This window comes from Zophobas morio, unplaced genomic scaffold (genome assembly GCF_036711695.1).
Source record: "Zophobas morio isolate AGI-343-1 ecotype UQ-CSIRO unplaced genomic scaffold, CSIRO_AGI_Zmor_V1 ptg000014l, whole genome shotgun sequence".
NCBI lineage: Eukaryota > Metazoa > Arthropoda > Insecta > Coleoptera > Tenebrionidae > Zophobas > Zophobas morio.
The window spans coordinates 12,989,329-13,100,392 of record NW_026972119.1 but is presented as its reverse complement, the minus strand read 5'-3'; the positions used below and the strand labels follow the sequence as shown (position 1 = coordinate 13,100,392).

The window sequence follows — 111,064 nt, the reverse complement described above, 5'->3', positions numbered from 1 at the left end:
TTATTATGTTGAGTAAGATTGTTGAAACTTATGAAGTCATATAAAGGCAAAGACGAACCGGACATGTTATCATTATGTATAAACTGCTCTACATACTGTGGTATGTTAAAATCACCAATAATAATGACATTTTTATCTAATGTACACTGACTCTCTATATACCCAAATAACTCGTGGTAAATGTCAACATTTGCAGCAGGTGTTATATATACTGCAATAATGTATAACGTAAATGACGCTGTCATAACTTTTACACCAAGAAGGTCAGCATTTAATACTGGCGATAAGAGCTGCATATTTCTAGATTGATATTCACTTTTAACGGCTATAATTATACCACGACCTCTGCCAGTACTATTTACTCGATAGATTTGATAGTTAGAATTGAAGTATTCACTAGAGGCAACATCTTCTTTCAGCCATGTTTCCGTCAACACAATCACATCAAAGTCACATGAGCACATATTCAGGTAAAATTCAGTAACTTTAGTGTTTAATCCTCTGACATTTTGGTAATTAATCAGGCAAAAATCATTATGGGTTACAGTTTGTTGGAATTCAATTAGTTTTTTCTTACAGTGATGTTATCTTGATTTTGAACAACTATTTTAGGAATACCATGAAGATATGCAAGCTTAAGATTACTTTCACCATTTTCTTTACGTTGTCGTAATATTAGTGATTAATTTAATTCTCTAAATTTCACCCTTTGAGTAATCAATATGTAACATGTGATTCTAGTTGTCGACGGTAAACTAATTAGAATTACTTATGAATGACCCTACAGTCCGTAAGTAGTGAACTCATAGTTTAGCATTCAAGCAATACAATAACCGATTTTTTTCGTACTGTATGTGATATTTTTTATCAAAACGCAGTCGAGGTCAAAAACACGCCTTGTATGAAAAAAAAAAAAAACAAGAAAAAATGTCTGATATTGCGACGGTGACGGTTGTGGTTTCGCCGATATTTTATGGGGGTCGTGGCATACTTCGGCGCCGCGCCTTGGATCCACCACTGCCGCCAAGGACGTCTGACCGATCTTAATGATGAAGTCGCTTGGGGGTGGCGCGTTCTACGGGGGCGGTTGCTCGAGTGCCAGCTCTTCGGGAAGGAATCACCTCGGGGTGCACTAAGCCGGAGAAATGGATCTTCAGAGTCTCATAAGAGGCCGCGACAGAAAAAATAATACTCGGGTTAATAGTTAAACGGTAAACAGTCTTTATTCCTTACTAGACTATAACGGTTATGATAAAACTTATTAGATACAAAAAACACAAAAAAGAAATAGAATCCCTAGCGAAGGTCCTCGCTATTCGGGGCTTCTTCGGAGCCTGGGGAGGCGGCATCGGTGAAACACCAATAACGAACCACAAAGGTAGGACCACATTTTGCACACTCTAGACAAGAAATAAAAAAACTTGTTTCACTACAACTTGTCGCCTGAGAACTTGTTTGATCTACAGACCAGAGCGCGCTCAGGCCAATGTCGACTCTAAGCGTTCAGAACCGATTTGGTTGGTTTGGACTATAATTTCTGCGGGAAATAGTTGTTTGGTCGGTTTTTATAACGACTAAGTGAATATTTTTGGTACAGATTTAGATGATTTTACATATTTTGTTTAACTAAGAATTAATTCTTTATTTGTGTTTTATACTAGCAAAACGTCTTAAACTAAGAATATTGTTGAAATAGTAATAACCCAATGGATTTTTTTCGGGAAAATGTTTTGGAAACACTTGTGTTCTATTTTGTATGAATTTTTAAATGTTTTTAGTGACAATTTTTGTGGTTGTTTTCGATACACTGTATGATATTGACAGTGAGAAAAAAAATGAAAAATTAAAATAATCGAAAATTCCAAAACTCGAAAAATCTAATAATCGAAAAAACGAAACTTTAAAAAATAGTAAAACTGAAACTTTGAAAAATCGAAATATCGAAGAACTGAAAATCGAAAAATGAAACATCAGAAAATCGAAAAAATGTAAAATTCAAAAATCTAAAATTTAAAAACCGAATAACGAAAAATCGAGAAATCGAAACTCCCAAATTTAAAAAATCGGATAACTGAAAAATCGAAACATCGAAAAACCGAGAAATCGAATAATCAAAAGATCAAGAAATCGTGGAGTCGAAATGTCGAACAATTGAGAAACCGAAATAGGCCAAAATCGAAAAATCCAAAAGTTAAAAATTGAACAATTTATAATTGGGAAATTGGCAATCAAAATATCGAAAAATCCAAATCTCAATAAATCGAAAAATCAAAAAACTTAAAAATTTAAAAAATCGAAAAACTGAGAGATTGAAAGATCAATAGAACGAGAAATCGAAAAGTGATGAATTCGAAAAATCGAAAAATAGAGAAATCGACAAAAAGTTAAAAGTTGAAAAATTGGAAAAGCAGAAAAATCAAAAAACGAAAAAATGGAAACCGAAATAGGCCAAAATAAAATATTGAAAAACTGATAAATTGAAAACCTGAACAATCAAATCTCGATAAATCGGGAATGAAAAATTAACAAATCGAAAAATTGAAAACAGAACATCTAAAACCAGGAAGTCGAAAAATCTAAAGATTAAGAAATATTGAAAAATTAAAATATCAAAAGATTGAAAATTCTAAAATTTAAAAATCCAAAAATTGAAAATTCGAAAAAGTAAAAAGGCAGACACATCGAAAAAATCCAGAAGTCAAAAGTAGAAGAGCCGAAGAATTGAAATGTTGAAAAATCCTAAAACTGAAATATCTAAAAACTGAAAAATCGAAAAATCAAAAAAGTGAAGTCGAAAAATAGAAACCTTAAAAAATCGAAAAATTGAAAAATCAAAACCCTGAAACATCAAAAAATTAAAGAATTGAAGAACAGGAAAATCGAAACACTCGAAGGTCAGGAAATGGGAAAATCAAAACATCGATTAATTGAAAAATCGAAAAATGGAGAGTTTATGAAACTCAAATTTCAAAAATTAAAAAATCGCAAATTTGACAAAATGACAACTGAAAAACAGAAAATCTAAAACCGGGAATTCGAAAAATCAAAAGATTAAGAAATCGAAACAGTTGAAAAATTCGAAAACTTGAAAAATTCAAATATCGAAGAATTGAACTGAAAAATCGAGAAATCGAAAAATCTAAAATTTTAAAAATTAAAAAATCTAAACTTTAAAAACCGAAAAAGTAAAATAATCGACACATCGAAAAATTCAGGAGTCAAAAATCGAAAACTCGAAGACTCGAAATATTGAAAAATCCCAAAACTGAGATATCGAAAAACTGAAAAATGAAAGAAAAACTGAAAATCTAATAACCTGAAAAATCCGAAAACTGAAATATCCAAAAACAGAGAACCTAAAATGTCGAAAAATTGAGCAATCGAAAAATCCAAAAAGTGAAGTCGAAAAATCGAAGCCTTAAAAAAACTAAAAAATGAAAAATCGAAAAATTAAAGAACTGAAGAACAAGAATATCGAAACCCTCGAAAGTCAAGAAATGAGAAAATCAAAACATCGATTAATTGTAAAATCGAAAAATTGGCAATTAATAAATGCCAAATTTGAAAAATTGAAAAATCAAAAATTTGAAGAAACGACAATTGAAAAACAGAAAATCGAAAAAGTCGAAAAGTCGATTAGATTAAAAAACCAAAACATTTGAAAAATTCGAAAACATGAAAAACGGAAATATCGAATAACTGAAATGAAAAATCGAGAAATCGAAAAATCTAAAATTTTAAATATTGAAAAATTAAAATATCAAAAACCTGAAAAATCTAAACTTTAAAAATCGAAAAAGTAAAAAGTCGACACATCGAAAAATCCAGAAGTCAAAAATGGAAAAGTCGAAGAACAGAAATATTGAAAAATCCCAAAACTGAAATATCGAAAAACTGATAAATGAAAGAAAAACTGAAAAATCCCGAAACTGAAATATCCAAAAACTGAAAAATTAAAAAATTGAGAAATCGAAAAATCAAAAAAGTGAAGTTGAAAAATCGAAACCTGAAAAAATAGAAAAATTGAAAAACCAAAAAACCTGAAAAATCAATCAATTGAAAAATCGACAAATAAAGAGTTATAAAAGTCAAAAATTGAAAAGTCAAAAACTGAAAAATCGAAATATTTAAAAATCGTAAAATTGAAGAGAAAAACTAAAAATCAAGGAATTGAAAAATTGAGAAATTGTAAAATCCAAAAATTGAATAGTAAATTGATACACGTTATCCTTGATAAAATGTCGATGACTAAATTTCGTTACTCACTTGAAACATACGCATAGCATGATCCTTTACCTGTACTTTAACGGTCCACACATATATTAACTTTTTGGGTTTATCATTAAAGATTAAATTTTATGATTTTTCTGAGAAATTGTATTTTTTGACTGTACTTTATAGGCGAGGGAAGTTCTGTCGAAACAACCTTCGACCTTTTTTTCACAGAATTCTATTTAAAATAGACCGTAAATATTTTAAATCTTTTGTAAAATAGTGCAAAATAACTTTTTGCCCGGCGCATCCACCATTTTCTACTTAAATATTAAATACATTAATTCAACCAACAATTATATTATGATACGAGAACTACAGTACATAATATATAAAATAAGCTAAAATATATTCAAAAGCTTGAGTTTTTAGTTTTTGAAGAGGCAAATTGTTACATTTTTAATTATAATATCATTTTTGAGATCGTTCGTTAATTTATGACATCATTAACACTTAAACATGAGTTCTGTGGTGTATTTTATATGTGAAAATTTTGACTTTATATTTTTAGGATTTGATTGTATTGCAAGTTGGTGTGGGATAGCAAATACCCTTTATAAAATAATTGCTTATAAATTTAGTTGAACTTTACATTCTCAAAGTCAACTTTTTGTGAAATTTTAATACTATTCGAGAACTTTCCGTAAATCTACAGAAGAATACTTTATCCTTTGCGCATTTTTATTAGTAACTTTACTTTATGAAGCTCCCACGTCTGAAGACTGCACAAAACTCTTACCATTTAAAGTTCCAGCAGACATCGAGTGTGGAAAACGTGTTTAAGTAATAAAACTTTTACCGTTTTAAAAATCTTCTCTATTGTCGTTAAGCGTCACTGTGACGTTTCCTAGTTTTGATTGATCTTTCTTTGACCTTAAAAATTCAACTTCGCGAACAAAACAAGAATTTTTATCGCACTGTGAGAATAAAGTTAGTAAAAGCTCGACATACTGAAATCGTCTAGAGATTATTCACTCATTAAAGTCGTATACTTACTTATATAAATTAATTTCATATTTTTTTGACACAGTGTATGTTTTTCCCATTTCACTTATGAAATCCCAAATGAAGAATAATTAAGCAAACTGCAACAAAAATAATTAACTTCGTGCTCTCAACATTTGAAATTGATGACTTTTAAAACTTTAGCTTTAATTACCACGAGATATGTAAATGGCAGTTAGACCGGAGTTGAAATTAATTGGGCCTGAAATATGTGAACATTTTCAGGTAAGTATGCAATAATTTATAATAGACCTACGGGCCCTTTATTGTGATCCCATCCGACATCAGTACTCGGTTCCGACCCTTATAACACAATAAACCGAAAGTAATTTGCATTACACTCCGAAAAGACTGACACTTTATGCCTACCACATCGTACACGCTCAGCCACAAACAGATATTCTTGGTTGAAATTACACATAAAATAGTTAAGTTTGGGTTTACGTTGAGCAAAACGTGACGATACCTGTACATCCTGCCTTAATTATAGGTTGTAAACCCTGATTATTATCAACAAACTTATAACTTGGAAGTTTCTTGAATGTGTTCTCGCTGAAAGGACAAAACGAGCAACTTAGACTATTACACACCAACAGAAGGCGAATTATTAGATTCTAATTTCTAATGGAGAAGTACAAGTTTGACGTGTCTATTGACACTCCAAATACAGCACGAAAATAACAATCTCGGTTGCAAAAAATCGTGTGGGCCGCCTAGCGTGATCTGGAAAATCGTAAAAACGCACAAAAGCAGAAAATAAAACCTTTCTGAGAATCATGAAATTCGTCCTAATTGCTGCTATTGTAGGTCCTTTTTCTTAATTCCTTTTTCACCCAGCCGGACGGTAATATACAACAGCAATCTAAGTTTCTTTTCTACTGCTCACTTTCGCAGTGATTTTTAGTGTTTGCACAAGGATTGGCGTCGCACTGAAAAAATCAAGGATTTTAAAGTTGAGAACATGTACAAAAACAAACCATCCATAATACTTTTTGTTTTCTGCCTTCCGAACTGCTGATCTCTTCTTTATTTGTATTACTACTTCTCTAAAATTAATGGCTTTCAGTCTTCGTCAATACACACAATTAATCATCGATTGTAAGTAAACACAAGACTTGAAATCGCAAGAAGGTCGCATGAAATTGGAAAAGTTTAACAAAAGATAAATTGAAACAAAGAATGAATAGCAACTTTTGTTTTAATTAAGAGATATAAGCCTTTTTCATCATCTTACTGAATAACTGATATTGTAGAGTATTGAGTTTTTTTTTAATTAAATATGAACAATGTTTGAAATGACGTATTGATCAGAGTTCAAAGTTTAATAAAAACTTACTGAACGAAAATAAATATTTCAGCAAGCATTCTATTGACATGTCAATTAGCCGCTGAAATGTTTCATGAAAATATTGTATTGTAATATTTTTTCGCATTTTCTGTAATTTTAAAATTCCACAAAAGTTAAATTTGATATTAATACATCAAATATGGACCTGGTTGCTTTGGACTTTGGACGGTTAATTAATGTAGCGTATAATGCACACTCATGTATCTAGTAACAGTTGGTTACCAACCTAACAAAACCAAAATTAGTAAACTATGAACTATGTCTTTTTCTGTATAATAAAGCTGAATTTTAATGGTACTGCAACACAATACACCTTTATTGATTTATATATAAAATATCGCTGTACAATTTTTTAAAATAACGATTTTTTTGTATATACAGGCTGACTGCGAAATACATGCAAAAAAAAAATGGGCAATAGCTCACAATATGATTATGTCACTGGCAAAAATTCACGGTCCTAAGTGGTAGCAGTGTCTAGAAAAAATTATTTGAAATTAAATGTAAATTGTTATACGCGCCGCTGGTAATGTTTCGTGACCTACATAATTACTGCAATGAATGGGTAGGGGACTCGGAGTAAAACCAGAAAAGTAACTTTATCAGGCACTTTTTTAATCGCAACGTGAAAAACACGAAAAGGGCCAGTCATTATCGAGCGGTCGTTGAAATCGGTGTATGGTCCAGTTTTCCAATGCAGAGTGTGTCGATATGGTGGTACAACATCTCCGAGATCATGTTACCTTCAACCTCAAATTTACGATCGTGGTCGTGATGGGGCAGAAAGGAGAATTTGGATTTTCGCAGTTTGTAGTGCATCCTACATTAAAAGAACACGGCCACATCCATACCATGTTGACAAAGTGCACGGTTTAGAGTCCACTGATTGTCCACGTTGTGTAACTCACTTTTTGTCCGATGGAACTCCACATAGTCGTCAACAAGTACGATTTCAAGAGACGGTTTTCGAGAAAGGTGTATTGGTTGGATGAAACAATTCGTTTGTGGAAATCAACAGTGTCCAGAAATAATCGAAGAGCTTCAACAAGTGAAAGTGGCAGCCGCTACTCCGGTGTTTTTTTGCCTATCAACAAACCTCTTGCGACGCTCTGACGCCTGTATTGCTAGTCAAGAACAACATTTTCAACATTTCTTGTAAAAAGGTAGTAGCATTCTAAGTTGCTCTTATTTCTGTTCCAATAAACAATGTAAAATCGTTGTGACAAGGACCAAACATCCGTCAGAATCAAAATTACCAAAAAACTTTCACAGTGACCTTTAACGATGAATGAGTAAATGAATGAACGAATGATAAGCAGCAAAAAGTCGGTTTTACTTTTAATTGAAACTGAAAGTGTTTGAGTCGTTTTTAGTCGAACGTTTTTCCAACTCTGTTTACAAGGTGGCTCAGTGCCTTCGTGTCGAGGGTGGTTCATGGGGGTTTTGCCCCATTCGATTTTTAATTTGTTTTTTCTATATTTCGGCTCTACTAGGGTGGGGGATGCCGTGGTTAAAATATTTGCACATATTTCGCAGTCACCCTGTACCTACTTACTCGCATTGTTAATAAATTTAAAAAATTTCAGTAACTTGAAAACGTTGCATTTGAATTTCAAAAATAAAATATATTTGTGTAGACTAAGAAAAAGCCAATGAAAATATCTAAAAGATAAACAGGGTGATTCATTTAAAAATTAAGTTATATATGTATATGTATGTTATAAATATAAATATATATCTAAAATGTCCAAAATATGATGAGCCTATACTTGTGATTTATGATTCTATTCATATTTTTTGGATTTGCTTATAAAGGAAGACCGAAAAAAATTACTGAATTGTGAATTTATTTTATTGATTTAGTCAGGAACTGAAAAACCGAAACAACTTTTGACCAATTTTTTGTTCCTGTAAGAGTATATACCGGGTCTCCCAGTTTACCGGTTCCTCTTTAATATATCACTCATTCCAAAAGAAGTGTGAAATTTGAAACAGTTTATTAGCACATAGGAATCTACAAATTAGATATAATATTAGCTTTACATCGGCTTTGGTGTTTCCGCAAATGAAATCAACTTTATATTTTCAAATACAAACATGTATGTTTTAAGTGTGCTAAATACAATGTTTTTATATTTTCAGTGGTGCTTTAAATTATCTTAGATATTTGAAAACAAAAAATTTTGAAAGTTAGTAGGGTCCATCTGGAAAACGACTACTTTTATGTGTTCTCGACATTTCATGTCTCCTATAATATCAAAATCTCCGAAACTACCGGATTGATTGTTGTCAAATTTTATATGTATGTTAGGAATTTCGTGCACATGGTAAAACTTCGACCAAAATTTTCTAATCATCCGCCATCAACAATTTAATGACGTCACCTCAAATTTTTTCACAGTAAAAGCTACCTAAATGTTATAATATAACAAACTCCTGTCCTTGTGATTTATGAATGCTCTTTGACATTTTGTAGTAATACAAGATGACAGTTAATTTATTAGCTCAAGTGGTTAAAGCGCGTGCTAAAAACCTGAAGATCAAAGGTTCGATCCCTACTTGGACGACTTTAATGGTATTTATATTTTTTATAAAAAAAACCGCATTTCTTTGATATTTCAAAAGAGGGGTAAGTTCTGTCTAATAATATAATACCACGTTTTTTGTCATTGATCTTGCGCTTCGTATTTTGTTTACTAAAATTATTAAAATATATACAAAATTATTTTTATCTACGAGTATATCCAGTGTTTGTAAAGCGTAACACACAACTTAGTTTTTTTTTTAATGAAACAGTTACCCTATATATTTTTACATATTCTCTCTAGCCTTTTCCTAGTTTATAACTACAGTTGATTTTTGAAATTCCGATGCTACTTTGCCACGTTATTTCATCTGCTCGGATTTTACAACAAATAAGTGACAATGAATGCTCCCGAATGACAAAATATACATTTCAAAGTGTATTATCAAATCGTAAAACGCTCACCAAAATTTGTCATTCCATCCCCACCAACAATGAAATGACGTAATTTCCAAATTTTACAATAGTTAATACTACTTAAATTTTATATTCTCCTTTTATGATTTATGAATGCGTGCTCACTTTTTACCTGTGGGATTAAGATTTTTGAAAAAAAAACAACATTGTACAACTTATGGTTATTGGAAGCATGTTAAATCGTTTTATCTGTTCATGTCCCACAGAAATTGATGATTTCATCATATAAGTCGACTAAATGTTATTTAAATGTTAAAAAGTAGCATAGTCCTGAACTTGTGGTTTATGAATACGCGTTGAATTTTTATCCTCGATGTTGGGATTTCTCGGTTTTTCGATTTTTCGATTTTTTACCTTTAGATTTCCCAATTTTTTAATATTTCAATTTTGGGCTTTTTCAAATTTTTCATTCTTCAAATTTTCGATTTCTCGATTTTTTTATTTTTCGATTTCTCAATTTACCGACGTTGCAGTTTTACGATCCCTCAATTTTTCTTCTCTCCAAGTTTACGATTTTGAAATATTTCGATTTTTCAATTTTTCGCAATTTTGACGTGTACAGATTTTCAGTTTTTCAATTTTTCGGTGTTTTAATTTTTCAACTTTTAAAATTCTGGATTTTTCGTTTTCTCGAGCTTTCAATTCTTCTATATTTCGATTTTCCAATTTTTCGAATTTTTAAATTTTCGATTTTTCAAATTTTTTATGTCTCGATTTATCGAAATTCGTACATTTCAATGTATTGTTGTTCTGTTTTTCGATTTATCAAATTTTCAATTTTTAACTTTTCGATTTTTTGATTTCTCGGTTTTTTGATTTTTTACTTTTCGCTTTTTCTATTTTTCGATTTTTCAATTTTTTATATTTTGCAGTTTCGATTTCTTCATTTTTCAATTTTTCCATATTTTAATTTTTCAATGTTTTAGATTTAAGGTTTTTCGATTTACCAATTTTTCAATTTTTAACTTTTCGATTTTTCCACTTTGGCCTATTTCGGTTTCTCAATTTTTCCACTTCTTGACTTTTCGATTTCTCGATGTCTGAGGTTTTGAATTTTTCGATGTTTCGACTTTTCGATTGTTTTTCGATTTCTAAATTTTATGTAGGTATCCGAATTTGTTTTTTTTTATGTTTGGATTTGTAGATTTTTCAATTTTTCGATATTTTAATTTTTCATTGTTTTAAATTTCAGATTTTTCGATTTTTCAATTCCTCAATATCTCTATTATTTAATTTTTCGATTTTTCAATTTTACGGTCTTACACTTTTTTGCAATGTTGGTTTTTTGATTTTTAAATTAAACTTTTCGATTTTCACATTTCTCGATTTTTCAAATTTTCGAAACTTTCATTTTTGAATTTTTAAAATTCTGGGTTTTTCGAATTCTCGAGTTTTTAGTTTTTCCATATTTCAATTTTTTTATTTTCCGAATTCTTAAATTTTCGATATCCAATTTTTCTTTTTTAAAATTTTTCGAATTTTCAATTTTTTCATTTTTCGTTCCAATGCTTTGATTGTTCAATTTATTGTCAATTTTTCAATTTTTAAATTTTCGATTTTTTGATTTTGGCCTATTTCGGTTTCTTAGTTTTTCGATTTTTCAATTTTTTGATTTTTTATTTTTTGGCTTTTCGATTTTTCGTTTATCCAATTTTTCGATGTTTCGATTGTTCAATTATTCGATGTTTTAATTTTTCAATTTTTAAAATTGCTGATTCTTTGATAATGCACCTTTTTTATTTTTCAATTTTTCGCAATTTTGACGTTTATAAATTTTCAGTTTTTCAATTTTTCAATTTTTCAGTTTTTTAAACGTTAGATTTCTCAATTTTACAATTTTTCGATGTTTAAATTATTATTCAACTTTTAAAATTCTGGATTTTTCCTTTTTTCGAGCTTTCAATTCTCCAATTTTCGGAATTTTTAAATTTTCAATTTTTCAAATTTTTGATGTGTGGATTTTCGAAATTCGGACATTTCAATGTTTTGTTGTTCAATTTTCAAATTTTTAACTTTTCGATTTTTTGATTTTTCGGTTTTTGATTTTTTTACTTTTCGCCTTTTCGATTTTTCATTTTTTTTAAATTTTGGAGTTTCAATTTCTCGATTTTTGATTTTTCAATGTTTTAAATTCTGGATTCCAATTTTCCAAATTTTTTAATTATCCATTTCTCAAATTTTTGATGTCTCGATTTATGGGGATTCGAACATTTCAATGTTTTATTGTTCAATTTCTCGATTTATAATTTTCCAATTTGCAACTTTTCGATTTTTCGATTTTGGCCTATTTCGATTTTTTAGTTTTTCGACTTCTCGAATTTTCGGCTCCTCTAGTTTCGATTCCTCCATATCTCAGTTTTTGAGTTTTTCAACGTTTCGATTTGTTGATTTTTTACTTTTCGCTTTTTCGATTTTTCAATTTTTCAATTTTTCAAATTTTCAAATTTTTGATGTCTCGATTTATAGAAAATCGAATTTATTATTTTTCGCTTTTTCGATTTTTCAATTTTTCAATTTTTCAAATTTTTGATGTCTCGGTTTATCGAAATTCGGACATTTCAATGTTTTGTTGTTCAATTTTTCAATTTTTAACTTTCCGATTTTTCGATTTCTCGGTTTTTTAACTTTTTACTTTTCGCCTTTTCGATTTTTCGATTTTTCAATTTTTTTAATTTTGGACTTTCGATTTCTCGATTTTTCAATTTTTCGATATTTCAATTACTCAAAAAAAATCCAATTTTTCAATTTTTAACTTTTCGATTTTTCCACTTTGGCCTATTTCGGTTTTTCAATTTTTCGACTTCTCGACTTACCGACTCTAGTTCTCGATCTAAGGTTTTGAATTTTTCGATGTTTCAATTTTTCGATTTCTCGGTTTTTCGATTTTTAAATTTTATGTAGGTATCCAAATTTGTGTTTTTGGATGTTTGGATTTCTCGATTTTTCAATTCTTCAATATTTCTATTTTTCAATTTTACGGTCTTACAATTTTTTATGTTTTGATTTTTTGCCATCTTGGTTTTTCGATTTTTAAAGTATATTTCAACTTTTCAATTTTGCGATTTCTCGAATTTTTAGTTCGTCCATATTTCACTTTTTTAATTTTCCGAATTCCTAAATTTTTTATTTTTTGATTTTGCCCTGTTTCGGTTTCTCAGTTTTTCGATATTTGGACTTCTCAACTTTTTGACTCCTTGATTTCACGATCTTCTTATTTTTCGATTTCTTGGTTTTATAATTTTTTTACTTTTCGGCTTTTCGATATTTCGATTTTCCAATTTTTCGATTTTTCAATTCTTCAATATTTCTATTTTACAATTTTTCGATTTCTCAATTTTACAGTCTTATGATTTTTTTACGTTTTGATTTTTTCAATTTATAAATTTCTCAATTTTTCAACTTTTCGATACTTAAATTTTTGAATTTTTAAAATTCTGGACTTTGCGATTTCTCGAGTTTTCAGTTAGTCTTCTGTATTTCAAAGTTTTTAATTTTCCGAATTCTTGAATTTTCGATTTTCCAATTTTTCTTTTTTAAAACTTCGAATTTTAAATTTTTTCATTTCCCGATTTATCTAGATTCGAACGGTCCGGTCCAATGTTTAATTGTTCAATTTATTGATTTGTCAATTTTTTTGATTTTGGCCTATTTCGGTTTCTCAATTTTTCGATATTTCGACTCCTCAACTTTTCGACTCCTCCATTTCTCGATCCTCTTATTTTTCGATTTCTCAGTTTTTCGATTTTTTACTTCTCGGTTTTTCGATTTTTCGATGTTTCAATTTTTCGGTTATCCGATTTTTCAATTGTTTAAATTTTGTAATTTCGATTTCTTGATTTTTCAATTATTCGATATTTTAAGTTTTCAATTTTTAAAATTTTTGATTCTTCGATAATTCAACTTTTCTATTTTTCAGCAGTTGCGATGCTGCTGTAAGTTTTCCCAATGCTAATAATCATAGAATGTATGGAAAATAACTACAAAAATCGTCACTAATAATATGTAAAAATGAATACAAAGTAGAACACAATACATATTTATAAAACGTTAAAATAACTGCACCTTCCTGAAAAAAATCTATTGCATGATTACTGTTCCACTAGTACTGCTAATCTAGGACGTTTTGCTAGTATCAAACACACTTAAAGAAGTAATTTTTAGTTAAACAAAAAAATAGTTGCATGTAACCACGCAGAAATTCAGAACGGTTAGAGTCGACATTCGCCTGAGCGCGCTCTGGTCTGTAGATCACACAAGTTCTCAGGCGATGAAATATCATATTTACCATTTTTTGTGAACCCTTCTTTGGCAAAAAAAGTCAACAAAATTGGGGTAATTTGATCTTTCTGTATATTTTTAAATATTGAGAACTACCTCAATTTACGATTTAGGTTTTTGACTTTTCTTTATATCTCTAAGAAAAATTAGTGAGATGTAGAGAACCGCACACTTAGGGGCTTACCGTGTATAAATTATATTATAAATATTACTTCTTATTAAGAAAAAATAATAATAAAATAACAGTCCATACCCAAATTTATTTTAATTTTCTCAAATTCAGCTGCATGCTATACATCTGTTTCGAGTGAGTTTTCCATACTAAAATTTTGTTATTACGTCATCAACATTTTACCAATGACAAATAAATAATTAAAAGTTAAAATCAACACTTAATAATACACGCACCACATTTTATTAAAGAGAAATAACAATCTACCTTATAAAACCTGAAGGTATGTAGTTTTTCTCCCAACTTCAAGAAGTCTGTGTAGGTCGCTCAATTTCGTAGAAATACTGTACCTTTCTCAGTTTCTAGTTCGTTTTTTGTACAATTAATAAACAGCGCGCTTCAGTAGAAAGTCACATAGTAACAGAAAATTAGTGTGTAAAAACGTTTCTAACATCCTGTAACGATTTAACCAAACTAAAAATCCTAACTCGAATCGTTCCTTATTTGTGGAAGAAACAAATTAGAACACCATTACTAAATAATTACTATTTAATGTTGCCTGTAAAAGTCTTATGCTGTTAATTAACTTTAAGCGTGGGTTCTATACCAACGGCTGAACATTCTTTAAATTTAAACAAGTTAATAATTCATCATGGTAACAATGTTTCGACAGAAAAAACTCAATTTACGTTTTAAAAGATGTGTAATTAATTATTTATCAAACTGGCCGTGAGTTTTAAAAATTTAAAGTAACTAGCAACGCATTGTTATAGCAATAAATTAACGCAAACACCATGATAAATTAAAGCCACGTAAATAAAGATTTAGCATTCATGATGAAAACCCAAATAAGTTTATTTATTTCATTTACTAATTAATTAATTTTGCGTTAAACAATTTCCTGTTATTTCCACCCGGTTTGAAAGTGTTTCATGTGGCACATTATTTGCAGATATTAATTTTATAAATTATAATATAAGATTCACAATTCATTTTAACGTCAATAACTATTGAAATCTACATATAAAGAATTTAATAACCAGTATACTGAAAAGCTCTCCAAGCGACTTATCACGTAATCAGCTCAGGAATAGCGACTTTCATTTCAATCAAATAACAGTTGAACGTAATATCCAGTGAAGTTTTTTATGAAGAATTTTAACTTCACGAATATTGGAAAAGCACTTGCTGCTGGATTACCAACTTGCTGACCTCCTGATCCAAAAAATTAAACATTTCTGTCTCTAACAGCTAGCACGCGGATTGTACAAAAAGTTAAAAAAGCTCAGCGTGTCACACTAAAAACTAATGGTCTAAAACGCTTAATCTGTGTAAAGGAGCAAAGAAGAATCGAAAATGGGGTGGCTGTTTATCCGTGTCAACGGATACGAAGAAAGTTGGTCATGGCGAAACGAAACTGTTAAATTTAATTTGCCCTAACCGCTCGGGTAATTACATTATAAAGTAATTTGCTCAAATCTTCCGCAAGGACTTTAGAAAGACAAATGATAAAGTTATTAGATTAAAACGTTCATATTTAAATGCTTATCGCATCTAAACACGCAAAAATGTATATAACCGTTGCACGGGATTAGTTTTGTGCAAACACACGCTGTTTCAATTTAGTACACCAAATTTGAGTGTAAAAACCAGGGTGTAATTACTTAAGCTGCTGATCCGGGATTTCATTGACGCTTCAAGTGACAATCGCTAATCAAAACATTGGCTGGGGTTACTTAGACATAACTTCTCTGGCCCTTGAAGTACAGTCCAATAAGTCCCTTTTTTTTAAAGAAAAAGCTCGACATTTTTCCATAACCTTTATATTACCATAAAGTTATTTCGCAATTTGGTCTTTTTCCAAAAATTTAGATGTGTCGGGTAAAACTTCGGGCGAATTCATAAACCACAACTACAAGCGTATTTTTATAAAATTTAAATGGCGTTTACTACAAAGAATTTTGAGGAGACGTCATCAAAGTGTTGATAGATAAATTTTTAGATATTCTAGTTTTAATTTTTTTACTTTTCGCTTTTTCAATTTTTTTATTTTCGATTGTTTGATTTCTCGATTTTTCGATTTCTCGAGTTTTCGATTTTTTGATATTTCGATTTTGTGATTTTTCAATTTTCGATTTTTCGAATTTCAATTTTTTTATTTTTCGATTAATGATTTTTCAAATTTTTGATTTTCCGAATTTTTGATTTTTTAATTTTTCGAATTTTCGATTTTTGATTTTCCAATTCCCGATTTTTCGAATTTCAAAATTTTAATTTTTTGATTTTGAATTTTCGAATTTTCGATCATCCGCCTTCCTTATTTTTCAATATTTCGAATTTTCGATTATTTTATAATCGAATTTTCATTTTTTTTTTTTCGATATTTCAAATTTCCATTTTCGATTTTTCTATTTACAGTTTTTTAATTTTCGATTTTTCGAACATTTGATTCACACAATTTTCAATTTTCCCATTTTTCTATTTTTAATTTCTCGACTTTTGATTTTTCGATATCTCGAGTTTTAAATTTTTAGATTTCTTGATTTTTCGAGTTCTCGAGTTTTCGATTGTTGGATTTTGCGAATTTTGATTTTTCAATTTTCTATTTTCGATTTTCCAATTACTATCGATTTTGCAAATTCCAATTTTTCATATTCCGATTAGTGATTTCACGATTTTTCGATATTTCAAATTTCAATTTTCGATTTTTCGATTTTCAATTTTTTAATGTTCGATTTTCGATTTTTCGAATATTTCATTCATCGAATTTTCGATTTTCCCATTTTCCTATTTTTATTTTTTCTACTTTTGAATTTTGTTTTTCCAAATTTTCGATTGTGCAATTTTTCGTTATTCGAATTTTCAGATTTCCACTTCTCGTTTTTTCAATTTTTCGATATTTTGATTTTCAATCTTCGATTTTCCAATTCTCGGCTTTTCGAATTTCGATTGTTTGAGTTTTCGATATCTCGAGTTTTAAATTTTTGGATTTCTCGATTTTTCGAATTCCGAGTTTTCGATTGTTGGATTTCGCGAATTTTGATTTTTCAATTTTCCAATTATAGATTTTTCGAATTCTAATTTTTTTATATTTCGATTAATGATTTTTCGAATTTTCGAGTTTCCCAATTTTCGATTTTTCAATTTTTCGAATTTTCCATTTTCCGATATTCGAATTTTCTATTTTTTTGCTCTCGGATTTTTCTATTTCCCGATTTTGACTTTCCGATTTTTGATATTTCAAATTTCAATTTTCGATTTTTCGATTTTCAATTTTTTAATGTTCGATTTTCGATTTTTGAATATTTCATTCATCGAATTTTCCATGTTTCCATTTTTCTATGTTTAATTTCTCTACTTTTGAATTTTGATTTTCCAAATTTTCTATTGTGCGATTTTTCGTTATTCGAATTTTCAGCTTTCCACTTCCCGTTTTTTCGATTTTTTGATATTTTGATTTTCAATCTTCGATTTTCCAATTCTCGGTTTTTCGAATTTCGATTTTTTGAGTTTACGATTTTGGATTTTCGAATTTTCAATTATTCGACTTCTCGATTCTTCATTATTTCGAATTTTCGACTTTTCCAAAGGCGAGTTTTCATTTTTTTTTTCTTTCTGATTTTTCTATTTCTCGACTGTTCAATTTTTCGATCTTTGAACTTTCGATATTTCGATATTTCAAATTTTAATTTTCCAAGTTTCTATTTTCAATTTTTAATTTCCCAATTTTTGATTTTTCGTTAATCGAATTTTGACTTTAAAAATTTTCGATTTTGCGATTTTCCGTTATTCGAATTTTCAACTTTTTCACTTCTCGATTTTTCCATTTTTCAATATTTTGATTTTCAATTTTTGATTTTTGAATTTTCAATTTTTCGAATTTTCGATATTTAAAATTTCAGTTTTTTCTTCCACAATTTTCTATTTTCGACTATTCGAATTTCCGGTTGTTTTATTTTTCGAGTTTTCAATTTCTCGATTTTCCATTTTTCGGTTTTTCAGTACTTGACTTGTCGAATTTTCGGCTTTCCATTCTTCAATTTCTAGATCCGGTTTACAGAAGCTCAATTAAGTATTTGTTTGAGATCAAATTTTTAACACGGCGTTAAAGTACCACGTGACGGACTCTGCACCAGTCGCTAAATGTCCTTAGACATTTAAATTAGATTGTTTTATTTTTTTATTTTTTAAGTGTCTCGAAGATTGAAATCTGAAATCTTCGATTTTTCGACATTCCGATTTTTTGAATTTTAGATTTTTGTATTTCTCGATTTTAAATTTTTACGACTTTCCATTTTCGATTATCCGAATTTTTAATTATTTTACTTTTCGATTTTTCGATTTCTCGAATTTTCCATTTCCCGATTTTTCGAGTTTTAGATTTTTTAATTTTTCGATTTTTCGATTTCAATTATTTGATTTTTCGATTTTTCCAGTTTTCGATTTTCGACTATTCGAATTTTCAATTATTTTACTTTTCAATTTTTCCATTTCTCAAATTCTTTCCCATTTTTCGATTTTCTAGTTTTTCGATTCCGAATTTTCAATTTTTCGATATTCGAATTTTCACTCTTTTTACTTTTCGAGTTTTCGATTTCTTGATTTTTCAATTTTTCAATTTTTATAATTTTTGGATTTTCGAATTTTGTAATATTTCGATTTTCTTTTTTTTTTATTTTTCGATTTTCAATTGATGACCACTTTCATGTTTTCTAAACGTTTCATGCAAGTCAAATAAATAGAAAATAAAAAACCTACTTCTGTATTTGTGGTTCGTGAATCCGTTTTAATTTTTTATTCCAAGCATCCAGATTTTCGCAAAAAAATAATCCATACATTAACCAAATAGCTCAGTTACTTAGACTATTGTGCTAAGGACCTTCATGGGTTAATTTTTTTTCTTACATTGTGACTAACATTATCTATATTTTTGAACATCTAGACGTTATCATAAGAAAATAAAATTTTACAAATTCAAATTTTATCATTTTTCAAAAAAACTGGACCTTATCAAATCGAATATCAAAGCCATTGATATTTTATAGTAAAAAACAGTATAATTAAAATTACGGATTTACTCAACCCAGTAATATACTTATTCGTTAAACTATCTGTTTCTAACTATAAGTACAAATAAATAAATCCAACTGTTTAGAAAAAACAATATACATAATACAATTTAGTCACCCGCCACTGCCTTTGATTCGAACGCATTATGTTACGAAAACACTCTGTTGACTTGTTTATTTATGATCTAGCGTGGAGTGTTTCTAGTGAGTTTTCCTATATTAGAAAATGTTCCAATGTAACTATTATTATTTCTCGCGTGTAATTCGCTAAATATTTAATTTTGCGTATAAATACTTCTTTACTTACCTGTTTATGTTGTTTTTTACAGTTCTTTGAGTCCCCCATTAAAGATTTTTTGAATTTTAGATTCTTGTATTTTTCGATTTCTCGAGTTTCCGTTTTTTTTTTCGATTTTTCCAAGTTTCAATTTTCGACTATTCGAATTTTCAACTGTTTCACTTTTTGAGTTTTCGATTTCTCGATGCTTTTATTTTTCACTTTTCAATGTTTGGATGTTCGATTCGCGTTTCGATTTTTCGTTTATTCGGTTTCTCGACTTTTCGATTTTTTGATTTTACGTTTTTTCATTGTTCGAATTCCCAACTTTTTTATTTCTCGATTTTTCGATATTTCAATATATCGAATTTTGAAGTTTCGATATATCGATTGTTTAATTTTCAATTTTTCGCTTTTAAGTTTAGTATTTGTGCATTTTAGATTTTTCGAATTTTCGATTTCTAATTTTCGATTTTCCAATTATCGATTTTACCAATTTCCGATTTTTCGAATTTCAATTTTTTTGAATTTTCGGTTTTCAACTATTCGAATTTTGAATTGTTTTACTTTTCGATTTTTCGATTTCTCAAATACTTTTCTATGTTTCGACTTTTCAATTGTTTAATTTTCGATTTTCGATTTTTCGAATATTTGATTCATCGAATTTTCTATTTTTCTATTTTTAATTTTTCGCCTATTGTCTTTAGAATTTTGATTTTTCAAATTTTCGAATTTGCGATTTTTCGTTATTCAAATTTTCTACTTTTTCACTTCTAGATTTTTCAATATTTCGATTTTCAATCTTCGATTTTGCAATTCTCGATTTTTCGATAATCGATTCTTCATTATTTCTCAATTTTTCAATTTTTCGATCTTCTGACTTTCGATATTCCGATATTTCAAATTTCAATTTTCGATTCTTCTATTTTCAATTTTTAATCTCTCGATTTTTGATTTTTCGATATCTCGATTTTTCATTATTGATTTTAAAAATGTTCGATTTTACGATTTTCCGTTATTCGAATTTTCAACTTTTTCACTTCTCGATTTTTCCATTTTTAATATTTCGATTTTCAGTTTTTGATTTTTGAATTTTCAATTTTTCGAATTTTCGATATTTCAAATTTCAATTTCTTGATTTTTGCATTTTCAATTCTTCCACAATTTTCTATTTTCGACTGTTCGAATTTCCGGTTGTTTTATTTTTCGATTTTTCGGTTTTTCAGTACTTGATTTTTCGAATGTTCGACTTTCCATTGTTCAATTTCTAGATCCGGTTTACAGAAGCTCGATTAAGTATTTGTTTGCGTATATATAAATTTTTAACACGGCGTTAAAGTACCACATGACCGACTCTGCGCCAGTCGCTAAATGCCCTTAGACATTTAAATTAGTTTGCTTTTATTTTTTCGATTTTTCAGTGTCTCGAATATTGAATTCTCAAATCTTCGATTTCTCGACGTTCCGATTTTTTGAATTTTAGATTTTTGTATTTCTCGATTTTAAATTTTACCAACTTTCCATTGTCGATTATTCGAATTTTTAATTATTTTACTTTTCGATTTCTCGATTTCTCGAATTTTCCATTTCCCGATTTTTCGAGTGAGTTTTGGATTTTTTGATTTTTCGATTTTTCATTATTCGAATCCCAGCTTTTTTATTTCTCGATTTTTAGATATTTCGATATATCGAATTTCAATATTTTTATTTTTCGAATTTCAATTGTTTTACTTTTCAATTTTTCCATTTCTCAAATTCTTTCCCATTTTTCGATTTTCTAGTTTTTCGATTCCGTATTTTCAATTTTTCAATTTTTATACTTATCGATTTTCGAATTTTGTAATATTTCGATTTTCTTTTTTTTTATTTTTCAAGTTTCAATTGACTACTTTCATGTTTTCTAAACGTTTCATGCAAGCCAAATAAATACAAAATAAAAAATCTACTCCTGTATTTGTGGTTCATGAATTCGTTTTAATTTTTTACACCAAGCATCCAGATTTTCGCAAAAAAATAATCCAAACTGTACAACAAACATAAAGAGGAACGCAAAACATCGGCCGAATAGCTTGATTACTTAAACTATTGTGCAAAGGACCTTCATGGATTAATTTTTTTTCTTACACTGTGAGTAATATTATCTATATTTTTTAACATCTAGAGGTTATCATAAGAAAATAAAATTTTCCAAATTCAAATTTCATCATTTTTCAAAAAAAACTGAACCTTATCAAATCGAAAATCAAAGCCGTTGGTATTTTATAGTAAAAAACAGTAATTAAAATTACGGATTTACTTAACCCAGTAATATACTTATTCGTGAAACTATTTGTTTCTAAATATAAGTACATATAAATAAATCCAACTATTTAGAAAAAACAATATACATAATACACTTTAATCACCCGCCATTGCGTTTGATTCGAACGCATTATGTTACGAAAACACTCTGTTGACTTGTTTATTTATGATCTAGCGTGGTGTGTTTCTAGTGAATTTTCCTATTAGAAAATGTTCCAATGTAACTGTTATTACTTCTCGCGTGTAATTCGCTAAATATTTAATTTTGCGTATAAATACTTCCTTACTTACCTGTTTATGTTGTTCTTTACAGTTTTTTGGGTCCCCCATTAAAGAACGTCAAAATTAAAAAGGGGCAAACGTTTCCAGATGATAATGAAATTTTAACTTAGAAGCAGACAAACATCACAACATAGAATAAAGATATGAAACTGAGAAAATCAAACTTAAAGAAATAGAAAGAGAAAGAAAAGAACTCCTACACAAGATTATTTTGTTAATATTGTTCTTAGTGGGGACAGCAATCGTCGGTTTTACACTTCTGGGTTATCTTACGAATTCGTCGTAAAGTTGAACAATGACTTACTAAGATCTGGTTTTTCTCATATATAATAAAACTGAGTATGAATATAAAAAATACATTAGAAGCAACTGAATATCAAGGGAATCTGAAGCAGTCTTCTTTAAATTTCTCTCGCTGGTGCACTTTATGCCATTTCAACGAAAGTTCACTGAATTTAAGATTAGCTAAACGCATCGGTTTCGCTGTTCTCCTTATTAATGTACTATTTATGTTAATATGATAATATACAGCACAAGAAACCATACGTCAACCAAGAGAGAAAACTTCGACCGTGTAACACTTCGTAGCAGCAAACACTCCAAAACTTTATCAAGTTCATGAAATCCAATATTTCCAGCTGCTCACATTTGAATTAAAACAAGCTGCCAACAATAAAATTCAAATATTCCGGTAGTCGAGCAAAAACATTTGCTTACAACTAATTTATCAAAGGAGAATGCAAATGACAACGTCAAGGCCCCATTCTTGCAGAAATTAGATTAACTAACGAATTAAGACGAATCCTTTATTGTGAATAATGTGACTCGTTAAGCGATTCGCGTCGTTAAAAAGTTGGTAGGTAAATGTTGAAAAATTCCAGCGAATTTTTCCAGAAGATGGGATTTTTTTGCACCGATGAACTCGTTACGCCGACTAAACAAACGAATGTTTTCGAAACCCAGAAAGAATAAAATAAATAAATATGCCTCCGACGGTACATATAGTATCCATTGTGCAATAAAATAACCCGTAAAACTTATTGCTTCTATTTCGTGTACACTCTAGCAGCAATAAATCCATGATCCACTGAAAACACATAAAGGGGTGGCGACTAGCTCGAGTAATTTTCCTGCTTCGATTACACTATAATTACTAAAAACAAACTGGTTGAATAGATCGCCTCTTCAAACCTCTAGTTACATGAATTACAAATACACGAATTAGTTTCATGTAAATTCACATAAATATGTTCCTCATCAATGTTAATGAAATTGCGTAACAACGAACAACCAAGCCTAATTTCCAATTATTCTGTCTACCAATACCAGCGGAAACTATTTATTAAGTCTTCTCGGTTACGCAGTTGATGATCTGTAATAACGGTTTATTAACTAATTCTGCGGAACTAATTTGATGGAAACTGGATCACATGTGAAGAAACACCATAATTTCCGGAAGAATTTTTATTGCACAGTTTTACAGCTTCGAATTTTTCATTAAATACTGGGCCAAAAATTTCGCTTGCTGCTGACCAGATTCGAAAGCGCCATGGATAGTCGAATAATGTGAAGGATGCGTCGCCTCACCAGCTATTAGTATTCGTGGTTTACCATCAATAAATATGGGCTCTGAAAGTTTATGCATTCCTGAGCCCGATCGGTCGCAAGCCGGAGTGATGTGGCTATATCCTCCTAAGACCCAGGGATTTGAACACCACCTCGTTCTAAGGAAAACATAAGTCTCGATAAATGGATAACACACATCTTGGGAATACTATTTATAGAAAATCTCGGTGATTCGGTGAAGGGAAAAGAAGGATAAGGTGGAATTCTTCAGCGGTGAAAGTTACATTTTTTATAAATAGGTATAGACAGTCGACTTGTAAATGTCGGATCAATATCATATTGTCTTTGGTTTTTTTTGGAAAAACAATAATTTTAATTTATATATTTTAAAAACTTAATTTTCAAATTGAACATTTCAAAAATCTTGCTCTAAAACCCTTATGAAATATTTGACCTTTTTTGGATTAAATATTTATTACGACATTAATGCCTTGTCGCTATATAATTTAGAAATTTTCATATAAATTTTGACTTCACGCTGTCTTTTGTAGCGCACATAAAAGATATCATCAACATTTGCTTGAAAAATGTGGAAAACGGAGCTTAAAAATGGAATTCTCATTCTTTATCTCAACAATGGAATCCAAATTTTACAATAGTTAATGTTATTCAAATTTTATAAAATAACGTACCCCTCTACATTTGATTTATGAATTCGTGTTAAGCTTTTATCTTAGGCATTTAGATTTTTGGAAAACAAATCAAAATTATGCAGTTTCACTTAAAATTGCAAAACCGAATGCTTTGAAATCTTGCAAACGCTTTAAGGTCCTCGGAAACATGGTAAATCGTTAATCAAAATTTATCTGCTCATGTCCCTCAGGAATTGATTATCCCATCTTACAATTTTGTCAAATCAATGTTATTTAAATGTTAAAAGTAACATGGTCCTGAACTTCTGGTAGACATCAAGATTTTTGGAAAACTAAATCAAAATTTTAGATATAGCAATTTTTACATTCTTCAAATTTTCGATCTCTGGAATTCTTCATTTTTCGATTTCTCAGTTTTCCGAAGTTTCAGTTACATGATTTTTCAGTTTTTCGGGTATTTTTTTTTATTTTTCAATTTTTCAATTTTTCAAATTTTAACGTTTCTAAATTTTCAATTATTTGATTTCTCAGTGTCTCGATTAACCGATTTTTTGATTTTCCCATTCTCAATTTCTCGATTTTTCAATGTGTCGATTTTTCAGTTTTTCAATTCTTCAATTATTTTTTTGATTTTTCAATTTTTGGATTGTTTGATTTCAATTTTTCGCTTCTTCCATTTTTCAATATTTCATTTCTTCAATTTTCGATTTTTCAATTTTTCTTTTAAATTTTAGAAATTTCAATTTTTCGTTTTTTTGATGTTTCGATTTCTCGATCTTTCGATTTTTCGACTTCTCGGTTTTAGATCTTTGGGTTTTTAAATTCTTTGATTTTTCAATTTTTCAATTCCTCGATTTATCGGGATTTCTGTTTCGGATGTTAAATTTTTCGATTTTTCGAATTTCCAACTTATCGATTTCTCAATTTTTTTTAGTTTCAAAATTTATATTTTTTCAATTTTTAACGTGTCGATTTTTCGATTTCGGCTTAGTTCGCTTGATTTCTACGGTTTTAGATTTTCCCACTTCTCAGTTTTTAAATTTTTCGATCTTTTGATCTTTGGATATTTCGTTGTTTCAGTTTTTGAATTTTTTGATGTTTTAATTCCCCGATTTCTCAATTTTTCGATAATTCAATTTTGGCTTGTTCAATTTTTCGTCAATTTTTCAACTATATTCAACATTTCAGTTTTAGGATTTTTCAATATTTCAATTATTCAATTTTTCAACTTCTTGACTTTTCATTTTGTGACTTCTCGTCTATTTTTTACTGTTTCGATTTTTTGATGTTTCGATTTTTGAATATTTATATTTTTCAACTTTTAAAATTTTTGATTTTTCGACTTCCCGATTTTTCAATTTTTCGTTTCTTTGATACTTCAATTTTTCGAATTTTCATATTTTAAATTTTTCAGTTTTTAATGTCTCCATTTCTTGTTCTTTTGATTTTTCGACTTCTCGGTTTTAAATTTTTCGGTTTTTAAATTTTTAGATTTGTCAATTTTACAATTTCTTGATTTATCAAACTTTCGATGTTTCGATTGTTCAATTTTTCTATTTTTCGATTTATCGATTTTTTTTATATAAAATTTTTGAATTTTTCAATTTTTAACGTGTCGATTTTTCGATTTTGGCCTCTTTCTATTGATTTCTCAATTTTCAGATTTTTCAACTTGTCGGTTTTTTGATTTCTCGATCTTTTTATCTTTCTGAATTTTTTAATTTTATCAATTTTTCGATTTTTCAACATTTATATTTTTCAATTTTTGGCATCTTTAATTTTTGGATATTTTGATTTTTTTATTGTTTGTGGTTTCGATTGATCGATCTTTCGATTTTTCAATTTTGGTCTATTTCGATTGATTTCTCAAATTTTAGATTTTTCGATATCTCGGTTTTTTGATTTCTCGATTTTTAGGATTTTTCGATTTTCAGCTTATCGATTTTTCAATTTTCCGATTTTTCAATTTCTCATCATTTCAGTTTTGAAATTTTTCAGTTACTCCATTTTTCAGTGTTTCCATTCTTCAATTTTCAGATTTTTCATTTTTTTAAATTTTTTTTCGATTTTTAAATTATAGATTTTTGAATTTTTCAGTTTTTCAATTTTTTGATGTTTCGATTTCTTGACATCTCAGTTATTCGATTTTAAAATTTTTCGATTTTTCTACATATAAATTTTTGGGAACTTCAATTTTTGGAATCTTGTATGTTTAGATATTTTAATTTTTTCATTTCTTGTTTTTTCGATTGATCGATTTTCCAATTTTTCGATTTTGGCCTATTTCAACTGATTTCTCAGTTTTTAGATTTTCCGATTTCTCGGTTTTTTAATTTCTCGATGTTTCAATTTTTGAATTTTTTGATCTTTCTATTTTTCGATTTTTTGATTTTCAGCTTTTCGATTTTTCGATTTGCCAACTTTTCATCATTTCAGTTTTGAATTTTTTCAGTTACTCGATTTTTCAGTGTTTCCATTCTTCAATTTTCAGATTTTTAAATTTTTTTAAATTTCGAATTTTCGATTTCTCCATTTTTTTGTTTACTGATTTTTCGACTTTTAAATTATAGATTTTTGAATTTTTCAATTTATCGATTTTTTCATGTTTCGATTTCTCAATTTTTCAATGTTTCCATTTTACGATTTTTTGATGTTTCGACTTCCTGACATCTGAATTATTTGATTTTAAAATTTTTCGACCATTCCATTTTTCAACATTTAAATTTTGGGAAATTTTCAGGAATTGGATATTTCAATTTTTTGATATTTGTTTCGATTGCTCGATATTTGGATTTTTGGATTTTGGGATATTTCGATTGATTTCCCAATTTTTAGATTTTTCGTCTTCTCGATTTTTTGATTTCTCGACCTTTTGATGCTTCGATTTCTCGATGTTTCAATTTTCGAATTTTTTGATATTTCTATTTTTCGATTTCTCGGTTTTTCAATTTTTCGGGTTTTTCGATTTTTAGCTTTTCGATTCTTCAATTGTCCGATTTTTGGCCAATTTTTCATCATTGAATTTTTGAAATTTTTCAGTTTATCGATTTTTCAGTGTTTCTATTCTTCAATTTACCGATTTTTCCTGACATCTCAGTAATTTGATTTTAAAATTTTTCGACTTTTAGATTTTAAGAACTTTTCAGGAATCTTCAATTTTTGGATATTTTAATTTTTTGATTTTTTGTTTTGATTGCTCGATCTTTTGATTTTTGGATTTTGGCCTATTTCCATTTATTTCTCAATTTTTAGATTTTTCAACTTCTCGATTTTTTTATTTCTCGATCTTTTGATTTCTCGGTTTTTCAATTCTTCGGGTTTTTCGATTTTCAGCTTTTCGATTCTTCACTTGTCCGATTTTTGGCCAATTTTTCATCATTGAATTTTTGAAATTTTTCAGTTTCTCGATTTTTCAGTGTTTCTATTCTTCAATTTACCGATTTTTCAACTTTTGCGTTTTTTTAAATTTTTAATTCTCGATTTCTCAGTTTTCCGATTTTTCAACTTTTCGATTTTTTGATGTTTCAATTTGACGATTTTTCAATTTTTCGAATTTACAGTTTTTGATGTTTCGATTTCTTGACATCTAGACCATTCGATTTTAAAATTTTTCGACTGTTCAATTCTTCAATATTTAAATTTTGGGAACTTTTCAATTTTTGGATCTTCAATTTTTGGACCTTCAATTTTTGGATATTTTAATTTTTGGTTTTTCTATGGTTTCGATTGCTGGATCCTTCGATTTTTCGATTTTGCGCTATTTCGACTGATTTCTCAATTTTTATGTTTTTGGACTTCTCGGTTTTTTGATTTCTCGATGTTTCAATTTTTGAATTTTTTGATGTGTAGATTTTTCGATTTCTCGGTTTTTCGATTTTTTGGTTTTTCGATTTTCAGCTTTTCGATTTTTCATTTCAGTTTTGGAATTTTTCAGTTCCTCAATTTTTCCATGTTTCCATTCTTCAATTTTCCGATTTTTAAATTATAGATTTTGAATTTTTGAATTTTTCAATTTTTTGATATTTCGATTTCTCGTTTTTCAAGTTGTCAATTTTACGATTTTTTGATGTTTCGATTTCTTGACATCTCATTCGACTTTTAAATTTTTCGACTATTCGACTTTTGAACATTCAACTTATGGGAACTTTTCTCTTTTTGGATATTCTAATTTTTTAATTTTTTGTTGTTTCGATTGTTCGATTTTTCGATTTTTCAGCTTTTCGGATTTCGATTTTTCAATTCTCCCCTTTTTAAAATACGTGATTTTTCAATTTTTCGTTTTTCTATTGTTCAATCTCTCGATATTTTAGATTTTTGAGATTTTTGATTTTTCCAAAAATATTTTTTCCGTTGGTTGTCTGCTTCAAATATATTTCATGTTGTCCGCACTTATACGGGCCGCGTCCCCTTCCACTTCAGGGCGAGGGAAGTTCTGCCGAAATAACCTTCGATCAATTTTTTTTCTATTACTAATAATTAATAAGAAATCGAGGAGCGTGTGCTCAGTGAATCACCCTGTATTTTTTTAATTATTTAAATAATTCATTTTTGAGACATAAAATCAGGAGGAGGAAAATTCTTATTACAATGCAATACCAGATTTTCCAAAATCAACTTGATCTAGATTTTTTTAAAGTCAACCTGTATAATAATTACGTACTGTAATACCCCAAAACCCAGCTCAAATCACATTCTCCTGACCCAACACAAAACCGTGGCTCGTTAAAAATTCAGAACCACACAGAAAACAATTTAAAAATATATTGAGGTTTACAAAATTTCAATATCTCTATTCCAATTACATGTCGATCTGTCAGATGTACTAGTACATAAAGAAAAAAACCCTGTTTTCTTGATACATTTTTTCTTTCCAAGGTAGGCGTTCTTTCCAAACTAAAGCCATTTTTTTGTCATAATTTAGAAACTTTCGTCTCCTATTTTTCATAAACAACAAAGTAGTATTTAATATTTAACTAATAAACTAAACTTTTAAATTTTAGTTTTCAAAATTAATATTGTTAACAGTAAGTTCAACAAATTTAAAGATTTAACCAGCACTTTCTTTAAAATCATGACTTGATTAATTGCTCGAAATCGACACTCGACATTCACTCACCTAAAAATTCCAGCCCTAAATAGCTTCGCTCGTGACGAATTAATTAAACTCAACTAAAAATCTAATATCCTATCCAGCGCTGAAAACCGCCCTAGCGTTCTCTTTTTATTCCCGAATCGGGATAAAGTTCTTTCAAACCGAGTTTCAGCAGCTGAAAATATGTATCGCGAACTTACCTGACAACTTTGATGGGATTTGGAATAGTTCTGTCGGAAATGAATCTCCTCAATAAGTTTGTGCAGTGAATTCCAACATCTTCATCACTTAAATTCTCCATAACTTTAACTCCTTCGCCGCCAACCCAACCCACCAAAACATTTCGTCCGTGCACAACTGGATCAAAACCTGTAATATATTTAACCCAACTACTTTCATCATCTAAGTGGGAATTCCGCCCCCAAACGAACTGAAACCCCTCTTCGCTCCACCACTTGTGGTCAAACACCAAGAATATTTTCCCGATTCCGTAGAAGCCCAAATCGGTGATGCTTTGACTATGTTCGGCCGGCAACGGAGGGGTGATTTTTAGGCGCTTTAGGACCCCTAGAGAAGGGGTGATAATCATGTAGTCGCAGGTTATTGTAGTGCCGTTATCACATATTATCCTATTAGTGTCGAAGGTCGAGCTGGCGCGCTGGATTGCAGCAACAGGTGTTGACAGGAAGAGGGAATTTTTCGGTAAACTATCCACTAATACTGCTACTAAATCATCAAACCCACATTTAAGATTCATATGTGCCTTATCATCTATGCAGATGTACTGTCCCCAACCTTTAGCCGATAACTGGTTTAGATCCCGGCAGGAATTATCGATAATCTGGAACCGTACATGCCAATCGAACAGGTCCTGCTTAATATTTTTGACGTCGTCTGAGTCCTGACACTCCTGCAAATACTGGGCGAATCTCGCTTCCATGTATTCTCCCACGGAATTGGGGTAATCTGACGCCCGGAGGAACTCTTCGCATTCTGCGAGTATCCGCCCGACCTCGAAGTCCACTCTCTTGACGATATCACCATCGATAACTTCTCCGTTGTCTCTAATGTATAGTCCTAATCCTTCCTCGGAAGTGACTTCGGACAGGAGGTCGTGCTCCCGAGCCAGTTCGTACAGAGGATTGTCTCTGCCGTGAATCCACTGAGCGCCTAATTCGAGGATGTTATCGTCCAACTTCAAGGTGTGTATGCGCCCCCCGGGCTTATTCTGGGCTTCTATTAGCGCGAAATCGGAACATCCGAGCTTGAGCAGAGTGGTGGCGGCTCCTAAGCCAGCCATTCCTGCGCCTATAATAGCCACTTTACGATGAATTAACTTGGCAGATCTACAACAATACGGAATTGAGTTGAGTAGATTTTCGGAGATGCGGCGGTTGCTTACTTGCTTGATTAAGGAGAAGGATCAGGCAATTCGCTAGACAACATCGACATAGAGATTTAATTAAGTCGAATACATGCGATGCAGTTATTCAAATGTAAGAGCTATAAGAGCAGGAGAAATTCGGACTAAAAATATTAGTGGTTCGGGCGCACTCCAACTAATTGTAAGTGCATCTACCACATGCAAGTGTAGCGGCCACTCGAAGTGAAATCTAAACTACAGTACCGATAATGCAATCTAACCCACTCCGATTTTGTTTGTGCAATTAGGAGCAAAGATCAAAGTAAATTACGCCATTGTACAAGCTCAAATTGTGTTCGAAGTTTCCTTTTTTGTCTCTACACACTAATTAGCAGCGTATCTAAATAGTCAAATTAAAATTTTCGCAGAAGTAAAAATAAACCAAAGTGTACTAGGTATGCTTTCGAAAGTAATAAAATAAATCCGCTGCAAGCTTCAAAAGAAACAACATATTGTTCTTTGCATGTTCAGAAACAACTAAAGCAAAATATTCATCTGCGGTGAATATCATTTAGTAATTAGTTCTCTTTGATTCAAGGTGCAGTAACTAGGTCGGCATATTTAACATCGTACAATTTATGATTCAGAACTGATCTTTATACAGGCATTTCGCCAGTTCGATTGAAAAACTTTTCCATTAAAGTTATTAAAATAGGTCACGATATTGTTTTTCCTTGTTTAACGAACGTAAATGCACGGTGTTTTAATCATAGTTCATAATTCGTGGCTTTGGACTCATTAAACACGGACGAAGATGCGCTCGGGATCATTAGTCACGTCTTGAGTGTGTTCGGCACTTTTCGTGTTCATTAAACACGGCTTGGCTAAAAACTATCTGAAATCGAGCTACTTTTGACAGTGCGCAAGCTAGGGACTAAGAAAGGTATCTAACAAGGTGTGGACCTCTATATTAATAGTGAAATAACGATGGCTGACAGAGGAATACAGCCAATCATAAGGAACGAACCCGAAATCTTAAGAATAAGGCGCTATTTGCTGCTCTAAATGCAACCTGAGCTGAAATTAGTAAAAGGGATAGACAATTGGGGGACATTTTTCTATTGGCGAAATAAATCTTTACTTATTTATTTATTTAGAATTATTTAAATTTTGTATTATGCAAACTGTTGCTCTGTGTACTGAATTATATAAACAATGACACATCAGTGAAGTAAATTTCTGTATTCAATAAAAAAAGACAAATTTTACTAAATGGGGCACTTTCAAAAATGATGTACTAATATACAATATTATTGATTATTATTATTATTATTAGGTTTTTATTAAGAAAAAATAACTAGATATTTAATATTTTTCTCTTGTTCTGTTGGTAGATAAACATACTTTTTATAAATATATTTTTAAACTTTTTATTGGCAGAAATTCTTTTATGTTTCTTCTTTGTATCTACGCAACTTATTAGAACAATCACTAATAAACTATTTGTTAAAGAAAGATCTATGAAGTAAATGTCACAAGTTACTACCGCACACAAAAATATTGTCGGTGCTCAGCAGCGAGGTATTTGACTGCTCCGCCTCCTCACTGCGGGTTTCCATAATCCCTAAACACTTACATAGATAGAATAAAGTGGACAAGGATCAAAATTTCCTGGTTTGATTATAAAAAATTTTGAATTCGAACTTATTTTGGCAAATGACATATCCTCTGAGAAAATAAGGGGGCGAGTGGGCGGGGCTAGTACCTGCTAAGATAACAGTAATTTTGGCAAATGAGATATCTTCCAAGAAAAGAGAGGGTGGGTGGGCGGGGCTAGTACTTGGTAAGATAAAACTTATTTCGGCAAATGACAAATTCTCTCATAAAAAATACGGGGCAGGTGGGCGGTCCTAGTACTTGTTACTATTTTAAACCAAACAGTAGTGAGATTTTTTTAACAGTGATGAATCTTTATTTAATATAGGTATTTATGTACCAAGGCCGTAAAGAGGAACTTTTTCGGTCGATCTGAACTTTGAACAATCTTGAACAATAATTTAACATTAATATTTAATAAACTTTGTTTCGTAGGTACGCAGATATTTACTTTTTTTGAGGTTAGAAAACTGTTGTTTTTCTTGTTGAATCAAAATCCTGAAGGATTTGACATAAAATCGGAAGTCTACTTTGCCTTTTAATTAAGAAAATTTATAAGAAAGACCATTTTGTGACAAACATTTGAGCACCAACCTCATCTCACTTCATAAATGTTTAAAATATTCGATCCCTCTTGCTTCAGTAGTCTTTGTAATTGTGACAAGTAGATATCTCATCTTATTGTTAAGGTAATTTGGTAGGATATAAGAAGAATTCCGCTGGCTAAAGGTGCTAAATGTAAACACAAGGATTTCGAAAAGGGGTAAGATGTGAGACTTCGGTGCAAAAAAGTAACACTTTATGGCAGCAAATCGAGTCGTAAAGTAGCTCTTTTTATATTGGTCGCCTAAAATACTATATTACTAACCAAGGTTGTGAAGCGAAGCACTCTATACCGACCGCAAATTAGAACCCGAGACGCACAGCGCGCACAACCGTGGTTAATATACTATTTTTTCACTAGTAGAAACCGTAAGACAATAAATTGAAAAAAATAAACCTGCAATTTTTTGTCGCAAAATGATTTTGTTTTGAATTCTAATCGAACTTAACCTAAATCTTCAACGCAAAGAAAACCGTTTACACTTGTTGCTGAATTAATATTTTATCTTCCACCGTCTACCAACCACCATGCGTATGCTCAAGTAATGTAGCACACATTTATTCATTTTTTAAGAAATAATCACATCAGGTATTTCATACATACCCTCAATCTTCTTTTTTAACCTTGGTAGCAAAAGTTGAACTTTACTACCTCTAAACAAGTCGACAATTGCATGTTTCATGGATACTAGTGAAAAAAATTTATTACGGGTAGTAGTATTTTTTTATTAACTGACAATATGGAAATGACACAGGACGAAACTTATGAATGAAATGTATAAAAATTAACATAACGTTTATGTATGTGCAAATAGTAAAACATGGTTCCGGTTACTTTATGGTTTTTTATGCTGTTTTTTTTTTATTTTCGTGATTTAATATTTATTTCATATTAGTTCTTGAAAACGTTTTAAGATCATCTTAAGCAAAGTAAAAGGATAATCAAAATTTATTCATTTATCCCCTCCCAAAAAATTAATGACTAATCAGAAAATAAGTTTTACACAAATTTTGTAGAAAAACTTACACCTGCACTTGTAGTTTATAAATCCGTGTAGAGTTCTTACCCAATTACATTCAAATTTGGAAAAAAATCTAAAATTGCATAAAAATATTTGTACTCCTGCAATTGTGATTTGTGAGTTTGTGTTCAGTCTTTATCCTTGATATCCAGATTGTTGGAAAAAAAAAATAAAAACTATAGCAACATTTTACGATTTAACTATGAAATTGCAAAACCGTATGCTCTGGAATCATTTACCTTCGATCAATTCTTTTATATTAGAAATTTTCGTTTTTCCTTTTCTTAGATTTCAAATTTTCCATATCAAAATTTTCCATTTTTCGATTTTTTATTTTTTCCTTTCCCCAATTTTTCAAGTTCGTGATTTTTGTTTCTCATATTCTCGATTTTTTTATTTTCATTTTCTCGATTTCATATCACAATTTTTTGTTTTTACAATTTCTTTATTTTTTCAATGTGTTTTTCGATTTTATAATTTTAAAATTTTAAAAATCGAAAATTCGAATAATTTAAAATTGAAAACTGGTGAAATTCTTTCTTCAGAGCCAATGAGATTGGATGATAAAAACGGAATAACGGAATAAGGGTGGGTGGGAGGGGCCCCTTTTTACTTTGTTTTAAATCTTAGATTCTAGCGCTTGTTAAAATAGAATTCAATTCACATTTTACAGTAAATAAAATAAGTCAGTGAAATGGAGACAAGAGGTGGGCGAAGCTGAGTTTGAGTTTGGGTTTTTCTAAAAAGTTTTATAACCAAGCAGTAGTCAGTAACCCCACCCACCGACCCCCTCTTCATTCCAGTGACTATTCTTAATATTATTCAATTTTAGATTGGCAAACACTAGCCCCGCCCACCCGCCCTCTATTTTCTTAGAGGGTATGTGATTTGCCAAAATTAGTTTTATCTTAGCATGTACAATGAATTTGTAGTAATAGTAAGATGTACATTCTTAATTTTACCCTGAACTAGAAACAAATCTACCAGTTTCTAATATAATAATAGACACAATAAGATTCAGTCCTCCCGACGATTTGGATAAAAGCGAATTCGTAGTCATAAATTAGAAAAATCAGTAGAGAACGCTAATAATTATTAGTTTAGGGTAGGCTGTCGGCCTTTTCAGAAAGGTTTTTGCCTGTCTGTTCGGTCCGCAAGTTTCAATATCGTGGCGCTTCTAGCACCCTGAACTAACCACTCAAACCCTGTTGAATTCAAACCCATTTTTTTCAACAATTGTTCGTTTTTGATAAAAACTCCGCCAATGACTGTATCATTAATTTTTCACTAATACTCCTGTTAAAATCATTCGACGTATTTTCAATTAATTTATGGAATATTTTGATTTTAATAAAGATGTTACTGTTTAAATAAATTGTATTACTTTTGGAAATCCTGGATTTTTAGCTGAAATTGGTATCATGATATTTTGAATAATTACCGGTTAGTTGACAAATTATTGACATTTTTACTTTCCAAAATGTATCCAAAATATAACCTCAATTTATTGCATGTCACGCCTGACGTATCATGGTACAAGCATGGCCGACTAGTATAAAGATTATGGCCTGTTCAAGGGTACCATACGTGCTGCCATCTATTAATAATTCAAAAACGGCAAAAGAATTATTAACACTTTTTGTACCATGTGACGTTTCTGTTACATAGTTACCGCTGTTATGCCAACATAAACGCAAGAAAAGTTCACATTTTTGTTTAAAAAGTACTGCCAATAGACTCAGTCATTTCTGATCACACGGTATGAGAGGGGCCTTTAAAACACGTTACTTTGTCAGTGTGAGGATTTTCAAAACGATTCCATGCTGTTTAACACACAAAAAAAGAAGAAAAAACAGAAAACAATGGTGCTTTTTTACGATATTTCTCTGTCATACTTTTTTGGTTGGTTGAACTATTTTCAGGCACTTCGAACATGAAAACAACTGCAGTTTGATATATAATACACCTATATTAATATTATTTTATCATAGAAAAAAGGAAAAAATTACTATACATACTCTAGCGAGGAAAAATGATTAAAGTAGCCTATAAAAGGATAGTAAATAATAAATTGAAAAGCTCGAATGGAATAAGAAAGACGAACTTGGCAATGAATATTATGTAATAAATAAAGGGAATTCGGAGAATAGGAATAAAACAAATACTGAAGGAAAGAACGGAAGAAAGTACTAAAACTAATACTCCTACGAGGCCAACAAAGGAAACATAGATAAACGAGAAAGAAGACAGAATTGCAGAAGAAAAAAACGACACAACAATCATTAAAGAAAATCGAAATGAAAAACGTAACACATGGAAAATGGGGTAATGGAATGTACACGGAATAAACGGAATGGTAGAAGAACTATGGGAAGAATTTGAAAAGAATAAACTCCAACTGCTGAGAATAACAGACACAAAAAAGAAAAGGAAAGGAAGAAACCAAAAGAGCGGAAGCTGGAGTGGATGGAAGATCTCGTGAAAGTGTGAAAAATTACTATCTGTGCGACTGAAACGTAACTAAAGATGAATTCTGGGAGACTATACAAGGAAAAAGGGGCCAAAGGAATATTACAAAGATACTTTTAATGGAGGTCCCAACTGAGCCGGCAAAGCAAACGGACGTGTGCGTAGGAGTTCGTGTGCGAAAATTCACACCAGTGACAATACAGGCAATATTAAAAGGAAACCACCATTAGTGGCAATAATTTATATAGCGAAGCGATAGGGGAGAAAAAAACGAGGAATCAGCACAGATATCGGATAAACGTAAACACGGATAGGAGAATAACCTTCGAAGAGACGATCTGGGTTATATCCTTCCGCCGTGAAGGAGGTCAAAGACAAAGAGGTAATGAGTAGTAGAGGGACAGAAAGAAAGAAAAGGGATAGAGAAGTAGAGTCGCCGAAAGAGAACGAGCAGGTCTTCCAAAGAAACAAAATAACAGTAAGATCACCTTTGCAATCGAGAGAGAAGGAAAATCAAGAGATGGAGGAGGTCAAGAAGATGATCAGCGAACTTGCGACACAAATCAAAGATGATATGAGAGAAAGTAATAAACAATTATTGAACGAAAGGAATGCACAGCTTAAAGAAGAGCTTAAAACAATAAGAGAAGAATTAAAGCAAGCAAGAGGTCAACTACAGGAACAAAATCAAGAAATTAGTGATAAGTATGAAGAATGGAAGAGAGCTAAGGAAGAAATGGGAAAGAGAGTGGGTGAAGTAGAAAGTCAACTAGATCGAATAGAGAGAGAAAAGAGAAGAAATAAAGTAGTGATGATGGGATTGGAAATAGAAACAGGAGAGCAGAAGCAGATAATTGGAAAGGTGACAACATTTTTAGAAGAGAAAGTCAAAGTAGAGAGTAAAGTTAAAAGCGCGTGAAAAATTGCAGAGAAAGTTTATGTAGTGGAATTCGAAAACAGAGAAGAAAAAATAAATGTAATGAAAAACAAGGGTTATCAATTTACATAAATGATGATCCAACGAAAACGAAAAGAAAAATTCAAAACAAGATAAAAGAAGAGGCAACAAAAAAGGAATAAAGGATGCAGATAGGGATCTCGGAAAAAGGGAAGCTGGTACAAAATTAGGAGAAAAAGGGGTGAAGGCACTGTTTTGGAATGTCCAAGGGTTGCGAAAAAAGGAAAAGGAGTTCTGGGACTACGTGGGAAAATTTGATTGTTGTTTGTTGTTGTTGTTGTTGCTGTTGCTGCTGTTGTCTTTTGCTCGGAAGCTTCGAGTCACCTTGATGTTGTGGGGCTAGTAGAGACTTGGGTACAAAGAGAAAACTGGGAGAAATTGGAAGAGACACTACCACAAGAATATGTGTGGGACTGTCAAGGGGCGACAAAGAAAATAAAAAGGGGAGAGCAAGCGGGGGAATAGTAATGGGAATTCGAAAAGAAATGCAAGAATTGAAAAAGGGAAGTAATAATAAAAACGGACTAATGAAGAAAGTAATACAGCTGGATAACAATCGATGGGAAATAATAACCGTTTATAACAAGAAAATGGAGGAAACCAAGATAAACATAGAAAAGGAAACAAAAGAAAAAGGAGATGAAAAAATACTTATAGAGGGGATTTTAACGCAAGATTGGGCGATAAGGGGACAAGAATAATAGATAAAGAAAAGGGAGAAAAAAGAGGATCAAAAGATAAAGCAAATAACAAAGGAGGGAAAATATTGTGGCAGATAATAGAAGAAATAGGATGGGAAATTTTGAATGGAAACAAGGAAGGAGATGAAGAAGGAGAATGGACGTACGTAGGGGCGAGGGGAGAATCAATTATAGACTATGGGATTGTCAACGAAGAGGCGTGGGAAGAAATAGAGAGTTTTAAAGTGGGGGAAAGGGTAGAATCAGACCACATGCCTCTAGAAATAAAAATCAAAGGAAAAGAGCAAGAGTACGAAAAACAAGAGAGAAGAAATGAAAGAAAAGAATTAGAAAAAAGAATATGGGATGAAAAGGGAATTCAAAGATACAGAAGTACACTAGAAAAAAAGAAATTCGAAGTAAAAGAAGATATAGAAGCTATTCTGGTGGAACTGGGCAACCTAATTGTAGAAGTTACGAAAAAAAGAAAGATATACATATGGCAAGGGAGGAATAATGGATGGAACGGAGAATGTAGTGAGTTGAAGAGAAAAGCAAGGGAAAAATTAACAAAATGGAAGAATAACAAGGGAAGGAAAGAAGAGTACCTAAAAGCAAGAGAGAATTATAGGAGAAAATGGGAAGAAAGAAAAAGAGAAAAACGAGAAGAAGAAGAGAAGACAATAAAGTCCCTGAAAACAGAAGACCAAATATGGAGATATATAAACAAGGAACGGAGAAGGAAGACTGAAGTCAGCGGGAAAATCAAAATACATGAATGGAAAACACACTTTATGGAATTATTGGGAGGTTGTGAGGAAAAATGCTGCAAAATAAATAAAGGAATCACAACGACGAAAAAAATGTCGAGACGTTCGGAAATAAAATATGAAATAGGAAGACAGATTGAAAGACTGAAAAGAGGAAAGCCACCAGGAGGGGATGGAATCCAGAGCGAAGCGTGGATGTTCGGGACAGAAGGAGTGAAAGAAAAGATATGGGAAGTGGTAATTGAGTTTGGAAGGGCAAAGGGTTTCCTCGGCAGTGGAGAGAAGGCATAATAATCCCATTATTTAAAAAGGGGCAAAAAAGTGATGTGAAGAACTACCGAGGGATTTCTTTGCTCAATACGGCGTACAAGATATATGCAATGATACTCGATGAGAGGTTACGAAAGGAGATGCAAGCAAGGGGTATGTTACCAGACGGTCAGGCAGGGTTTAGGAAAGGAAGAGGTACTATGGACAATGTGTACATTCGGCGGCATTTAGTGGGAAGAGAAATATGGAAAGAGGGTGGACAAATGTATGCATTGTTCATAGATTTCAAAGCAGCGTTTGATAGCGTGAATAGAGAGAAAATCTGGGAGTATTTGAGGAGAAAGGGAGTAGATGCATACTTGGTAACGAAAATGGAACAAATATATGAACAAACAGTAAATACGGTGAGAGTGAATGGAATAGAGAGTGAGAGTTTTTATACAAATAGAGGAGTGAGACAAGGATGCCCACTCAGCCCCGCATTGTTTGCAGCTTATCTAGGAGATATAGATGAAATGTTCAGAAAAGCACAGACAGGAGGGGTGGTAGTCGGCAAAGAGAAAGTGTGGTCGTTGGCGTATGCAGATGATTTGGTGATTGTGGCAAAGAAAAGAGAAGAAATGAAAGCAATGATTAAAAGTTTGGAGAAGTATGTAAAAAAAAGGAATTGGAAGTGAATGTGGAAAAAAAAAATGATGGTGTTTAGGAAGAAAGTAAGAAAGTAAGAAAGGAGAAGGAAGAGTGGGCATGGAGAGGGAAGAACATTGAAGAGGTGAAAGAATTCCAGTACTTAGGATATACATTAATGAGCAATAACTCAGATAGAGCGCATATTCAAGAAATGGTCCAAAAAGCGAACAAAGTGATAAGAATAGTATGGGGAATAGGAGAGAGAAAATTTGGATATGATTATAAGAGAAGAATGATGATGTTTGATAGTTTGATCAAAAGTGTATTTATGTACGGAGCTGAGATTTGGGGATGGAGGGAATATGAAGAAATAAAGAGTGTGCAAGAAAAATACTTGAAATGGACATTGGGATTGGAAAAGTATACGCCGGGGTATATAGTGAGAGAAGAAACAAAAAGGGAGCAAATGAGAGTGGAAGCAGGTAAAAGGGCGGTTGGATTTGAAGAGAAGTTCAGTGAGAGAGGTGATTGCAAGATATTGCAAGAATGTTGGAAAGAAATAAGAAAGGAAAGGGGAAAACATGTTTGGAACGAAAGGGACAAGTATTATGAAGGAAAGGGATATGCATGTGAAGAAATAGAGAGAAGAAGAGAAATGGGAAGGAGTATGAAAGAAGAACTGAGTGTAAAAGATAAGGATATAGATAAGCAAGAACGTAGAGCGAGAATATCGGAATCTAGATATAATGCAGACTATAGAAAAATAGTAAAGGATGAAGTACCAAAGTACACAGAGAGAGAGTATAAAAGAGAAAAGAATGATGGCGAGATTGAGGTGTGGAAATGAAGAGAAAGAGAATAATTTTTGGATGGATGAAACTGACAGAAGGTGTAGGATATGTTGGAGAGAGGGAGAAACAATAGAGCATATGCTGGAAGGATGTGAAGGATTGAGAGAATCGCAGAAAAGCAGGGAAGAAGTGCTAAACGAGGATGGAAGAGGACTGGACTGGATGAAAGAAGTATGGAAGATAAGGGAACTATGGCAAGGGGTGGGCAAGCAGAAAGAATAGAATATTTATGATATAACACTCGAATTTTTATTTTATTTTATTTGATTTATTTTTATTGTTATTGATTTATCTGGCGTAGATTAAGTTAATTTGTACCCCTACTGGGAATATTATTAAGCCTGTAAGGCAAATAATAAATTACTACTACTACTTTTAATGGAAAGAAAGAAGAAACAAACGAAAATGAAAATGAATATAGTTACCGAAACAACCATAACGGAAGTGGAAGAGACTTTAAAACAACTGAAGAACGCGAAAGTGGCGTCACTACCATCATTTTGGAAACAATAAAACCTCGAAGTACGCTGTAATACCCAAAAATTAGTTCAAATACCCACCAACACTAAATCCAAAAAGACGAACTGCACAACAGAAACACTTATTTCAAACCGGCGTGTGCTCGCCTAGCAACATTGTATTCAATCACTGATAGTGATATTTTTGACTTTAAAGCAGCTGGCGTTTTGCTTAATAATTGTAAATTCATATGCATAAAACCTTCTCGAAATAATGATCTAAACTACATCGAAATTAAGTTTGTTCGTAAAATTCAGGACAGAAATCGAAGTAAATTACGCCATTGTGGAAGCTGAAATTGTATTCGCAGTTTTCTTTTTCATCTCTCCAAACTAATTAACAGCATATCAAACCAGTACAATTAAAATTCTCGCAAAAGCACAAAGTAAAAATAAACTAATATGTACTATGTAACACGATGTATTTGCTGCAAGCTCCAATGTAGAATTCATACAATTATATTCTTTGCGTGTTCATAACAACAACTATGATGAGCGTTATTTTTATAATTAGTTTGTTGTTGCTTCCAACTAAAGCAAATTAGGTCGCCCAAAAAAAAATTACCTTTAAACATTAAAAACAGATGACAGTATTCAGCATAAAACGTAACAACCACATAACTTAACTGTAATTACGAAAAAAAAGAACAAAGGGATTGTGGGATATGTAGTTGACAAACCCTCAACTACGCACTGACAAACGTCTCTCGTGATCACGAAATTTTACTTCCAATTTTCTAGAGTTTCTCCCATTCTCAACCGAATTCGACACAAAAAGCACACAGATGTCAAGAAAAGTCTTTGAGTTTTACGTTTGGCAACAAATCAATTTATTATTTGTTTAGTGTATTATTCATAGTTATGAAAATGCGTTAGTCGTGTTAGAAATAGCAAACCAAAATATTTACATGTGACCACAAGCTTCATGCAACACCTAGAGTTAAAACAGTCAACAATACCGTCACAAACTCACTTGTAAATATTTATAATTCGATTTGCTTCTCGGAATCCAGTCTCAATAGCCCCATGAACAGTGGAGTAATATTTAGAATGAGTAGCTTCTCCCGCAAACAGCAAAACGATGTTGTTTTTACTATTAATGACAGGATCAGCTAAATCTTCATTCGAAATTTTGTTTGTTTCTGTTTCTAGAGACATATATGAGTAGGCACCACGAAAATGGGGATTGTTTTTCCAGTTAAACCTACAAAAACATTTGTGAAGATGTTTCTTGGAGAAAAAAGGAAACAATAACCTCAACATTCCATTCGGTGGGGTGATATCAAACGTTTTCCCGACAAACTTGCGTAAAAGATGCATACATCCGTCCATTACTAAATCATCAGATAGCATTTCGACTTTTTCAACCATTTCGCCAACCAGCCATCCCACAAGAACATTAGGCTGGTCATCGATTACATAGAAACCATAGATATCTTCCAGCCATAACCGTCCATGGCTCACAGGTCCATGAGCAAAGTCTTTTAAGATCTGTTGCCTGTCGTCTTTGTTCCAGACAAAGCTAAATCCTTTCGAATCGGCGGGCCACCATGCACTTGGAAATTTTAAAAGAATTTTGTGTATATTTCCAAATGCCATGTATTTAATAGCTGTTTGTTTTTGATCAGGTAAAGGTGGCACAAAATTGTGTAACATATGTTTTAGAACCCCTAGAGACACAGTCACTATCAATTGGTCACAGGTATACGAAGAACCGTCAGAGCATTCGACGGTAACGTCATTCCCCGAATCCCACACTATTTTGGTTACCTCTTTACGGAAAAGTATTTTCTCTTTAACCGGAAGTTCTCTAACAGGATTAGGAATCTTTTTCTAAAAGATGGAGATTATACCCACTTTGAATTACGAAAGATTGTCCTAGTACAGTTAAAATATCAAAAATAGTTGTATAGCCTTTACTCTTCCAGTGAAGATATAAATCACCTTCACACTCCTGGTAGCGATACGGCCCTGTAGTAGACACGGAAAACCAGTCTTGTGCAGCTTCCAAGCCCATCCAAGCCTTATGAAACCACTCTAATAACAACTCAGAGACTTCCTCCGCGCGCGGTTTCTTTGATAAGATCTCGCTAACGTTCCTCGTGTACCTACATAAATAAAGCTCATTCACCACACATGTTGAATTTTCAAAAATCAATTCACAACTCTTACTCGTGAATAAAATAGTGTCCAAATGTCCCTCCGAATTTCGAAGCATGGTCTTCATTCTCGAAAACACTATTGGCTAATGCACAGAAGTCATCGGTAAGGGATTTGTCCAGAACTTCACCATTTGATGAGTAAAACGTGAAATCTTTGTAGTTGTTGACCGATGAACCCAAAAGGTCTAAATTTTTGGTCATCTTGTAAACAATGTTGTCTTTTTCGCCGTGACACCATTGTGCTCCTAGATCTACCGTACGACCATCGAATTCCACGGAGTTAATGCGGCCACCAATCCGATTTTCGGCCTCTAATATTATTACATCGTTAACTCCATTTTCTACGAGAACAGAAGCAGCAGCTATACCGGCAGCACCCGCCCCTATAATTATCACTTTAGGGCTAGCCGACATGTGGAATAATGTTCTGGTCGCTGATCTGAAACTATTAGTGAACTGGTGTAGATAACTACGTTTGTTGTTGACCGGTTATCAGTTGAAACTCACTATCTAATGATAACGTTAATTCGATAAAGCACTACATCGACTCGAAACTAAACGGACACGAGTGAGAAAGCAATATTTACTGTAGTTTTTTGTTCGTCAGACATAATTTTTGACAACTACAAGAAGACAGGTGTTAACAACAAATTTTAACCTACCTGCCTTGCTTGCTTCCAAATTAAAATTTTGCAGTCTTGACACGTGACCTTCCACATTTAAATGCAGCGTTGGTGCATCTTCAATCAAAAAATTGTCTAGCATAAAAAAAACATTTGAAGATAAACGTAAAGTGAAAAAAGATTCCGTGCCGTTTAACTTTAAATAAGAATGAATACGCAACAAACGTTTGTAAATTCCGAACCCAGCGTTTCCATTGGTTAGAAAACATGTACCTTGGGACCAGACAGGACTTTGGTATTGTTCATACAACTCTCATCTCTTCGACGATTCTAATGTAATAAAATATTAAAACTATTCTGTTAATATAAATCCAGTTTTTGTAAAACAACAGCAGTGTCATAAAAAAATGATAAAAACACTGTGTTTAGCTAGAAGTGTGTCTGTTTGTCTATAAACAGACTCCTGTACTAAAATTAAAAAATAATATTTACCCAGTTCCACTCAACAATATCTTATTACTCTTCCTTTGAAACAAATAAACTTGAGTAACCATAAAAACCATACAAAACCGAATTATCTTGATCCGTTCCTCCTAGTACAATTTATATTTTCTCAAGATTATTTCTACGATTGTAAACGAAAATAGACCTTGCTTTTTTATGTTCATACGCATTAAAAAATTTTAATCTGAACTTTAAAATACATGCAGTTCGCTTATCTTTATAGGCTGACCTTTCAGTAATTCATACCAAATTAATTACTGGTGGACAAACTCGACAGTTCTGACCCATGTGTAAAATTATAGCTTCAAAGTCCTTGGTCAAGTATACAATATTCAAATTTTCTGAAACTAATTTAAATTTCTAACCTAAGTAGGCTTCGGAATAAAGTCATGCCAATTTTCAGCATGTTCACTTTTTACTTCTCGAGCGTAAGCGAAGAGGTTTTGTAATCGAATCTATCGGGCGACTTGCTACTTTCACATTTTCTCGACGTTCCATTATCCCAAGAATACAAAAAAGTGGTCTCCCATTTCCGTCTGTTGTTGTCTGTGTCGTTTTTTATTAAACAGATAATCTCCGAAATTGCTCGACCGATTGTAACCAAATTTTGTATGTGTATTAGGAATGTTATGCAGATGATAAAACACTAACCAAAATTTGGATAATCATCCCGACCAACAATACTTTTTACTTCTCGAGCGTAAGCGAAAAAGTATTGTAATCGAATCCATCGGGCGACTTGCTACTTTCACATTGTCTCGACGTTCCATTATCCCAAGAATACAAAAAAGTGGTCTCCCATTTCCGTCTGTTGTTGTCTGTGTCGTTTTTTATTAAACAGATAATCTCCGAAATTGCTCGATCGATTGTAACCAAATTTTGTATGTGTATTAGGAATATTATGCAGATGATAAAACACTAACCAAAATTTGGATAATCATCCCGACCAACAATTTGATGACGTCCGCTCATTATATGTATTGCGTAATTGACATTATCTAAATTTTATGAAATAATATACTCCTGTATTTGTGGTTTACGAATCTACCTTGACTTTTTTTAATATGTAACAGTAAACAGTCAAAAGTACACATATATTCAAACTTTGAAAAAACATGTTTTATCGTTGGTTATCTGTTTCAAATATATTTCGTATTGACCGCACTCATGAGGGTATTATTTATGCCACTGGTTTACTTTATAGAAGTGATCACAAAATAAAGATCGCAAAGTCAAATTTTACAAAGATTACAAATATAAAGAATCGCATATTATATAAGTATTACGTTGTTAAAGTAAACCAGCTTGATAATACCTTTACTTGTAATTGCAACGCCCTGTAATATAAGTAATAATAATAATATATATAATACTAGTTCTTGCTAAGTTAAGACTGATTTTGGCAAATGACATATCCTCTAAGAAAATAAGGGGCGGGTGGGCGGGGCTAGCACTTACTCAGATGGACTGGTTTTGGCAATGACATATCCTTTAAGAAAATAAAGGGCGGGGGCTAGTACCTGTTAAATGAGACTAATTTTGGCAAATGAACCCTACTCGTTATTGTCCCTGAAAAGTTGAATTTTTTATTGTTTAAAAAAGGTGAATTCTGAAAATATTTGTAATTATCTGCTGAAATTGGGCACACTTTGGCAATTTAAACGTGCTTTTTTAAAAATCAAACATTTATTCCAAACAACTTTTCCTGCAAATTTTTGTGAAAATAAAGCTGAAAAAAGAAATTTAAAATGCGAGCGCAGCGAGCACATTTAGGTGTAAGTTAAAAAATTATTAATTAGTATCCCTGAAAAGATAAATTATTAAGAACGATTAAAAATGTGACTTTAAAGATTGCTGACCGTTCATTGGTAGATGTTTTTAAGACACTTGTGGTGTTTTGAAAAAAAAATTAATCAAGAGAATCGTTAAACAAATATAACTAATTATTGCTGTTTTTCTAATCGGAAATAGGCGAATTTTCGACCGACGCTAACACGTGGTGTAAATTTGATTTATTATGTGTAAATTCACAGTTCATGTTAGGATTTTAATCGTTACTGGTTCTAACACAACTTAACAATCATGAGATTGTTCACTTAGTCAAAACTCATCCTTTGTTTATCAAGTTATAAATAAGATTTGTCGATACTTATACTTAAGTGTTACATTATAACACTTCTAAATTCCTCACAAGATTACTAATAGTTCATTTACGGCAGTTTAATTAACCTAACGTTGTCCCACTCTAGGAAAAGAGACCGTGGAAAGTGCGGTAGAATTCATAATATCATGAACTGAGGGACGGAAGGATTAATTTTTTTCCCCTTAGGCAGTTATCATCTGGACATCATCGACACGTATTTCTTCTCTCCAAGCTAATTGTTTTAAGTAAGCAGTCACTTGGATCAAGGCATAATTCAACATAATGTAAATTATTTGTTTAAATCGTTAATAAAGTGGGCCATAATTTAACATAATGTAAATTATTTATTTGAATCGTTGATAAAGTGTGGCATAATTTAATATCATGTAAATTATTTGTTTGAATCGTTAATAAAGCGTGGCAAATATTAACCTCATGTAATTTTGTTACCTTTGCAATTTTTCATCTCATGTAATTTTTCTCTGCCTCACAATTCTACCCTCAGTAATTTTCTTTGCTGTATAATTTAAATTGAACGTAAATTTTCATTCTCTGCAGTTCCTAACCTCACGTAATTTTTTTGTGTCTGCACAAAATGGACTTCACACCAGATCTTTTTTGTTTTTATAAATCTTTGCTTGTTTTTTTTCCACATAAATATTGCGACGAAATTCCGGATGGGACGGGACGGACGGTCCGGTGACGGTCCGGAATCTCGCCGATAACGTATGGGGTGGCGGCGTACTTGAGTGCCAAGCTTTGGGTCGACTAGTATCGCTGATATCAGAAACACGTCTGGTCGACCAAGCTTATGCGGCTACCTTCACGCCGCCGGGGGTGGCGCCTTCGGTCAGGAGCGACGGTCGCTCGGGCGCCAGCTCCCTCTCCGGGGGAGGGAGCGCCGGGGTGCTCTAAAGCCGGAGACACGGAATTCAGGTGATGAGCCGCCGCGAAAACTCGAAAATAAGAAATAAAACGGCGAGGATGTGTTATAACAAAAATAGGGTTTATTCCCTGCCACCAGCTACACGTTCTAAAATAATAAAACTTACGGCTAAACAACTTAAATAACTACAGACAAATAAATAAAAATAATTAAATGCCCGGCACGGTCGTTCCTCCTGGGCGGCGACTTCCTTCAGGCCGGGCTCCTCGTGGCTCTGGGGGCGGCGACCTTGAACCTGGAAATCGCGCGAAGACGGTACGGCGACCCGGGAGGGGAGCGCGGTGACGGTAACGACGCGTGCACGACGGTGTCGACTTTCGACGGTGACAAAAAAAACGCGGTGACGGTGACACGGTTTTTCGCTCGGGGGTGGCGATTCCAAAACCGGTACTAAGACGGGCAGACGACCCAAAAAGGTACTTACGGTGGGTCGGAGGGTCAACTGCAGGCTTCTCAAACGAAACTTCTTAAAAACACCCAAAATCACTCAAACAGCCCCAGCACTTCTGCACTCTCTGGAGTTTCAGGTAAGAGTCCTCTTCCGCCGCGGCGGCGCGGCGGTCGCCAATTTACCCCCGGCTCTCGCGGTACGCGGTACGGTTTCCGGCCCGCGAAAATTCGCTTCGTTACAATATTTTGTTGATTAATGCTTCCATCATAAACTGTCTGCTGTCCATCTTAATCTCAGATAATAATTCTTTGCTGTTTCAAATTTCACGAGAGTGTATTGCGAATTGAAATCTTGTTTATTGAAATAGAATTAAACTTTTTAAACTTTAACACTTATTCGGTTGTAGTTTAATATCAGAGTCATAGAAATTGAACATTTAAATGGAATTGAGGTAAATAACACATAACACGTGGCGGAAGCGGAGTGCGCGGTTCCTTGTCGAGCTGGCGATCGCGCCATGTGCACAAAAGACGCAGATCTTAAATATTAGTCAGGAGAGCGATCGGGATGACGTGACGCTCGCGGCTTGTCCCAATAGCCGGGATTTCCAACCACGAGTTTGCGATCGTAACGGCCTGTTAACGCGGCACGTTTCTTCGTTAGATAGAGGGGTGGTGGGCGGCATGTGCTTACGATAAAGTAGCATCACCGTCATGGTGGGAGAACAGCCACAACCAGGAGCCCCAAACTCCGCTCATGCTACAACGCCCCCTATGGGTAATTTTGCTGTGCTGTAGAATGAAATTAATATAGGTGTCCCCTCAACGTTTGGAGTCGTAAACATTCACGAGGAGGCGCTCTGGTGCCGCGAGATCTTCAAACTGCGCATCTTAGTCGCATATTTTTTTTTCTTCTTTTTTGTCAGTGGAGGAATAAATTTTTGTGTCAAACACAAACAAAATCCATTTTGTTAAGACAATCACAGCCAAGGCCAAATTCTTGAATTTTTCGCGGGCTTTTAAAATTTTTTTCACATGTCAATTTAAAGCGGGATGTTTGAGTTATCACAGTGTTATTCACAATTAATTGTTGGTCCGTGTCCCTGGGAAGCTAAATTAGTATTAATGAGAACGTTTTTGGTGCCTGAAAAAGGTGAATCTTGAAATTTTTATTAACACTAAAGTCAGAGAGATCTCGGCGACCTTAATGTGCTCTCTGCGCTCTCAATCCAAATGATGATCTTTTTTTAATATACATACCGTGAGGTTTTTTTCTCTAAACATAGGATAATTCATGTATTTTGGGTTGCATATTCATCCTCCAATGGATTGATTAGGACTTTTAAAAATTGAACATAAGATCACATAAGATTCGTAATAATTGAGGAGTAGGCCATGTCAACGATGACATTTACAATAAAATTTTTGACGAAATTGTTTTAAAAAGGTCAATAACGTAAATGTTCTGTTCTTTAAACTTGTACTTATTACAATACCTTAACATGAAGACACTAGTACCAAATGTCAAGGGTAATATCTTTGACATATCCTAAATCTCGATTAGATTTTATGTTCAGTTTTTAAAAGTCCAAGTCAATCCATTACAAGCAGGTATGCAACCAACTTAACATTAATTATCCTATGTTCAGAGAGAAAAAAAACCTCACGGTATATATAAATTATATGAAATGTTATTATTATATATAAATTGAAATGTTGTTTTTATTAGTTTAGTCAATTTTGAATTACCAACGCGTTCCTTATCTATGTTAATCTTAATAACTATCAAATAAAGTATCAAATAACCGCAATACCATGATCATTCTTTTAAAAATGAATTCCATGACTTACTAGAGAACGTTTTTTCGAACATATGATATTTTTGAACTACCTTCAAATAATTTAATTTGTCAACTATGATGGATGTTTTATGTCTAGAAGTCGTCTATGCAAGCTCTATTTCTATAAAATATTAAGTTATACAATACACATCATATTAAGCGAAAGTCAATTTTAACGGAAATTGAACATATATTTTAAAAACATGTTTTTCAAAAGTTTGAATTTCTGTATTAAATAAGGTAACTTAAAATATTTCTACTTTAATTTTTGTTTTTTTTTTTAATTTTTAATTCGTGTTACACAAAAAATTTAATGTTATTCAGTTCTCATACAAACCAATGTATATTCTAAAAAAAACCTAAAATTGGGCGCTCCTTTGTATATATTTTTTTCAATTTTGTCGGTGTAATTGTGTCTTAGTGAAAAATGCCTCAAAGATTATTATTTACTATTAAGAACTAAGTTTGCAAAAAGAACTGAAGTCAACTTAACCATCGTTTGTCAAATTACCAAATTAGTTCATAACCTTTAGTTACCCCTGTATTCATCTGGCGAATATTAAAACAGATACTTTTAAAGTCCAAACATTGTAAAGAAGTTGAGTTATTTTTTCATAGTTTCATAAAAGCAAGTTAACTGAATGTCAAAATTACCTATACAAAAAAATTGGTCCAAAGTTATTTCGACTGAACTTCCCTCGCCCGCGAAGTACAGTGTTGGACTTATCGCTTCTCTGAAAAATTATAAAATTTGATTTTGCGACATTTTATTTGTGATAACCTCTATACATAAAAAGAATATAAGTAGATAACAGTAGTAACAGTTAATAAAGTTTGCTCGGTTGAGGTTTTACCAACTACACGATATTCCTAACATACATATAAAATACGTCAACAATTGTTCTGGTAGCTTCGAAGATTATCTGTCTAATGAAAATCGACACAGACGGACAAAATGGGATCCCTATTTTTTTCGTACTCTAAACGTCGAGAAAACATGAAAGTAGCTATGCTATTAGCCCAATGAACCATATTACAATACTTCTTTAGTTTACGTTTCGGAGTTAAAATAAATACGGTTTTTATATTTCTTTACATTAACAGTTGTTTGTCGTCTAAAACTAGAGGTTTCAATGCAATGTTGTATAACCAATGGCAACGCTAAGTTCGTTGTTCACACATTTTTATCGCTGCAGCTATTCAGTAAATCATGTATACAACTACCAAACGTAATACAAATATAATTTCGTTTAGATAAACGCACAAAAATACCTATTCTAGTGACTAAATTTATAAACCATTTACAGAAATACCAACTTAATCAATCGATAATCCTAATATTAAACAAAATATTGACATAAAAAAGTTACTTATATTAAATGAAAGTTTGTGTTCTTAGGATGGATTAATTCTTTCCCCTTCTCGAATGGATTTTTCTTGCACAAGTTGTTCATTGACAGTTTAGATTTACTTTTCTGGCGACAAATAACCAATGCCGAATTTTGCCGAAAGCACTTCATTATGAAAAAATTATAATTATGAGACTAATTTGCCGTTATTAGGTAATATGATAAGAATTATTTTATAAATCAAACCTTAAACAGTGTGCTTTTTGACAGGTAAGTTTTGGCAATAAAAAATATCCTCGTGTATGCTATTGAATTAATGTGGCATTGTGTATATTTTTATTTAGAACAACATATTGTTAAGTTAAGCAAATCAGTATCAAAAAGAATCTACACACTTCGCAGGCTACGACTAGTTGTGTCTGAAAAAACATAGAGCAGCTTATTTTGGATATATTCATAACTGTTTATCATATGCAATTTTAGTATGGGGTCATTCTCATCATTTGTTAAAATTATTTGCTATCCAAAGAAAATGTATTCGCATTATAGCCGGGTTAAATTATAGAGATGACTGTAGGGTATCATTTAAAAATTTATGTATTATGACACTACCATCAGCTTATATTTATGCTTGTCTTAGATATGTGAAAGCTAATCCAAATCAGTTTAGATCCCTGGACCATGAGCATCAAACAAGATATAAAGAATGGCTACAAACAGATTTTCAAAGATTAACGAGAACAAGAACAGCTCTACGGTATTATTGTATTACACTATTTAATGTACTTCCAGTGTCATTAAAAGAGTTACCTGAGAATGTATTTTGTAAAGTTGTCAAAGAATTATTAATTAATAACGTTTTCTATTCTACATCTGAGTTTATTAAATTTAAGTTTACGGACATGTGAGACATTTTTTGTAATGATTATCACGAAATATATATTAAGACCCACCACTGACCCGGAAATGACCGGCATTCAGGCAAGACTTCTATCATTACGGGTACTAAGACCAAGTAATGATATGCATTGATTAGATTAACAGAACAACTTTCGAGATTCTAGAATTACAGCATACAAATTAGTCTGCTATTATTCTCTAATCTCACCCCATCCCCAAAAGTCCAGCGTAACTACCGACCATTTATCCGCGCATCACATGAAAAGTGACCTACACTACTCTGACCTACTGGTGCTAATCTAATCTGACTGACATGATCAGACTGTTCAAGAAACTTACGAACAATATGACATGTTCCTAACAAAACAGCTTTTTGAATTTTGACAATTATTGAATCATTCAAATGCAAAGACTTTAAATTCTCAACTAAGCTATTTGGAACTACACCTACATTAGAGATAACTAGGGGTAGAATTGAAATTTTTTTAAGATTCAACATGGATTTCATTTCTATCGATAATTGTAGATATTTTGAAATCTTGGTGTCGTATGTTTGAATAATGTTGTTTGTGTTAGGAATAGCAATGTCAATGAGAATGGCTTCGTTCGTGTGTTTTTTGATAAGTATGATGTCTGGTCTGTTAGCTGTAATGTTTAAGTCTGTAAGTATTGTGCGATCCCAGTATAATTTGTATTTGTTATTTTCAAGGAATGGAGACGGAATGTAAGTGTAATATGGTGTCGTATCTTCGATTAAGTTCATAAGTGTTGCTAATTCTTTGTGAATGATTTTGGCTGCGTTGTCGTGTCTAGCTTTGTAATCAGTTTGTGCTAGGATGCTGCAAGAAGAGATTATGTGCTGGATCGTTTCAGGTTTTGCTTTGCATAGGCGACAGCAGTCGTTTTTTATGTTCGGATCTTTGATGATGTATTTTCTATAATTCTTGGTATTGATTACTTGGTCTTGAATAGCAAACACAAATCCTTCTGTTTCGGCATACAAACTTGATTTTTTTAACCAAATCAATGACATCTTCTTATTGACATGATTTTCTTCTAAGTCTTTGTAGAATTTTCCATGCAGTTGTTTTTGTTTTAGCCCACTTATTATTTTACCTATTGTTTGGGGGGTGTGGATTTCTTCGGTGTTCGACAGATTTAAGGGTGTGTGGTTCAAATCTGCTCTTGTGATGGTGCGAAACATTTCATTTCTTTCCGCTCGTTTCAAGAAATACTTCTTCAAATCTGAGATTTGTCTCTGATATAAGTTTTCTAAGTTCTGGAAACCCCTTCCTCCATTCTGTCTTGGTAATGAGAATCTTTCAATCGACGATTTTGGGTGATGCCTTCTATACTGTGTGAAGATTTTCCTTGTTGCGATGTTTAAATTTTCAAGATCAGTTTTGGACCATTTAATGACTCCAAAAGAATATGTTAGCAGTGGAACGCAGAATGTATTCACTGCTTTCATTAAATTTTTTCCATTTAACTGTGTCTTCAATATTAATTTTAATCTCGCTACGTATTGATCTTTCAACTGTGTTTTCGTTTTGGTATGATTGATGTGGGAGGATTGACAGAAACCCAGATATTTGTATGTATCGTTTCGTTCTTGGGCTTCAATTATTTCCTTATTCTGTGTTATATGTGGTACTTGGTGAAACACGCCTTTTCTGATTGCTTGGGTCTTACATTTCTCAATACCAAAGGACATACCGATATCACCGGAAAATTGTTCAGTCAGATTTAATAGGTTTGTTAACTGATTTTGTGTACTTGCATATATTTTTATGTCATCCATATACAGCAAGTGACTTATTCTGTTTTCTCTTTGTTTGTTAATTCTTATATTGAACCCATAATTGCAGCTGTTCAGGATATCGGAGAGGGGATTTATTGCTAAGCAGAACCATAACGGGCTAAGAGAATCGCCTTGAAAAATTCCTCTTCGGATCATTATTGGGTCTGACTGAATTGTTTGTTCATTTAAGGTTATTTGGAGGGTGGTCTTCCAAAATTCCATGGAACATTTGAGAAATGTGCAGATTTTAGTATCAATCTTGTATAATTCCAGAATTTTGCATAGCCAGGAATGAGGGACAGAATCGTAAGCTTTCTTATAATCAATAAAAGCAGTATATATGTTTCGGTTTTCTTTTCTAGCTTGTTCACAGATGATGGAATCTATGATTAATTGCTCTTTGCAGCCAAAGGATCCTTTAATACATCCTTTCTGTTCTTCATTAATGATGTCAGAGTTAAAACAGTGTTGATATATTTTTTGTGTAATGCATGAGGTTAATATTTTATAGATTGTCGGTAAACATGTGATAGGTCTGTATTTTGATGGATTTTTTGTGTCGTTATCTTTAGGTTTTAAGTATGTTACACCATGACATAAGAATGTTGGAAAAGAGGATGGGTCAAGAAGGAACTGATTTAAGTGATGTAGTAAATGAATATGTACACAATTTAATTTTTTTATCCAAAAATTATGGATTTTGTCTGGTCCTGGTGATTTCCAGTTGTGTGTCTTATTGATGGTATTTATTAATTCGGCAAGTGTTATCTGATGATCATTCATTGGTGTAACTGTGGATAGTTTATTATATATATGAGGAATCCATTTGGCAGATTGGTTAAATTCAAATTCTTGAGACCAAAGTTTTGACCAAAATGTTGTTACATCTTGTGAACTTGGTAGTTCACCGGATAATTGAGTTTTGCATGAATTAGTTAAATGTTGATAGAATAGTTTTTCGTTGTTTAAAAATTTAGTGTTATGAATTTTTCTGAGATGTGATTGTTTGTATCTTTTAAGTCTTTTGCTATATAAGGAAAGCTTTTGTAATAGTGTATCTTTAATTTCGGATAGTGTTGTGTTGTACTCATCGTAATCAGTTTGATGAAAATTATTGTTATATTAAGACCCACCACTGACCCGGAAATGACCGGCATTCAGGCAAGACTTCTATCATTACGGGTACTAAGACCAAGTAATGATATGCTTTGATTAGATTAACAGAACAACTTTCGAGATTCTAGAATTACAGCATACAAATTAGTCTGCTATTATTCTCTAATCTCACCCCATCCCCAAAAGTCAAGCGTAACTACCGATCATTTATCCGCGCATCACATGAAAAGTGACCTACACTACTCTGACCTACTGGTGCTAATCTAATCTGACTGACATGATCAGACTGTTCAAGAAACTTACGAACAATATGACATGTTCCTAACAAAACAGCTTTTTGAATTTTGACAATTATTGAATCATTCAAGTGCAAAGACTTTAAATTCTCAACTAAGCTATTTGGAACTACACCTACATTAGAGATAACTAGGGGTAGAATTGAAATTTTTTTAAGATTTAACATGGATTTCATTTCTATCGATAATTGTAGATATTTGGAAATCTTGGTGTCGTATGTTTGAATAATGTTGTTTGTGTTGGGAATAGCAATGTCAATGAGAATGGCTTCGTTCGTGTGTTTTTTGATAAGTATGATGTCTGGTCTGTTAGCTGTAATGTTTAAGTCTGTAAGTATTGTGCGATCCCAGTATAATTTGTATTTGTTATTTTCAAGGAATGGAGACGGAATGTAAGTGTAATAGGGTGTCGTATCTTCGATTAAGTTCATAAGTGTTGCTAATTCTTTGTGAATGATTTTGGCTGCGTTGTCGTGTCTAGCTTTGTAATCAGTTTGTGCTAGGATGCTGCAAGAAGAGATTATGTGCTGGATCGTTTCAGGTTTTGCTTTGCATAGGCGACAGCAGTCGTTTTTTATGTTCGGATCTTTGATGATGTATTTTCTATAATTCTTGGTATTGATTACTTGGTCTTGAATAGCAAACACAAATCCTTCTGTTTCGGCATACAAACTTGATTTTTTTAACCAAATCAATGACATCTTCTTATTGACATGATTTTCTTCTAAGTCTTTGTAGAATTTTCCATGTAGTTGTTTTTGTTTTAGCACACTTATTATTTTATCTATTGTGTGGGGGGTGTGGATTTCTTCGGTGTTCGACAGATTTAAGGGTGTGTGGTTCAAATCTGCTCTTGTGATGGTGCGAAACATTTCATTTCTTTCTTTCATTTATTATTATTAAGACCCACCACTGACCCGGAAATGACCGGCATTCAGGCAAGACTTCTATCATTACGGGTACTAAGACCAAGTAATGATATGCATTGATTAGATTAACAGAACAACTTTCGAGATTCTAGAATTACAGCATACAAATTAGTCTGCTATTATTCTCTAATCTCACCCCATCCCCAAAAGTCCAGCGTAACTACCGACCATTTATCCGCGCATCACATGAAAAGTGACCTACACTACTCTGACCTACTGGTGCTAATCTAATCTGACTGACATGATCAGACTGTTCAAGAAACTTACGAACAATATGACATGTTCCTAACAAAACAGCTTTTTGAATTTTGACAATTATTGAATCATTCAAATGCAAAGACTTTAAATTCTCAACTAAGCTATTTGGAACTACACCTACATTAGAGATAACTAGGGGTAGAATTGAAATTTTTTTAAGATTCAACATGGATTTCATTTCTATCGATAATTGTAGATATTTTGAAATCTTGGTGTCGTATGTTTGAATAATGTTGTTTGTGTTAGGAATAGCAATGTCAATGAGAATGGCTTCGTTCGTGTGTTTTTTGATAAGTATGATGTCTGGTCTGTTAGCTGTAATGTTTAAGTCTGTAAGTATTGTGCGATCCCAGTATAATTTGTATTTGTTATTTTCAAGGAATGGAGACGGAATGTAAGTGTAATAGGGTGTCGTATCTTCGATTAAGTTCATAAGTGTTGCTAATTCTTTGTGAATGATTTTGGCTGCGTTGTCGTGTCTAGCTTTGTAATCAGTTTGTGCTAGGATGCTGCAAGAAGAGATTATGTGTTGGATCGTTTCAGGTTTTGCTTTGCATAGGCGACAGCAGTCGTTTTTTATGTTCGGATCTTTGATGATGTATTTTCTATAATTCTTGGTATTGATTACTCGGTCTTGAATAGCAAACACAAATCCTTCTGTTTCGGCATACAAACTTGATTTTTTTAACCAAATCAATGACATCTTCTTATTGACATGATTTTCTTCTAAGTCTTTGTAGAATTTTCCATGTAGTTGTTTTTGTTTTAGCCCACTTATTATTTTATCTATTGTGTGGGGGGTGTGGATTTCTTCGGTGTTCGACAGATTTAAGGGTGTGTGGTTCAAATCTGCTCTTGTGATGGTGCGAAACATTTCATTTCTTTCCGCTCGTTTCAAGAAATACTTCTTCAAATCTGAGATTTGTCTCTGATATAAGTTTTCTAAGTTCTGGAAACCCCTTCCTCCATTCTGTCTTGGTAATGAGAATCTTTCAATCGACGATTTTGGGTGATGCCTTCTATACTGTGTGAAGATTTTCCTTGTTGCGATGTTTAAATTTTCAAGATCAGTTTTGGACCATTTAATGACTCCAAAAGAATATGTTAGCAGTGGAACGCAGAATGTATTTACTGCTTTCATTAAATTTTTTCCATTTAACTGTGTCTTCAATATTAATTTTAATCTCGCTACGTATTGATCTTTCAACTGTGTTTTCGTTTTGGTATGATTGATGTGGGAGGATTGACAGAAACCCAGATATTTGTATGTATCGTTTCGTTCTTGGGCTTCAATTATTTCCTTATTCTGTGTTATATGTGGTACTTGGTGAAACACGCCTTTTCTGATTGCTTGGGTCTTACATTTCTCAATACCAAAGGACATACCAATATCACCGGAAAATTGTTCAGTCAGATTTAATAGGTTTGTTAACTGATTTTGTGTACTTGCATATATTTTTATGTCATCCATATACAGCAAGTGACTTATTCTGTTTTCTCTTTGTTTGTTAATTCTTATATTGAACCCATAATTGCAGCTGTTCAGGATATCGGAGAGGGGATTTATTGCTAAGCAGAACCATAACGGGCTAAGAGAATCGCCTTGAAAAATTCCTCTTCGGATCATTATTGGGTCTGACTGAATTGTTTGTTCATTTAAGGTTATTTGGAGGGTGGTCTTCCAAAATTCCATGGAACATTTGAGAAAAGTGCAGATTTTAGTATCAATCTTGTATAATTCCAGAATTTTGCATAGCCAGGAATGAGGGACAGAATCGTAAGCTTTCTTATAATCAATAAAAGCAGTATATATGTTTCGGTTTTCTTTTCTAGCTTGTTCACAGATGATGGAATCTATGATTAATTGCTCTTTGCAGCCAAAGGATCCTTTAATACATCCTTTCTGTTCTTCATTAATGATGTCAGAGTTAAAACAGTGTTGATATATTTTTTGTGTAATGCATGAGGTTAATATTTTATAGATTGTCGGTAAACATGTGATAGGTCTGTATTTTGATGGATTTTTTGTGTCGTTATCTTTAGGTTTTAAGTATGTTACACCATGACATAAAAATGTTGGAAAAGAGGATGGGTCAAGAAGGAACTGATTTAAGTGATGTAGTAAATGAATATGTACACAATTTAATTTTTTTATCCAAAAATTATGGATTTTGTCTGGTCCTGGCGATTTCCAGTTGTGTGTCTTATTGATGGTATTTATTAATTCGGCAAGTGTTATCTGATGATCATTCATTGGTGTAACTGTGGATACTTTATTATATATATGAGGAATCCATTTGGCAGATTGGTTAAATTCAAATTCTTGAGACCAAAGTTTTGACCAAAATGTTGTTACATCTTGTGAACTTGGTAGTTCACCGGATAATTGAGTTTTGCTTGAATTAGTTAAATGTTGATAGAATAGTTTTTCGTTGTTTAAAAATTTAGTATTATGAATTTTTCTGAGATGTGATTGTTTGTATCTTTTAAGTCTTTTGCTATATAAGGAAAGCTTTTGTAATAGTGTATCTTTAATTTCGGATAGTGTTGTGTTGTACTCATCGTAATCAGTTTGATGAAAATTATTGTTGGTCAGTATCGAATGCATACATGTCATGATGTGTGGTGTTTTAACTCCTCTAAGGTACTGTGTTATTTGACCCAGTTGTTTTCTAATGTTATTAATTTTATAATTTAACCGTGTTTCCCAATGAGGGGTGGAGGGTATGCGATTGTTGTTTGTATTTATTATGTTATCTTTACATGTGTTAATTTGAATACAAGTTAAAGCTGCACAGTAGATAATTGTATGAAGTTTTTCAAAAGAGATCGAGTTTGTGAGATATTTTGGTAAAATGAAGGAGTTCATTATTTCTACAATTGCCAGAAACTTTTTAGAATAATACTGGCGGGGAAGTGATTGTCTATCATTTGGTTTTAATTTAGAACATGTTTCGAAAGTTAATTTAAATTGGTCTTCAATTTCATTTTGGAAATTAATGTGAAATTTAAAATTTTTGTTTACAGTTTTGATTAATGTGTCTTCTGTGTTGTAGTACGTGTTTTGTAGATTATCTGTGATGTTAATTTGGTTTTGGATTGTTCTTGATGAATTGTTAAGTGATTTGTCAGTTAATGTATTGGTAATTTCTGTTACGGTTGTGATCTTATTTTGAGGTGTTTTGTTTAATAAATCTTTAGTAAATCTGTCAGTTCGTGTTTCTGGTGTATTTAATATACTACTATTACTATTTTGTGGTATAATTGGGATCTTATTTTGAGATGTTGTTTTTGACAAATTGGTGACAGATGTGTCAGTCAGTAATGTATTTGGTACTGTGTTGTTGATATCTTCAGGAAGTGGATTAATGGTTTTAGAAAGTTCATTTTTTAATTGTTCTAGAGTAAGTTGAGGTATGTAGTTATTTTTAACTATAGCTCTACGTTGATCTGCTAAATTTTGAATGGTAACTGGAAAATTTGGGTACTCACGGCTGAAGGCTTCGTGTAGATCTGCACGATAATTACTTACATCAGTTTCATTGTTTGTAATTTTATAATATAAGCGCATAATATGTAAATTCATGTCTAGAGACCATTTTTTACGCTTTTTCGGTTCTTCTCGTCTTCTAATGGTCTGAGGCTGATTTGTCTGAGAAACATTAGAGACTAATACGTTGTTAATTGTCCTTGTGGTAGTGTTTCCCGAGGTGATGCCACTTGCTCCATCGACCTCTTCGGAGACTGCAGTAATAGGTGTTCGTCGGATTTCGAGTTGAACATTCTCCGTTGTAGGCGAAACAATTTGGTTTAGACTCATTTTTTAGTTGGAAATGTCAGCGTTGACAGTTGATTATGAAAAAATGAAATTAAGTGCAAATATCGAGTTAAATAGGTGGTTTTAATAGTAAATACAGTACCTTGCACTATTATGAGTCCTTTTGAGTCAAATAAAGGTATTGAATCGAGTTTTATCCAAAGATTCCGCCTTGTTAAGAAATTTACGAACAACCAAAGGTCACTTTTTTTTTTTTTTTTTTTTTTTTTTTTTTTTTTTCATTATTATTATTTACTGAAAAACTATGAATACCTAAAGTTGACACAATGAAGAACACCAGGAAAAAAAAATGTTGGTAACGGAATACTACTAATTTCACCTTTCTTAGGTTTTGAACCTGCTAATTGTCATTAAAATTGACATTTGAATTTTACAAGTGACAGAATAGTTACTAAAATAAATTACTAAAGTCCATGTTTACCATTCAAAATCCATAATTGTTACATTGAGGACATTTACGAAGATCAACTGCCAAGTGGTTTTTCTCATTGCATGTATCAATGTTAAATAAGTTAAGTTTAACATTCCGCACAAGCAGAAGTTTTTTTTATTTATTCTGATAATTTGTGAAAAAAACTTTTTTTTAGAACGACCACGATTTTTCTAAGCAAAATTTAGTCTTCCTGGAAAGCTTACCTCATTTGTCTACATTTACAATCATGCACAAATAAACACAAAGGAAACAACCGCACAAAAGCTGGTCGCACATGTAACAAAGAAATTTTTGAAAATTTAACTTTTTTTAAAATTTGAGCCATTTCTGTAGATTCTGTATTTGTACACAGTTTAACAAATACGCAATTGTCAATCTGCTGCTCAGATTAGATGACTGCAAATGAACTGGCTTTCAAAGTTCATTCCCAAGAGGAGGCTTGTGGGTGTAAATAAAAACCACGCTAATAAGTCTACAACCGCAAAATTATCAGTAAAATTAATTCAAGGTTACTATAAGTTCTGCGTAATGAACGTCATGTTTTTCTATTCTTTTTGAAACACAACATTAAATTCCAAAGTAAGGTCGTTCAACGATACGATTTTACAGTTTTTGCCAAAAATATCTGGACTTTGTCGTAAATTTGGAGCACGCTGTACATAGTTTTGTTTAACGAATGCAGTGACACCTATCGGTTGTTAAGTGTAGCTGACGAATACAGGTTTCTAATATTCATTTCATATAAATTTGCGTTTTGTTTGCTTTTTTTCGCAATAATCGTGAAAACCGTTTATAAAAAACGCATTTTTTTAAGAAATAAAAATTTGATGCACATAAACAAACACAATTAAACGATTGTCCCTAAATTGTTTGTTGCTGGATCTATTTTTGGAAACATTGTTGATCACACAAACTTAAATTTGCACTTACCTCACACCGGCGTTGCAACCTTGTGGAATTTTGTTTACGACCTTATCACTATTATTTATTGCGAACCGGCAGCTCAAGTACAAGCAGTGATAACGCGTCACGTCAAATCCTCTACCTCGCGAAAATGTCAAAATTTTAGTATTCCATTGCCGGATAGTTCGTAATAATTCCATTCGTAATACACGTCGCCCCCATTAAATCACGCCTCCACCCAGAATCCTGTTTCGGTGTCAGTATGTACCGCAGGCGACTGTCCCAACCATTCCCCACCTACCCTAACCTCAAAACTTTGCTTTTAGAAAACAAGAGTATAAGCGACCGTTGCTATAAATTAGCTTTCATGATTCGCCAGATCTCGCCCCTGAAGAACATCTACGAAGTGAGAGAGCAAGTGCAAGTGCTTTTCAGGAACAACAAAGTCGTGGAAATTCTCAGAGAGCGCTTTTCGTCGGCTGTCCCAAGATCTCTGAAAGACCACTCGACAAGTGTGCTGCGAGTATGGGCTCATCAGTGCGAGTGTGTGCTTGCACAGCGGCTGCGAAGGGGCCAACAGATATATTGCTTGTATTCGAGACTATGGGAAGAGAGGGCGTTGCGAGAATTCCTCAAACAGATGAGGCACAGAGTAGGAATCAGAGGACGCGATTTTCTCCTGGGGGCCCTCGGCGTGGCCGCTTACGACTGGCGGGCTAACCGGATCCCTGAAAGTGATATTAGAAAACATTCAAACGAATTAGATTATATTTATAAACTTAAAGACAAGACTTTATGCAAGAAATGTTCAAAGAACTCTAAAATATGTCCATGTAAAAAAGGTGACAAGGAAGAGGTGGAAAAACCGATTGTAAAAGCATATGATGACTGGAATCTGTTTATTGAAAAGAGTGATTTGGTTGTGTGGAGAAGACCACACAGTTCTGGAAATTTCGAATACAAGGTTTATGGATCCTACACAGATGTCACAGCTGAGGATTTCTTGAATGTTCAAATTGACGTAGATTATAGGAGGCAGTGGGACAACACTGCTGTAATGTTAAATGTTGTAGAAACAGACCCCGATCCCGCGTCAAACAGTGACATTGTTTACTGGGAAATGTTGTGGCCAGTAAGTAATGTTATCGATGATGTTTTTCTGTAGTAGTAGAATATCATTTTGACAATGAAATTGACGGTAACGTGTATTAAGTGTGAAGCTTAAGTCAAATGTACATAAGTCTTATAAAGCCATGGAGTTGTCCAATCAAGTTGGTTATTGATTATGCTATAATTTCGAGGTCAGTTATAAAAAAGTAAAACAACTTTCAACAACGTGCTACATAAAAATATTTTAATTATTGGTATTTATAGCTACAAGCGTCCTCAATTTTTATGGCCAATATGTCTTAAAGTTTGTATACAATGATTTATCCAAACAAACATGTCAAATAATTGCTTCAAAATTGCCTGATACTAGCAGTTTTTATCTTAAAATACGATGCTATCAATTTTTGACATCGTTTTTTTCTGATATGACGTAGTCAGTGGTTTATTTTAAAATTGAGTTTATATTTGTTTGGCTTTGGAAGTCAAGGGTCACTATATAAACAAAAAAATCCCAACCAAAAATTGACTGGATTTAAGATAAAACCGGACTTCCACGGTATGTGGTGCGAAATACGACACATAGGTAAGCATATATGTGGTTAGTTCAAACATTTGAACATCAGTCGACCTTGGAGATCCGTCCTTGAACCTCTGAAATAAGTGAACATAAATTATTCAATAATTCGATAATTACAGGTGTAAAATTTTGGCAGCCACCTAAATCCTTAAAAAGCGTAAAAATTAAAAACTCGGGTTAATAAAATAAAGAAAACGGCGCCTATTTGATCTTTTTGGGATTATTAGGGCTAGCAGAAGGGCACTAAAATTTCCATAATTACATATTTAACAGTTTTACTAGAATACGAAAAAATAAGGCTCCCGTTTCCGTCTGTCCGTCCATCTCTCCGTCTGTCTGTCGTCCCGTATTTGTATTAGACAGATATTTGTATTTATACATATTAGGACTATGTAGATGAAAATTAATGACTGAGTCAATTTATTTTATTGATTAAATCAAGAATTACAAAACCGAATACTTTTAAATCTTGTAGATGTTTTGAAGTTATTGTAAGCATGGTAAATGTTTAAGTAAAATGTATCTGTCTATCAACCCCAAAAAACTGATTACGTCATCTGAAAATTTTGCCGAATAAATCCTGTCTAAAGTGTGTAATTGTAATTATCATTGCATTCATATTTTTTAGATTGGCTTATACAGGTGACTCAAAAAAATTAATGAATCAGTCAACTTATTTTATTGAATAAATCAATACTTTGACACCTTGCAGACGTGTTACAGTTATTGTAAACCTGGTAAGTTGTTAATCAAAATATATGTTTATTCCTCCCAAAAAAATTGATGACGTCATCTCAAAATTTTGCCACATAAGTGGTACCCAATATGTGCAAAATATGATGAGTTTTTACTTGTGATTTATCATTGTATTCATATTTTTTAGTTTTGCTTAAACAGGTGGGTAAAAAAATTACCTAATGAATGAATCAATTTATTTTATTGATTAAATCAGGAACGACTCACTCCATATTCTCAGAAAATTTTGAGAATACAATACTCTTTATTTTTAGTATTGTACTCCACCAATCCGAATTGACATACGTGTCCTTGTTTTTTCTTACACTGGTAATACGCTGTGACTACTTTTCTTTTGAGTTGTGACTAGTATTATCTATGTTGATGATAAAATAAGAATTATAATATTCAGAACATTTTGTTCGATTGTGGTTTAATTAATAATTTTAGTCCTGTGTTTTGAGAAGACAAACTCATTCAAATCAAACCAATTTCTACGTGATATTCTTCCGATGTATAAACATAAACACTCGAAGTTAAGCATGTTATAATTATTGAGAGGACAAGTTTTCGCGTTGGTTGTCTGCTTTAAATATGTTTTACATGAGATGCGGGGGTGTTATTTATGCCGCTGGTTTTTGATTTTATAGAGGTTATCAAAAAACAAAAATAGCAAAATTAAAATTAAACTTTATATTTAATAAACACTTGAGCGTCAGATTGCTGTTACCTAGTGTTGAAGAACAAGAGTTGTTAGAGATGGATTATTTTAAGTCAACATGGTGACTGTCAGTCAGTAGCGTAACATGCACAATTTAGAAGGGGGTGGTTTTTAAGTTTATTTTTTTAATCGCAAACAATAACAGCCGGAAACATAAACTTAAGTGAACTGGTCAACACGCTAGCACGAATGCGGATGAATCTATTAGGCACTAATCGAAACAGGTCGCAGGTTCACTATGACAGAAAAACGAGGGTGCGCCCATTCGAAAATGCTGGATATGTTTGTACTTCAGGAGCGAGGGAAGTTCTATCGAAACAACTTTCGACCAATTTTTTTATTATTATTGTGTTGAACGACGCTTTGCTGTGGAGTTTTTTCAGAGAAGATCTTGGTTCTAGAATTTTTGCCCCTGGAACAAACGCTAAGGAAATATTTGGCGAATAGCTAATATAAATAATTTTCTTGACGTTTTATAGCTCGTAGAATATGCAAAGATATGTCTTCCATCTGTCTATCGTCTGTTCACCACATCGTTAGACACATTAATTTCCTAAATTATGGGACTGATTATTGTGAAATTTCAATTGTATTTTAAGAATATTGTGTAGGTGGTAAAATGCCAACCAAAATTTATTTATCTGTTGTCCTCCACCAAAAATTGAATTACGTAATGTAAAAATTTTGCGAATAAATCCTAAAAAGTATAAAATAATATGGTTCTAAACTTAGTATTATAATTATTTTATGTATCCTTAAATACAAACGAACAAATTCATTTTTCGAAAACTTGTAAAATTTTACTTATTTTATGATAATCGCTATCAGAATACCTGTCCGACAATCCGCCACCTAACTAACCCGCCCATGAGGTATTTGATGCGTTTGAGATATCGACTAGACGAAACACGTGGAAAATATTACACAAAAAAAATATTTGAAAAGTAATTGTGATAAAAATCAAGGCAGATTCATAAACCACTAGTAGACAATTATATTATTTTATAAAATTTAGGTAAGCTTTACTACCCAACGCGATGAGACGTCATCTATTGGTGGTGGGGATAAGATGATTGCAATAACAGTGTAAGGAAAAATTGGTGAAAAGTTATTTCGACAAAACTTCCCTCGCTCCTGAAGTACAGTCCAAGAAATCCCACATCTTTGAAAGATTATAAAATTTGATTTTGTTTCGTCTATCGGTGGCGTCAATTTTTATCAGACACTAATTTCCGAAACTGCTGGACCGATTGTTGTCAAATTTTGCATATACAGCGTGTTATTGAAAAGTACGTACAAAATAAAATCGGCAATTGGTCTCGAAGTATGGGTGCTAAAAGTAAAAAAAGGTCAGGTAAAAGTGTTCTCCTTTTAGAGATAAAAATTATTAAAATTTATGTCCAAATTACTTATACGCCTCTGATGAAAAGGTCATCTTTCGTTTCTATAGCAACAGAAGGGTTTCTTATTTTTTTGTTATTGTTACAGTTGCTAGGATTTACTAAAATAAATTAATTTTCCCTATTTATCTTTCAGCAGCGCCTAAAAAGGTTGGGTAAGGGTTAATTTTCCCCTTATAATTTTGAAAACACAAAATAAGTTTTTCAGACGTACCTTTCAATAACACCTTGTATATTAGATATATCATCTAGATGGTAAAACCAAAATTTGCCTTAATCATCCCCCACCACCAATTTGATGACATCATTTCAAAGAATTCTATTTTAAAATCAGTTAAATGTTATACAACAATATACTACTATAGTTGTGGTCTAGGAATCCGCTTTGAGCTTTTTCCCTAGACGTCCAAATTTTCGCAAAAAAGTTAGCACAGCATAATATCATTTTACCACTATCTCAGAATATAACCGTCCCACCCTGCCGCTTTGGTGTCAGCACGCGGACCGGCAATCGCACGTTCGATGCCAAATTTGGGCAAATGACATTTACATGAAAGTTATATTTTTTTGCTTTCCATTGATCTGTAGGTAAGCGAAGAAAAATGTTGCTACCCCGATGGGAATTGAACCACACGTCACCCGCTTGCCAGGCTTATCTTTCTCTGCTTACTACTACTTATTATTGTATCGCCACAGATCTATGAGAACCTGATTTGCTCATTTTGCTCAAAGTTTTTTTGGAAACGACTGTATTACCTATGTTGATGACGTCATCACAAATGTTTTATTGCTCAAATTAAGAACGAGTTACCCTATTTTCTCGAAAATGTGGCATTACGTACGTTTTTATGTAATAATGATAAAATAAGAATAATAGGTAATAATATTCAGAACATTTTGTTCGACTGTGGCTTAATCAGTAATTTTACTCCTGTGTTCTTACGAGACAAACTCATTCAAATCAAATTTCTACGTGACATTCTTTCGAGGTATAAACATGAACACTCGAAGTTAAGCATGTTATTATTGCTGAGCGGACAATTTTTCGCGTTGGTTATCTGCTTTAAATATGTTTTACATTAATCATACTTTTGTACTTCAAGCGTGAGAGAAATTCTGTGGAAATAAATTTCGACCATTTTTTTGTGATTGAAAAACCACAAGAATAGACTCAACACGGATTCATAAACCACTCAAGTGCAGGAGTGTATTTACTATTGGAAATTTTTGAGATGACGTCATCTCATTGTTGGTGGGAAATTTTGATTAGCGTTTTCCATCTACACATTACTCATAACTAGAGAGCGGATTTCGGTCGGGCTAGACAAGGCCAAACTCGGTACGGCTCGTACGGGATGGGAATTCATTGCAGTTACGGGCTGCACTTCGTTTATTTGAGATTAGAATACCGCTGCTTCGTTGCACTCTGCTGTTATTTCCAGTTCTCATTTACTTAGCCGTTTGATTAATAAATCGTTAATTGTACTTATGGAATAAGTGATATTCAAATTCAGTGATTATCTATCACCCGCTACTGAGTCCCGGCGATCCAGCGCGTCCCCACCTATAATCGTGACGTAGCCCGACAGAAATCCGCTGTCTACTCATAACATACACCACACACCTAATAACAATCGGTCCTGTAGTTTGGAGATGATCTGTCTAATAATAATCTGGACAGACGGAAATGGGAGACCTATTGTTTCATATTCTAGAGGTCATGATACGTCTAGAAAACATGAAGCTAGCCATTCGTCGGATGAATCCTATTATAATACTTCCGAATCAATTTTGTTGATTAAATCAAATAGTTTATCTAATTTTCTCCAAATCTGGGGACACAGTACAATTTGTATCTCAATTTATAGACGTTTTATAATCCAATACTGGATCTAGTTATTTGATTGTACCGACTTCAGAAGCAGGGAAAATCACAGCTAACTGGGATCAATGTTTGGTCATGTGATACACTGATACACAATATCAATGTGTTTCGTGAACAAAATTGACATCTTCCGAACATCATGCTTTATATGCTAATCATGCTACCAAAAGATCTCGCAACTGCTGTGAAGTTTAATCGTGTTCTAATTTATTTAAATACATGTAATATATAATAGTATATTATTAACCAAGGTTGTGAAGCGAAAGTGACTTCAGAACCGTGGTTAATATACTATTTTTTTCACTAGTAGAAACCGTAAGACAATAAACTCAAAAAACAAACCTTCAATTTTTGTCGTAAAATGATTTTGTTTTGATTTCTAATCAAACTTAACTAAATCTTCAACACAAAGAAAACCGTTTACACTTGTCGCTGAATCATTTTATCTTCCACCGTCTACCAACTACCATGCGTATACTCGCGTAATGTTAGTAGCACACATTTATTCATTTTTTAAGAAATAATCACAGCAAGTATTTCATGCATAACCTCAATCTTCTTTTTGAACCTTGGTCGCAAAAGTTGAACTTTACTACCTCCAAAGAAGTCGACAATTGCATGCTTCATGGCTACTAGTGAAAAAAAGTTTTTAACCCTGTGTAATATTTTACTATATGCCAATGTCCTTTATTGATAGCATTTTTCTGTACAATTTTCATCTATTAACCATTACCATTTTAAACAAACCGAAATTAGCCAATTATAGCATGTCGTTTTAATTAATTAATTAAGTAAAATTAACCAACATAAGCTTTCCTTTTTAGACTTTATTTGCAAACCGAGACTACGTCTTCAACCGACGTTACCTCGTAGACCGAAAAAGCAAAACTCTATTCATAATGAGCAAATCCACAAAGCACGCCAGCTGCCCAAAAGACAGCACAAAATACAGAATAGAGGACTACTGGTCCATCATGGTAATTAAACCATACACTGAACTCAACAAACCCGGAATCGAATTCAGTCTCACGTACTTCGACAATCCCGGAGTGAACGTACCGGCGTCCATCACGACATGGGTGGCCATGAAAGCCATGCCCGACTTCCTGGAGCGACTCAGAGACGCCTCCCGGAAGTACAAAAAATACTGCAAAGACTCCGGCGTGTGCCAAATCTGCAACATTTTCGACGCGCACGAACTCGGCAGGTACCAATTCGACTGGGACTATTTCGAAGACAACATCACTGACAACACTGTATATGAAGCACATTACAAATTTAAAACACGTGAAGCCAGAGATGACGAAGAACCCGTAAAGACACCTAGTCAGTTTGGCGATGAAACACAGACACAGACAGAGAGTTCCGTCGCCACGCAGAATAGTACGAACCCGCCTGCCGAGAATCACAGTTTTTGGAGGTATTTACATCCAACTTATTATTTCAGCTGATACAACTCACGTAACACCTCAAAGTCCGTGTAGTCGTTCTTATTTAAAGACTGTATGTTAGCTTTACACTTGCGACACTTGCTCGATGACATTAATGTGCGTATGTTATTTCTAAGTGTTACTTTTATACCGTACTGTTAGGTATAGTTGTTTGTAATTAATGCAGATATTTTGCAGATTTATTAAAAGATTATTCAAATGAGAGTTATTTTTAACAATTAACCTGCCTATGATCTCCTTACCGTGTACCTGTGAGTTGACAATGCGATCTCCGACGTTACTTAATGTCAATCAATGTCATAATTCGTACTTGACACCTTTAATACTCTGTGAAATTGCAGGTGAAACAGAATTAAATATCTTCGCCAAAAATGGAGAACACAAAGAAGCACAAGGTAGCTCAGGATCAACTAAATGAAGAATCAGCTGCTCTATACATTATTTTGGGACTTGTAGCAGTAAGAATACAATATTCAAGTGGAAGCACCTATTTTTAACTAGACAGTCGAGTTTAGTTAAAATAAAGCATTACTGACTATGAGGTAGTTAATTTATCTTTTTTAAACACTCTTGAAAAATTCACAAAACACAACTGATTCATACAGTTTTATTTATCCTACACGAGCAAGTGCTTCACTTTGTCAACTTCGCGCCTAATTAAAAACAAATAGAAAACACATCCTATGATTCCTTCTTCACTTCACTTGGTTCTATTTCTAAAACATCTTCTTGTTTTACTTCCTTCTCCCATCTTGTTTTTGATTCATCATGTTTCTTGTCTTTGTCAATTTCCTTCTTGACAAGCGGCTCTTCTTTACTCGTCGAGGTACTTCTCAACACTGGATCGATTTTTTCTCTAATTTCTGCCAGGGTTGTTTGATACAATTTGGAAAAAGCCTACAAATAAATCAGTAATTGTTTCTAAAAAATGTTACAATACTTACAGTAATTCTATTGAGGGAATCTTCAGTCGTTCTTAACTTCTCTTTATAATCTTTAACATCCGTATTTAAATGTTTTATTGTAACGTTTGACTTATTGTATTTCTCTGTTAATTTATTGTTTTCGCTCTTCAAACTGACCATTCGACTTTCTGTTTCTAAACGAGCTTTTTCGCTACGTTCCAACTGTGACATTAATTTACCAACATCGACCAAAGCACCTCTGTACATCACCAACCCTAAACAATCGAAGTTAGAATGCCATAATTTATTGATATTATTTACTCACCATCTTCCGAACTTGGCGTTTCATCGTTTCCTGATCCACACATCCTCATCCTCTTAGCCGGACGTTCGTCATCAATAAACGTGGGAAGAAGTTTCCTATTTCCTATAGCTAAATCGTGCAAGTTTGTCTCCTTCTCCGCATCATCAATAACTATGAACTCGTTGCTATCTTTAGGTTTATCGGTCAACTTCCGATAATGCAAAGAATCTCGTGTTACTACTTTACCAACGAGTTTTCGAACTTGTGCTCTGGACAAATTCAAACCCAAAGTGTACAACAAATCCTCTATGTCTTTATCAAAAATGTATCCGCAGTGCGTTTGGTCGAAATAAATAAACGACAACAATAAATGCTTATCTTTGGTGTACATTTTAACCCGTTCCTTTTTCTTCTTTTCTTTATCCTTCTTCTTGTCCTTTGAGTCGTCGTCGTCGTATTCCTCATCTTCTTCACTCTCATCCGATTTCTTATCATCCCTCTTCTGCTCTTTCTTCTTATCCAACTCCTCCTTTTTCTCTCTTTTTTCCTCCTTAGTGCCATCCTCAGATCGCTTATCTCGGTCTTTACCATCCGCTTCCTTCTCCTCCTTTTTCTCCTCTTCCTTTTTCTTGTCGTCTTCCTTTTTACTTTTAGCATCGTCGCTTTTCTTGTCGCTTGAATCACCACCACCTTTTTTCTCCTCCTCTCTTTTCTTTTTATCATCTTTCACTTTATCCGGGAGCTCGAACAAAGCCCGATAGATATTAAAACCGAAGTCTCTCATTAACATCTCGTTGAACAATTCCGCAAACAACGACACTTCGAACGAATGCTCTTTTGTGTCTTCTGGTCGGTAATCTAGGAGCAATGATAGTGACATTGTTGTGCAATCAAATTTTCCTGACTTCGCTGTGCGAGATGGGTGTACTAGGATGTGTTGTTGTTCCGGTAAACTGTAGCGTTTCTCGAGCAAGGCTTTTTCTTTCTCGTCTAGTTTCTTTTCTTCCACCTGTTCAAAATGTACAAATATGTCAATAACTTGAACACAGGGGAGCGTTCTGGAATAGGAAAGTTTCTGGAGCGGAATTATTTGGGGATATAGTTTTTGGAATTTCAGCTATGAATCAGTAACGGAAGTCGTGTCAGTCTAAATCTGGCGCTAGAAGTATTACGAGTAGAATTCTAGTTTAAAAGAGGACAAGAATATGACTTGATAAAATTAATGGTTTTGGTAACGACGGTCAGAATTAGAACTACAATAGTGGTATGTAAACGATGTAGTCACGAGGACGCTCTAGAATAGGAAGCTTCTGGAACGGAACAATTGTGAACATTCCAGAACGAGACAGTCAAAGTAAGTTAAGGTGGCTCCGACTGGGTGTATTTACCTTTTGTAAAAAAAAAGCTTACATTAGTCTTACAACGAAATACAAATCTGATAATTTTGCACTTACGCAAATTATCGATAATAATAATAATTAATATCAATAATTTGATAAGTTCTTTTGTTTTTTGAAGGAAATAGTCCAAATAATTTCAGCCTAATCTTATGCGTTTGTAGTAAATCATCTATAGACCAAAGCTGTACGGTTCTTTGAGAACTATGCTCTGAAATTATTTTAACTATGCAGTATTCTGTTTTTAAGGCGGAACACACAAATTGTTTTTGTTTTTTACATAAACACCCTATATATTTTTACAACATATTTTGATGGACCTCTTCTTAGGCTTTACAACTACAGTTTACTTTTGAAATTCTGATGCGACGTTGCCACGTTATTCCACTTTTCTCGAAATTTTTTGGCTAATCAAGGGTTTCCAGAAAAATCACAGTACGGTTATTTTTAAACTCTGTCTTACAATATTTTATGCAAGGATAAATGAAGTTGTGGTACCAACTAAATAAAATTTTGACAGTGTTTAAAAAAAAATATAAATCTTCCCAATTTACAAATGTCGGTATTTCAGTTTTTTCAAATGGAACACCTGTACTTTATGACTGTTTCTTACTCTTTTTTTTTATTGTTCTCATATGTCGATGTCTCTGTTAAAAAATATCAACTTTAAATGTAGAAAATGCTCACAAAAAAAAAAGAAAACAAAAACTAGAAAAAATGCAGTAACAAAAGACAGGTGTTCTGTTTGAAAAAACTGAAATATCGATATTTGAAAATTGTAATGATTAAAACATCTTTTAAAACACTCTGTATATGAAAATTTAATCTCATTTATGCTACAACAAAGCGCATACCTTTCTTTATCTTTCCACAAAATATTGTAAGACAGATTTTAAAAATAACTCCTACTATATTTTTTGTGAACACTTCCATTGTTAAAAAAATTTCAAGAAAATTGGAATAACGTGGTAACGTCGCATCGTAATTGTGGCTGTAAAGCCTAAGAAGAGGTTAATTAAAGTATATAGGTGTTCATTAAAAAAAAAAATAAGTTGTATGTGACGTCGTAAAAACAGAACACTCTCTATAGTTATAAATAATTTTATATTAGTATGGTCGTCAGAGAACCGTACAACTTTGGCTCTTACTTTTATTTTTCTTTCTACTAGTTAATGAGATATCGAGGAACGCGCGGTTAGTTAATCAAAATATGTATATCTATTTATACCTCTCAAAAAACAGATGAAGTTTTGAGTATTTACCTGAGAAATCGAGATTTTTGGAAAAAAAATCAAAATTGTATATTTTACAACTTAATTTTGAATCTACAAAAACGAATGCGTTGAAATCTTGCAGAAGTTGTATGTACGTTAAATTTTTAATCAAAATATAACTTTATACTGGATATTCTTTATTGAACTTCAGACGACAGAACGACAGAAGTTCAGTCGAAATAACCTTCGAACTTTTTTTTTGCTTTTATCAGTATTAAAATGGTAAATTTTTGGAAGGAAATATGGATTTTGCAATTAAGGGGCGGAGCCTAATTGCAAAATCGATATTTCCTTATGCAAATTATCCATTTTAAACATATTTCAAGTTTCATGTTGTGAAAAGAAGTGTACACATATTAAAACAAAACGGCAAAATGTAAGCCCGCCCACCCACCCCTTCTCAATTGTGATTCTTTTTTATTTTTAGAAAGTCAAAATACTTTTAAAATGGTAATTTTTTTAAGGAAATATGGACTTTGCAATTAAGCTCCTCCCCTAGGTTTGCCAACGAATGAAAACTTCATTACTATTTAGATCAGGGCAGGGATGGGTGGGGCTTAATCTTTGGCTTTAGTTTTTTCTTAACATATGTAGTATTCTTTGAATAACACGATACTCAAAACCATGTTTTTAATTTCTCGTAGAAAAATAAGGATTTTGCAGTTAAGCTCCGCCCTCTTGGCTCACGACCAATAAAAAAATCATCAGAATTGAGACAGGGCGGGTGGGCGGAGCTTATATTTACCTTTTTTTTTCTAAATATACATAGCCATCTTTTGTTAACAAGAAATTTGGTTAAAATGATACATTTTTGCAAGGAAATATGGATTTTGCAATTATAGGTCGGAGCCTAATTGCAAAATCGATATTTCCTTATACAAATTTTCCATTTTAAACATATTTTAAGTTTCATGTTGTGAAAAAAAGTCTACACATATTAAAATAAAAAGGCAAATTGTAAGCCCACCCACCCGCCCTATCTCAATTGTGGTGTTTTTTTTTATTCGCCGTGAACCAAGCTTAACTGCAAAATACTTATTTCTTTACAAGAAATTAAAACCATGTTTTTGACTATCGTGTTGTTCAAAGAATACAATGTATATTAAGAAAAAAAGGCAAAATGGAAACCCCGCCCGCCCACCCTGTCTCAAATGTGACGATTTTTTTATTCTTACAAAACTTAAAACACGTTTAAAATGATAAATTTTTGTAAGGAAATATGGACTTTGCAATTAGGCTCCGCCCCTAGGTCTGCCAGCGAATGAAAACTTCATTACTATCTAAATCAGGGCAGATATGGGTGGGGCTTAATCTTTGGCTTTAATTTTTTTTTTTTTTTTAATATAGATAGTATTCTTTGAATAACACGATACTCAAAAACATGTCTTACATAGTAATTTCTTCTAGAGAAATAATAACGATTTTGCATTTAAATTTCGCTCCTTTGGCTCTCCACGATTTAACAAAAATTATCACAATTGAGACAGGGTGGGTGGGCGGGGCTTATATTTTGCCTTTTTTCTTAATATACGTGTAGTCGTCTTTTCGAACAAAAAATTTAAAACATGTTTAAAAAGGTAAATTCTTCCAGACAAATATGGATCTTGCAATTAAGCCCCGCTCCTCGATCTGACAATGAATGGAAAATTCATCACAGTTGAGAATTGAGAACAGGGCGGGTATGGGAGTGGCCTAATCTTTGGCTTTATTTTTCTTAACATAACATATTATTCTTTGAACAGCACGATACTCAAAAATATGCTTTTAATTTCTCGTCGAAATATAAGGATTTTGCAGTTAAGCTTCGCCGCCTTGACTCACGACAAATAAAAAAATCATCAGAATTGCGATAGGGCGGGTGGGCGGGGCTTATATTTTGCCTTTTTTCCTAATATACGTAGTCATCTTTTCAGAACCAGAAATTTAAAACATGTTTAAAATGGTAAATTCTTCCAGACAAATATGGATCTTGCAATTAAGCCCCGTCCCTCGATCTAGCAACCAATGAAAAATTCATCACAATTGAGAATTGAGAGATCGGGGCGGGTATGGGTCGGGCCTAGTCTTTGGCTCCATTTTTTTTAATATACACATTATTCTTTCAACAACACGATACTCAAAAACATGCTTTTAATTTCTCGTCGAGAAATAAGGATTTTGCAGTTAAGCTTTGCCCCCTTGGCTCACGACAAATAAAAAAATCATCAGAATTGCGATAGGGCGGGTGGACGGGGCTTATATTTTGCCTTTTTTCCTAATATACGTAGTCGTCTTTTCAGAACAAAAAATTCAAAACATATTTAAAATGGTAAATTCTTCCAGACAAATATGGATCTTGCAATTAAGCCCCACCCCTCGATCTAACAACCAATGAAAAATTCATCACAATTGAGAATTGAGAGATCGGGGCGGGTATGGGTCGGGCCTAGTCTTTGGCTTCATTTTTCTCAATATACATATTATTCTTTCAACAACACGATACTCAAAAACATGCTTTTAATTTCTCGTCGAGAAATAAGGATTTTGCAGTTAAGCTTCGCCCCCTTGGCTCACGACAAATAAAAATATCACAGAATTGCGATAGGGCGGGTGGGCTGGACTTATATTTTGCCTTTTTTCTTAATATACGTAGTCATCTTTTCAGAACCAGAAATTTAAAACATGTTTAAAATGGTAAATTCTTCCTGACAAATATGGATCTTGCAATTAAGCCCCGCCCCTCGATCTGAACGAATGAAAATCACAATTGAGAATCGACATCGGGGCGGGTATGGGTGGGGCCTAATCTTTGGCTTTATTTTTCTTCATAACGTGGTATTCTTTGAACAACACGATGAATACAGAAATCGTCAGAATTGGGATAGGGCGGGTGGGCGGGGCTTGTATTTTGCCTTTTTCTTAATACACATAGCCATCTTTTCACAACAAGAAACTTACATAGTTAAAATGGTACAAGGAAATATTTAAATTTGAAAATTAAATTTCTTCTACACAAAAATAACAACTAATTACAAAATTTTATTGCAAATATTAAACTATTATTTAATATTTGAAAATATTAAAGTATGTATAATACATGAAAGAATTAAAAGAAATTGGTCGAAGATTACTTCGACAGAACTTTCCTTGCCCATAAAGTACAGCTTCAAATCCAGCTCTTTCGAAGAATTAAAACATTTGATTTTGTGAATTTTATGGTTTTTTATGGCAACCATTATAACCTAAAATAAAAATATGTATACATATAATGTTTGACTAAAGGTAAAAAAGTGCTAACCGTTTGTTACAAGTGAACTCACTTGTAACAAAACTTTTCTATTACAAAATTTTGTGTTGATGTCATCCACATTTTTGTAAGGACGCATATATCAGTTTGGATAGATGCATTGTAATACTAGTAATCAAATTATTGTTATTCTTGAATAGTGATTTATAACGAAACTAAAATAACGAAACAATTTAATCACGTCTGTCGTATGTAATAACAAAGGTGCCACTGAAGGCTGAATTGAAAATCATTTATGGTACTCGTAATTTAAGACAAATAGCGATAACACATATCAAATTGTAGACGTCCGAGCGAAACAGAAACTAAAGTAAAAGATGTTTTCTACGAATTGCAATAACCGGATCACAATGCCGACAGTCCAGACTTTTTTATTGCTCTGATTTCCGCTTATTGAATAATACACTACATTTTATCTTGATTTTCGATGTTGTAATTCACATTTGGTTAATTAAACTTGTCTAGATCTAGGGGAGGTTCAGCATCCCCTAGCCTCCTCCTAGCTAAGGCCTTGTCTAGGAGTTATGAAATATCGAGAAAATATGAAAGTACCAAATTGCCCTTGTTGGACTTAATTACTGTACGTTCTTAGGTTATCCTCGATAAGAAAAACAACTTGAAAGTGTCTATGTTTATACACTGAACGGCAAAAAAAACCGGCCACCCTGAAAAATTTCACAAAACCAAACTTTAATAATTATTGATTTAACTAGTGATCGTTATTTTATTAAAGAACCATTTGCTGTTGACACATGATGTATAAATTAGCAAAAGAAGACAAATAAACGCAGAATTAAATTTAATTTAACAAAATAACAGAAACAGAGTGACAATTTGAGAGACGTCTGTAAGAGTTAATGGAATTGTTTTTGCCAAATTTATAATCAAATGATGAAAAACACTGTTTACAACAACAGCCTGCTTTATTGTTTTTTGTTTTTTTTTTTTTTTAGAAAATATCATACTTGGTCTGTTTTTGTTATTTTGTTAAAAATTTAATTTAATTTGCGTTTATTTGTATTCGTTTTTTTTTTGCTAATTTTAAAGTGGTTTTGTGAAATTTTTCAGGGTGGCCGATTTTTTTTGCCGGTCAGTGTACATCGGAAAAATGTCACGTAGAAATTAGTTTGATTTGAATGAGTTCATCCCCGTCGTTTACGCTCGGGAAGTAAGAATAGGGTGTCATTAAAACAAAAGTTGAATGTCGTACACAGAAACAAATGAACGTTAAACATTATTTTTTCACATCAGAATGTAGCATATTTAAAACGATTTAATTTGACAATCTGCCCATCCAAATATGAAAATATTTCTACCATATATTTGGGATCGACACTTCGTTCCTCTTTGGAGGACAACGGTCAGAACCATCTAACGACAATGAAACAAAACAACACGCTTGCAGAGCCACCTTAAGCCAACCAGAGTAGCGTCATAACAAAAGTCGTTACGTTTCTCGGTTTCAGACGATGAACCTACCTCGACTTTCTTCTCATCAGCGCTCGTGTCGAAATCCACTTCCTGCTGCACCTCCTTCGACGGGTCCTCCGCTTTCTCCGCTTCGACCTTCAACGCCTTCGCCAGCCTGGCCACCAGCTGCGACTTCAAACCCTTCGAGTTGACGTTCCTCGCTTTGAGCTCGTTCCGCAAAGCGCTGACGACCATCGTCTTTGGATCGAGCTGCGAATAGTGCGTCGGTTCCAGCTTGTCGCTCGGCGGATCTTCTTCCTACAGAAATACAAAAGCACGAGTCAGTAAAAGTCCATCGATCGTAGACGACGCACGCAACAATCGCCCATCACATTCGCTCGTTCGCACTCGTACTGCGCTCATCAACCAGTCACCATACGAGCGGTGGAGGTGGGTGGTGGAGTTAGGCCATTCCATCAAACAATGTTGGTGGTAGAGTGCAGACTGGCCCAGTCCACAGCACTGCGTATACCTAGCCTATCTGTTTTTTATACATAGATTAACAAAATTGATGCCTTTTCGTCAGCTGGCGGTGTGTCGTCGCCGCCCTCCAGGTCGGCTTTCAGCCTGCGTTCCAGCTGCTTCCTGTAGCTCTGGTGGAGGCCGTCCCACTCCAGACGGGTAGGTACGCAACTCCAAACATCTGGTAGAAAGAGCACCACGGTTTCGACCCGCGCCGGTACGGCCCTGCCCTTGTGGGTCGATTCGCTGCGCCGGTAATACAGCTCCACGAACCGGTACCTAATGGAATATAACGAGTGAGCAGGTGCTACTAGCCTTAGCTACCAAACACGATTTAAGCACACCTTTGCAACTTCCGGTCGGCTCCCTGCCGACAACAGCGCCGCCGACAATTATGCAACGTTATCAACGGCATGCTTATGCTACATAATGTGAGATAGTAACGGCCGAAGAACGTACTGTGAAGTGCAATGGGGCAGCGAGTGGAATCGAGAACTCGCTAGCAACATCTGAAAGATGCACTATTCCATACGACTATTCGTCACTTAGAAGAAGTACTAAAAGCACCTACTCTACCTTCGATCAAGGCAATTCTTATGTAGCCAGTAAGAACATTTGTGGTGGGCTAAGTTCGAGTACTAAAATGTGTAAACGTATTCAGGCTATATGGTGTAAATGTATGATTCACAAAATATGTGTTAAAACACGTGGAGGACTAATTTTTAATTATAAATATTTACTTGTTATTTTGTACTTAAGGGAGCCTATTTATTCTGCAATTTTGTGTACACAATTTAGTGAAAATAAAAATAATTATCCAATATAAGAGATTAACGCTGATTATCCAGATGTCGTACGTTTAATCTACTACTTGAATTTAATCCATTCAAGTGAATTTATCTGTATTTAATGGTCCTTAAACTTTAATACCATTCTTCTCTTTTTATGTATTTACTTATTTATTTAGCTGAGATTCATTAAAATTTTAGGTAAATTAATAAAAATGTAGCAAGCACATCATATTTATTTACTTGTATTTAAACAATTTGCCAGTTTCATGTTTTCTCTATGTTTCATGACCCCAAGAGTCCGAAAAAATATTCTTTGGTTTTCATCTGCCCGTCTGCCTATGTCAATTTTTATTAGACAGATAATCTCCGAAACTACTGAGCCGATTGTTGTCGTAATTTGTAAAAAACACGCTAGCGTCAAGACTACAACTGCACTCAAATTTTGTGACATATGGCAAAATTTAGAGAGTGGAGTGGACCCCACTGTTTGATAGTATCAAAGTATTGTTTTATCATCTAAATTACACACCCTTGCAAAGTTTCAAATCGATACGATAAGTACAAGAAGGTTGAAATCGACTTCCTAAATTTGTTTACATAATTTGTTACAAGTGAAACTATTATAGGCGTGCTAAAAATAAAAAACTGGCCTCCTACTGGGGAATATTTTGTCTGAAACTTTCAAATCGATTACTTTTTTACTTTTATATTTTAGGTCAACTAATAAAAATCGTATATTTATCACTTACAAAAATTTATGACGTCATTTCAAAGCAGTATTGGGTAAATCCTACGTTAAATAATGTTAATTTACTTGTGTATTAAAAATTCGCCTCTATTTTTGATTTTCACTTCTCTGAAAAATTATCTATTTTTTCCGATTTTTGTTTTCTGGTAACCTCTATAAAGTAAAAACCAGTGGCGTAAACAACGCTCCCGCAGCTTATTTAACTTGAATCCTTTCTACAATTTTTTTTTGTTCCTTTATTTTTTCGAGTTTTCAAATTTAAATTTTTCAATTTTTCAACTTTCCAATTTAATTTTTCGATTTGTAATTTTTTGTTTCAATTTTTTATTTTCTTTATTTTAACAATTTTTCAATGTTCCGATTTTATAATTTTTGGTTTTTTCAATTTCACTTTTTTTCAATTTTTCATTTCGTCAGTTTTTCAATTTTCAGTTTTTTTTTCTTTAATTTTATGGCATCTCTTTAAGTTTTCATTTTTAAATTTTCCAGTTTCCCGATTTTCAACTTTTGGACGTTTAAATTTAAATTTTTCAGTTGTTCGACAAAAATGAGAAAGTACAAATTATTCTACGTAACTTACATTAGGAGTACAATCCAAAATTATTGAATAATAGATTGACTTTATGTTTTTAATTATAATATCCCTTGTTATTTGCGCCAAAAAATCGTTGAAAGAAAACTACGTATATACAGAAAAAAAAAACAAAGATTAAGCCCCACCCACCCACCCCAATCTCAATTGTGAGGAGTTTCATATGGTAATTTCTTGTAGAGAAACGAGAATTTTGCAACTAAACTCACTATGAATAAAACGTTCATCACAATTGAGAAGAGGTGGGTGGGCGGGCCATATATTTTGTCCATTTTTTCTTAATATACGAAGTCTTTTTTTCCCAACAAGAAACTGAAAACATGTTTAACTATCCTAAAACTAAAAAAAACAAGATTAAGCCCCACCCACCCACCCTCTCACCCCAGAGTATGATAAAACATATCCAGCTTTTTCGAAAAAATTTGAAATTTGATTTTGCGAATTTATTTTTTTTTAGGTAAAAATAAAGATTATATGAAATGTTAAAGTAAATGTAAAGAAGCGTGCTACGGGAACGTTACAAATGCGTTTTTCCTTTACTATTTTACATATTAAAAAAAAAATGGATACGATTAGAAAATCAGGTTCTCATAGATCAATGAAAAACAATGGGAATGACATTCAATGCCACGCTCATTTGTCCTTTTTTCTGAATAAAATAGTACAAAATTTTGTGATGACGTCGTCATTGATTGTTTGCAAGGATAGATGTAGTGTTATACTAATAATAACAGTATTGTATTCCCAAATTTTTAAGTGGAGTCAGCCATTCTTGATTTAATCAGTAAAATAAATTTATTCATTCATTATTTTTTTTAGTTACCCTGTATACGCAAATCCAAAAAATATGATTTGGATATTTTCGATCAGTTCCCCCCACTCCCACTCTACAGAAGAACATATAACTAACCCCAACCACCCACCCGCCTCCATTTCGGTCATTAATTTTATCTGCTTTGAATGAAAGGTGAATTTTATGCAGAAATAAAATTAATCGCTAAAATGAGAAAAAGGAGGGTGGGCGGGGCTAGTACTTGTTAAGATAAAACTGATTTTGGCAAGTTATATACTCTCTAAGAACAGAAATAAACAAAAATATTTTTATTAAAAATTTACCATGTTTACAATAACTTTAAAACATCTGCAAAATTTCAAAGCATTCGATTTTAAAAATTCAAAATTAAATTGAAGAATGTTCTATAATTTTCATTTTTTTTTTTCAAAATATCTGGATGTCTCGGGTGTATGAATGTTATTTTATACCATTTAAAACATGTCATTGTTGGTGAAGATGATTCAACAAAGTTTGATTAGCGGTTTACCAACTACGTGATATTCATTATCATTATACACATAAAATTTTACACAATCATTCCATTAGTTTCGGAGGTTATCTGTCAAACAAAAATAGACACAGACGGCGGACCGATAGACACACGGAAAAGGAGGACCTATTTTTTCGTACTCTAGGGGGCATGACACATCGAAAAAATGTCGCCTGATGGACTTCGATTACAAGACTTGTTTAACTTACGCTTTGGAAGTAAAAATACGAACTCAATAGGGACATCCCCGAGTACAACATTGTTATAACAAGCCTGAAGGACCAAATTCGGAACGTTACATAATATTAAAAACAAAGGGGCTTCCTACTGGAGAGTTTTTATTGAAATGTATTCAAGATCAATTTAAAAAATATATATTTTCTTTTTTATAGTGGCAAGATAAAACAGAAAATATATTTTCAAAATATATAAAGGCCAGTAAATGGTAAAAAAAGTAACGTTGTTGAAACTTTTCTGTTAACAATTTTTGTAAGCTGAGACCTTGTTGTATATAATAGACATAAGTTGAGTAATTTCATGTTGTCAACATTTCATAGCTCCTAGCACATAAAAAAGTAGGTCTCTTTTTTCGTCTGTCGATCGTTTTATTGGACAGATAATTTCCGACACTCTTGGACTAACTTCTATAAAATTTTATGATTTAAAAATATCAAGACGGTAAAGTGCTAACCAAAATTTATCTGAACAGACCTACCAAAAAAAGTTGATCGCGTGATCTCAAATCTTTTCTAAGTAACTCCGATTTACAGCGTGAAAAACAATATGATTCTATATCTGTGATCTATTAATCCGTTCCTATTTGTAACTTTGTAAGTTTTTGGAAAAAAAATCACAATTATGCCACAAAAATTCAGCTACTTTACTTAGAAAATATAAAACAGACTGCTCTGAAATTTTTGAGCACTTTGTAATGTAATAATAATAATTTCTTATAGGAAGTCTCATCGCATTGAATAAGAACGATTCTTGGTATTACTACTATTAATGGTAAGTCCGTAAATTTTACCAATCTATCTTAGAATTTGCGTTTTGGTTTTTTACTTGGACCAGATGCTAGTGTTAATTTAATGATTACAAAAAAGAAATTAAAATTTACTCATTATTCCACTGTAGAGTTAATGACTTCAACTGAAAAATTTATTAAATAAATATTTATTAAAACATGTGCTCCGAGATGCAACACTGTTGTGCTTTGGCAATATATTTTCATTTTGTTTACACAAATGTTTAAAAAAGCCAATGAAGTTGAATTAGTTTTATTAACGATACACTCGATCCCACAAATTCTGCCTTAAAATTTCTGACATTTAAGAAGACGTAAGCCTGAAATTTGAAACGATTAGTTGATAAATCTGTAAAATAACTATAATGTTGGCATTATCTTGTTAGTTTTGCCGGGGTGGGGCTTAATCTCTGTTTTTTTTTTTTAATATATAGAATTTTCTTTCAACAACAGGATTGTTAAACATATTGTCAGTTTCTTGTTGGGAAAAAAAGACTTCGCATATTAAGAAAAAATGGACCAAATAGAATCCCCGCCCACCCACCCCTTCTCAATTGTGATGAATGCTTTATTCAGCGTGAGCTGAAAGGCGGAGTTTAGTTGCAAAATCCTCATTTATCTACAAGAAATTACCATATGAAATATGTTTTTAAAAGATTAGAGTTTTCTAGAGCAATAATATGTTACTATTCAACTCCGCCCCTGCTCTGATTATGAATGAAAAACTTACTTTTTGTTGTTTTTTTTTTTTTTTTCTTTATATACATAGTTTTCTTTCAGCAATTTTTTGCCGCAAAGCACAAGAGATATTCTAATAAAAAACAAAAAGTCAATCTACTATTCAATAATTTTGGATTGTACTCCTAATGTAAGCCACTTAGAAAAACTTGTACTTTCTCGTTTTTCTCTGAAATCTGAAAATTGAAACGTTAAAATTAAAGAAAGAAAAAACGAAAAATTGAAAAATTGCAAATTGAAAAACTGACGAAATGAAAAATTAAAAAAAAAAGTGAAATTGAGAAAACAAAAAATTATTGAAAAATTATAAAAATAAAGAAAATAAAAAATTGAAACGAAAAATTGCAAATGAAAAAAGTCAAAAATTGAAAACTCGAGAAACTCAAATAGAAAAATTGAGACGAAAAATTGCAAATGAAAAAATTAAAAACTGAAAACTCGAGAAACTCAAATCGAACAATTGCAACATCTAGAAATTGAATTGAAAAGTTGAAAAATTGAAAAATTAAATTTAAACTTCAAAACTCGAAAAAATGAAGCAGCAAAAAATGAAAAATTAAACATAAATAAGTTGCGAGAACGTTATTTACGCCACTGGTTTTTACTTTACAGAGGTTATCAGAAAACAAAAATCACAAAAAAGTGATAATTTTTCAGAGAAGTGGGATTTATTTGGCTGCACTTTAGGGGCGAGGAAAGTTCTGTTGAAATAACCTTCGACCAATTTTTTTTTATTAAAAACTGCAGATTAGACATAAATATAAATATGGAAGTCCCCTGGACTCAAGTTTGTTAATTCGAAATATGTATATATTTTTTAAAGCAATATCATTTATATTTAAAACGGGTGTTTTTTTAACATTCCATTTCGAACTCGTTTGATTGTGTTTCAAGAGCAAACAAAGCTCTCTCTATAACTAAATCAATTTTTCAGGGCCCTATCTGCACCCTCCAATTTGTATTTTTCTGTTACTACATTCATTTAGAAGTTCGAATTCTAAGAAGCTATCATGAATTCCAAAACCAGCAACATTCTTTATTTTTTGTAAATTAAATAAAAAGGAGAGGCACGAACTCCACCTTTAACAAAACAAGTCTCTAATCGGACTTTGAAGCAACTGGGGTACCCCTGTTGGCGTTAATGAAGCGGAAATAAACGGAACTTTCTACTTGACTGATCAAAGTTAGGGGTAACAACTGGTCTCTACAAACTTTACATCATTCGCACATCCATTATGGTAAAATTTTTGCACTTCAAGAACAATGCCTTTATAAAATGAAATTAGAATGATCATCACAGTCTTCCGTTTTAGTTGCATGACGTCATACGTACTTGACAAGCATTTTCAAACAGTAAACATACTACATACTTATAAACAACGTAAATTAAATTTTATTGCTGCAGTATTAGACTGCAAAATGGTAATGGCGTTTCTTTTATAAACATACCCACACCTCACATTTAGTTACGTAAATTTTGTGCATAAATCTTAGCGTTTATATTCTACTTTAAAGAATTTATGTTAATCGTTGAAACATCTAAAAATAGCTGGTAGAATTTAGAAAAACTTTATAATCGTGTAAATGTAACCGGACACGTTTCTGACGCTACTTTTGCGGTGGTTACTTTTATTACAGAATAATGTAATAGCTGGATATAAAAAAAATATTAATACGTTAAACTTAATCAATTCTCCGTATTTGCATACACACGCAACGCCACATAATTTATTGATCAGATGATTGCGGGGGATCATAGCTAGTCTGCACAACAAAACTCACGTACATCACTGAATATTTTATGGCCATTTAATTTAATATTCAATTCAAACGTTAACCTACTTGATAAGTTCTTTGTCTGCTACAAAAAAACCGCTTAAGTGTTTATCCGTATTTATTGTCATTGTCCAATGAGAGTTGAGCGGTCTCACCATTGCATTTCCGTTACCAAACCACTTAACTCTCATCAACTATAACCCTTCTATCAACTTCTATAACAAAGCAATTAAAACTTTTACTAATGTTGCAGGAGTTCGTTAGTTTAAATATCTCAACTCAGCATGCCCCATTACATTTTCCCCCAGATTTGGCTCAAAACTAAAGAAGAAAACAATCAAATCACATAGTGTAAAGCAGATGAACTTTCCGATTGAAAGTAAAAGTTACCTTTCAAAATATTAAAATTTGTCCAAAGGTTTACTGTATGAAGCCATAAGCTTAAAAATACTAATCCTTAAAAATTCAGACTAACCATTGTGTGCAGCTTGACAGATCGATTCCGGTGAGAGCCTTGCAGGTACGAATAGCCGTTTTGATCAAAACCGACGGATCCTTGTCAGGATTTTCTCCATCTAAAGACGGACTCCAAGGACCTCCGATGGCCATGGTTTCATTTTTGCCACGCAAACCTACTAAAAAGTTTAACAAACGTGCCGGATGTACGAAATCTCGTTCTTCGCTTTCGCGGTCTCTTTTATCTTTGTCTTCTGCCATGGCACAACATTTTTGGTATAGTTCGTCTAAGCCCGACATGCTCATCAACATGACCTGGAGGACAAACGTTAAAAAACAAACTAACTTGAAAAAAATATACCTTAGCAGAAAAAAGATAATCCGCGTCGGGAGGTTCAAGAATTGCATCGTTTTCAACAACGGGATCGACTTCCTTATTCATGATGTGAAAAAAGCTGGGTTTATTCATGGTGAAGGGTTTGTCTGGAGGAAAGGCATCCACCCAACGGAAATGGGTGTAGAAGAAATCGGAAGGTATGTAGAGGTTAGTGTACCGTCGGCGAATTTCTAGAACGTCGGCTTCAGACCTGTAATAACAACATTAACCAGGATAAACCCTATTATTTACAAGTAATTACAAATTCAAGGCAATTTTTGGAATTTGGACCATATAGCGTGGCACAATCCTCGACCGACGCCTCGATTTAGGCGACCTAGACCTCCTTCTCAACGGCGACTTCTTCTCTTCCTTTTCCCTCTCCCTCAGGCGCTCTTCCCGCCGCCTTTTCCGCTCGATTTCGTCCTCTTCCCTCTCCCTATCCCGCGACCTTTCCCGTCCTCTACCCAGAGCCGCCTTCGGTCTTTGATTGTTCCGTCCGAAATTTCCGTTCGAGTTATCGGACGGGGGTGGCACGGCATTGTACGCGTTTGAGTTGGAGTTGCTATAATTTTTAGAATTATTTGAATGTCTAGCCGAAGGTTGATTTGACATTGGAAGAACTTGAATTCGGGTAGCGTTCCACTTAAAAGGCATAGTAGGATTATACGAGGCTTCAACCAAAACTCTATCGCCCACCATAGGGTTTGAGCCTTTGACGCAAGCGTTTATTTGAAAGAAGACGTCTTCGTCCACGAAACCAAAATTGTCGTGGACCTTGGTTACGGTGCCGGTGAACACCCTCTGCTTGGTGCCTACGTTAGAGTTGTTCTGAACTGGAGGCACTGCCGAAATGTTTTGGGTCTGGAAGGCCGTCGGGTTTAAGCCGCGGGGATTGGGGTACGTGACAGCGCCGACTTGTTGGAAAATCTGGTTGGAGGCTAGCTGAGAACCTAAACCTGGAAACATTGGTCGCTGTTTTATGCAATACTAAACATTATCGACTTAACAAAAATTATAAAAAAATAATTAAGCTCGCAAAATGGTATTTTTGGTTAAAATACAAATTTTTGTAATAATAATAAAGTTTCTTCTTGGACTATTGATTTTCAATTTTGTTGTTCACTGACACCAATATGACCGAAAAAAAAGTCGTCCAGTACGCCATGAAATTTATTTTAAAATATACAATAATATTGGCATTGACACCCAATTTGACAGTTTTTGACCACAAATGTAAAACCCAAAATTACGATACATTTAGTAGTGCCATACGAAAAAAAAGTGTTATCAAGTCAGCCATGGAATTAATTAAAACAAAAATGTATTGACAAAATTTTCAATTTGACAATTGTTCATTTTGGGGTTATAGGAAATTGTTGGCGAAATTTTTCTATCCATCACATTGAAAAGTCACGACCATCCACAGTTTTCTTATTTGTGCTCATTTCAGTAATAATTTTTGGATAATAAAAATTTTACATTCCGTTTCAAGCATTTTTACCTCCCGAGCGAAAGTTAAGAAAGTATTGTATCCGAGCCCATCAGGTGACTGACTCCTTTCATGTTTTCTCGACGTTTCATAATTCCGCAAAAGATAGGTCCCCGTTTCCGTCTATCTGTCTATCTGTCTGCCTTCTGTCCAGATTTTTATTAAACAGATAAAATAACAAACTCCTGTAGTTGTTTTCTATGAATCCGCCTTGAGATTTTCCACGAGGCACCCAAATTTTCGCAAAAAAAAAAAACAAATTGTAAAGCAACGTTTTATACTAATATAAGGAATTGTAACTGGAAAATCGCGCACGTTTGAAGTGGCATGGGGTTTTTTTATTTCTTACACTGTTACTACCATTATGTATACTTTTTTTCTTCCCCAGTATTTTATCATTAGTGTTACACTGCACGTATCGGAATTGACATACGTATCTTTGCTGAAATAATGTTGATCGGAAAATTTTCAAATGGAAAAACTCACTAGAAATAGAGGCATAACTTTGGCCTTTATCAATACATTCATATATTTGGAGCAACTGTTAACGCGTTTCCTGTGATGGGTGAAGGACCAAAAAAAAAATTTTCGACATACTCTAAAACATTTCTAAAAATTCCCAACTGTTAATTGTTTTTGTTAATTTTAAATGATCTTCGTACTCTTTCAGGAATAAATGTAGCAACACTGAAGCTCGTTATAACATTGGCGAAATTAAGCTTTCAATAAATTTTTACTATTTTCTCGACGTTTCATAGCCCCTAAAATATGTATAAAAAATAGGTCTCCCGTTTCTGTCGCCTATTGACGATTTACTAAACAGATAATTGTGAAATTTTACATTTTTTGAAGAATATCGTGCAGGTGGTAAAACACTGATCAAAATTTATCCACTTATCCCTACTAAATTTAGTACTAATCTTTTCAGCAAAAAATTTACCAATTACAAAATTTTACAATTTAATATCTTAGAAACTACAACACCAATTGCGCTGAAATTTTGTACACGCTTTAAGGTTAAGGTGAACATGGTAAATCACTATTCAGAATTTACCTATTCATTGGTTTGAGCAAACTGATTACGCCATCTAAAAATTTTGCAAAGTAAAAATTATTCGAAAATGTGCTTCTTTCTATACATGTATTGGAATTTCTTATACAAAATAGCTTTAAAAAATATATTTAATTAGTAAAACAAAAACTTATCATTTTCTTGAATTCTGGGAACACAGTACTCGTCTTATTAATTACACTGTACCTATTCAAACTGATATAATTAACGTCATCATAAAATTTTATTACGAAACTTTAAACATACACATTATATGCTTATTCACTTGTAATTTACTAATCCACTTGTATTTTTGTTTGGACTTAAGTGGGATTTATGAACTTATGTTGACGTTGAAGTTCCCGTTGACGTTGCTTTTAGAGCTGAAATTGTCATTTATAAACTCCGTTGCCAAGTTACCGTTGATATTAACTTTGATGTCCAACTTTTACCGTATTTAAAGAAAGTTGTAGAAGAAAAGTGAAGGATTTAATTTAAATAAATACTACAAAAGTTTAACATTTTAGACATGTTTTAAGTTTCTTGTTCTCGAAATAAATCTACACATATTAAGAAAAAAAAAGGCAAAATGTAGCCCCGCCCACCCGCCCTGTCTCAATTGTGATGATTTTTTTTTATTCGTCGTAAGCCAAGAGGGCGGAGCTTAACTGCAAAATCCTTAGATCTCTACGAGAAATAAAAAATATGCTTTTGAGTATCGTCTTGTTCAGAGAATACTATGTATATGTATTAAGAAAAAATAAAGCCAAAGATTAGGCCCCACCCATACCCACCCGCCCCGATCTCAATTCTCAATTATGATGAATTTTTCATTCGTTGTTAGATCGAGGGGCGGGGCTTAATTGCCAGATCCATATTTGTCTGGAAGAATTTACTATTTTAAGCATGTTTTAAATTTCTTGTACTGAAAAGACGACTACGTATATTAAGAAAAAAAAGCAAAATATAAGCCCCGCCCACCCGCCCTATCTCAATTCTGATGATTTTTTTTATTCGTCGTGTGCGAAGGGGGCGGAACTTAATTGCAAAATCCCTATTTCTCCACAAGAAATAAAAAACATGTTTTTGAATATCGTGTTGTTCAAAGAATACTATGTATATTAAAAAAAAGCCAAAAATTAAGCCCCACCCATATCCATATTATGATGAATTTTTCATTCGTTGTGAGACCGAGGGGCGGGGCCTAATGGCAAAATCGACACTTTCCTTCAAAAATTTACCATTTTAAACATGTATTAAGTTTGTTGTTGTCGAAATAAGTCTTTATATATTAAGAAAGAGGCAAAATGTAGCCCCGCCCACCCGCCCTGTCTCAATTGTGATGATTTTTTTTTATTCGTCGTGAGCCAAGAAGGCGGAACTTAACTGCAGAATCCTTATTTCTCTACGAGAAATTAAAAACATATTTTTTAGTATCGTTTTGTTCAAAGAATTCTATGTATATTAAGAAAACATTAAAGCCAAAGATGAAGCCCCACCCATACCTACCCTGACCTAAATAGTAATGAAGTTATCATTCGTTGGCAGACCTAGGGGCGGAGTCTAAATGCAAAATCCATATTTCCTGACAAAAATTTACCATTTTAAACGTTTTAAATTTGTAAGAATGAAAAAAATCATTACAATTGGGATGGGGTGGGTGGGCGGGGTTTATATTTTGCCTGTTTTTCTTAATTTACATAGTATTCTTTGAACAACACGATACTCAAAAACATGTTTTTAATTTCTGGTAAAGAAATAAGTATTTTACAGTTAAGCTCCGCCCCTTGATTCACGGCGAATAAAAAAATCATCACAACTGAGATAGGGCGGGTGGGCGGGCTTACATTTTGCCTTTGTGTTTTAATATGTGTAGACTTCTTTTCACAACATAAAATTTAAAACATGTTTAAAATGGAAAATTTGAATAAGGAAATATCGATTTTGCAATTAGGCTCCGCCTCATAATTGCAAAATCCATATTTCTTTGCAAAAATGTACCATTTTAACCATGCTTTGAGTTTCTTGTGAAAAGACGGCTATGTATATTAAGAAAAAAAGGCAAAATATAAGCCCCGCCCACCCGCCCTATCTCAATTCTGATGATTTTTTTTATTCGTCGTGAGCCAAGGAGGCGCAGCTTAACTGCAAAATCCTTATTTCTCTACAAGAAATAAAAAATATGTTTTTGAGCATAGTGTTGTTGAAAGAATACTATGTATATTAAGAAAAAAACAAGCCAAAAATTAGGCCCCACCCATATCCATTCTAACTCAATTGAGATGAATTTTTCATTCGTTGTCAAACCGAGGGGCGGAGCCTAATTGATAAATCGATACTTTCCTACAAAAAATTACCATTTTAAACATGTTTTAAGTTTGTTGTTGTCGAAATAAGTCTTTATATACTAAGAAAGAGGCAAAATGTAGACACGCCCACCCGCCCTGTCTCAATTGTGATGATTTTTTTTATTCGTCGTGAGCCAAGAAGGCGGAACCTAACTGCAAAATCCTTATTTCTCTACGAGAATTTAAAAACATATTTTTTAGTTTCGTGTGGTTCAAAGAATACTATGCATATTAAGAAAAAATTAAAGCAAAAGATTAAGCTCCACCCACTTATCTAACTAGTAATGAAGTTTTCATTCGTTGGCCGACCTAGGGGCGGAGCTTAATTGCAAAATCCCTATTTCCTTACAAAAATTACCATTTTAAACGTGTTTTAAGTTTCTAAGAATAAAAAAAATCATTACAATTGAGATGGGGTGGGTGGGCGGGCTTACATTTTGCCTTTGTGTTTCAATATGTGTAGACTTCTTTTCACAACATAAAACTTAAAACATGTTTAAAATGGAAAATTTGAATAAGGAAATATCGATTTTGCAATTAGGCTCCGCCCCATAATTGCAAAATCAATATTTCCTTGCAAAAATGTACCATTTTAACCATGTTTTAAGTTTCTTGTTGCGAAAAGATGACTATGTATATTAAGAAAGAAAAGGCAAAACATAAGCCCCGCCCACCCGCCCTATCTCAATTTTGATGATTTTTTTATTCGTCGTGAGCCAGTGGGGCGGAGCTTAATTGCAAAATCCTTATTTCTCTAAAAGAAATGAAAAACATGTTTTTGAGTATCGTGTTGTTGAAAGAATACTATGTATATTAAGAAAAAAACAAGCCAAAAATTAAACCCCACCCATATTCATCCTAGCTCAATTGTGATGAATCTTTCATTCGTTGTCAGTTATTTAGAAAAAAAAGGGCAAAATGTCAGATAAAAAACTTGTTTGTGTTTCCGAGACGAAGGAAGTTCTGTACAAATAACTTAAAAAAAAACGTCAATACGCCAAGGATACATCAAGACCACTACTAAATTTAAATTTAAGAGTGGTCCCATGTTATTAGACAGAACTTCCTTTGTCCCTGAAGTACAATCGAACAGATCCAATTTTTTAAGAAAAAAATAGATAAAACCAGTCACGGGGTACGGAAAAAAAAGTGGCTCATGAGTGGAACGAACATTCGCCTTATTAGTAGGCGCGTAACTAGCTAAGCCATCAATCAAACTCTTCTCAACGCTCCTTCGGTTTTAGTACAAAATATTGTTAAGTAATTTAATTTTTTCGAGAATCTGGTTCCCAAGAGTAAAAATTCAAGGCAGATTCATCAGCCAAAAATACAGGAGTATGTTATTTTAGAAAATTTACGTAACATTTACCACGCAATTTTTTGAGGTGACGTTATCAAATTGTTGGTGGGAATGATTAGACAAAAACAACAACCGAACCATTAGTTTTCGAGATTATCGTCAAATAAAAATCGGCACAGACGGTAGACGACAGACAGACGGCAATGGGAGACCCATTTTTTCGTACTCTGGAGGTCCTGATATGTCGAAAAGCATAAAAGTAGCCATTCATTGGATGGACCCTATTACAATACTTTCTTAGCTTATGCTCGAAATTTTTTTTTGTTCACACATCAAGTATAATCGAAAATTTTCTGGCTGAAATATTTTCATTTTCAACGTCTTATTTTTTGTGTAGTTTTGCTACACATCAAACAGTTGAAGCATTAATTTCTAGGTGACAACATCGACATCTGGCTTTTTTTTAAACTCTTAATAATCCCTGCGAACAGGGGTCTGTTAAATATCGACTTCACCAACTGTGCAGTTGAAAACCGTTAAAAATATTTTAATAGGCAGCTCCAAATACCAATTAATCACACAAGTCCTATAAAAATAAACAAACTTATACTTAAAAAAAACCTACTTGTATTTAGAGTGCTTTACAGCTCTCAAATGAAATATTTCAAGAATTTATTAATATAGTATTTACATTTGGCACAATTTGTTTCTACACATATCTCCGTAATCCTTAGTTTAAAAAACAATTACTTGTTTCCTTACAGTGACGATATATTAAAAACAGATTTTAGACAACCAAGTTTTTGTTGTGTAAAAAGTTCTCCACGATCAAATTTTAAATTATTTAAAAAAAATCTTAAATTTTTGCACACATAAAACAGATCGTAGTTCATTCACGAAAAACTAAAAAAAAAAAAAAATCGTTACTACATGGAATCTAGTCTTAATCAAATTTTCATAAACATTTTAAACCTATGTAATACAAAACGTCCTATCAATATTGCATTTGTAGTTTTTGCATTTCTTTAAACACAATTTCATCAATCCCAAACTAAATTTTTATCATTCGTAGCCAATCCACCCATCAGTGGGTCGAGTTAATTTATGCTAATATGAAAAATGGAGTTTGCCAAATTAGACCTCTTGTTCAAACCGTATCACTACTTTCAACAACGTGAACTACAATGAAACAGTAACATGCTTAGCACTAACCTGCAGCCCCCATCGCGTTGTTGGCCATTTGCTGCAGCCCGAGCCCAATATTCTGCTGTTGAAGCCCCATGGCATTCTGAAACACCTGCTGTTGGTGTTGCTGTTGAAACTGCACCATTCCGGACGTGTTCATGTTGTTGAGGGCACTTTGGTTCATGATTTGTTGTTGTAGAGGATTCGGTTGGTTAACAATGTTTGGAGAATTGTTAGTTCGTCCCCACGGAGGGTTTTTGTTGTTGAACTGGCCTATGTTGCTCATGGTATGCGTTCAAACGGAATTATTTAATCGATAAGAAAAGAAACATTCACTTTTGCGCCCTTAAATAATTATTAACGTAACCTTTGAAGAATCTTCGTTTTTCACTTTTAGAAACTATCATCCATTTAACTAGAGAAGTTATGGGTTGTGTACTTATCGTTTTAAAAATAATTTGTTTATGTGTACTATTTGTATAAAGTATAACATTTTTATTGTACGATTATCGCCATTGCATTTTTCACTGTTTTCGACAGCAATGACGGATTTGACGCATCTGCCGGGTTCTGATTTGTTGCTTGTACGCAATGCGCATCTGAAAGTCTGGCTTCTGATTGGATGAACTGTAGGCGGCTGATTTGAAAATACACCAAGATTAATTTTGATTTTCCACACCAACATAATAGGTATATAGACTGGACCGTATTTCACTAACAAATTGTAACAACATAAAAAGAGTCCATAAAGTCTGAGCAACTACATATTTTGTAATCTGTTGCAAGAATGACCCACTCTAACGTAGTTTAAGGAAAAGTTTGTTTTCCCGCTTCTTTTTTTCATTTCTTTTTCACATTTTTTACTAAAAACTATCGTTCTTGAGTAAAAAAACAGCAAAACTAATAATCACGAATGCGAGATTAATTGTGAACATTTCTTGTGTGTGTCGAAAAACAAAAGTGACAAATTCCTTAATTTATCGTGGATTACTTTTATTTGATTTACATGGATGCTTTGGATCGGTTTAATTTTGAATGGTTTGTATAACTATAAACTAAGTAGGTATTTTTGTCACAATATGACAGTTCTGCAAGTTACTTCAAGTTTTTGGTCGTCAACATTGAACATTTCACCGGTTTACGGGTTTGGAGAAAATCTGACAATAATTTTATAGACAATTTCTAGAAAGTATGATTTAGTCCATAGACTTCTTTAGTTAACTAAAAACGGTTATATTTAGACACAATAACATAAAAAATTGAATAGACTATGTATAACATCAAGTTAATTTAAAATAATTTAACTTCAAGCAAAGAACTTTTTAAGAGTTTAAAATATGTATTTTAATTGTGATTATTTTACAAACATTATAAAACAATAATTACTGTTGGTACGACAATCCAGTCAAATCAGTAAAATTATATACAAAAAATGGGATATTCAAAATAAGTTATTTCCATAGAACTTTCCATATCCTTGAATCATAACAAATAACATTTGTATGCTAGAACATTTTTTTAACAAAAAATCGGTTACCAATTTTGTTTAGAATGACGTTAGAACTTCTTGCAAAATAATATTCTATTAAAATTTATTTTTCAAGTGTAATATTTCTTACAGCGTTATTTATCATACTAATAAAATATAGGAACTCATAGTTAATAGATTTCTTAAAGGAACTTGTTACCATATTACAAAAAACATGGAAAGTCAGAGTATTATTTTTCAATCTTATATGTATTTATTTCGTACATTTTTTAGATGAGTTAATCGATTTTTTGAAGAAGTTTTTGAACATGAAAATTTTAATGAAATCCGTGGTCTATACTTTTTTAATGAATTTATAAAGTTTGATTGTCTAATTTTATTTTTCAGAACACTAAAGATTATTATTATTAAACCACAGGTGGAGAAAGCTCTTATCAGTTTTTTGGTGGAATGAAGGAATAATTTTTAATTTAATCAGTTTAATTTTAATAACATACAGAGTGAATCACTAAGCGCTTGTTCGTCAATATCTTATTAATTAGTAGAAAAAAAAGGTCAAATACCAAAGTTGTACGGTTCTTTGTGGACTATATTTTAGAATTATTTTCAATGATACAGAACTTTTTGTTTTTAAGACGTAACACACAACGTAGTTTTTTTTTTAATGAAGCAACGTATTTCAATTGACCTGTTCTTAAGCTTTATAACCACAATTTATTTTTAAAATCAGTTTTTTCAAATATATTTTATTACTGCATCTTATTCTATTTTTTGTTCTCATTCTTGTTTGCTGAGTACTTTCTATATTTAAAGTAGATAGTTACTGCGGTTTTTACTTTTTTAAGACAAACATCGACGTATTGGAAAATGAGGAAAAACAGATTAAGATACAGCAATAAAATATTGAAAAACAAAAAAAATTAATATATATACATACTTGAAAATTCGAAGGATGTAGAATTTTTTTATAAACACTCTGTATATTAAAATTTGATTTAATTGATGCCGCAACAAAGCGGGTACCTTTATTTATCCTTCCAGAAAATATTGTAAGACAAACTTTAAAAATAACGCTATTACGATTTTTTTTTTTTGGAATCCTTTCATTGCTAAAAAGTATCAGGAAAATTGGAACGTCACATTTTCAAAAGTAAACTGAGGTCAATCAAAATATTAGAAATATTTATATGATGTTTCAGCTAAAAACTAAGTTGTGTGTTACGCCTTGAACAGAAGAGAACACTCTGTATAATTGAAAATAATGTTAGTAATTGGTTCTCAAAGAACTTTTCAACTTTAGACTAAGTTTTTTTCTATTTTTAATAATTAATGAGATATCGAGGACCGTGCGCTTATTAGTGACTCACCTGTATACATATACCTAGTGAATGTTAGAAGATGAGTTTTCAGTTCTATCAGTTATGTAAATACTAGGGATGTACCAACTAGTGGCCGACCGGTCGGATAAGCCGACTATTCAGGCTGTTTTTCATCGTCGGCTGGCAGTCGGCGACTGGTCGGCAAAACAGCCGATCGGTCGGCTTTTTTTATTAAAATTAAAATAGTAAGTATATAAACAATTAAACCCAGTTTACAGAACCTCAATTAAATATTTAATTGCAATTTAATTTTTAACCCCGCGTTAAAGTACCATGTGACCGACTCTACGCCAATGAGACGTCGCTAATGGCCTTGTTAAATGCGCGATCAACTTAATCTCAGTTAAAATATTGTATAAAATGGCCATAAATTGTGTTATTCTTTATTTTTGTACTGAGTTACAAAAAAAAAAAATTAAATGTTAAAATTATCCAAGCAAATTTAACACATTTTTTGGAAACGAAGGAACTTTAGTTATTCCTTTTATTAAAATAAAACAAATTTTTAAGATAGTCAGAGAAATAGAAAAAGAACACACTGTCTGTCGCATTTATAAACCGGTTTTAGCAAAGCCGAACAGTCGGCCGACTAGTCGGTTTTTACTGACCGAATAATCGGCTAGTCGGTTAGTCGGCCAGACCTACAGTCGGTACATCTCTAGTAAATACAAATTATTAGGAACTTATTCAAATAAAACTTTTTCTTTAACGGTATAAAACACAATTCAAGCTATTAAAATATAATCAACCCTAATTAAAAGGTTATTTAAGAAGAATGATTAGTTTACAATTAGTAATTAAGCGTAAGCAGTCTTAATCACTTATGCAGCTTCTCTGTGTACACAGGATGATTCAGAGCATTACTGCATAATTTTAATGGCGAATTTTATGGCAAGAAATACGTAAATAATGCTAATGAAAACATGGTGGTAAAGGATGCTGAAAAATAGTTTTGACAACATGGTAAATTTCAAAATTCTGTACTTTTTTATTTTTGAGGAATGATTGTTGTTTGACTACAACTTTTTACTTATTTTTTCCATATAATAAATATGCAGTAGTGCCCTGAATCTGAATATAAATAGCTAATTAGGATTTATCATTGATTTTTGAAGCTTAGTCTTTGCTAGATTACCGTTAATTGAATATTTGACTTGAATATGCAACGATCAAAGACAAATCTTCAGAAATCTTGTCTTTCTTTGATCGTGTTTTTGATTGCCCCTCGACATAACAACTATTAAGAAAGTCTTCTGTGTCTATACTAATCGTATAGATTAGTATCCGGGATCTGATATACCGATAGTCTCGGCTAAATGAACCATGCAAGAAGAAACTAATGGTACTAAATCGGCAGATCTAGCTGTTTTTCAACGGATCTATATCATCTAAACAATCTATTTAGAAAAATATTATCAAAATAGTGCCAATGAGGAGGAGCACCATTGTGTTGCAAGTTGCAACCACATTTGTAGCTCTTCAACATTGAGAAATTTGATCATCAAAGAATAAAGAAGGGACTAAATTATATCTCAGATATTCCAAATAACCATTATCAGGTAGATTGGTATTAAAAGAGAAAATCCCCTACAAACTGATATCAAACACTGATTTTGGGAGGCAGTGAGTGAGTGTGTTATATAATCAACCTTCTATTTGAAAAAAATATTTAGAATAATTTCTTAAATTAAACTAACAAAGTTGTGACGTAGCAAATGGGATAAATTAATTTGTTATAATGTTGGACTGAGTGAATTCTTAAACCACGTTAAAAAGCCTAGTTCAAGCAATACTTTAAGCTAATTTATTGTTGTCAAGAATTTAAATGCCTTACATTTGGAATTCTTTAAAACAACCCCTTTTCAGCGTATTTGCTTTCAAGTGCTTGCTCCGCTCCCTGGAAACAGGATGCTTCCTTCTGACTTACCACGATTACACATTCTGATGAAATTGCCATTATTCTTTTTTCTTTTCAAAAGCATCGATTTATTTTATGGCGCAACTTGAAATCCGCGCCTGTCTGGTGCGAGAGGAAGCTGCATAAAAATTCAAACGAGCGGTCTTTCGCGCCTTGGCTTTAACCCAAAAATAGTGCCAACTGCAGTCTCCTTCTCGCAAAATAATAAATAATGTAAAATTCCCGCCGTCCCTGCACGCAAATCCGTTTTTATATCCGCGGAAACCCCGCCACCGGAAACCCCATACAGTTCGTGCATCGACTCCCACCGTACTTCCGTCAACATGGCCCTCTTCGTTCTTTCTCGTCGTGCCGGTTCTCTCTCCTCGTCGTGTAAAGGCGCATTCGCGATCCAGTGCACCGTTAGTCCGCTATTGTCGTCTTCGCTCCTCGTCAGGAATTTGTGCAAGAAAATGGGTCTCCCAAGAGTATTTTTCGACATGTCTGCCGACAATCAGCCCCTCGGCAGGATTGTGATCGAGGTAAGCGCGAAAAGCACGTTTTTCCTGCGATATATATAGTCGTTAGGCGATTGACATCCACCATGCTTGTTTGCAAGTCACCGGTGCCGGCTGCCGGCAAAGCCTTTCCTTCGGGAAAATTCCACTCCTGACCTTCACCTTTGCCTTCACGTGGAGCGTTGGGCGATTTCCTCGCCTTTCCCACGGCTTTCCGCCGTTTCGGCCGGCTTTCCGCGGCGTGCTCATGGGCGTACGTTGGGCGTCCCCCTCCCGACGCCTTTTGTTGCATTCCGGGCTTATTTTGGGCAATTAGCGGACCTCCACGCCAAAATAGGGCTTCGGTAACAATAGATAAGCGGCGAAAGGCCGGAGGCGGGATTCCGCCGCCCCCGCGTTCGCGGTGTAAGTGGTAATTTTCCGACGTGCCAAATTGATTAGCTCCTGCATTTCGCGAATTATCTCGTTATGTACTCGGTGGCCGACATGGTGAGCTGGTTATCGTGAGACAATCACATTCATTTTAATTCGGAGGCGGTTAGAACGATGGAGTCAGGCTATGATTCACGGTGAAGTAAATTGCGGAGAATGGAAAAAGCAAATTACAGAATCGCCACTTAAAGAATAAAACGATTGGTAAACAGTGACGTATTCAATTGTATAACGTTCTGAAGATGTGTGGCACTAAATGAATATACAACACACTGAAAAAGTCGTGTCCTGTTGCAACGTTGCCGCTATTTTTTTTTTTAATTTTTCCTTAACAGAAGTAGCACTAGCAACGCACTCCATTTTAATTGGCATGCTTTGTAGAGATTTACAATAAATGTGCAAATTCAAGGCATGGTAACAATGACTTCATTGTTTTTTTTACATATGATTTCACCTCTCACCAACAGGATTTTGCACCTAAAACATTCGTTACGACCAGTTCAAACATTTTAAATTATATTCAATAAGCGGTCTCGAATTATCAAAAGTGCCGAACACACTTTCTTTTAGAAAATTAGTAAAAGCTATTTTCCTTTAAACAGAATACACGGTGATGCATTCTATCTCTCTCTCGATATCGTATCTTGGCCGCATAAAAGTCAACGTAGGTTAAGCGAGATAACAGTGGAAACACGTTGTAGTCAGCAATCTATAAAGTGGCACATTTTTAAACAAATGTTTTAAATGTAGTCAAGAGAAAGTCATATAAATCTACAAAGTAAATTTCCAAAATTTCCTACTTGTCATGTTACAAATTTGTCAGTGTCATCGTTGGGATTTCAATTTTGTGAGGTTAAAAAATTGATGACAGACTGTAGCGGGTTGATAACAAGTCCCATTATACTAAAATAATAAAAGAAAAGAAACACCGTTCGCTCGCAAACGATCGCCGGTGTAACGCTCTGAAAACTTTGTAATCTACAGAGAATAGCATAAATTACGAATTGTCGTGTTGTCACCATTGATCAATACGCTAGTAATTTTCGTTACTACTCTAGTTTCACCTATTTCAATTTTTAAATTTTAAATCTTTCAATGTATATGTAGGGTGTTCTGTTTCATTTATAACTGTTCACGTTTTTAGATGACACTTTCTTTTTTTTTTTAGTAAATCCGAATTTAAAATCTTGAAGACAGCTGTAGAAATATTGTTGGTAACTTCTTTAAACAAATCAATCAAGTTTATATTCCCCAAATTATTTCAACCTTTCTTACAATTTTCATGAATGAGTCATAGGAGAAACTCAGTTTTATTCAACCCACAAGCCAAAAGTCACACAATGGTGGGATAACATTTAAATTATTGAACGTTGTAAAACTGGCGGGAAGTCAAATTAAAAATAAAAATGCAGAAATAAAATTTAAAAAATGCCGAACAGGTGGATTTAATTCTCACGCGAACTACATTGTATCAGGAAAATTTTTAGTTGATGATGTCAGAGATGTAATGTCATCGGTATTTGTCCTTAATGGATACTCGAACTTTTATTACATCATCCCAAAGATCACCCGTCGCTAAAATAAAGTACAAATCTTTGATCTTACATACTCATGTGATCGTAGTTACATCAAATTGGTTTTGAAATTTCGTGATTTTGCCGCCTCTTTGTGATGATGATGGTACTCGTCGTCGTCTGTCACAAATGTCAATAATAATCTTACTTTCTTGAACTGTTTCAATGTGTTAGTGTCTAATAAATAGGCAACCAATAATTCAGGTCGAATGGTAGTTTGTTATCTACATCATGGAAGCGGCACATTTTATTAAAAACTCGGTATACCGGGTGTCTTAAATGGGGCATTAACTCTTCAATACGTTATGTAAAAACGTAATTTTATACAAGTAAAATTGGCAACACTGCATGCACCTAATGCGTGAGTACCTCCAGTTATTTTCTGATTTCTTAGTAACGATGGTGAGTGAAATCCACCTTTTATTTGTTGTATACAAGTTATTATTTTTTATTAATAAATAAACCAAAAAAAAAAAATTGAGACATTTATAAATTCTAAACAAAAACAAAAGCGACAACAAAAATCCATTAAAGCATAACCAACTAAACACTACAGAAGATGTTCAAAATTCCTGCCTTGTGAATATAAGTAAGCTTGTAATGTTGCCAATTTTTGATCGTTTTTTTTTTTTAAGTTAGTCATCGTATTTTGTAAGATAAAACTGATTTTGGCATATGAGATACCCTGTAAAAAAAGCGAGGGTGGGTGGGCGGGGCGACTACCTGCTTAGATAGGACTAATTTTGGCAAATGACATCCTCTAAGAAAAGAGAGAGTGGGAGGACGGGGCTAGTACCTGCTAAAATAAGATCAATTTTTTCCAAACAGGAATACCCAGAACCTCAAGATGTTTTAAAATAAAAAAAAATGAGTTCCAAAATTTTCTCAAAAACAAGTCAGGTCAGAATTTTCCAAAAATAGAAAACCAAAGTCCCCCACAATTAATTTAAAAAAACTTTGCGGCACTCCAGACTTTCAAATTCGTACAAAATAAAAACACTAAAAGCTCAAAATCCGCCATTTTCCATACACCCGATATAACAAATTTTCCAAAACCAACTTAAACTTAAGTCAAATGATTTTTTAAATCACGGATTTAAATTAATTCTTGCTTTTTTTTTTTAATTTTCTTCGTGAATACCTCCAGTTATTTTCTGATTTCTTAGTACGATGGTGACTGAAATCCACCTTTTATATATTGTATACAAGTTGTTATTTTTTATTAATAAATAAACCAAAAAAACATTTAATAAGACATTTATAAATTATAAACAAAAACAAAACCAACAAAAGAAAAATCCATTAAAGCAAACCAACTAAACATTGGAGAAATTGTTCAAAATTCCTGCCGTGTACATGTAAGTAAGGTCGTAATGTTTCGCAATTTTGATCATTTTTTGTAAAAGTTAGTCATTGTACTTGGTAAGATAAAACTGATTTTGGCAAATGAGAAACCCTAAAGAAAGAGAGGGCGGGTGGGCGGGGCTGATATTTGCTAAGATATTATTGATTTTGGCATATGAAATACCCTATAAGAAAACCGAGGGTGGGTGGGCGGGGCTAGTACCTGGTAAAATAAGACCAATTTTTTCCAAACTGGAATACCCAGAACCTCAAGATTGTTTTAAAATAAAAAAAAAAGAGTTCCAAAATTTTCTCAAAAACAAGCAGGTCAGAATTTTCCAAAAATAGAAAACCAAAGTCCCCCAAAATTAATTTAAAAAAACTCTGCGGCACTCCAGACTTTCAAATTCGTACAAAATAAAAACACTAACAGCTCAAAATCCGCCATTTTCCATACACCCGATATAACAAATTTTCCAAAACCAACTTAAACTTAAGTCAAATGATTTTTTCAATCACGGATTTAAATTAATTCTTGTTTTTTTTTTTTTAATTTTCTTCGTGAATACCTCCAGTTACTTTCTGATTTAGTACGATGGCGACTGAAATCCACCTTTTATTTATTGTATACAAGTTATTTTTTATTAATAAATAAACCAAAAAAACATTTAATGAGACATTTATAAATTATAAACAAAAACAAAACCAACAAGAAAAATCCATTAAAGCAAAACCAACTAAACACTAGAGAAATTGTTCAAAATTCCTGCCGTGTAAGTAAGGTCGTAATGTTTCCCAATTTTGATCATTTTTTGTAAAAGTTAGTCATTGTACTTGGTAAGATAAAACTGATTTTGGCAAATGAGAAACCCTAAAGAAAGAGAGGGCGGGTGGGCGGGGCTGATACCTGCTAAGATAAAATTGATTTTGGCATATGAAATACCCTGTAAGAAAACCGAGGGTGGGTGAGCGGGGCTAGTACCTGCTAAAATAAGATCATTTTTTTTCAAACAGGAATACCCAGAACCTCAAGATTGTTAAAAAAAAAAAAAATGAGTTCCAAAATTTTCCCAACAAGTCAGGTCAGAATTTTCCAAAAATAGAAAACCAAAGTCCCCCAAAATTAATTTAAAAAAACTCTGCGGCACTCCAGACTTTCAAATTCGTACAAAATAAAAACACTAAAAGCTCAAAATCCGCCATTTTCCATACACCCGATGTAACAAATTTTCCAAAACCAACTTAAACTTAAGTCAAATGATTTTTTAAATCACGGATTTAAATTAATTCTTGTTGTTTTTTTTTTTTTTAATTTTCTTCGCGAATACCTCCAGTTATTTTGTGATTTCTTAGTACGATGGTGACTGAAATCCACCTTTTATTTGTTGTATACAACTTGTTATTTTATATTAATAAATAAACCAAAAAAACATTTAAAGAGACATTGATAAATTATAAACAAAAACAAAACCAACAAAAAAAAATCCATTAAAGCAAAACCAACTAAACACTAGAGAAAGTGTTCAAAATTCCTGCCATGTACATGTAAGTTAGGTCGTAATGTTTCACAATTTTGATCAGTTTTTGTAAAAGTTAGTCATTGTACTTGGTAAGATAAAACTGATTTTGGCAAATGAGAAACCTAAAGAAAGAGAGGGCGGATGGGCGGGGCTGATATCTGCTAAGATAAAATTGATTTTGGCATATGAAATACCCTGTAAGAAAACCGAGGGTGGGTGGGCGGGGCTAGTACCTGCTAAGGTAAGACCAATTTTTTCCAAACAGGAATACCCAGAACCTCAAGATTGTTTTAAAATTAAAAAAAAAAATGTTCCAAAATTTTCTCAAAAACAAGTCAGGTCAGAATTTTCCAAAAATAAGAAAACCAAAGTCCCCCAAAATTAATTTAAAAAACTGCGGCGCTTAAGACTTTCAAATTCGTAAAAAATAAAAATAAATTTTCCAAAACCAACTTAAACTTAAGTCAAATGATTTTTAAATCACGGATTTAAATTAATTCTTTTTTTTTTAATTTACTTTGCAAATTACGAAAATATAATGCACAATACGCCCTTTTTAAATGCAGTTTAAATCAAAATAAAAAACACTGACTACCATAAAATATTTCCAACAAAATAAAACGCAACTTTTTTACTTCAGGAATTTCGGCGATTGTTTTCTCGACATTTCATGACTCCCAGAAAAAAAAAGATCTCCCGTTTCCTGTGTCTGTCGCCTGCCTCGGTCTTATTGGAGATAATCTTCGAAACGATAACCAAAATTTGTCTAATTATCTCCAAGTAAAAATTTTGCGTATTAAATACTATTTAAATTTTATAAAATAGCAATCCTATATTTGTGGTTTATGAATCCACCTCGATGACTTATAGAGGTTATTCGAAAAAAATAAAATTCGCAAAATCAGATTTTATCATTTTTCGAAGAAGCTGTATTTATTAAGAGGTCTAGAGTTTGAACACTGATAATGAGTGTAGGTATTTAAAACACGTGAATATTTTCTATTATAATACGAATCCCATACAAAATATTGAAGAATCTAACTGAAGCAAAATACGATTTAAAATGTATAGCTATATGTTGACATTATTTTTTTGTATAGTATTATATAGTACAGTATTTATTAATATTGATAAATATGGATGGCCCCAGTGAATTATTATACTAATAATAATTATTGTTTGCAATAATTATAATCTTGGATCATTATCAATGATCATTGCAAGTCATTTGTAAGAATCAGAAACAATAAAGGTCCTAAATTGGAACCCTGACAAACCCTAGAATAACTCTTCTACATTGGTGACTTATAACCTGGTTGTGATCACCAACTATGGATTAAAAATAGAAGAAGAAAGTGTGTTGCATATGAATCAAGCGATTTTATCCATTCGTAGAATTTACTCATCGACTCGGCGCCTTTTGTTCAAGAATTTCCGCTCGTGAATAGTCGGTGTTTAACCTGTACCATAAATAATTCTCGTGTTATTTTTTATGATGTATCTAAATTTTGATTATAACAAGCCTCGTAATAAAATTTATTTTTATCACTTTTAAAGATTTACGTAGATGCCCACAATAACTGCCGCTTTGGTATCTAAATAATGAAATCAAGTTTCAAAGACAAAGCGTGTTGAAAAGCATTCTGGCGCCCAAGTTAGGTCAATAAAAATGTATACCAGTCTTGGATAAAAATAGAAACACAATGTTGTCTAATCTATCCTAGATACTTAGTTATAAAATTTTACCAGTTCACATCAAACTTGCATTTTTTAAATTATTTGACATTTAAACGGTGATATTAATTAGTTGTACAAAATATGTGTTTATCTGGCGAAGCATAATCCTGATAAATTGTTCATATTATCGTCATTAGTAAGACAATCATTATTAAAGCCAAATTTCAGTACGACTTTGTTTTGTCGCTTTTTTATATGACCAAATGTTGTACCAGTGCGTATCCGGTAATTTCTATTTTTTATCTTCTATGTATGGTTCTGCATCTAAAATAGTAGCGTTAAAATATGACGGAGTTTATTAATGTGTTTCACAAGATAAATTTACATAACGAGTATGTGGCAAAATTGTTGTGGAGATGTTTTACGTTGGAAAAGCTGTAAACAAAAAATGAAGAAGCTTTAATAGTGTGTATTAAATTCATGATGCACTTTATGTTCAGATAACGTAGAATCTTGGTCAAAAATTAAGAAAAAATAAAAAATTGTTAACTTGGGTGAATCATGTTACATACAGAGTTCCGTACTTGACATCACGCGAACAAGTGTGGGATTCTGTGGCAGTCAGCTGTAGCATGTAGTTAACTTTTACGACCATGAAGGAAGTTCAAGAAATTATAGTGCTTGATTGAGGCAACAAGGTCTTGTTAGGGACCTTGTCGGAACCGTGCCACGAGTTACACAAACACTGGATGGGACTAAACATGGAAATAGCGTTCTGATCGCTGCACGCAGCGGGACCACAATATTAAAATTCCAGTTGTCATTTTAAAGTATTCAGTTGGACTTATTTAAGGCACGTGGTATGTTGGCAATTAGCAGTTAAAAGACCCCGAATCCTAAAACAATGTTCGACGGCGTTACCCGAGGACCATCAAAGTATTCTCACGTTGATAGCTTTCAAGTTGAAAGTCCCGTAATGAAAAATAATTTTAATTTATTAATTAACTTTCCCGCAGGCTCAAAAGACTGTTCCTTCACCACACAAAACGAACGTCACCAGTTGTGAAATTACCGCATTGTTCGTCTCTAATTCCTGCTATACATGCGTGTTTCCGGAGTTCGTAAATGCTTGTCCGCGTACAATATGAGAACAATTGATTCTTTACATGGAAGTGGTGATTTTGCAAACAAGTAAACGAAGAGTACATATATATTTTTGCTTTTTGCTATGACAAGTGTTCTAATTGATTGCAAATATTGTAGCTCCGAAATGACGTGGTCCCCAAAACCGCTGAAAACTTCCGTGCTTTGTGCACCGGTGAACACGGATTCGGATACAAGGGTTCCACATTCCACCGTGTCATTCCGAATTTCATGTGCCAAGGGGGTGACTTCACCAACCACAACGGTACCGGCGGCAAGTCCATTTACGGCAATAAGTTCGCGGATGAAAACTTCACCCTAAAACACACCGGTTTCGGTGTGCTGTCCATGGCGAACGCCGGTCCGGATACCAACGGATCCCAATTTTTCATCACCACCGTAAAAACTTCCTGGTTGGACAACAGACATGTAGTGTTTGGTACCGTTGTCGAGGGCATGGACGTTGTTAAGAAAATCGAGGCATTAGGCTCTCAGTCGGGCAAAACGTCGAAAAAAGTTGTCGTAGCCGATTGTGGCCAATTGTAAATTTTAAAAATCAGTTACTTTTTTTTAATATTTACCTATAAGTTTACAGATACACCTATATTTGACGTTTCTTTTAACTGAATCTTTTTCATGTTTAAATTTTGCTGATGTCCTTATCATTCCATCTAGATTGGTGTATCGTGTATTAAAAAACAATGTTTCCAGTAGGACTTGTGATCAATTTGTCAAAGTTGTTTGCCACTAACTAGGTTTAGTGAATGTCTGCATTTATAATATTTCTACTTCAGATCTGCATTGGATGATGTAACAATGAATAAACCACATTAAACATGTTAATTGTTTTATTAAACCCTTGTCTACGTGTCATGTGATAAAAAACATTGTCAAAATTTAAGCTACGTAAATATACTAACTATATACATGTAATTACGTGTGAAAAATATGTAAAAGGTAAGTGCCAAGGTAACTCCATGGTGTCTGTAGGAAATATCCCAAGCGTATTTTCATACACCCTTATAAATGCGAACTTTAAACGCGATTTGTTGAGACACAAGGTTTGCTATTTGGTCGTGGAAAAAATAGCAGTTGTGTTTTCCAAACAGTTCTTTTTTCTTTTTCAAAGATGTGCATGGTCGTTTGGCGATCAAGCTGCTGCGTTTATTATTCATATCTACAACTTCAAGTTCGAACATGAATCCCTTTTCGAACGGTCCGATCATTTGTACAGTCCATTGGAAATTTTTATCAATTACAGCAAAATTCAAGCGGAATAAACGGTTTGAAAATTTAATGACGTAACATTTTGAAGGTATCTGATGCAATCTTGATGTATCATCAGTGGTGGCGGTTGGGTTATTTTCTTTTGGGGTACTTCGTCGCCGGCGAAATACGGGTTGACGATTACTTGATTGAGAAATAGCACTGGATGTATTTTTAGTAGTAGGAGTTTTTGAAGGAGTTTTAGGAGCAAAATTAAATACTGGAACTGGTTTTGAATTTTTAGGAACTTCAAATGGAATATTAGACGTGACAGTACCAAAAGCACTAGTAGTGCCAAACGTGGCAGTGATCGTGGGGGCTCCAAAAAAATCACCAAATGCGGAAGAGTTGTCAAAGATTGAACCCTTACCCCTACTAGCACCATCATCATACCAAAAACTGGGTGCAGTACTAAAACTGCATACTGTTGTGGTACTGTTAGTAGATGGAAGAGGAGTAGCAAAAATTGATGAACTGCTTGTACAGACTGCAGCATTGATACTAGTGGAAACAGTACTAACATTAGATACATTTTCATTATCTGAATTTTTTACTTCTACGTCTACAATGTTTTCAGTAATTATGGATTCATTATGTAAAACCATATCACTGTGAACATCTAAGACATGTTGCACAATGTTTTTTCCAATACCCTTCCACTTACAATCACAATATTCATGAAGAGGACAATTATGATCACCATACAAACAAGACTGCAAATGCAATTCCATAGCGGGGGGTTTTGACACAAAAATACATCCATTTTTCCTATGTTTACATGGAAAATTTAACAAATTTGCGATTCTCTCTAAACCGAAATTTCTCGTACCTTCAATTGGATTTATCTCACCAAAAAGACTTTTCCGCCCATTCCTACATTCAGAACATATCACTGGTGCTTCCCCCCACAGGCTATTGTTATCTTGACAAAATATTGGAGGCAGTGCAAATTCATTACAAGTTACGCACGTAAACGGAGTCAGTAACTCTTCAAATATCACTTCAACAGGAACAGGAACATGAACAACACAATCCTTAAATTTGATATTTCCAACTACGAGTGTCGTGTCCTTTTTCTCCTTCAACGAATCAAGACAAATTTCCGTTATCTTCTCGTTATTGAACGAAGTTGTACAATCCTCAATTATAACAGACCGGTGAGGTGTTTTAAAACTCAATTCGTAAGAAAACTCATTTGTGTTAACCTCACATTCAATGTGACACAGTGAAAATTTAATCATGTTCTTGGTTGAATCAAACTGTTGCCTAACAATAAACAACAAAGACTCATGTTCTAACAAATTTGTACAATCATAAGACTGTGACAAATCCAGTTGGAATGAGTAGTTTTTAATCATCAGTTCAAAATGTTTATCCTGACAATGATTTAAACAGCTAGGTCGAGCCTCTTCCCAGTCACATTCAGTGAACTGTTTTGTAGGACAATTCACTATGCGAAAGTCACATATCCTTTCATGCTCTGGAATGTCCTGTGGTGGAATACTTTCAGAACAACCTTCATTCTTGTAACGACAAGGAAACTTCACAAATTGTGCCAATGCTTCATAAATTTCGTTTTGGACATGATTTTCCTGCACAACGTGTGGACAACGGCCGCAGATATTTTTCTTGTCAGCATTGGAAACGTAAATTGGAAAATATGATAAATAGTTGCTGCATGAATCACATTTTAATTTCAGCAACGCGTCGCCGGTTATCAGTGATGAGTACTCCATAACTCTGTAAAGTACCGGGGGATAATAACGACTAAAATTTATTGGTTATTGTAGCATACCTGTTGATTCTGGTGTTCTTTAATTACGTTCTGTTTGAGAATTTTAAGTACATACCAGTTTTTTTGAATATCGGAGGTTTAAACTTGCAGCTTATCCAGGATGTGAGATGTAGCCACAGGATGCAACCGCCCAACGGTCGTGTTTTTATCTGGCGGTAGTTTAAATTTAAGGTTATCTTGAGAGCGGGAAAATGGGAGGAGATCGATATCGATCAAACAGTTCGGTGGTTCTAAAAAGGTTGCAGCCCTATGAAACATCCTGTATATATTTATCACAATTCACAAATCAAACATGTTAAATTTGAGTTTGAGTTGAAGAAATATTAAAACAAGTAGAGGTTAACAATATTAATTTAATGTAGGCTAGGCAACACAATATACATTTCAATGAAAACTTAAAAGAATAAAACATTCAAAAATTACTTTTCAGTAAAAAAATATAACTGCTTTAAAGCTGGATGTCAGTTTTTTTTTCAATGTTTTAGACCTTGTGGAACACGCTCTCTCGATAGTCTTTCTGACATCCTGGTAAGACATTAAGCTGGGATTTATCCGCTCCAAACATTTGATGACGTCTCAAAAGATACTCAACACACATCAAAAGTATATGTATTTTATTCTTTGGAGTTACTGACACAGCAAACCTATTTATTTATTGATTAAAAGTTAAAAAAGTTGATTTATCGGTTTATATTTTAGTGTCCGCCGTGAAAGGTTCCAACAAAGAACATGCATTGTGTTTAAGAAAGCAAGATTAATCTAATAAAAGTTAGATCGGTAGTTGACGAATCTAAAAGGAGAAACAGACCGAAACTTCAACGAGTTTTAATATAGTTTTTCCAATGATTAATGTCTCTGGTTTACTGTGATGACATTGTGGTTATTGTGACTCGTTTTTACATTACACGACTGAACGCTTTCAGTTTAGACATTGTTCCCCTCTGGCACTTTCTGAACAACCCCAACTGGCAAACAATAAAACCTACACTCAACAAGACCACAGAACTTTAGATTTAATTTTTGTTGATTGTGTATTTTTATACGTTTAATTTTGTTATTTTTTCAAATTATTTAAAAAAATAAGGAATCTTTTTGAATCAGTTAGGACGTTTACTGGAGGTTATAAAGTAGTTTAGCGCTAATGATTTACATTTCCACGAAGAGAAAACGACGAAAATGATTTTCCCATTACGCAAATTTGACCTAGAATGTGTTGAAAACTCACGATGTTTCTAGGAATTACATGGATCAAGGTCTGACATGGAAAGCTCATATCGATTAAGTAGCTAATAAATAAATTATTACCAATGTGT

General features: G+C 33.0%; 5 protein-coding genes across 13 annotated transcripts; 2 read left to right on the top strand and 3 right to left on the bottom strand.

Moving 5' to 3' along the window:
• Positions 1-23,454: 23,454 nt before the first annotated feature.
• Positions 23,455-61,738, bottom strand: LOC135128546 (spermine oxidase-like). 4 transcript variants are annotated; one of them, XM_064055411.1, is made up of 8 exons: positions 61,566-61,654; positions 43,931-44,008; positions 43,279-43,713; positions 42,992-43,214; positions 42,362-42,939; positions 42,080-42,310; positions 29,517-30,662; positions 23,455-23,729 (listed from the first exon to the last, which is right to left on the bottom strand). In XM_064055411.1, exons 3-8 carry the CDS (start codon positions 43,680-43,682, stop codon positions 23,483-23,485), a joined length of 2,829 nt encoding a protein of 942 aa, XP_063911481.1. In that variant the 5' UTR covers positions 43,683-43,713; positions 43,931-44,008; positions 61,566-61,654; the 3' UTR covers positions 23,455-23,482. The 4 variants fall into 4 exon arrangements, with proteins under 4 accessions (XP_063911481.1, XP_063911479.1, XP_063911480.1 ...); XM_064055409.1 differs by lacking the exon at positions 43,931-44,008 and having other exon boundaries at positions 61,566-61,738; XM_064055410.1 differs by lacking the exons at positions 43,931-44,008; positions 61,566-61,654 and adding an exon at positions 60,839-61,546.
• LOC135128551 (stAR-related lipid transfer protein 7, mitochondrial) lies at positions 61,708-71,966 on the top strand. 6 transcript variants are annotated; one of them, XM_064055426.1, is made up of 5 exons: positions 61,801-62,670; positions 68,791-69,386; positions 69,595-69,668; positions 69,759-69,959; positions 71,744-71,966. In XM_064055426.1, exons 1-3 carry the CDS (start codon positions 61,801-61,803, stop codon positions 69,617-69,619), a joined length of 1,491 nt encoding a protein of 496 aa, XP_063911496.1. In that variant the 3' UTR covers positions 69,620-69,668; positions 69,759-69,959; positions 71,744-71,966. The 6 variants fall into 6 exon arrangements, with proteins under 6 accessions (XP_063911499.1, XP_063911496.1, XP_063911494.1 ...); XM_064055424.1 differs by having other exon boundaries at positions 69,595-69,703; XM_064055427.1 differs by lacking the exon at positions 69,595-69,668 and having other exon boundaries at positions 71,744-71,965.
• On the bottom strand, positions 70,011-94,267 carry LOC135128544 (cell division cycle and apoptosis regulator protein 1-like). Its single transcript, XM_064055407.1, has 9 exons — positions 93,745-94,267; positions 86,604-87,300; positions 86,327-86,552; positions 85,985-86,280; positions 78,569-78,794; positions 78,063-78,311; positions 70,648-71,635; positions 70,362-70,597; positions 70,011-70,314 (listed from the first exon to the last, which is right to left on the bottom strand). Exons 1-9 carry the CDS (start codon positions 94,001-94,003, stop codon positions 70,099-70,101), a joined length of 3,393 nt encoding a protein of 1,130 aa, XP_063911477.1. The 5' UTR covers positions 94,004-94,267; the 3' UTR covers positions 70,011-70,098.
• A 4,544-nt stretch (positions 94,268-98,811) lies between these two features.
• On the top strand, positions 98,812-107,529 carry LOC135128554 (peptidyl-prolyl cis-trans isomerase-like). The gene is made up of 2 exons (XM_064055432.1): positions 98,812-99,024; positions 106,811-107,529. Exons 1-2 carry the CDS (start codon positions 98,827-98,829, stop codon positions 107,234-107,236), a joined length of 624 nt encoding a protein of 207 aa, XP_063911502.1. The 5' UTR covers positions 98,812-98,826; the 3' UTR covers positions 107,237-107,529.
• LOC135128549 (uncharacterized) lies at positions 107,521-110,045 on the bottom strand. Its single transcript, XM_064055421.1, has 2 exons — positions 109,752-110,045; positions 107,521-109,696 (listed from the first exon to the last, which is right to left on the bottom strand). Exon 2 carries the CDS (start codon positions 109,690-109,692, stop codon positions 107,701-107,703), a length of 1,992 nt encoding a protein of 663 aa, XP_063911491.1. The 5' UTR covers positions 109,693-109,696; positions 109,752-110,045; the 3' UTR covers positions 107,521-107,700.
• Positions 110,046-111,064: the final 1,019 nt, after the last annotated feature.

Bases quoted from the DNA above. Each gene is read 5' to 3' on its own strand.
- LOC135128546 (XM_064055409.1), bottom strand. From the start codon at position 61,738: ATGGAATTATTACGAACTATCCGGCAATGGAATACTAAAATTTTGACA. The intron at 42,311-42,361 runs GTTATTGTTTCC...ATGTTTTTGTAG, and splicing joins CCACCGAATGGAATGTTGAG to GTTTAACTGGAAAAACAATC. The intron at 30,663-42,079 runs GTGAGTTTGTGA...GTATTGTTGTAG, and splicing joins CGAATTATAAATATTTACAA to ATCTGCCAAGTTAATTCATC.
- LOC135128551 (XM_064055423.1), top strand. From the start codon at position 61,801: ATGTACCGCAGGCGACTGTCCCAACCATTCCCCACCTACCCTAACCTC. The intron at 62,671-68,790 runs GTAAGTAATGTT...TTTCCTTTTTAG, and splicing joins ACTGGGAAATGTTGTGGCCA to ACTTTATTTGCAAACCGAGA.
- LOC135128544 (XM_064055407.1), bottom strand. From the start codon at position 94,003: ATGAGCAACATAGGCCAGTTCAACAACAAAAACCCTCCGTGGGGACGA. The intron at 87,301-93,744 runs GTTAGTGCTAAG...CAATGTTTCCAG, and splicing joins CAACGCGATGGGGGCTGCAG to GTTTAGGTTCTCAGCTAGCC. The intron at 86,281-86,326 runs GTATATTTTTTT...TTTGTCCTCCAG, and splicing joins ATTATCTTTTTTCTGCTAAG to GTCATGTTGATGAGCATGTC.
- LOC135128554 (XM_064055432.1), top strand. From the start codon at position 98,827: ATGGCCCTCTTCGTTCTTTCTCGTCGTGCCGGTTCTCTCTCCTCGTCG. The intron at 99,025-106,810 runs GTAAGCGCGAAA...CAAATATTGTAG, and splicing joins TCGGCAGGATTGTGATCGAG to CTCCGAAATGACGTGGTCCC.
- LOC135128549 (XM_064055421.1), bottom strand. From the start codon at position 109,692: ATGGAGTACTCATCACTGATAACCGGCGACGCGTTGCTGAAATTAAAA.